The 144,179-nt window shown below is 42.4% G+C and overlaps 4 protein-coding genes across 6 annotated transcripts; 3 read left to right on the plus strand and 1 right to left on the minus strand.

Moving 5' to 3' along the window:
* The first annotated feature begins 363 nt into the window (after positions 1-363).
* On the plus strand, positions 364-18,406 carry smad1 (SMAD family member 1). Of its 2 annotated transcripts, none has more exons than XM_069167821.1 (7): positions 364-445; positions 8,613-9,180; positions 12,849-13,112; positions 13,213-13,329; positions 15,347-15,568; positions 15,771-16,027; positions 16,763-18,406. In XM_069167821.1, exons 2-7 carry the CDS (start codon positions 8,781-8,783, stop codon positions 16,904-16,906), a joined length of 1,404 nt encoding a protein of 467 aa, XP_069023922.1. In that variant the 5' UTR covers positions 364-445; positions 8,613-8,780; the 3' UTR covers positions 16,907-18,406. The 2 variants fall into 2 exon arrangements, with proteins under 2 accessions (XP_069023922.1, XP_069023923.1); XM_069167822.1 differs by lacking the exon at positions 364-445 and adding an exon at positions 3,927-3,951.
* A 1,636-nt stretch (positions 18,407-20,042) lies between these two features.
* Positions 20,043-30,477, plus strand: mmaa (metabolism of cobalamin associated A). The gene is made up of 7 exons (XM_069167747.1): positions 20,043-20,087; positions 20,406-20,837; positions 21,872-21,994; positions 22,260-22,430; positions 23,137-23,222; positions 24,386-24,535; positions 28,000-30,477. Exons 2-7 carry the CDS (start codon positions 20,426-20,428, stop codon positions 28,300-28,302), a joined length of 1,245 nt encoding a protein of 414 aa, XP_069023848.1. The 5' UTR covers positions 20,043-20,087; positions 20,406-20,425; the 3' UTR covers positions 28,303-30,477.
* Positions 30,478-42,731: 12,254 nt separating this feature from the next.
* znf827 (zinc finger protein 827) lies at positions 42,732-116,808 on the minus strand. 2 transcript variants are annotated; one of them, XM_069167130.1, is made up of 14 exons: positions 116,429-116,808; positions 94,839-96,116; positions 92,492-92,664; positions 91,665-92,160; positions 82,739-83,017; positions 72,222-72,464; positions 68,430-68,484; positions 68,139-68,239; positions 61,005-61,142; positions 59,505-59,676; positions 56,108-56,274; positions 53,093-53,302; positions 50,692-50,869; positions 42,732-47,196 (listed from the first exon to the last, which is right to left on the minus strand). In XM_069167130.1, the coding sequence occupies exons 1-14, from the start codon at positions 116,469-116,471 to the stop codon at positions 46,155-46,157; spliced, it is 4,575 nt and encodes a 1,524-aa protein (XP_069023231.1). In that variant the 5' UTR covers positions 116,472-116,808; the 3' UTR covers positions 42,732-46,154. The 2 variants fall into 2 exon arrangements, with proteins under 2 accessions (XP_069023231.1, XP_069023232.1); XM_069167131.1 differs by lacking the exon at positions 53,093-53,302.
* Positions 116,809-130,343: 13,535 nt separating this feature from the next.
* Positions 130,344-134,940, plus strand: lsm6 (LSM6 homolog, U6 small nuclear RNA and mRNA degradation associated). Its single transcript, XM_069167423.1, has 4 exons — positions 130,344-130,446; positions 130,792-130,897; positions 130,984-131,097; positions 134,462-134,940. The coding sequence occupies exons 2-4, from the start codon at positions 130,804-130,806 to the stop codon at positions 134,494-134,496; spliced, it is 243 nt and encodes an 80-aa protein (XP_069023524.1). The 5' UTR covers positions 130,344-130,446; positions 130,792-130,803; the 3' UTR covers positions 134,497-134,940.
* Positions 134,941-144,179: the final 9,239 nt, after the last annotated feature.

The raw sequence follows: 144,179 nt of genomic DNA on the forward strand, positions 1-144,179 counted from the left end.
ACACTTGCCCAAAGTAATGGTAATCATTCTGCAAGGATGTTCTGGCCGCCTGTTTTCTGCTTTTTCTCTCTTCAAAATGCACCAAACAAATAACATTTCATTCCCTTCAGCAAGCCAGTTTGCAGCTAAAAAAAAACAACAAAACCACATCATCCGAAGAGGAAACCCTCCACTGGTGAAAACCTCTCCGAAATTAGCGAGAAACCCGCATTGTTTCGCAGTTACATAATCCATTTCCGCACAGTGAATGAAGATGTTAAGATGTGTAAAAAGTAGGTCTTGTTGTTGTCAGGGGCTGCATCCCGCGGCGTGATACTGGCGCTCAGCGGAGGGTGAGGCGGCTCCGCGACTCACTGACGCCAGGCCGAGCAGACCCAAGTCAGGCAGAGAGCGCACACAGGCGGAGCCACAGACGGAGAGGCAGAGAGCTGCAGAGGAAGAAAAGGTACTGTAAACTTTTGTTGTCTCTTTAACATGCCAAATGAAAAGTTTCTTTGTTTGTGTTTTCATTCGCTGCACTGTGCATGGCTTTGTTTGTGGAGAAGTAGATCCCACCGGTTAATCGGCACAGCAGTGTGTTCCTTGGCAGCTTCAAACTTTTTTTTTCTTTTCTTCCTTTTACTCACAGTATCAGACTGTAAATAGGAACACATTTTTGTGCTTCTTCATTTATCTTATTATAATTTAAGCTGTGTATTGTAGTAAAACCTCCATTGGAAATGAGGTAGAAGTGCTGATTTTTGGGGACTAAAATGTAATTAGTTGTCCACAAATCACTTTAAAGCATTTAGCCACACATGCTGGTGTAAGTAAAAACTATGTAAGGACTTTTCAGCCGCGAATGAAGGCAAACAGAAAGGGGCATTTTTGCCCATTAAGCTGCATGATGTGGATAAATGGGTGGTCTTCTTGTGTCGTATTCACTTTATCAGATTTAATCTTAAAAGTTTTAAGTCTAAAAAAAAATGTGAAAAATGACCACCAAGGCCCAAAGTGATGACTTCAAATGGCTTGTTGCTGTATGGCTATCTGACGAATATCCAAAATATTCCATTTATGTTGATTTGAAAGAGAGAAAAGCCAACAGATCCTTTCATTTTGAGAAGCAGGAACCTGTGAACGTTGAGCATTTTTTTACTTCATAAATGACTGAAATTATTAAACAGTTTTTGCAACTGTTGATGATTACGTTTCTTAAGATGAACTGATTGAAGTTTTTCTGGTTGTATTGTCTTATGGTTGATGCAGACCTGCTGAAGCTGTTGTGTGTTTCAGAGGACATGTGGCCCATGTGTTTAAGTTATGTCGATCATGTTTATGATTTCGTGTCTGTGTAGGAGTGTATGAGAGGGAGACTGAGAAAGAAAGAGAGAGTGAGGGAGAGAAAGACCTACAGCTACTAAGGCTAGATCTCCTGACGTTATTGAAGATGACATATCAGATTACCCAAAGGACAGGAATTTGTCCTTGTCCGTGATAGACTTCCAATTGTTTTATTGTTCTGCACTCTGGGTGTGTGTCTTTAAGTTCTGTTTAAAAGTGAAACCAGTGTTGGTTTGTTTTGCAGATATGACGGCCTGATGCTTTAAGAGCGTAATTCCTGTCTTTAATGTAATACGTTTTTAGCTTTAAACTACTTTTTAGCCTATTCATACCTAAAACAAACATTTCACTGTCTGTTTGTCTGACTGACTGTCTCTGTCTGTCTGTCTGTCTGTCTGTCTGTCTGTCTGTCTGTCTCTGTCTGTCTGACTGACTGACTGTCTGTCTCTGTCTGTCTGACTGACTGTCTGACTGACTGTCTGTCTCTGTCTGTCTGTCTGTAATGTCTACAATCCTCCTGTGAAGAGCTGCAGAGTTGATTTGGTGATGAGCAGAAAATGGATCAGCAACGGTTTTGATAATCGATTACTCATTTAAGTCATTCAGTCAGACAAAAATGCCAAGCACCCTTTAGTTGACTGTTTTAGACTGTTAATAAAATGAAACGAGGAGATTGTAGACATTAGAAGAAATTTTAAATGCCGTTTTTATCACTACTTTTTTTCCCACATGTCATTGTTGTAACAGGTAAATGATTAGTTGAAGAAAATAATCATTTGATTAAATGATAAAGAAAATCAAGAAGAGTCGTAGCCCCTCTCCTGTGTGTCTCTGTGCGGTCAGGATAACATAGCCTACCATGTGTCGGGGTGAGGTGTCCACCCTAACACAACACAAACCCAACACTGAGTGCCAAGCATGTTTGAGATAGCTGCTTGAAAACCCATGTGTTTGCTGGTTATGTCTGCAGTGGTCGTGTGTGGACTGGTGTGTCTGGGACATAAAGAAACCCTTCAACGTCTGGACAACATTTGGTGTTTTTTTTCCCCCAGTGTTTTCTGTGTCATACTGGAACTGATGTGACAGCTTGGTTTCACTCCCGTGTGTTCCTCTGATGAATGCAGTAGTCTGACTTGAGTATGTGTTGGTGTCGGTGAGGAAAAGTGACCCCGGTGAGTTAAAGGAGCCTCCCGGGTCAATGCCATGTCTCGTCAGTCAGGGCAGCACCTCATGTCTGACTGTGGTTATTTCAAGCTTTGCTCTCCGTCTGCTGCATTGACTGGAGTGGCTGTGGCAAACAAATCTGCATTTGCTGGCCACCAGCTTTTGAACCTGAATACTTTTTGGAACCAACTGAAATATTAACAAAAAGGACCAGCTGATGTATTGGCCATTATTAGGATAAAGCTTAATACTATATTACAAGTTGGCCAACAGTTTGAAAGAAAATACAGTAAAGAAATCCTTAAGATGCGTCCCTGTTACATGTTTGTCAACCAGAGAAAACTGACAGGTTTATTTTTCAGCTGTTAAACTGTTCAGTTTTTTCTTGCTCAGAATTCTTTTAAAAACAAAATTAAAAGGATTAAATTATTCCTGGAGCTCCACCTGTAGCACTGAGTGTCAGGAAAAAGTAAAATACCAAAAGTTGGCATCATATGTCAGGTCAGATTTTCCATCTTGTATCAAATGATCAGTCAGTTCCTGGTTTAAATTGAGTTCAAATAAAATTTTCCAAGAAGCTTTTTGAGGGAAAAACATGTTTACTTGTTCTGCAGCAGATTATTTTCACTGTTAATAATTCATATCATAAATCATTTAGACTATGAAATGACAAAATGTGATGGAACATGTTTTTTTGTAATTTGCCAGAGCACAAGGTGACATCTCTTTATCACATATTTTGTCTGACCAACAGTCCAATACTCAATTCACAACATATAAAACAGACAGGAAATACTCTCGTTTGATAAACTGGCACCAGTTATTGTTTGGCATTTTTGCTTGAGAAATAAAAAATGTTTTGTAAAACATAAAACTGTATTTAATTAAATTAAATTAATATATCAGTACTCGTATACAAATATCTAACATTACTCAGCCCATCTGACCACTTGTTGTGATAGCTAATATCTATCTTTGTGTCATTTTCTTTTAAGATGTTAAGAATGCATAAATTGCATCCTTGTCGTGTCACTATTTACTCAGTACTGACCCTTGAAGGCACTTCATCTTGAAGTGCTCGGTGAGGAGACCAGATATATGAGCGTTCTCGGTCTGTCTCAGATCTCTGGCTTCACATCACTCTCACTTTCTTCCTCTCTTTCTCCCTCTGCATCATTCCCCCTCTCTTCGTCTCTCTTGCTCTTTATCTATCACCCTCTCTCTTCCTGCACTCCTCTGTTTATAGCCAGTGACTCCATTGAGCGAGGGTTAATGGAGGCCCCATCCAGGACCCTGCTGATAAATAATGTAGCTTCTTTATAATGCTGCGTCCCCGGGGAGGGTCCAGAGAGCATCATTACTGCCTCCTCATCCTACACAGCCCAGGCCTAAATTGATTAACAGACACTGGAGCGGTGCAAGATGATCCATGGGGCTAGTGTAGTGGCTAACAGCTCGCACCAGGTGGGTCAAAGCCTCCGCCTGTCAGTGTCGCATGATCCCACTCTGTGCTCCCATTAGCCTTAGTCTCTGTCCGGTGGGCTAACTGATGTCCATAACAAGCTACCACTAACGCAATAGTAAGAGAGCACCGCCCGGACTCGGCTGTTGGGAATGTCAGAGTGGCTTTTATGGAGCTGTTGTGTAAATGATGGTGTGCGTTTCAGTTTTTATAGGGAGGAGAGCAGCAGCCAAGGCCACTGCAGGCATCTGTGCGGCGACTCAGTGCCTGTGTCAGACATACGGGGTGCTACAGATAGATATTTGATGTAAATTATTATTAGATATTTGATGTATGGAATACATGTTGACTGAGCTAATTTAATCACTTAATCAGGATTGAAAATTAATGCTAAAACGAGTCAATCTCCAAAAGGATCCAACAATTTGGAATAATTAGTTTTATGCTGAAAGAATTAATTGATTTTTGGTCATCAGAAAGTGAACATAATCAGAAATTATTTGGATAATCACTTAAATCTGTTAGTAATTTATTGATTCCAGCTCCTCCATTGTTAGGCTTTGGTTGCTTTCTTTGTCTGACATCAAACTGAATATTTTGGGGTGTTGACTGTAGGTCAGGCAAAACAAGACAATTCAAGACGCTTCTTGGACTTAAATCATGATGGGGAATTTTTGCTTTTTTTCTCTGACCTTTTATTGATACATTTTAATCAATCAACCAAAGAATAAATCAGCAGTTTAATGGGAAATAAAAATAAGTGTTAACTGCAGCAGAATATCAATTAGTCATTTAATTTAATAAGCCAAACATTCTGTGTTTTCAGCTTCACACACTGCATGTGGGGAGTTGCCGTTTGTTCAGTGTTACAATATTATGTTACTACATTTGTGTATTCGACTGGTTTTGGGGCAAAACAATCGATTTGGATATCTTCGGCTCTGGGAAGTTGTAATGGGCGTTTTTCAAAGTTGGTGAAAAATTAGCGTCACCACCTGTTTATCTCAAGGTGTTTAACTTCTAATATTCAGCTGACGACATTTTGATGAGTATCTATTTACATAAACATGATGGATTTAGTGGCACAGCCAAACACCACAGCCACTAAATGGGTCTTCTTCTTCCTAAGTAAGTGTATTAGTCAGCTATAATTAGGCTTATATTAATAGCAACATAAAGTGAACAGAATAAGACAATTATTATTATAACTTATTTTTATGACAATTATTCATCAACTAGAATTTTATAATTGTGACAGCCGTGATTCTGATAAGATCAACTACTTTTGGGTGAACTTGGCATTAAGAGTGTCCGTTGACTGAAAGTAACAGAGACTTGTCAATCAATACGGATTGGTTAGATCACAACAACAACAAAAATAGTCATTCCCCCAAACAGAAATCAGCTAATATGAACATAATCACTCTGAATGAAGAAGTCAAATGTAAAGAGGTTCCCTCCACTGTCAGGGTACTTGGTGATTTAGTGAACAATTGAGGCTTAAACTTTTCTCCAAGTGAGAATGGCTGAAATTAAAATCTTTCAAGGTGACAACATGTGCACCAAAAAGCACCAAAAAGGAGAATTTTCCAGAGAGTTGGTGCACAAAAACACCGTTATGTCATGCAGACTTCCTCGTCTGTACATAGATATAGGAAGAGCGAGGCTCTCTGGCGCCTTTATATTTTGACTGCCTCACTGACAACTCTAAACTACCATTGTCCAAAGAAATAACACAGTGCTGTATCAGGCCCTTTAAATACGCATGTGATCGTGCAAGCAGTCACATATTATTGACTGTCAGGTTTGGAAATATCCACGAGACACGGCCTGCAGCTGCAGCTGAGTGACAGTGGAGGATTGTTGCGTCTGCTCCAGATGTTAGTTATCCAGAGCTTGCTGGAATCTTCCGTCTGAAGTGGATTCAAGTTTGTCTTTGTGCTGCGAGTCCTGCGCTTGTGCTGATAGTGCTGGCTGTTACAGAGAGGCCATCAAAGCAGCTGGATCAGAATGACTTCTTCTATGTCTGGATGACGACTCGTACAAATATGATGTTGCTGTTTATTCCCCTTTGAACCGTGTGCTTCATTCTTGTGCTCCACTCGCAGCTCTGAAGTACACGCTCTGCTTTGTTTGAAGATGCGTTGAGTCAGTTTTGACACCGACAAGGTCACAGAGTAGAGAAACATTGGCTTTTAGAGTTTCCGGGGCGTACTCATTAAGATCAAGTGAACTGTTGAATCCGTGTTATAGCAACCAGCCAGCATTGTTGATTTGTTGGACATTTTTGGGACAGAAAAGAAATGGGTCATATCTTTGAGGATCCAAAAAGTACCAAAAGTATCTGCCATAAGTCTGGCCCTATTTAAGATCTTGAATACTTGTTGTTTCGTTAGACATTTCCTGATGTACATAAAAATGTTTTTAGATGGCTACTTGTGTTAAAAGCAAAAGCAGCATTATTTTTTTTTACCTTTATATTACGTTACACCATTAATCCAAACAATTATTCCTTTGTCATATTTTGAATGCCAATCCAATCATCCTTAACAGTTTTTTACTACGGTGGAAAGAGTGTTTTTGATATGTGAACATGAAGAATCAGTCAGAACACCTTCTTCTCTCCCCCTCTGCACCTGTGGAAAAACCTGCAGTACTCAGCAAAAGTAAGCGATGTCACTGCTTTGGTTTCGATGACACATGAAGACAATTCGACAACGTGTTTTCTGTTCCTTTGAAGGTGGCGAGTTGATCTCCTAATGTGCTCACAGGGAGTGTTGCAAGATCTTGGGTCATATAGGACATCGGTACTGAGATGTACTGAGACGTACCAGTTCCCCCCACCCCCCCTTCTGTCCCCACCCTCGCATGTTTGTAGTTCAGTGTCACTTTTTAGATGAGCCAATGTTATTCAAATGGATAACCTAATTTTAGTTGCAAGTTGCAGCTTTCCAGTCAGTGCAGTTGGCGATAGTAAGCATCCATGGCCTCCACAACACAAACACACAGATACGTTGTAAACAGCACCTGTTCGCATCAGACTTCGCTGCCCGTTGGCCAGCATGATGATGTAGTGTGCACATGCACTAGCTGACAAAGATAGAAATCGCAATTCATCCCATAATCTGAAGGGCCAGGAATAACTACAGAGCAGTCTTAATGATGTATTTGTTCCTGCTCGTAGGAAATCCAATATACTGACAGGCTTTACTGTCAGGGAGCGATGTATCCTCCTCACTGATGAGTCAGTACGGATAAATGATGCTGGATTTCTGACGCGCTGTTTATTTGATTCTGGGATTGCATCTGAACATTTACCCGCAGCTAAACCTCAACCATAACTATGTTTTATCTCCCTAATTGCATTCAGGCAAAACTTGAAAAGAAGGTGGAAGAGAGAGTGCTCAATGGGCTCTTGTTTGCCTTTTAAAAGCTAGAACGCTCGTACCTTCTGGCTACTGAATTGCTCCTCTGGGACCCCAGTGAATGGGCACATTTATCCAGGGGTCCACATGCACTTCCTTTTTATTGTCCTGCACATTGCCAGATTCCTGCCCGACACCAGTGTTTGCTGGTTTGTGGTGTTGAAGCTTTATAGAACATTTGCCTCAGCAGGTTGCTAATTGAAAGTTTCCTTCCTCTCAAATCTGAAAGAAGGTTTTTTCAAATCTCACATATACACCTTATACTTACCATGGTGTGTGTGTGTGTGTGTGTGTGTGTGTGTGTGTGTGTGTGTGTGTGTGTGTGTGTGTGTGTGTGTGTGTGTGTGTGTGTGTGTGTGTGTGTGTGTGTGTGGGAGAGCCTATTGGAAAGCTTTAATCTACAGTTGGCACAACTGGGGTAAAACAATGGGAAGGTTTTGTAGATGAAACATTGTGGTACATTTGAAGAAAATTAAGCTGAGAAACAGTAAAATATAAATATATAATGCTAAAATTAGACTATTTTTAATCCAGAGAACTCAATACCTAAAGATATCTGTGTACTTGATTACGTTGGCATAAAATGTATCTAAATGTTGTCGTGTTGCAGTTCCAAAGTCAGAAAAAAAGGGATTTTGTGTTTATTTAACAGAAAATTGATCAACAACAATATTGATATTGGATTAGTTAACTGATGAAAAGTAGGATTTTATGACCATTGTTTTTGATTAATTTCACACTAGTGTGTACAAATACAATATTAGTTGCACTCATAATTTCTGATAATATTCTTGACTAAATATCTTCTACAGGTGTTGAACGTTGAATTCCTCAGCAGTCTGTTCCTCTAGGTTGTGTAGGGTGCGTACAGTACTTGAAGCCCTTTGCTGTAAATGACATTAGTAATTGGTGGTAATGTGACAAGCCATACGGACAGGAAGCTATCTGGAGAATGTCTGGTCAGGGCTGATGTTCGCAGGGGGGCGTCCACTGTGACTCCTCTGCCAGTTTCCCAGAAGTCATGACTGACATAACCATACTGGCTATAACAGTGACATCATCCTTGGCTTCACCAAGGGCTGTTCCCTCCGTTTTCTGGTGTCAGACATCGAGGCTGCATGTGTTGTAAAAGAAGAAGAAATGTATGCTCGTGTTCAGTGTAATATCAGGAGAAAGTGTGTGACGTATCTGTCGGTGTACATTTTAACTCACACGAGATTATTCTCCTTTTCTTCCAGTGACTGTCGAGAGGACCTGATCTTACATCTTGAAAGTTGAGGATTATCTGAAACTCTTCAGAAAACAAAAACGTTCAAATAATATTTCACCTGTCTTCTGAGGCTGGACAGTCTCCCGTTGCTGATCACGCTTCTGTCAGGAGAAGGGAGGAGGGCAGCTTGTCCAATATGAATGTCACCTCGCTCTTCTCCTTCACCAGCCCAGCGGTCAAACGGCTGCTGGGTTGGAAGCAGGGAGACGAGGAAGAGAAATGGGCGGAAAAGGCCGTGGATGCTCTGGTTAAGAAACTGAAAAAGAAGAAGGGAGCCATGGAGGAGCTGGAGCGGGCTCTCAGCTGCCCGGGTCAGCCCAGTAACTGTGTGACAATCCCTCGCTCGCTGGACGGACGGCTGCAGGTGTCCCACAGGAAAGGTCTGCCGCATGTCATCTATTGTCGGGTGTGGCGCTGGCCTGACCTGCAGTCCCACCACGAGCTGAAGGCGCTGGAGTGCTGCGAGTACCCCTTTGGCTCCAAACAGAAGGATGTGTGCATCAATCCCTACCACTACAAACGGGTGGACAGTCCAGGTGAGGGACATCTTCATGAAGTAACTAGTGATGTATATATTTGTGTACTGATACTGACCTTATTTAACGTATGAGCCACAATCAGACATACAGACTCTTTGTCAGTGTTTACATCAGTTACATTTATGAAATCACTAGTCTCGTGTTTGCGTGTATAAAATCCGATGAGTTTCAATCTGTGAGAGGCAGAGATTTTAAATTTGGAGGGAAAAAAAAAGAGCCTTCTGTTATCAGAAAAGACACACTCTGCGTTGAGTTGGTGGAAAAAGTTGGATTGGTGCTTCCATATAAACTATAACACAGATAATGAAACGGTGTAAATTTAAAGCCTGAAAAAGAATACAAACAAAAATCATAATAATACAAATCTGAGGACATCCTGGCCTAGTGGTTAGAAAACATATACTATGATTTCCTGGCTTGATTTGGCTTACATGGTTTTTCTAATAAAAGGAAAATAATATGGCAAAAGAGCTGTTTAAAATACTTTTAAGGGTCTTTTTGACCAGTTCTCTGCTCACAAAAGCTATGGGGAGTCTTGTTCCTATCCTGCAGCTCTTTTCTATTCATTTACTGTAATGACTTCAGCAGATGTTCACTTGTTTTACTTTCTCCTGCATCTATTATCTTCCTGTTGTCTGTCAGCTTTTGTCTGAAAGCAAAACTTCCTCAAAACTTTTACACTTCTTGAAAAAAAAAGACAAAAAAAAAAAAAAACTCAAGCAAAATCTTAAGCTAAGTAAAGCTCTCTGTTTAGAGATAGATTTGAAAAAGGATAGTGAACCAGCCGGGCCTTATTTCCTCCGGTAGGTCATTCAGGGTTTTGACTGCTGAAATAAGACAAATCGAACACTATTTGGCCTCTTACTAAACAGAAAATAAGGGTCAGCTGACAAGATCAAAACAGCTGTGCAGGGTGTAACGTGTGTAAAGGGCCAAGTGTGTGTGTGTGTGTGTGTGTGTGTGTGTGTGTGTGTGTGTGTGTGTGTGTGTGTGTGTGTGTGTGTGTGTGTGTGTGTGTGTGTGTGTTCGCTCGCTCATGTGTGTACGGAGCAGGAAATTCCATCCGGGGGAGAATGAGAGCTTTGTTTTGGGCATGCTCTGTACTGTAGGCGCTTATTTTTTTTTTGCACACATGTCGACACACATGCACACACACTCTCACACTTGCACGCATGTTACAAAAACGAGGACACACACACACACACTCGCAGGCACAATTTCTCTGAGGATGGCGAGAACAGGAAGGCAGTCACCCACACACAATGGGAGGAAAGAGCTGTTGCCTGCCTTGCACACATTTTGTTTTAGCAGCGGGTGGAAGACAAGAGGGCTAAGAGGTGATTGAACCCCACAGCACCTGTCTGTCCACACTGCTCCCCCCCCCCCTCCTCCACACACACACACACCCCTATTTTTCCTACCTTAGCACCACCCATCTACACACACACACACGCACGCACGCACGCACGCACGCACGCACGCACGCACACACACACACACACACACACACACACACACACACACACACACACACACACACACACATATCCTGTCAATGTCTCCACTATTCTACACATCACCACAGCTGTCCGCCTGCTCTACATATAGCCTTTGAAATAAACTGCTACATTGATGCATCGGCCCGCTGTAGCTCACACAGGCTACCTGCAGGAATACTGGCGGCATCGCGAGCCACATCTAAAATTTCAGCACCAGCTTTATTTATCTGCACAGGCATTTATAGGCACAAATGGGGCATATCTCTGCGGTTTGTACTGCACCTGAATAGCCCTCAGCCAGGATATTTACCCTAAGTGATGAATTCCACAAGAACGGCTAGACTCAAAATGTCTTTTCAGAGCAGAAACCCGAGAGTGTGGGCCAAATACTGCTGGCTACGACCAACTGGCTGGAAGCTGACATTTGAAAAATGCAACGACATCTGCGCTCAGACTGTTGAATCATGGGAGGGTGCCAGAAAAGGATTTTTTTTTTTTTTTATTATGGTGGAATCAGATGACTTCGTTATTGAGTTTACATGTGTCTGTACTGTATGTGATTGCATATGATGTCAAGAGCCCTGAAACAATTAGTTAATCACTGGGTAAAGATTTATTAAGCTCTGCATTAGTAATAGTGAGCATTTGTGTGGGTGTTACATAAATCATACAACGGTAAAGTAAGGACACACAAGGAACACAACACAGTAAAATCTATAATGACAAACAAATATCTGTGAAGACGAAGTAAACAAAAAACAAAGAATTTGAGGTAAAAAACTAGGTCAATTTTCTTACTCTGACAGGTGGCAAATGTAGACTATAAAATAAAGGTAGAGTAATAGACTGGATTAGTGCATGTAAAAGATAAAGTTAAGATGACAAACATTCATTCCAGGAGGAGCTACTTCTCTGAATAAAGGTTTTGGACTGTTGGTAGGACATCATTATTATTTTTCATTATTTTCTGACTTTTGATTAGATGAAATTCAGTCTTGTGAGGCTGCAAGTAACTAAATCTCAATACACTCATCTTGATTTAGTTATTTGCAGCCCCACATGTCTGAATTAGCAACACTCAAGTTCACCGTTCACTTATTCAAATAAAAAGTCAACAGAAACAGCCTAAAATCACAGGATATTTCTTGATATATGTTGTGAATTAATAAATTGCCTGTACAAGACAGAAATAACTGTTTTTGATTTATCATGGTGTTTTATCAGCCTTAATGTAAACAATCATATAAAAATTGCCATCAAACAGACCTGCACATTGTTTAACAACATTGCCTGAGATGGTAAAGGCAGAACTGGCATAAAGCAAAATGTTCAATTGTTGACAAATTTAGATCATCTTATGTTTCATATCTTTATATCCCTGGCCTCTGATTAGGGATTAGCATGTCGAGCAAAAATACAACTCGATATTCGCTGGGAACTATTTGACGATTATTCGTAGACTTCCCTCTTGTCTGCTGTTTGTACCGTAGTATCTAATCTCACCATGCGATACATGTTTTACCAGAGCTTGGCAGTAACCAAGCGGCAAACAGCAGTGACGTCACCCATTGGTTTGTGAACGGCCGTTATGAAGCCTCGATTTTGGAATTTGGCCGGCGCCATGTTGCTCGTCTCGAGCATAGACTGTATATAAAAGTGGACGTAGCTTCTGGCTCTGAAAATGAGGCCCATGCGAAAGTGCCTTAAGCTGTAACAGCAGCGGGTGGCTCCAAAAAGCCTCCAGCTCCATAGACTCCCATTCAACTTCTCTCATAAAAGGCTCAGTCAATAAAACGTTTTCTCTATGTCATTTGCTAAATTCACTCTTCCAGATTAGTGTTCTGGTGTCCATCTGAAAATAATCCCGTCATTAATGATAAAATAAGACTCAAAAAGACTGGGTTTTTGGGGGGGGCGGGACTACTGACTATATGGAAATTGGAAAATAATAAACCCTTCCTGCCTCTGATCAGAACAGAGTACAAATTAGCTTCCTGTAGATTTAATAGGAATAGCGCTTATTGGTCTAGCTGTCAAAAATATGTAATGAGCAGTTTAAAAGCTCTGAGTGTAACACGAGTATTTTGTTCACTTCTTGGTGGAGTACAGTTATATTGGACATTTTACATTTCCTAAACACTTCCCTATATTTTTCTGCCTCCTCAGTGCTGCCTCCTGTCTTGGTACCGAGGAACAGCGAGTTCAATGCCAAGCATACAATGTTGCCTCGCTTCCGCAACCCTCTACAGCAGAACGAGCCGCACATGCCCCAGAATGCCACCTTCCCAGAATCCTTTCCTCAGGCTAACACGATGCCTTTCCCCAATTCGCCGGGAAACAGCTACCCGAACTCACCCGGGAGTGGCAGCAGCGCCACCTTCCCTCATTCACCATCCAGCTCCGACCCTGGCAGTCCATTCCAGATGCCAGGTGAGACAGACTACTGAATTGTCTTTGAGTTGTCTTTATTTTCCTCTATGCTGAACCACAACAACGCACTTCACTTTGTGCTGCCTCCTTCCTGATGCAGAGACTCCCCCTCCTGCCTACATGCCCCCAGAGGAGCAGATGACTCAGGATTGCCCCCAGCCGATGGATACCAACCTCATGGTTCCACCCTTGCCCCTAGAGACTAACAATCGGCCAGGTAACCATGGCAGTCACTATCTCTCACACACACACACACACACACACACACACACACACACACACACACACACACACCTCCTTGTGTTCCTTTGTTTCTTGTGATGTCATCCACATAAAACTGTGTGCACCTGCTCGCTTGATCTGCAGGTGCAAAGACTTCCAGGGAGCCTGGTTGTTTTTTAAATTACTTTTTCTCTTGTGGTCAAACTTCAAAATACAAAACAGACAGAAAAGCCTCAATGGGATCACGATGCCATATCCTGTCAGATAAAGCAGTGTGTGGGCAGGGTCTCTGCCAGTTTACAGTGGGGCTTTGTCTGTGGGTGTAAGCCCAGGGGAAACTCAAAGCCTCAGCAAATGAAGCCAGGCCTCAGAGCACTTTTATGAGGCCTATAAAAGCCGGGGCTTATGTCATCTCTGCTGGTGGTAATGACTTGAAACTCGTTAACGATAAGATTCACTAATTACCTCCAACTTTCAAATCCGAAATGCGGTGCAATAATTGTTGCTATCTCGACGTGGTGGTTTGGATTTTATTGTGCTAGTCAGACACATCTGAGCTGCATTCATTAATTCGTAATAGACGATGCAATAGACATGTAGTGGATTCAAAACCATCTGAATCAAAGCAAAACCCTGTCTGTCTTATGGGTTTTGTCATAACTTCTGTCAGTAATAAAAACTCACCAAAGTAGATACTGAGATCTAGAAACATGGCACCATTGGTAAAAAGAAGTTCGACAGGGAAAAACATGAGTATAAGTAGTCGGATAATCAGAGAGAAACAAACCATCATGTTAGCAAAACCTTTTTGGAAGAGATAACAACAGTAACTGTAAAATTATTTCTGAAACTCTTTGACATAAAAATCCATCAAAGTTTACACATCGACTTTCTGGTTCAACTTTGACCTAAATGAACAATTCTCACCTTCTTTCTGCATATCTTGTGGTTTTCACCTCAGATTCATTTTGAAGGCAAAAAGAAGGAAGCTATGCAATATTTTTTTTTTTAAGTGTGAAAAGAATTTGCTGGTACAGAAATTAGTTATTTTCTCATTTCACACTGTGGTCATCATCTTATTGACTTCATGTTGGGATCCAGACCCTCGCGGTGGGGACCACTGATCTACATAATCTGTCTAAACTGTTGGCTTGTTTACAGTCTGTTTATTGACCTACTGACTCAGCAGTTTTTTAGTACAGGAACAAACAAGGGCATAAACAAAGGCCCAAATTGTAATTTATTTTCAAAATTAAACTAGCGAGAGGCTGCAATAACTTTGTGCACCTGACCACCAAAACATTTGTACTTTTGTACCAATGTGCACTCAAAGCTCATAGCTGCTGCCCAGACACGGCAGTAGTGACAACAGTAGTGGGAAGAGCTGTTGAAAGCTTTGTCAGGTGGAAGTGGGAGTTTGGGGAGTCCTTTTCCACAAGCTGCATCCTGTACAGGGGGAGTAGGTTTCTATTGTAGGCCAGCTCTGGGACTCGGACAGACAAAACACACCTGCTTGCCAGTGCCGCGCCACAGAGGAAGTTTGATCGAAGTATGTGCTTAGATAAACATGATTTATTTCTCTCTCTCTCAGAGAGGATGAGGCCAACTGGCACTGGCTTGCACAGAGATAGCGGGCACAGAGAGCATGGCCAGGCCCCTTCGACTGACTGTTAGCCAGCTCAATAAAGTCTAGCACATAGACCACAGACAGTCTGCATTGATTTTGGTTGGCCTAAATGTACACAAATGTAGCAAGTGGGTCCTATATGTTTATTCAGATCATTGTAATGGGCTACATGGGACCATAACTGCATAGATGAGTAAGATTTAAAACAATCTGCAGGCATCAAGGCCTCCTGGCAGCTTATCTGCACAGAGGTGTCTTGAATGTGCTGTGTGTGTGTGTGTGTGTGTGTGTGTGTGTGTGTGTGTGTGTGTGTGTGTGTGTGTGCGTCTGCGTGTACAGTGTACTCAGATCACCCCTGTGACCTGTTAATGTGTTTCCTGTGCAGATGTGCAGCCGGTGGCCTACGAGGAACCCAAGCACTGGTGCTCTATTGTTTACTACGAGCTCAACAATCGCGTTGGAGAGGCGTTCCAGGCGTCCTCCACCAGCGTGCTCGTAGATGGCTTCACAGATCCCTCCAACAATCGCAACCGGTTCTGCCTCGGTCTGCTCTCCAACGTCAACCGCAACTCTACCATCGAGAACACCCGGCGGCACATCGGCAAAGGTGCAGCCTGGAAAATCTGTCAATGAGTGTTATGCACAGATTGTCAGCAGATGAGACTAAATCAATTCATGTTGTCAGCAGGGAACACAACAATAACAACAAATTGACTAACCATTTAAGTGTATTGATTTTTACGTTGACCACCCTGATGTTTTGCTAATTCAGGTGACTTAACTCCTGATTCGCTCCTGCTACCTCCTAGGTGTCCATCTGTATTACGTCGGTGGGGAGGTGTATGCAGAGTGTTTGAGTGACAGCAGTATCTTCGTCCAGAGTCGTAACTGTAACTACCACCACGGCTTCCATCCCACAACTGTGTGCAAGATTCCAAGCGGCTGCAGCCTCAAGATTTTCAACAACCAGGAGTTCGCTGAGCTGCTGGCTCAGTCCGTCAACCACGGCTTTGAGGCCGTTTACGAGCTCACCAAGATGTGTACCATCCGCATGAGCTTTGTTAAGGTAGATTGGTTTGGATTTTCTTCATGAAGATATAAAACAACTTGCTACATTTACGATCAATTGACTATTTTGTTTTACAGTTGAGTCATTCTTAAAGGAGCAGTGTGTAGGATTTAGTAGCAGCTAATGGTGAGGTTGCAGATTTCAACCAACTGGACACCCTTCGCCTCATCCTCCCATTTCAAGAGTGTAGGAGAAACTCATGGCAATAAAAATTAGAAAGGCACCCTATGGTAATATATTATATTATAATACATTTCTGCCAATAGAGCGCCTAAATCCTACACACTAAACCTTTAATAAATTATGCCAATGTCTGGCCTCAGAGCTCTTTTTGTTTTCATGTTTCTCCTCTATGCTAAACACCAACTGGATGCTTGACAACATTTAATCAGTAGCTACTTCTTAAAAAAAAAGTGCGAAATTGCTAAAAACGTATCCATTATTGGACTCATCACCTATCACTAACAGCTACGCTAAATTCCAAACAGCCACAACCACATTATGACTCTATAAAACTGCCCTTAAAACAACACTTGGTTGTAAAATTCTCTGATAATATCAACACTGGACGTCTTGATAAGTCAAATATTAACCAACAAGCCCAGTACTAATATTAAACAGTCAAAATAACATTTTTAATGAATCCCACATTTTAGGAAGAACTTCAAGTGCAACTAAAACGGGTAGAGTCTTGTAGTATTATTAAGAATCATGTGTTTTCCTGCATTTCAGGGCTGGGGAGCAGAGTACCACCGCCAAGATGTGACCAGCACCCCCTGCTGGATCGAGATCCACCTGCATGGACCACTGCAGTGGTTGGATAAGGTGCTGACCCAGATGGGCTCCCCCCACAACCCTATATCCTCCGTCTCCTAGGCGTCACTGTCCTCAGCCCTGTGGCTGTCCATACCCCAGCATTTTGGTCTCAGTAGCAAGAATAGGGGCTAGCTTGTCCCAGACTGGTTTGTGGTTCAGTCAGTCGTCCACAGCTGATCGAGTATTTGACTGAAGCACAAGCTGATCTGGGACCTGCGAGGTTGGGCGGGTTGTTAAATGGGTAGGTTTGTTCTCTACTTGAAGGACGTCTGAATTGGGCACATTTACAGACTGGGAGAGGAGTAAGCAAAGTGAGCGTGATGCAACTGGAAGATACTTGATCTTTGTGACCAACTGTAATAATTAGACCATCACACTTATCGTGACGCAGGTATCCTCTCTGATCTTGCTCCCACAGCTTTCTCTTTTTCATTGCTCTATTATTCTCACTCATAACTAGTCTGCATCTAAATATTCCCTCAGAAATCCAGATATACGCGTGTAGTCACAACAATTACGGGACATTCCAGGTCGCCCAAATTGTAGTTGGCCGCTGTTTTCTGTTGGACTGCAGTGAGGCTGGCATGAAATGTACTTATGAAAATGTACAAGGTTGGCAGGGATTTGGAGGATGACCAGTATGAATGGAACATTTCAATCATCTTCAAATACGTTAACAAGGTCAAAATGTTCTTTTTTAGGTTAATAAATTATTACAGTTTAAAGTTATTATAACATCAAAAATGAAATCCCATATCACACAGATGGTAAAAAATAATATGAGGGCAAAATTAGGGGGCATTTGAGCGTTCAGGGTTTAGTGTGGGGCATGGCACTAAAAGGGCATTTCACACATAAAAGACTAAAGTTTAAGTGTTGCTCATCTTGTGTTACACTTGTGTTTCAAATGAATTTTACGAGCAAAAAAAAGAATAGTGTTTAGCTATATCACTATTAGAATATGTGCTGTGCAGTCTGGTTTTTGCAAAGCATAGTTTGGTTAGTGTAGTGTTACACATTTAAGACTGGTAGCTGAACATGAAGCAGAGGCAAACACGACTACAGTTTAGTTTGTCCCCTGCTGTAGACTCTGCAGCAGAATCAATGTGTCAAATATGGAGTCGCATTGAGGACATAAATATTTCAGTGACTGTACCTCATTCTCTTATTACATCAACTCAGCAAAACCTGTTAACTGACTGTTATGGGAAAATGTTGAGCATTCAAATTTTAATTGTTGACTGAGAAAAAGGGTGTCAGTTACTGATGTCCCAATATGACTATTTTTTTTTTTTTTTTAATAAGATGCCATTAAATTCTTTTATGCTTTGAGAAATCTTCTTTGCCATTAAACTGTTACACTCTTTACATTCTTTTTGTATTTTTGAACATATTTTTTTTTGTTTTGTCTGCACTTTCACATGTTGCCTCTGTTTAGTTTTTTTTTTGTTTTGCTCCTTCTTTCTGTTTTGCTCAGTAAAGCTCCCAGAAAAGCAGTTTTATTCCATGAATATCAAGTCTCTACTGGAAGATTCAATAAATTTGTTTCATTACTTGCAACATGTCTGTCTCTTTCATGATCACTGTCTATGCATGTTTATCTTTGTGTGCCCGTCAGTGTAATTACAGGCCACCCATGCTAAGAATATATGCATTGTGTATTGTCAGGGACTTTCAAACATACCAACTGCTGTGTGTGTGTGTGTGTGTGTGTGTGTGTGTGTGTGTGCACGTGTACTTGTATTACTCACGTTGCGACATAAATCTGTTTACATTTTTGGACAAAAAACAAGCCCCATAATGTGAATCCATAAATTTGAAGGTGTAGACTTGGTTGAAGATTAGTAGTGGTTATGGTTAGGTTTCAGGTAAATCTCCAGGAAATGAATATAAGTCCATGTAATGTCCATGTAAAGTGATGGAAAACACTCCTCTTTGTGTGTTTGGAAGTAGACCTTCAATTAAAGAGGCACAACATTTACAAGTGCATCTGAGAGCCAACTGAACTAGTGTTGAGCATAATTGCATTTTCCCGTAAATTGCATGAAAAAGCATAAAATCACGGGGTTCTCCTTTGTTTTACGAGGTCATGTCGTGACTACTGGAACAGTTATTACAATCTTCCAGGAAGGTCTTCTGGAAGTCACTGACTGGATTGTGTGTGTTTGTGGATACGTGCAGCAGTTTCCTTTGACTGTATGTGATGTGGGTGGCATGGTTGCACAGTGGTTAGTACTGATGCCTCCCAAGATGTTGCACGTTTCTAACAAAGTCTTCAGACAAGCACATCAGGTAGGCTGGAGTGCTGAATGTAGGACTACTAGGATCAGAGGTTTTGTCTGTCCTGAGTGTCACAGGCCCGTAGTGTAGTCCAAAGTGTCCCTCGGCCTTTTATCCACAATACAGGCAGGTAATCTTGTAAACAAAATGGCAACAAGGTGATTGTTAGTAAATTAAATGAATATATCGTACCATGCATGCAGAATTAAACATAAATAATAATCCCAATGTGATCACAAAGTAAGCAATGTCTACTTGAACACACATATAAAGGTGCCTATATAATACACTAAATAATACTCTTAAATTGTTTGACATTATAGCCCTAACAAACAGAGGGGATAAAGAAAAGAAAAACATTTATTGTATTTTCTGTCATTTGTATTTTATGGTTTTATTCATTGCTTATATTGACTCTCAAATCCCCACTGCTGCGCTAAATGTTTCTCCAAGTGCATGACAAATTTTGAATCTTTAGAATTAATCCTCTTGAAAACTAATTGGGGATTTATGTTTTTGCCAATGGGATCCACTATGTACACTACACTATATACACATAATCAGGCAACAATCAATGTGGGAATCACAACACATTACAGCATGTTGTCACGTATGATGAAGATTAGGAAGAGGAGGCAGCTTTTAGGTTCAGACGTGAAAGTTAAACTATGCTGCCACCTGCCGGCGTAAACGGTCTATTGCATCTTTAGATGTTCATTTGCTGAATTGTTTCCCCGTAAAACATTCATTTGCCTTTTTTTTTTTTTTTTTTTTTTGGCACCTTTGATACATTTCGTAGAAATGTCTGTTGTATAATTTAAAGACTTTTAAAAAAAAAAATTGTAGATAAATCGACGGAAGTACTAATGTGGGCGGAGCCTTACGTCAACGGAAACCGGAAGAAAATGAATGAAACTCGGGTGCTACGTAACCTGTAACACCGCCGTGCAGCTGCTGCGAGGTCAGCGTGAGGTTGTTGTTGTTTTTCCCTCTCCGACTGTGGATATTTTGTCTAAACTGTTCACTACATGTTTGACAGCTGCGTGTTTAACCTCAGAGTAAGTTACGGACAAACAGTAGGCAGACAGACGTCAGGTTGAAACCGTTAAAAACAGCAAACGACAACTTTAACGTTACTATTTGGAGATTTAACGTTACAAGTAACGTAAACATCAGGACAGGACAGGATGCAGCGTCTTTAGCTTTGTTGGCTTCCTAAAACATTTTGCCGATGCATACGAAGAAGATAAATCACCGGTCCTGGTGTTTTTCTTTCCAGACGCCCACCTTTGCCTCTCAATGGCTCGGTTTGGCCTCTGCCTCCTCCGCCACGTCTCCTCCCTTCCCTCCTCAGTCGGTGTCCCGCCGCTCATCGGGACATGCTGCCGTCACCACCGGGTGGTCTTCACCGGGCCCCTTCTCCGCTACCAGATCACCAGCCCGGGTCACAGCTGCCAGCACGGGAGGGGCGTGAGCGCAGCCGTCGGCCGGCACGGACGGGACCTGAGCGGGCCTGAGGAGAGGCTGCTGAACAAACTGTATGAAGGCCTGGTCGGAGGACAGCGGGCGTCTCTGGCCGAGTCCATCACCCTGGTGGAGACCCAGCATCCGGGGAAGAAGCAGTTGGCCCAGGTGCTGCTGCAGAGGGTGCTGGCTTACAGGAGGGAGCAGGAGAGTCGCAATGGAGGGAAGCCGGTGGCCTTCAGAGTAGGTGTGTGGTTCTGTGTGCAGCCGGGCGTCTCCGTGAACACGAGAACTGGTCATGACGGTGATTTGATAAAGGATGTGAGGCAGCTGATCAGCAGGCGCAGTGGTTCATGCATTTTTTTTTTTTTTTGAAGGAGTGCTGGGCATTATTTCGATCTCACGATATGAGATGAGATGTTGCCTTTAAATTTGACATGTCATGATATCGTGTAAGTGTTTTTTTTTTTTTTTTTTTCCTGGTTTCAGGGCTGCCTTACAGGAAAGGGTTGTGGTTTTCTGAACCCAACAAACTGTTTCAGCTAATCTATAATTCACATTTGTATTTTCTTATGTTACGGCTGGTTTTAGAGACTGATATCCCTGATATATATACTATGTATACCCTCTCTCCAGTGAAAACAGTAAATGCACACTAAACATACTCCTCGGTAGTCTGTGATAATTTTACTTAACACAACTTTTCTAATGGACACCTGTGAGTCCAACTGCTTAAATGATTGATTTCTTCAGAAACCTTTAAAAAATGTATACAGGAAGAGGAGTTTGGAAGCTGCTGGCTGTGAGTGAAAGGCTCCATACTGTTTTATTATTAAGATATCATATCGCTCAAGGTTCTCAACACCGTGACAAGGGATTCCTCTTCAGAATAAAATAATACTTAAGATTACGATGTGCCATATGTGAAAGTATTTTAGTGTTATTTCTGAAACAAAATCAGAACGTTTGTCATGTCAAAATATGGTGTCAAAGTTGATGAAAAATGGACAGGTCATGCCAAAATAGTGCCCAACAGTAGCAATCGATTTCTTCCCTTAAATTTATACGCACCCAAACGCAGACCTTTGGCTTTCTACTAAAGAACCAACTAAGTTGGTAATAATTTATTTTTTAAAGAGAGCTGCTTTATGTGCTCAGACCTGCAGAGTTAAGCTGCACACTGTTGATGTCACAAATGTGTTTTAAAGTTAAATAAGGTTAGAGAAACTATTTTTTTGGTGCCATTTGTTGCTGATTTGACCTCTTTCTTGATTTTCTCAGGTCTGTCCGGTCCCCCCGGAGCGGGGAAGTCCTCCTTCATCGAGGTGGTGGGAAAGATGTTGACGGGACGTGGACATAAAGTGGCGGTTCTGACTGTTGACCCGTCCTCCTGCACTACAGGAGGTAACATCTGCCACACGGAGCATCTAATGTAAACGTGATACAGATAAACACTTCTCGTTGTCTGATTTACAACACCGTGAATTTGTGTGCAATTCTTGTATATGAAAAGGTGTTTTTTTTTTTTTTTGGGGGGGGGGGGGGGGGGGGGGGGGAATAAATGATTACTTTGCAGTTTATTTTTTAAGGCATTAAATGAAATCATCACAGTACAATTACAAGCAACACTGAACTCGTGCTGCAAACTGACTCGTCCCTCTTGTTGCAGGGTCTCTGATGGGTGATAAGACTCGTATGACTGAGCTGTCGAGAGACATGAATGCTTTTATCAGGCCGTCACCCACCTCAGGGACACTCGGCGGTGTCACCAGAACCACCAACGAGGCCATCGTTCTCTGTGAGGGGGCAGGATATGACCTCGTCCTGGTAGAGACCGTAGGTAAGCCACCGTGACTACCAGATGTAGCTCAAAGTAAATTGTTACTCACAGTTACAATATTTTTATACCGACAGACACATTTTTTTTGGAAGCTGTAATTTTATTTTTTCCTTTATCTTATTGATGCAAGATGTTTTGATACCGGTGTCAGAATCATATCGTCTCTTTTTTTGTTAAACAGAATATGTCAAAGCACATGAACTCCTCATTTCAAAGAGAAGCTCCAACGTTAACAAGAAGTTTTTCCATTTCAACTGTAGTATAAAAAATAATTAACATTCTCACCACGTTTTAGTTGTAACTGTCATTACTCAGTTTTTGATACTCAGTGACACAACTTGGTCAGTGGGAGGTCTGGTTCCCAGCGCCGCTCATCAGGCACCTGCTTTGCATCTCGAGGCTAAAATGTATTCACTATGACGACTGTGAAGTTTGTAAAAGCTCATGATTATTCCAGACCAAGACCTTTTTTTCCTTTTTAGTACTTGTATTGTTTTAACCTGAACATACGCTGTACTGTAAAAGCAAACACAGGTGAACTGCAGTGTAATTGTTGGGCACAAAATTCAAATGAGTGGGACCTGTTTGGGGCTTTATTTTTAGATTGGAGGATTATTTGGTTAGTCACTGATTCATATTAGTCTGATTTTCGTGTAATTTTCGTATTGTTGGTCAGCAAATTTTCTGTCTTTTTTTTTTTTCTCAGGTGTTGGCCAGTCAGAGTTTGCTGTGGCAGACATGGTTGACATGTTTGTGCTGCTGATTCCACCAGCAGGGGGAGATGAACTCCAGGTGAGTAAAAAGCTCTTCAAGATCAGATCTTGTTTCATCTGTTAGGATCAAAGGTAATCTGACGGTTAGGAGGTTGGTTTAACAACTGGAATAAATGATTTACAGATAATTTTGTGTTAGATTGCCGCTGTTGTCTGGAAAATGTCCAGTAATTGCAGTATGTTTGGGCATTGATTATGTGAATATTATAAGAGCAATACACCATATAAATCTTCATAAAGTTTGATTACACCTGAAACTCTTTAAAAGATATTTAAAAGTTTAGGAGGACATGTTTTATATAATATTTAGTATATTAGAAATGGTATTAATTTCAGCTTTCTCATTTTTATGCCACTGATAGATTAAAATGAAATAGTTTAATTTTATAAGTAATAATCTAGATTTAGAATTAAACTGGTTCTGAAATTTATTTGTAACTTAAGGAGAAACAGATTTTTGTGTCCACAGTTTTGTCAAGATAAAGAGACTAATAATATATGCTAATCAGTTTATTAATTAGCTAAAATAATGAATTCATTAGCTTAACTCATTATGATTAATCTTGTGGTGATTATGATGGGACAATAGGTAGCTGAGGTTGCATTTGTTTTCATTATAGTTATTGTTTCTCAAACAAAACAAAACTGAAAAAAGCTGCTGACTTCTAAATGAATTCCAATAAATATAGCATGTTATTCTGATTCAAATATGCACAACAGCACAGACAAAATGTTCTAAAACTAGTATAAGATATTCAATATGACTTAAATACAGAAAATAACATCTAAATAGAAAAAAAACCACAAACATTGAGAGCTATGTTATAATTCTGTACATCTACTCCAGCCTCAAGTCACCAGCTGGATACAACAGCCTGAACTGAAGCTACATTTCAACAGGTGAAAGGCACTTACAAAAAGCTGAACTGTTTTCCTTGTTGTGAACCAGACAGAAGGTGACATCCGTGTTCAGTGGAAAGAAAGTAACAATTTTACGTGCTGGTGTTTTTTTTTGTTTTTTTTCACGCAACTGGCAGCCTGGAAATCACCCGACCGCAGCCGCGTCCATCCATCACTCTGTACACAGACCTCTCAGGAGATTAGGCGTCTAGACGTCAGACTTATTTACAGTGTTTTCGACATTTAATGACCTTCCTCTCCGATGCCAAAATCTCTGTCCAGGGAATCAAGCGGGGCATCATTGAGAGGGCCGACTTGGTGGTGGTGACAAAGTCGGACGAGGACCTGGTGGTGCCGGCCAGGAGGATCCAGGCTGAATACACCAGCGCACTGAAGCTGCTCAGGAGGCAGTCCAAGTCCTGGAACCCCAAGGTGTGTGTAGGTTGATATATATATATATATATATATATATATATATATTTACACGTGTGTGGTGTGTAGTGTGTAGTGTATAGTGTGTAGTGTGTGGCGTGTGTGTGTAGTGTGTAGTGTGTGGTGTGTAGTGTGTAAGTGTGTGGTGTGTGGTGTGTAGTGTGTGGTGTGTGAAGGAGATAATTGATAACTGTTTGACGTTTGACCCGCTGGGCAGCAGAAGTAGTACAGCTTTATGGACCCAACAAGCCATCCCATTGAGAGGTCAGCTGACCCAGGAGGAGGAGGGTGGAGGGGAATTTTGATGATGATGATGTCGTTATAGCGTCATGGTTTCAGTACTGCAGTGTCTCACCCCACCCTCCACGTCCCATCTCGCCCGCTTGCCTGCCTGGCCTTGTCCTTTTGTTTTCCCAGCCCAGTGCAGCATCTGCCCACTGGGCAAGCTGCCAGGAAATGCCCCCCCCAGCTCCCGCCCACTACCACCTCCACCCCCCAATCCAGCTCCCGCTCTGGATACTCGGCTGCTGTGTCATGCATTTCGCTGATTAGAAGCTTGCACATTCACATAAAAGCTTCTCTCCTAGCCCTTCTCTCCTTATTTATCCTTACTTTCTGGTACGTTTATTTGTCTGTCCGTTCGGCCTGCTGTACCATCTATGATTTAGTTTCTCTTCAGACTCTGTCTCTCATCTGCACTACTCTGCTTCACATTGCATAAAAACATGGCTTGTGGATGTATGAGAGCTAACTACTTTTATTCACAATAGGACTAACAGTTATTTTCTCAGTGAAATAATCCTTTGGCCGATGAAATGTTTGTAAAAAGAACCCGATCCAAAGTTCCAGAAGCACAGTGGGTCATCTTTAAGTGCCTTTTGTTGTCTGATCATCAAACCAAATACCAAAGAAATTCATTTTATGATGATGTAAACAGACAAACCTCACATTCAAGGAGCTACAACCAGAATAGCTTTAGAAATTCATTTTGAAAACAGAATATTTATTGATTACACCATAATGGTTGTTGATTCATTTTCCATCTCTTGACTAACTGATTCTTCAAATCAAGAATAAAAACTCCCTTCAAATTGAAATTGTCGGTTACCGATCTCCTAAAATCAAGTTTATCTTGAGTGCCCTAAAAGTTTCTCTGGTCATGTCTTTGTCTTAAAGAGGCACTCCTCCAATTTTACATGTCAAAGTTCCAACAATATAGAAATGCTGTCCTGAATTCCTCGACTTCTCTTTTCAGGGTAGATTCACTCTGACCTGGTGTTACCAAATTCACTGTGTGACTATTTGGAGCTGGCCGGCCTCCACACGGGATCGTTTTCAGTCGAGGCATCGTACCGGGCGTAGACATCGGGTTCATTTTTAAACTATTGAAACAGCCTTTGATCAATCGACATTGACCACCATATGTACCGAAACTCTACCGCTGCTGTCACTACATGTAGGTCTCTTCTTCAGAGTGCCTGAGCCAACGTTAATGCAAACAGGGTTTCAAGACCATAATCACAGCGAAGAAAACTGAAACTGTGAGCAATAGTCTGCGCAGCCATGCTAGGGTCACTCATGTTAGAGAAGATGTTTTTCTTTCACTTACCTCAAGTGGAGTCTTTGTAACTATTCCCATAAGGAACTAGTTTTCTGTGGAAATGGATCCACTAAAAACACATCCAGACTGGGGAGGCACAACAACAATAATTATGAGTCAACATTTAGAATTCTGTGAGGACCAAAAACAAAACTCCTCCTTTATATAAGAGAGATAACTATTATATAAAAACAGGTAACTCTTTTATATAAAGGCAAGAAAACGTATATCTGAAAACCTGGAGAAATTCAACGAAAACCATCTGCATGATAACAGTATTGGAAAAAAATATTTTTTTCAACTAGCCCTTTAAAGAAGGCAATTAGAAAATAGGCAGTTGCAGTTAGTCACACAAGGTTTGATTTCCTGTTTTTGCATCAGATTGAATTCCAGTCTTTGTCAGATCGTTCACTTAATGATGTAATTAGATGTTTTTTTAATTGGCTTTTTGATCCCAAGCCTCCAAATATGTTCAAGGCTGCCATATTCAACTCGACTTGTGAAATTATCTCCCTATTGAGGATCCATGGGGTTCATTTTACATCAGTTCTGTCATCTTTTCTTTCCTCCTCCAAACTGCCTCTCTCCTCTTTATTCACCAGTGCTTAATGGCATGGTTAAAAAAAAAAAAGAAAATCACCTGTTAAATAGGCTCTTCCACAGGTCTTAAACATACACGTGAATGAACGCAACTAATTCTTTCTGTTCCTGTAAATATGAAGCACTTTAACTTCTACACCGACTTGGAAATCGAACGTTACCCTGAATTTCATCATGTACTCTTGAATCTGCAGTGAACTCTGAAAAGAGACATGCAGTCACTTGTTGAAGCGCCAAAGTGAAATCTATCTCCACATTGCTTGTGTGAACAAAATGTTATGTGGAGACAAATACTCGGTTTGTATGGAAACATGACAGCTTCGTGCAGGATGGAGGCACTTCACCCCCTCCCCCCCAAAAAAAGCTGTAACTCCCAGAATCATGTTCTTTTATGATAAAAAACAAAACTTAATGCACTTTTAAATGATGTTTTTGGCAAAAAAAAAAGAGTTCATTTTGTATTGTGGAAAGTACAGTATGTTTTCTTTCCAGAGTTTCTTCAGTGTTCGGTTTTTAACATAACTAATATTACTAAAACTTGATTTTTTTTTTTTTTAATGGAATCAACACAGACATTTTTAAAAGTAAACATACCACGGTTAGATCAACACTTTTTATCTACACTCGTCTGAAAATCATTAAAGATGCTGTAAAATGAATGGAAAAAATAAATACAGCAAATTTCCTATCAATCTTAAACAATACATCAAAAGAAAGTACCACTATCAAAAAAATGTGTGCATATCTTAGCAGATTTTAACCTCATTTTTGATTTAAAAAAAAAAAAAAAAAAAATTATTTTTAGGACAGCTGACAGTGAAGAGACAAGTTCAGATGGTGTGGCATGTAACAAATGTCCTCAGCTGTAACTTGGAGGTGTTTTAAAAAATGAGACACATAGTACATTTAATAAGCAGAGTATTCCTGCTGCTCTCATATAAAAGGCTGATTGTCCCATTCTGAGTGGGACAGATTTCACCTCTGGCAGGAGCTTGTGTTTTCTTGGAGATGGTCTTGAAAGTTGCTTCATAGAGGATCTGTGGTTCCTTACAGAATATCAAACATGAGGCACAACAGACCACATGACATGTAAAACTTTCCATACTGAATAAAGTATGGCAGGAAGTTCGCTCTGTCTCTGTTCCTCTGACATCCTCAGGCTGAACGGTCGACTTGTCCAGATAACCACCTGAATGCTGAACAAGAGACGCTTTGAATTCACACTTTCACCCCTCCCCTCCCCCCTCCCAAACTCCATCTTCAGGTGGTGCGTGCATCTTCACACACCTTTGAGGGCATCCCAGAGGTCTGGGCCAAAATGGAGTCGTACCAGGACGCCATGTTGTCGAGCGGTGAACTGCAGGGCCGGCGGACGGCCCAGCAGAAGATCTGGATGTGGACTCTGATCCAGGAGAGCGTCCTCTGCCATTTCCAAAATCACCCCAGTGTCAGAGAGGCTCTTCCCCGTCTTGAAGAGAGGGTCACCAAAGGAGTCATCTCTCCAGGCCTGGCTGCTGACCTGCTTCTCAAAGCCTTCTCTTCTTCATCATCATCATCATCATCATAGGGACTACACCTTTTGAGAAGGATGGATGCCTCATGGCTGATCTGGGCCATTCAGTGGCAAGGAAAGCAGGACAGAGAGAGAGCATGTGTGACCTTGACTCTGGTTTGCACAAAAAGAAGCAGTCTTGCTCTTTTTACACTTATTTTTAGATTTAAAACACCTGAAATAGAGGTCACCCGCCCGCAGAAACGTTTCAGTTTCTCAATGCTTTAATCCGAATCCCAAGAGAAGGATAGAGTGCTGACAGTCGTCACTTCGCGACACATCCATGTTTGGCAAAATGAAATATTTCATTTGTGCAGTGAGGTGGGAAAACTATCAGCCGCCCGGTGTTGTGAAACAGCTGCTGGGACTGTCGTCTTGGACAGAAACACAGCAGACCCTCATGAGCAGTTTTAATGAGATCATAAAGGTCATGTTGGTACAACTGAAGAAGAGTTTGTGCAATACGCTTCATTTTTTACGAACAGGGACATGAAATGATGAACTGCGACTTATTCATGCCACGACTATTGTCATGACAAATACTGCTGTGGAAATATGTGTGATAATCGATTTTCACCTTCCTCATGATCAACGGCACACAGAAAGTGTTCATGGAAGGATCAAACTTAGGGAAATAGGATTTCTTATAATCATTTATTGTTGGTGCTGTAATGACAAAGAAAACAAGACTCGCACGACAAAATGTTTTTTTAATTCACTATTTTTGTTTTTGGGTGAAATCGTATTAAAAAAACCAATGTGAATCTGAACTGGATAAGTGAATGACATTCTGCTAGATTTGATCAGTGCAGTTGGCCGAGCCTTTCTCGATCCCTGTGTTTGTCCATGATATGAAGAAAAAAGGGGGAGTGATTAATGTTACCGCTACGAATATTAGACCTGAGATTTGTCAAAGATTTAATGAAATTTCTTTCCTGCTCTGGTGCCAGAAATGTCAGTGCGAGGTGTCCTCTGAATGAGTCAGCTGCACGGCTGCTTCTAATTCAGGCAAAAACACACTTTAATATTTTCAGAATTAACTTCATAATGCAGTGCACTCCTGGACACCACCAGAGAACTGAAGAGAAGTCACACACTCATAACTCCAGTGCAGCTACTTTATTAATTTAAAGAGACAGACGGCTTTATTCAGGATAAAGCAGGAGAGTCCGGTGTCGGTGACGAGCAGTCTGCTTGTATTGTCTATACGGAGGGTGTTTCCCAATCACGTCAGTGTAAACTAGGGCTGCACCTGCCTGCTATTTTTTAATGCTTGTTAATATGTCGGGTAATTTTGTTTTAAGTAAAATGTGAAAAAAACAACAAATCTCCAGGCCCCAAGTTGACATCTGAGGATTGCTCTTTTTCTCTGACCTGCAAGTCCAGTAACCCAAAAACGTAATAAGAAACTTGAACCAGCTACCTTTGTGGATTTTTGCATTAAAAAAATAATGATAAATGATAAATCAATCATCAAAGCATTAAATATCTGTTGATCAACTAATTCAATATTCATCTTATCAGTTAAGCCAGAGTCTGAACTCCAGTTTTATTTAAGGAGTTGACTATGAATCTGCACTTTCTCTTTTCATGTTTTTGATGTTCCTCCATTAAGCCGGCACGCGAAGCTCGCGAACACGAGGTAAAGCAAGTTAAAACTGAACCCACAAAATATGTACACCACAAAATCAAAAAATAACTTCATTAGAAGTGTTGAATCCACTCTTTGGTCATTTTTCGATGCAATCTTATGAAGTTGTGCTGGATTGCGTAATAATGATATGATATAAAATACAACAACGGCCGTAGTATTAAAAATATACTAAAATATCAAATATGTTTTGTAAAAAGTAATAAGATCCAGAAAATATAGAATAAATCAACTTGGCTAAGACAGTTTAAAAGGTATTTACGTTTTTGTGGGCAATTTTTCAAAAGAAGCGATGGTTTAAAAACAATGAACAACTGCTGGCAGAGCTTTTTTATTGTACACATATGGGCTTCATATGTCAGAAATATAAACCTGCTGGTGCTTTACTTATACAATAAAGACTTTAGTCCTTGCAAAATTTGACATTTCAGACTGAAGAGGGAGATTTTTCTTGGAAAACTTTGGGCACAGAAAATTTAGTGTAATTTGTTCTTTCTTTTTTCTTTTTCTCGTTGCTCATTAAAAGTCTGGCAGCTGCATTTGTGAAGCACTTGTGAGATGAAATAAGGCGTGAATAAGTTTCTCCGGGTCAGTTTCTGACACTAATGATTGGATTCGATAACATTTTACGTATGTATATAGTGCTCATGACAGCATGTCCACCCCTGTAGGTGTACGTTTGTGCTGCTTCCAACCACTAGAGGTCTCCCAAATACCACCCAGCTCTGGTTTCATTATCCTAATGACTGGCCCCTCAGTGCCAACCGCCCTCCGCGTCTTAGCGCCCCCGCCTCCTACCCCTCCATCCATTCTTCATTGAGGTTGCCTAGGGTGCCGGGTCACTCAGGGGTGAGGACATCAACAGCTGCCACTCTCCTGGAGCACAGGCTGTACTGTAGCCCAAGCCCTCCGTACCAAACCCTCCTCCTCAATCCTGACTGAAAAAACAAGAGAGGCGCGATTCTTCCAACAGCACAAAACATGAGGGTTGAGTGTGCGACTGTTCGGCTTTCAACCTCAACCCTCTCTCTCAAAATAGGCTGTATTTCTAGGGAAAAGGCCGAGTGAATTCAATACTAATCTGTGCTCGTCCTTGCTCGTGTGCTTTTGGAAACACGGAGTCTGAGCCCCCCAACCGCTGGATGCGCTCCCAGGTCGCTGCTCGTTTGCTCCCGCCTGCGTACGAGAGGAAGAATGCCCCCTGAATGCAGATGGATTCATTAGGTCTGAGTAACACCCTTCTCCTCCATCATGCTGACACAAACACATACACACTGTAACTGCTCTGGCTTTGCAAAAGGGAACAGTGAGTTCTGCAGCTCTGGACGCTCTCCACACACACGCACGCACGCACGCACGCACACACACACACACACACACACACACAGGCATATACGTATACACACACAGTTGTCTCCAGTGTAAACAACACCATGCGGTTTCACTAAGGAAGATTAACTCAAATGCTGCCGGATCGTGTTCGGCCATCTTAGCCTAAACACGGGCCCGTCCACATGTGTTCAGCATTTAGCTGGATCTGTTGAATGTAAGCAGAGGACAGAGACAGGCTCTTTGATGAGGTTTTTTCATCTTTAATGGCAGGGTTTGTATCGACAGCCTTTCTTTGTGTCAGCAGTCTGAATTCAACATGCTTTCCTGGTTCAGGACAAAACTAAACGGTGCCCTCATACTGTTGGAACTACAGTCCAGAACCCCCCCCCCCCCCCCCACACACACACACACACACAAAACCTCAAGGTCTGGAATGAGCGGTGAAAAGCCGGGCTGCTACAGATGTCAGGAAATCAAAGCTGGCGTATTGTTGCATGGACAGACATCTATGTTTTTCGTCTTGTTGGTTGTACGAGCTTCTCAGTTTGGTTGTTTTCTGGTACGATCACGCTGTTGAGGGAAGCCTGACACGGGGAAATGTCAGACTGGCTCTGCTACGGCTGATTTGGGAGCTCTCTGTGTGTGTGTGTGTGTCTGTGTGTGTGTGTGCGTGTGTGTGCGTGTGTGTGTGTGTGTGTGCGTGTGTGTGCGTGTGTGTGCGTGTGTGTGCGCGCGCGTGTGTGACAACCGGTCATGGGCTGCTGATCCACAAAGCCTCAGCCGTCCCCGCTATGTTTGCTCTGCTCCTCACACACGAGCACATAACATCACACTCTCCTCCCCTCCCCTCTTTTTTTTTTACACATGAACACCCGTCCAGCTCACCTCCTACACATCTTGTACATACATAAAAGCCATCCATCCCCTGTCACACACACGCACACGCACACACACGCACACACACACACACAGCCTGCCTTGTTGCCCACCCCGCCGCTCTCGACTCGGCTGGCTGCACTGCCATCCCTCTGTAGTGACAGATGAGTGTGTGAGAAGCATTTCCTCCAGGCGGAGACTCTCTTTCAAGACGGCCACAAAACGATACGAGGAGCCACACAGTAATGGGGTTGGAGAGCTGCCGCGAAGCCCCGAGTGCGTGAGTGCACGCGTGGATCTGCAGCACCCCGCTCATTATGCTGCTCTGATGGGTCACTGTGCAGCCTCTTTATAAGAAGACCCTTATGGCGACATGTCTTATTATATCAACTGCTGAGATGGACGTTAATACCAGGCTGCGCTGTGCATGCTGCGTGCTCTCTAGCCTGTAGAGTGATGAGACATGGTTGGTATTCCAAGTGCATCTCATTGCACGGGCTAATTCTATTTAACCTGGTGAAGTCTGCTCGATGGTACGGTCAGAATGCCCCGGGGAGACCAGTATGTACCTCTGCTTTATTACACACCTGAGGAGGCTCGCTCTCCCACACACACACACACACACACACACGCACGCTCCACTGTTTGCTGTGTGTAATTTACTGGGCAGCCCGTGGGCTAGGCCTTCATCTGCAGGAAGGCGCGAATAGAGCCTTGGCGCCAGTAATTGGACTTTAGAACTGATTGGGGAACTTGATTGACCCCCGGTAATGGATTTGAGTGAATAATTATTTGTAGTTATGGTTGGAAGATGATATCAGGGAGAGAGAGACCAATCCCACCAGTGTGACTCACCCCTGCCGCCAGAGCAGAGCGCTGCCAGCACTCAATTAATGAAATCCAGCTGCTCAGACTCCCCACGTGTAGTGGCTGATCAAAAAAAAACACACAGGGGTCTGGTCAGAAAAAGGGTTATCTTCAGCCAACCTTTCCCTTTCGCACAACTGGCAGCCCGTGGCCCATCACAATAGTGATTATAAAATCTTCCCCACTCCAGGTACAAGACATTAAGGTTGATAATGTCTCCATTATTTTTTGAACTGCCTGTGGCAGTGCTCAGCACAGCCTTAGGCAGCCATGTTAATGAGACCTCTCAAGATGGCAGGCAGCGCCTCCTCAGGACACAAAATGCAATCACTCTTAATCCAGCACTTTAATTGCTGGCCAAGCCTGCCTAAGTGAATTCAGCTGCTCCATCACTGCAGGCGTGTGGCTGCAGCCCGAGAAGGCTCCAACATCATACTCACAAAGATAAACTGGGCTTCAAAACAAATGGGAAGTGATGCGCGGTGGTCTGTCTCGTTAAAACCGAGGCCTCTTCTTCTTTGAGGTTGTCCAACAGCGGCCGAGGAGTGAGATTTCCTCCTGCCATCCCGTGCTGCCTTCATGCATAATTTTTTTTTTAGCTCTCTGCAGAGGCTTGCTGAAGTAATATGCAGGGAGAACAGCAGCCACCTTCCTTACCTTCCTCTCTTTTATCTTCCTCTCTTTGCTCTTTGATTGACCCACTTGCTCCCACATCATTATCCTCACAGTTCCCCTCACTACAGTAAATGTTTCTTTACTCCCTCTCACTCTCCTGCCTTCATGCTTCCCCTCCTCCTCCTGTCATATGTCCCTGTCCCCCCCCCCCCCGCCCTTCCTCCTCCTCCTCTTCCCCCCCCTCCTCCTCCTCCTCCTCCTCTCTCCCTCCCTCCGTGTGACCCCTCATTGCCCTCTTGCCAGTCTCTATTATTTCTGGCTGCCCAGTGGCCTGGTCAGGCTGGTGCTCCGGGGCTCCAGGCAGCCCGTGTTATGACAGGTAACACTGGGCCACACACTCTCTCTGGTAACACGTGGAGGTCAGCCTGTCATACCTGTCCACAGCTCCGTCGAGCACGCACACGCACATTGTACGCACACGCACACAAACGCCATGATTCACTGTGTATGGATAACTGCCAGACAGCCCTGGCTGTAACCTTAGATTCAGCACAAGTGAGCGATGAGGCACCGTGCGGTAGAAATACACCTTGCCCCAATCTCTTCCTTTGTGCTTCCAAAACAATGTCTTTTTTTTTTTTTTTTTTTTAAAAGGTCTTGCATGATGTGCTGCATTTACAGCCTTGGCAAACAGTAGGAAATGCTGCAGTTGTTCAGAGGAGGATTTAACTGGATAGTAGCTGTTAACTACTGCTAGACTCCCCTCTCTGCTGGCATGGCCTGCTCCCCGTGTTAATGACCACTCACAGTTGCTGCCCTGAGGGGGCTGTAGGACGGAGTCGGCCAACATCAGACCCTCACAGCACCTCCACGACCATCTGCTCAAACAACAAGAAAAATATGTTCCGCATTTTATTTGTCTTCTGCATCCATTGTTTTTGGCTCGTAAGAAGAGACGCCAAGTCACAATTTGTTTCATTCATAGCAGTTTTTAATGAGATGGGATTGCTTCGGCGAAAAGTCAGAGCGTGTTCCCCAAATGCATATCCCGCACATGATGTCTCGTTTCTGTCCAGCTGCCCTCTATCAGCCGGTGAATAGCCAAGTTTTGTAGAGTTCAAGGCCTGTAAATGAGAGCAGTCATCCTCTACCCAACTGAACAAGCTCTGTCCACCCTGGACAAGATGGTGGCGCCCCGGCAGTCGATCAGCGGTTGTTGTAACCGTGGCATGTTCCTGGCTCCCTGTCTGATCCGGGGCAGGGCCCCGCACTACCAGGCCTGTGAGGGCCAAGGGGGCGGCACGGGTTTGTCACGCCAGGTTGACATTTCAGGGAGCTTTGCCAGGACACCACAGCACATTTTGTCCTCCTGGACAAGTGGTGTGGGAGCGAACGTGTCAACTCAGGCAGATGGGCAGGCGTCAGTGCCAACCACACTGGACTGTACCGGACCGCTGGCCTGACAACTGTCAGCCAGACGTAGCGCTTCCTGGCACATAGTGGAGGGGCAGGTGTCTCCCTCTAGCAGCAAGCTCTGGGAACACGTGTCCGCGGACAGTTTTTGATCTTTTGTGTGAGACAGAAAAAAAAGTTAAACCACATAAGTTACTGAAACATAAGTACGTAGAAGATTGTTCCTGATTTCAGAGGTGTAGAAGTTCAAGGCTGCGAACACTAAAATACATCAAATTGATATCACGGCAGTCAAAGGCTGCCAGTAGTAAAAAGAAGTACTGTTTAAAACAAACAAACCATAGTGCTGCATCTGAAAAAGATGTCACCTGATCGTGTGACTCAACTCATTTATATACTGAAGAGAGCACTACAGCAACCTGCATCTCCACACCGTCTCCCCCCTCTCCCCCTACATATTGCTGACATGTTTAGTCACCATATTTGAGTCCACACAGCCTTCATCAGGTATATGAACACGGAACAGTTCCTCAAAAAATTCATAGATGCAGACAAAATTCATTCCGAATCTTACACTTTCAATTTATGTAAATAGAGAACTACAAAAACCACAAAGACTAACGTTGATATAACAGCAGGGAGTTAGACGATGCCACTTTTATTAAACCGAACTTGAATTTGCAGCAGAATCAAGTTCGCTGCATTTTGGATGTTGTGTGTATTCAGCTCAGTGTTTTTGATCGTTGATTACAACAGATTCAATTTTTTTTTTTTTTTTTTTTTTTTTTTTAAACAAAAAAGGCCACGAAAATGAAAACTCTCCAATAAAAGAGACATTTTCATCTGATTCCAGTCAGAAATTGGCAAAAATTAGGACAGAATTGAAATTGATCAATTATTTTTTTTTTAAGTGCGGGCGGCACAATGTCTCACAATGTCTCCAAAATGTAAAAACAAAAACAAAAAAATCCGTTTTACATTTAATTTCAAGATTCTCGTCGATGAAGTTGTTTAGTTTTCTAACATAACTATATGTCAGAATATAGTTTTTTATTTTGTCATATATTGTACACACTTATGGAAAATAACATTTCAGCTTTATGAAATGTTTACATTTCTTATTGGCAGCTTTGGAATTTCTTGTAAATATGTACTATAATCACCTTTAAAGATTATGTACAGAATAACTGCTAGTTTAGGGGCTGCTGGAAATATACAAAAAAAAACAAAAAAACAAGCAAAGCTTTTGTCAAAGCTGACAAAGAGGATTTGTTAGTATCTGTGCGTATATGTTTGGATATGTTCATGCTTCCCATACGGTATCTTTATCTGTGCCGACATCCACCTGTGTGTCTGTAGCAGCACGCCTGTGTTGAGCTGCACATCTCAGCCGGGCCTGCTCGGAGGGAGGGCCATTAATCTTAGCTAAATCAAATAAATCAAGTGCACTTTAGAAAAGAGCTGTCAGTGTAATTGTTGTGATAGCCATTCCCCTGCTACTCCAGGGGGAGCTCTATTGAAAATTGTGCCAGGGAATGCACACTCGCCGCCATCCAAAAAAAAAAAAATGCACGGGGACCCTGAGAACATATATAAGTGAGTCTGAATGAAGACATCTGACACGACGCTGCTGAGTGGGATGAGACTGAAGTTTGCAGCCGCGTCTGCGTCCATCATTGTGGGACGCTCGGACAAGGCCGCTGCAGGTTTAGGCCTGTAGTTGTGTTTGATCGTCCCCAATGTTAAGCGTGACCAAACCCCCCCCCCCCCCCCCCCCCCCCCCCCCCCCCCCACCCCAAGCTCTGCTCTGCTGTTAAATGATTTTGGAGAAGAGAAAACCACCGCGGTGATAAAAACATCAAACCTAATCTTCAGGGCCGTCCTGTGCGTCTGCGCGGAAAGAGCACAGTTTGGTATTTTCATTTGAAAGAATTCGAAACCTTTTCAAGGAAACCATACTGGTGTTTGCAGGGATGAGACAGAGGAGATAATGGGGATGGAAAGAGCAGCATGTGAAAAGGCTGCGCTGCCCTTGGCTTCCCTCTCAACCAATGAGGGTTAAATGACTATCTGGGAACCTTGGCAACCATTTCTGTGCTCCTTCTCCTTCCTCTTAATTCGGCTGTGAACTGGCTAAACGGGCTGCATTCAACAATCAAACATGCCTTTTCTTTTTCGGTCAGAAGTAACAGAGATGCCCTAAAGTATGTTTTGATCTCACCAGGAGCCATCTGTGGTTTTTGTTTCAGCCCTTCTTTTGTTGACTTGATTACTAATATCCTCTCAAGGCGAGTGTTTCTCTGACATGTTGCTCAGGGTTCCAGCAGATGGTGCCAAACAGAGTCCGCTTGTGTTTGTATTGTGTTCATGTCTTTCAGAGTGGGTCTTTGTGCATTCTTGAAAGGTGGAGAGCCATCGTGGCCCACCTTCCTATCAGGTGTCACAATAACCAGCAGAGTGAAGCAGGTCTGAAGACTAACGCCGCATTCAGTCAAGGTTTCAGCAGTGAACTCACGAGCTGAGCAGATGAAGGATTAGGTCGGAAGGAGATCCGCGATGCTAAACATTTCTGAAGTTAAAAATGCTCGACTGCATTGTCTTCGTCTCAAACAAACCCTCGCTAGGAGTAACGACAGGAAAAGGGGAGGAAAAAAAGATGAAAAGACACGGATGGATGCAAACTCTGTTAATTTGTTTGACCCTCTCTCTCCTCAAATGAGAATGGATGGAGGGATTCCCGGTGTCCTGATTGGAAGATGGATGAGTGTGCAGCTATGGCTTTAATTGATTGAAGACAGGAATTCAGTTAGGGGTAATTGAATCATGGAAATCATTAAAAGCTCAAGTGCAAGAGATAATTAGGAGAGCTAACCAGGTTGTAATCAACCCTCGTCTTCAGGATGCGCCTTAAAAAAAGAAGCTTGTTATCCTGCAAGGTTTAAGTTTTCATGACAGTAAAACATCAAACCATTCTTCTCAACCTACTGGCACTTTGAAGCTGCTTTTCGTCCGTGCGACTCGGATCGTATTTATTAATAAATGACTGCTCTGTTTTAATATTTCCGTTTACTTTTGGCTAATTGGTCTCCAGGCCAGTTTTCTGCTACAGATTCCCAGGGTCAGCCGGGGGTCGGCGTTCTACTTCATTACTCCGTCCAGGGAAATGAGGAGCCTGATTAGTTTGGTCTCGACCTTGTGCTATTCTGTTAAGCTCTCTCCGACTAAATCTCCTCACTTTAGATCTCAGCAGACCCCCGAATCATTGAAATCACAAAACCCAGCATGTGTTGGCATTTTTAAAATGAACATCTCGTTGTGTTTGAGCAGGGAGATTTTTCTTGTAAGCTGCTGAGATTCGGTGGGCGATATCTGTAGGTTCAGTGTCACAGTAGATGTGAAGTGCAGCACCGACTGTTACCCATAGAAACTAAGTAACCTATGGCTGGTGACTGTCACAGGATGCCATGGTAACAGCAGAGCCTAACAACAGGGGAGTTGGCTGCTTGTTTCCTTTTTTATTTCAAAGACATGATCATACTTAAGTAGAGCTGCTCTCCCTCTACCCATTACCACCCTCCTCTTCCTCCTCTTCCTCTTTTCTATAATGCGCTTGTCATCCAGTTGGAGTGGCCAAGCATTAGCTTTATATTTGAGGCAGCAGCCAGCGGGGGGGTATGATCTGTCCCCCCCTGCTGATTCAGGCTGCCCTAAGTCTGGATGTGCCAGGCCCAGAGACTTGTGGGTAATCCATCCCCCTCCTCCACCTCAAACGCCCCCCCGCAGTGCTTCCTGAATCAGATTGCTGCTGACCCCCGCCGAGTGATGTCTCACCCCAGAGAATGGGGAACGGGCGCAGCGGGGGAGTGGGCAAGCAGTGATGTTATGCCCCTGGGCTGGGCACCAAGCACGCATGTAAATACATGCCACACCGTGCACGTCCAACTCCGAGTGGCGAGTAAGTGACACACCACACGAGCCCGCGGATCATTTCCCATCGCTGCTCTCTCAGGTGGACCTCAGGTGCGGATCGTCTGTTTCCTGCACAAGCTCGAACATGACATCTTCTTGGCTCGCACTTTGCATAAAACCGCGTGTGTTTTCGGCAGCTGGCGCGAACTAGTACGACTTCTATTTAGGATCGCATAAACATGCAGTTTTATATTCACCAGTTCATTTCCGTGCCTAATTTTTTTTCAAAGATGAATAGATTTACGAAACAACAAGCGGCCTCGGCGGAGCCCCGCTGCACGCAGTTTCCAGCCCGGGCTTCAACCCGTGCCAAATCGATTCCAGAGGTCATTTTCCTTCCTTCATTTTGTCTTTCCTGTGCACCAGCGGTCCTGCTCCGCAGCCCGTACTGAAGGCTGTCTATGGCAGGACTTTGCGTGTTTATTTTCTCTGTTGGAGCGAGAAAAAAAAAAAGAAAAAAGAAGGAGATCTGTCTTCACTTAGCAGAGCCTCGGCTCCTTCGCAGGCTTAAAAACCTCGACGGTGGACGGATGGGCGGTGAGGAGGGGGAGTCTGAGGAGCACTGATGCTGAGTGAGGCGTCCACGGAGTTTACTGTGAAATGAAAGAGAGGGGGGGTGTGTGTGGAAAGAACAGGGGAGGTAAATGGCAGAGGAGGAAAGAAGAGCACAGATTGTGGGGTAGAGGTACAGACTCTCTGCGATAGGAAGATGCCGCTAGAAAGGGAAAAACTAAGAGTGAGGTGGACGTATTGAGCAAAATAGAGAGGAACAGAGAGACGGTGAGAGAGGCCAGGCAGCTGGGAGCTCCCACAGACACGCACTTCTGTCTAAGCAGCTTTCCTCTCAGGGCAGGGTCGCGGCGGGTCACGGCGGGATTACACTTTTGGCAAACAAGAGGGAGCTCCTCTCTCACAAAGCCGTGCACGACTCCCCCATGACTCTCAGCAGCTGTAATAAAGCCAAGGCAGCCTGAACCTACAAACAAAAAGCTAACACGCTATCGATCGACAGCGGCCAACTTTCACGAGGTGGTGTCGAAAGGTCGACGTTGTGCAGACAGCTCGGGCTGGGGTGAAGGGCTATTATTGGGATGAGGGAAAACTCTGGCGTTTGGTCTTATCACAGAAAATTCCTCACTTAGTTGGCAATTTCACCAAACTGTCAGCGCAGGAATGGAGTTATTGTTATTCAGAGAGTGACTTAAAAAAAAAAAAGCCCCCTTGTCCAGTGCGATATTCCAATCACAAAATCCAAATGAGGTTTTTCCATCCTTTCAATCAATAGCCATCCCCTGCAGTGCCTCCATGTCTCTTTACTTCCTAATCAACACTTCCACTCATAGGGAGGTCAGCTGAGCAGGCGCACAGTGCCCCGAGCGCTGCTTTGAACTTAATTAAGCAGCTTTAAACACAGCCGAAAAGATTCATTAATACACAGGCAAGATGAGCAGCTAGATGAGAACATGGCCCCTCAACAGAAAAGATCGGGTTTCGGATAGCTGTTGAACCCACATGGGTCAACATCAAGGGCGCGGCGATGGGGGTCCCGCAAGGACTGCCAAATCCTTTCGATTTGATAAAGGTTCCACTAAATCTCGTTCTTTTTTTTTTTTCTTCTTTTTTCCACATGTTAAACCCTCACTCTTAACTTCTTCCCTACGAACGAGACGGCGTGTTCGTACGGAGGCGGCGAGTAAAACGACCGGCGAGGACAACGCGAAACGTGCAGCAAATGGATGGAGGAAGAGAGGGAAAGATGGAGGTGTGCGTGTGCCTGAAGGGCTGCAGTGTGCCACCGGTGTGCTGAGAGGCAGGGCCTGTTAAAGGAGAGCTCCAGACCAAGGTGTTCTATAGCTCCGGGGGCTAACGGTGATAAATGAGTCCCTTAATGTCGGCAAACACTTTATCTCTGCTTCATCTGTTTTCATTAGGCAGGGCCAACCTTTGGCTGGGCGAGAACGTGCTGTAACTTTCATTACCACAACACAGGAAGGAGAGGCACAGAGACCTCCCATCGCTCTAATAAAAACACCAGCTAGACACCATGACCGATCCTATTCCTTATTATTATGACGGCACGCCACCGTTATAAATTAGAGAATGCAATGTCCCTCAAAGATGATCAGCGCTTTTCCTCAACTGCCTGGCCGCTGGTTGAGAGCTGCTCCATCTGCCGTTCTCATCGGTTGAAAAACTAACTTTCGATCTCTCTCGCTTCCTCCTTTCTTATTGTTTTCCCCTGACAGAATTATTGAGGAGCCGCCAAGGCCTTGACGTTCCTTCCCAGGTGGTGATGGAGGAACTTAAGTTTATTGTTGCTGAGAAAACAATCTCACCGCATGGCCCGTTTACTAGCTGTTTCGTAGCTTTCGATCGAACCACGCGTGTTTCTTTAGCAGTTTGCTCAGTTTGAAATGTGAATATATAAATTTAACTATTTTCATTTCAATGTTCCTTCTTGACCCTGGACAGTCACATTTTTAGTTTCATCCTTCTGTTCTTCTGTTTTTGTTTTTTTGTTTTTTCCCAGCGCTTTCAACTGAGTATTACTGTCTTTGTCAGTATATGGAGGGAAGTGACTCCCGAAAAAATAATCAAGTAAATATCAAGAATACTGAGCAAACGCAATTTGTAAATGAAGCCAATGAGATTTAGTTGAAAACTCTGCAAAGATTTACCTTCAAATGAACTGATACAGTTTTCCTTTCTGACATTGATAATATAACATGGAAAATCTATTAAAAATCCCATTAAATGATCAAATTCAAGCAATAAAATTGCTCAATGCAGTTGAAATGTAATGTTTTTTGGGGGCGGGCCTTCCAGCAGGATTTGTGACATCACAAATAGTTTTAAAACACAATCCACTTCAACTCAACCTGGTGTGATTTAAAAACTTGAAACTTCCAAGGCACAAACACTAGTGGACTTTACAGTGAAGTATGTGACGTCGTGTGTCCAACAGTTAATCTAATAATTTTATAAAAGTTTAATAAAAACTTAATAAACAAAATCTATTTACATATTAATCGATTCTTAGAAATGTAATGAGTGACATGAAGCGGAGGTCATTTTAAGGATTTGTACCACTAAATTTTGTAGAAAATCATATCAGAAACAAGTTATTATTCAAAGTACAACATTTTATATCCATGTTAAAACATGTCTGGAGATCTTTAAAAATTACATCCGATCTTAATCTGTAAAATAAAACCTAATTTCATTCATTTTCAGTCGAGTTAAAAATTTGTTTTGCATGTTTTGACCAGTGCTGCTTAAGATTTAATGATTTATTATATGCGACACAAATTATAGTCAAACGCTATGGTCACTCAGCTAGGATTCCAACTGATGATTCTTTTTTTATTATTAATTCTTGCATGTTTGGAAAACCCACGGGAACATCTTCAGATGTTGTTTTGTTAGACCACCAAACCAAAATTATTCTGTTTGAAATAATATGAAATGACACATGATAGCAGTAAAGCAAAAAAAAAATAATTGCATTTGAGAGGCTGGAACAAACAAAAATGTTGTATTTTTCCTCAACTAAAAATCTTAAGAAATAATCATCAAAACTTTTGCCATTGTACTGTGTAAATTTATATTTCTGTGGAAAGAGAACAACTCGATCTGTAATGTAAAAACCCAGCAATGTATGAAAGTGTGAGAGTTTGTAGTAGTAAATAAATGTAAAATAATCAACAAAACAGACAAGTGACATAATATCTGATGTAAGCTTTACTTTCAAATCCTGTTACATTTAGATCTGGCAAGTTGAACATAAAATAATGCCAAACAAAGAAAAGAAATACAAAACCGAAAAAAGTACAAATGGTCTATTTACCAGTTATCGTCACAACCCTGTACAGCCTTAACAATGGAGTAATAAAAAAAAAAAAAAAAAAAAAAAAAAAAAAAAAGCTTTGTACAGCACATACCAATCTTCACCGAGTGCCAAAAGTTAAGATAGTTGAGCCTTTTCTAATCATAAAATACAACCAAACTTAAAGCTAACTGATTGTAGACAGTGCAGGGGGATGCTAACTAAACCAGAGAGTTAGTTTTAAACACAATTATGTGCTAAAGAAGTAGAGAGAGGACCGTGTCATGCATACTCTGAAGTGCTGAAAAGGTAGTTAAGCTTAAAAAAAAAAAAAAAAGAAAAAAAAAAAAGGTCTCTGCTGCTTAAAAACAGGCAAAACAAACAGAATAAGTGCTTCAGAACACTGTTGTTCAAAAGGATAGAGCCCTGTTGCCTTTTTAACTAAAGGGGACATAAAGAAGTGCAGCCATTCATGATTACGCTGTATTAAAAGGCAGACATATTTAAAAAAAAAAGGTGTCGAGAGTGGACACATTCTTTTCTTTTTTTTTTATTCTTTTTTTTTTTTTTTAATCTTTTATCTTTTTTTCTATTGGACCCTGACAATTAGTTTGACTCATTCTCAGAAGTCTCAGGTGGTTTCCTTCCACCAAGTGGCACTAGAGTATAAAAGATAACGTAGATAGTACAAGGAGAGTGTGTGTGTTGGAGGGATGCTCCTTTCACTCTAGAGACAGCATGCCAGACATTGTGACAGAGCAAAAAAAAAGGAACAAACAAACAGCAGTTTGTAGAACGTGGGGTGATGGGGGGGAGGGAGGGGGTGGTGGGGTGGGGTGGGGGAGGTTGAGGGGGGTGGTGGTGGGGGTGGGAGGGGGGGGGGGGATTGAGGCATCACTCCAGAGCAGGACGTGACGGATTCAATCCTAACATCACGTCCTGCGGCGGCTTACATTTTGGTCTTGACAATTCATGTTCTCTGTCCAATCAACATTTTTATCTGACATGATTTAAGTAGAAAAAAAAAAAAGCAACAAAACAATAGTTCATTTAAAAAAAAAAAAAAATGCATAAGTAAAATAGACAAATGGAAACAATAAGGACAAATAAAAAAAATAAAATAAAAAATAAAAAAATCCCTTTACAAATAAGGGATTTTGGCTTCAAGACCACTTCGGAAAAACAAGCGCAATCAATAACGGGTAAAGCTTTTTTCAAAATAAAATGCTTCTACTAAGCTGCCCTATCTTGCAAAAAAACCCAAAACAAAACAAAAAAACAACTCTTTTTGAGCATTTTACGGATAAATACATATTCTCATCATCAAAAAGTGCAGCACTGTGCAAAATTGGCGATCACAATTTAGCCTGGGACCTTTAGTTCCCAGGGGGAGCTTGACCTCTACTGTCTAATTCATGCAATTTGTATTCATTTCCTTTCTCCGATTTCACAGAGGCAGACCCTTTTTGTACCACCAGAAATGTCTAAATGTGAGACCAAGGGGTGTTGATTGAGTCATTTCCAGCAACTGCTGCCCACTTCACATTACCCTAACTTGGTGGATCTAAGTTTGCACTTACAAAAAAAAAAAAAAAAAAAAAAAAAAAAGGAAAATAAAAGGTTTAAGTGCTTTTGGCTTGAAGTGTAACTACAGTAAGTGCAATTAAAACTCAAAAGGTTGACAGGAGGGAGGGAGGAAGGGAGGAGGGAGGGGGGGGGGGGCAAAAAGCAGTACCATGTCTGCCAGCCTAACTGAAGCCAGTGCCATTGAACACAATGCTGTACAAATGAATGGCTTTTCTTCGTCATTGCACCTAACAGGAACTTTTGTTTTTCTTCTCACAACGGGAACTCTATGAATGTTAGTAGAAAATGTTTATTATGATGTAAAAGGCTCAGTAAAAAAGTAAAAATAAAAAAAAAATAAAAAAAAAAACAACAACATAAAAGACAAAAAAAAAAAAAAAAAAGAGGAAAAAAGACACCGAAAGGCCACCAAACACACTAACTTTCCCGTCTTTACCAGCACAGAAGACGTCCCTGTTCACACTTCTGTATCGCTTCTTTTTCATGTACATAAACAAAAATACATTCATTCAAGTCATTTTGGAACAGTTTTTTTTTTCTTTTTTTTGTACACAAAAATTACAAAAAGCTCCAAAAAGCACCATTGAATCGGCCTGCGGTGACCGTGGCCGCGGGCAGCTCGCTGACCCGGAGCCGGTCACCTCCACAAAACAGTTATCTCATATATCTCTTCTAAGTATTAGGTGCGTGACACATAGTTCTGCATGTAATGCTCGGCTGATATCAACCTGGTCTCAGAAATCATTGTTTCCCCTCTCGACGCATATTTCTTATCCGTTTGCTACTTATTTGTTATCTCATAACAAAAAAAAAAACGTGAGTTTCTCCACGCGATGGGTCAGATTGATTCTTTTCCATATTTACATGATCGCAGCTTATTTTGTGTCGTGTGAGCTTACAAAACAAGCTGCATTTACTCTGAGACAGAAGCGGTATCAGCCGGCAGCTACGCATAACACGGTTTCACCGTTATAAAAAAAAAAAAAAGAAAAAAAAAAAAAAAAGCAACCAAAATCAAAACGATGGGAAGGGGGAGGGGCTACAAAACTATGTACAAGATTGATAAATAAGTAAGTGCGTGGTTTGAGGCATTGCTTTGGAAACGTGCCTTTGTCAATGAAAAGCATTCCGTTTCATTGGTTCTGTCCACATTGCACCGCTAAACACTTCAGGATATCTCGAATTGTAGCTTCCTAATGACGTCAAAGCTCGTTGAAACACAGAAACAGGCATGCTATTTCGATGCATAATAGCAAAAGACAAAAATGCACTAAAATGTAGCACTTGCAAGTTTTTGTTTTTCGTCTTTTTATCTCGTCAAACGACTAAAGGAAAAAAAAATATCTATAAAACTGAGATACGTTAGTTTCCTCAGATAATGCGACTGGGTCCAGGTCATTCAGATGTTTAAAAACGGAAAACAAGGTAATAGAGTAGTACTTGAAGTAGTAATAATTCAATTGATAGAACTGATAAGAAAAGCAGCTTCTTGATATAAATGCATTTTTTTTAGCATGTACAGCCTTTTTCTCTTATAAATGTTTTTTTTTTTTTTTAGTTTTAGTTTTTTCCTTTTCTTCAATATGTTTGTCTGGTCCAGCTTATCCTGCTGGTCTGATTGGAAAAGACGTTTGCTCCCACTGCAGTGGTCAAGTGTCATTCACACCACTGTCCGAGGAGTGAGGGGAAAGAGCGGGGGAGGGGGAAAGGAGGAGGAGGGGGGGGGGGGGGTCAGGCAGTCTTGGCCCTCTCCATCAGTCCCAGGTAGGCCAGGAAGGAGTGTTTGTGGGAGGAGGGCGAGGGGGAAGAGCGGGAGGGGGACGCCGAGTGGGAGGAGGAGGAGAGGAGAGGAGACGTGGCCGGCCGCCATCTGGAGTGGAGGTGCGGGTGGAATGTGAAGCGGCTGTTGTGGGTGAACAGGGTGGTGAGGGGGATCAGGTGCGCCCGGTCGTAGTTCCTGTACTGCTCGAGCATGTGGCGGGAGGAGGGGAGGAAGAGGGAGGCGCCGCCGCTCACGCCGCCGGGGCCCCCGGCGGTGTCGCTGCCGCCGGCGCCGACCCAGCGGCGCGGAGGCCCGCCGGGGTCCAGCTGCCGGGACCTGCTCAGTGTGAGCGACAGAGCGACGGACTGGAGCGCCTGAGACGCGGTGAGACTCATGAGGGGGCTGTTGCTGCCGCTCCCTCCGCTGCTGCCTCCTCCGCTGAACAGGAAGTGCCCCCGGCGCGTCCGTAGCGACGACGGGCCCCCCGGCGACGCGCCCTCCAGTGGCGGCTCCTCCCCCGCCCCCAGCGCTTCCTCCTCTTCCTCCTCCTCCTCTTCTCCTCCTCCTCCTCCCGAGCCTCCGTCCGGCCCCCCCGTCGTCCCTCCGCTCTGGTGTTTCTTGAGGTGGCGGCTGAAGACGAAGGGGTGTGTGGTGGTGAAAGGGCACTCTTGGCAGCCGAAAGTCTGGCGCGGCGCGTGCTTCAGCTTCTTGTGCAGGTTGAGGTTGTCCTTGCGCTTGCAGCTGTAAGAGCAGCGGTCGCAGTGGAAGGGCCGCTCGCCCGTGTGCACGCGCACGTGCTCGATCAGCTTGTTGGCCGTCTTGGACAAGTAGCCACACTGCTCACACTTGTAGTGGTTGCCCAGGCGGTGCCCGCGCATGTGGGCCTCCAGTGAGGCCTGGTCGGGCCACAGTCCCTGGCAGATGCGGCAGCGGTATTCCATCTTGCAGTGCGTCTTAAGGTGGCACTCCATGGCCGCTGGACGATTGGTGGAGTAGATGCAAAAAGGGCACCTGCTTGACGCAACAAGAGGGACGCGGGGAGGGACGGAGGACGGGACACACAAAGAGCAAAAAAAAAAACAACAAAAAAAAGACAGTTTAAAGGAAAGTGTGCGTTTTCCAACCGTGTAACACAACCTTGAAATTTAAGAACACAGAATGATGAAGAGGAAAAGGACAGATCAAGGGAAAAAAAAAAATAAATAAAAAAAGTGTACGATGTACAGTTCTTTGTACTCATGGTGGTATGTGTGGCAGTTTTAATGGTGGAAGAATTGAGGTGATCAGGTGTGTGTGTGTGTGTGTGTGTGTGTGCGTGCGTGTGTGTGTGTGGGAAGGAGGGAGGAAAAGAGGGAGAGTGGAGGAGGAGGAGGAGGAGGGGTGACAGGCTGGAGAAAAGATCGGAGCAGTAGGACATGAAGGGAAATGAAGGAATGGAGTGGCACTTACATTTAAATAGCACCTTTCATCTGCTCTGGACCCCAAAGCGCTTCACAAACCCTGCAGAACAGAATCACCTCAGAAAAACCTCGAAATGGTCAAGGCCCTCTCTCCCTTTCTACACACTCCTACATGTACAGAAACACTTTGCATTGCTCGAGTGCATACACATGTACACACTAGCCGAGGGGGGTGGGGGTGGGGTGGGGGGATTGGACGTGGTCTTGGGGTGGGGGTAGGGGGGGGTCTAAAATGCAGGCAATCGAAAGGCAGTTTTCCCTGAAGGCTGTTTAACTTTCTCCTCATCCGTTTGGCTGAATTCTACCTGATTTTGATAGTAAAAAAAATAAAAATAAATAAATGTGGTTTACGTAAATTAAGAGACAGTGTAAACCCTGGCGGACTTTAAAGTATAACCCCCAAAATGTGCAGATATTAAAAGTAGAGCAGAGAAGTTGAGTTGAAGAAGGTTAAACTTCAATATATATATAAAAAAAAAACTTCAAAAGATCTCGAAGAAGAAGAATCGAAAATATTCACTTTCTGATTCTTTCTTGTAAATGCTAAAAAAAAATAAAATAAAATAAAAAAAAATACCAATCTGGCTTCAAAAACATTTACACCTGACAGAAGAAACATTTAGAAAAAAAAAAAAACCCCTCTTCTTTTTTGTTTGTTTTTTTATTCGCTCACACTAACAGCTAGCAGCAAGTCTTCAAGTTCCTAAAAGGATCTTTGACCTCGGGACGGGGCTGCTCGTGTATTTGTGTCCCGTTATCTACGTTTTCTGTGACACAAGTCAGACGTGTAATTTTCCAGACATTTAGCAGCGTTGAGAAAATGCCAACGCCACCGATGGCTGCACAGAAAAAAAAAAATGTAGAACACATATGTAGAGATTGTTGTTTATGAGGAGATGGGGGCGGTAATCATAATGATATTCAATGGTTCTGCACATGCACAGACTGGAGTTATGGGGACGACTCAAAAACAAAAACATGGCTGGTGTTGCTTGAAATGAATCTTCACCAAATGTTAAGTTTACTACAGTCTTTTTTTTTTTTTCAAACTTTTAAGACAAATATTCATGTGTAGAAGCTTTTTTTTTTTTTTTTTTCCCCCAAACTGCCACACTAAACCTAAAGGTGTGTTAAAGTCACCACCGTCAGCGTGTGGTGTGTTCGGGTCAGCAGATGGACTTTACATTAACTCCACAGGCCTGAAATGTCACAAAAACGTGTCACAGTACAACAAAGGGTCCCGCGGGAGTATGGAGGTGGAGAGGGAAGCGTGTGGGGAGACAAACCGAGGCTGCTTAATCAGAATTCATTCAAAAAATAAAAAAATAAAAGGCAAAATAACTAAGGAGACCGTTGAGATTAAAAAAAAACAAAAAAAAACCCGACTCGATCCAAAACTGCGCGTGTTTGTGTATTTGTACGAGGGCGGATCAAAAAGTGACGAGATTGCTAAAGTTTTGTCTGAACTCTGACGAGCGCGGAGCGGCAGGAAGCCGTAACCTTCGGAGTAAGTTGCGTCGCCGGATGAAACGTCAGCATCGGTCACGCGTGCGACGCGAGCGCACTTGTGGTTTCACCGGAGGCCCGGAACCTGAGCAGAGCGCACGGAGAATGTGATGTCGAATTTTTGGGGAACAGAGGGAAGTGGCTGGGAGACAAATTCGGTAAGCATGAGCGGTGGAGAGCCACGGCTGTTTCTTTTTTTTGTTTTTTTTTAAGGGGACAAACATGTTTGGGTGGGTGGTGGTGGTGGTGGTGGTTCTTGGTGCACAACCCTGCCGAATGTCAAAGGAAACCACACCCGGTTCTGCTCCTTGACCCGATGCGCCTTATTTGGTCTCGGGACAGCGAGGTTCAGCCTGTCACTCAATGTCTCTCAGAACCCCTCACTGCTTCACTGCCTTGCGATCCGAAGCATTTCAAAGGTTATTGTTCATTAACCAATTTTGGGGGTTTGACATAAACCCCGACGTGCTCTCTCTGCTCGAGTCCCATGATGAAAATCGCAATTGCGTCTGCGCTCACAAAAGTCGGGCGCTGCTTATTCACCAAGGTTATGTCTTTCTGCAGCTCCGTGGGTTCGGACATTGTCCTGCAAAGGTTTTTTTCCATTAGCGTCATCCTGTGCACAGAATCCCCGCTGTGCGTCAAATGAGAACGAGTAATCCTGAAAGCATTAGCATCAGTTTTTGCAACTGGGAATTTGGATGAACTGTTAACGTTACAGATGTGAGTGATCAAACAAGTGCTTATGGAGTGTGTCACTCGATTATCTTCCGGCGGGGGGTGTGCCGACAAATTTTCATACAGTACAGGATAGCAAGTGTTTTCGTTAGGACGGGTTAAAAAAATAAAAAAAGTAGCTTTCTGGAATGCAGGTCTCATCAGATATTTTTTCTTTGGCACGGCTGTCAGCTGTGGGCAGTGGAACAACAGGCCCTGAGGGGAAGCCCGTTTCCATCTCCTCCACTCTCCCGTCTGTTCAGAACAGCCACTGCAGACCCACAGACCACTGTCTAATAAGTCCTACTTGCCAAGAGAGGCTGTCGAGCAGCAAAAATACAGCTTGTATCATTTTATTTGCTGGCTGCGGATAATGAACATTAAAGCGAGGTTCCCTGATTAAAGACACATGGCTAAAATAATCTTCAAATGGACCACGGATCAGTTTCTGTCGAATAAATCAAAGTTTACGTGTGCCATCTGTAATAATAATATCGGCGAGCTTGCCGCTTTCTTTATCCTTTAAGTTATTCTACAAGCAGCTTTTTAATGAAAAGAAAGTTCAAAAAAAAAAGAAAGAAAGAACCGAAACCCGTCAGTTGAAATCAAGCTGCAGGACTACGGTGTATGTTTATCGTATATTTCCGGCGGCAAGCTTGAAGTTTCTTTTACATGAAATGAGGTGAAATTGAACTATTCGGTTCCCGGCACACCCCCGGGTCTGTGAACGCGTATGTGCTGTGCGTCGTGAGTTGAGAGGGTGAGGGAGGGGGGGGGAGGATGGGCGGAGTTAGGAACCTCTGTCTGTACTTGCTTTCCTTACTTGAGCCCTCCGGAGGGGACGGTGTGGCACTTCTTGTGCTCCAGCAGCTGCTCGGGCGTCTTGAGGAACTTGTGGCACACGTCGCACTCAAACATTCGCGTGATGAGGTGGATCTGGAGGTGCCGCTCGTACATGCTGCGCGTCTTGCACACAAAGTTGCAGAAGACGCACTCAAAACCTGGAGGGAGCGGAAAGAGGAAGAAAAAGGCGAGTTAAGACGGTGGGGGGGGGGGGGGGTGTCCTGTTTGACCTGCGTCTGGTTGTGGTCTGATGACGCATTCAGGTTTTATAAATAGTATGTATATATATATATTAAAAAAAACAAAATAAAAAAAAAAGCACGATTTCTGTCCTCAGTTACTTACTGCCTAGTTTAAAAGAGCATTAAGGAAAGGAACACAAAAAAATAAATAAATAAAGAGTAGGATTTTGTTTTTAAATTTTGCTCTCAAGTAAAAAAAAAAAAAAAAAAGTCCAAATAAAGTTGCATTTTATATTTCCGGAGCAAAATTACATTTCAAGATTAAAGTCAAACTTTTGAGAATAAATCAAACTACTTGCTTTGCGTAGGTGATTCTATAAGAGATCTTCTGTAGCGTTGTGTGCCTTGTGTTGAGCAAAAAGCAAATCATGTCTCTTTAAGCGGACGAACACAGTTTGGTAATTAGGACTTTAAAAGAGATCGTGCCAAAAAAAATTGGGTCTGTTCAGAAGTAGAAACCAGAAACTTGGAGGAAGTGGCTGCATTCATGCGGACCGAAATAGCTGGAGAAGGACAGATGCAAAGTTGTCGATGGTTACACCTGCACGCAATACAGAGGATGCGTTGTATCACAAGACACAATTGATCATGTTGTTTGATCCTGAAGATGTGGAGCGCTGCGTTTAAGGCATTTTGACTTCATGCACGAAATCTAATTTCCACTTTTTTTCCCTCGACATTTCCACTTTATTAAGTTAGTTTAAACAAATAAAAAAAATCTTCCCCCTAAATTTGTTTTTTCTCAATGTTTACCTCAAACCATATCAGTCAAAACAGAAGCAGCAGGAGCTGAGATATCTTAACTTTGATTCCTGAACAGGGCTTGAGCTCTAAAAAAAACAAAAAACCACTGAATCCTGAGATTCCCACAACAAATCCTGATATTTAGTTCAGATCCTCCTGACTGGTAAACAACCACAACTTCACACAGTTGTTGTTGTTGTTGTTGTTGCTGCTGCTTCAGTTTGAAACAACAACATCTTCCATCCATCCATTATCTATACCCGCTTTGTCCTGAACAGGGTCAAGGGGGGTCTGGAGCCGATCCCAGCTCACTTTGGGCGAAGGCAGGGTTCAGTCCATCACAGGGCCAACACAGAGAGACAGACAGAAACGAAGACCATTCACGCTCTCATTCACCAATAAACCTGAAATGCGCGTCTGTGGGCGGTGGGAGGAAGCCGGAGAGAACCCACGCAGGCACGGGGAGAACATGCAAACTCCACACAGAAAGGCCCGAGCCCGGGATCGAACCCGGGATCGAACCCGGAGCCTTTTCACTGCGGGGCGACGGTGCTAACCGCGATTTATCCCGTCAGACCTCAGAAAGCGCCTCCAGAGCTACACGTGTCTATCATTATATCCACAGGCTGAGTGGCAGCAGTATTCCTCATGACTAGTAAGCTAATCTTCGTGTGTAAAACTGGCAGAGTGGTGCCTAATAGAAGAGGGAAAATAATTCACAACAGCCTGGACTAGACTACATTCAATCACACGAGCGAAGTAATGCTGCGGCTGCGGGAAGCGTTTGCAGTGTTGCTGATTTAATGGATGCATTTTTGAAGGCCAGACGAAGGCAAGTAAGTGATGCCTCATCTTCTTACGTCTGTCGCCCAGTGAGCACCTTCCCGCCCAGAGTGTTTAGTCTTAATAGACCTTTAAAAGACCAGGGTAATTATAGTGTAGAAGAGCTCAATGGCTTTAAAGCTCCTGAAAACTTACTTTCTCAATCAGCTGCTTACTATGAGGAATGGGGGGGGGGGGGGGGGGGTGAGATGTGGGTGGGTGGGTGGGTGGGGCGCCAGGATGGACCCAAACTTTTCTGCCAAAACTTAAGAGGTGAGTTGATTTTCCACACGAGAGATTTGTGCTTTTCTTTTTCTCAGTGCTCGTCTAACTGGTTTGAAATTGGTGGTCAGTTTCAATCAGTTTCTGATGGAAGCTGGTGGGTTGTTTGGAAACTGTAATTCAAATCTGACCAACATCAGCAACTGATCTAAAAAAAAAAAAATTTACAGGAAGATGTTTTTTTCAACTTTGATTACTGCTTATTCAATCATGAACGTTGAAGATTTGAAGCCAAGTTTTCAGGGGCTTTAAAATGATGGAGTGTATCTGACAGTTCCCATAATTCCTTGCCTTTGTCAGACTTGTCCTCAGTTCCTGATCCCGAGTGGCTGCCGGAGCTGGACTGGCTGCCGGCGGAGGAGGGCGGGGCTAGCAGGCTCTTGAGTTCTTCGTTACCGTGGGTGAGGTCTCCGCCCTCTGAGCTGTTGAGTGAGTCGCTGAGGGCCGAGAGGGACGACGAGGTGCTCTTGGTCTCGCTGAGGGGACTTCTTGAGTTCAGACCTGGACACACGAGGCCAGAGGGTCGAACGCAAGACACTGTTGTCATAATGATCGAAAAGTAGTGATAGCGGAAAAAGTATAGCAGCTTCATCTCTTAAGAAAAACCTAGGACAAAGATATTTAAAAATTCTGCATAAATTGTGGGCTTTGCTTTTTGCAGAAAATCAGTTTCTAGATCCTCATTGTTATCCACACGCACACACATGCACACACACACACACACACACACACACACACACACACACACGCGCACAACATTAAAGCAGGGAGCCTCGATAGTCCTGCACTCTGACTGAGGCCCTGCTGCCAGTCCAATCAAGATGCAGTGTGCTCTTATTGATCCCCTGCTCTAAGTCGGCAATTCAATGGGCAGAGAGAGGGAATTAGACGGGGAGGAGGTGCTGAGGAGCGCGGGTCATGGCCGAAGGAGCTAAGATGGCGGGAGCATCTCGGGGCACAGCTCAACAAATGGCATTCACTCAGGAGGCATTGAAAAGGAGGGAGAAGAGCCTGCACGGATCCCCAAAAGTTTGACCTCTCTTTTTAATAGGGGGCTCCAACACAAACATACGAGGATGTACACATTTAGTGCATGTGGGATTGTTATAAAAGTAGTGCATTTATTTTGACTACAGTCGTGATCTCACATTGAGGAAGCTTCTACCACCTTTGCTGCAGTATTTATCATGTGTGTACTTTCTTTCATAGTTTTCCAAAGACTGATGCCAAAGGATACAAGTTAAAGGGAAAAATGGATGCTGCTCTGAGCCACTGGGACTTGACCTTAAAACATCTCTTAACTAAAAAAATATTCCATTTTCTGTTTTACCAAAGAGCTTCACTTGTGCCTTCCTGGCAACTTTGACGATATGAGAAGAGAAATCAAGAAGCAAACACTCACCGCTCCCTGACCAACCTCCCTCCCCCTGCAGAGTCCAGCTTCACGGGGGGGTCGGTTTGAACTGTGACACCTGCTGAGCTCTGCCATCTCTTGCCTGGATGTGTCCACATGGTTGACCAGTTAACTAGCCTTTTACAGCCTGTCAGGCCTCCCTCTTAAGTTGTGCTCTAACCACCTGAAGCTTTGACACCTTCACCAACGGCTGGGTCGTGACAAAATTATTTAAATCTTCAACAATAAAAGGGAGGATGCGTGTTTATGAAGTTTACAGTGACTGTAAGCCCCTCTTCTCTACATTTGTGTGTTTGTTGGTGGTGTCCATCTTGTGCGAGACTGAGATAAATGCCAAACCGGGCTGAGAGACTTAAAAGATGGCCACACTGGCATCGTAAACTCAGCTCGTCTCCAAAGGACCCAAGGCCTATTGATTTTTTTCCCCTCAGGCACGATAAGGGCCAACCTTCCCAGATAAACAAGGCCACTGTGGCCTCTGAAAGACCCCTCAGCTGTCTGGGCCGGACAATCCCACCCACCCACCCACACACACCCACACCCACATCCACACACATACACACACACAGTGCAAGAGCAAAACGTCAGCAATAAACTGGACAAAGCTGTTTTAGACAAAAACAGTCATATCGACCACCAGAGGTTCAGACCGGCAGCTTTAAAAGTCCAGAGAAGGTCGATTGGAGGAGGCCTGTTTGTGAAAGCCAGTTCTGCTGCTTGTCTTTCCCCGTGTCCTCCGAACTGTGTGTTTATCAAGTGTTACATTATGACGTTTTCACTTCAAACAGCCCACGCTGATTTCCTTTAATAAAAAGTAAAGAGCTACATAACCATCCATAAATATTTGGACAGTTTGCATTGAGCTGACTCCGCATATGAACTGAGGCTGAACTGATTAGTCGCTTAGTTGATCAACAGAAAATGAACTGCCATTGATTTTGATTTCTGATTATTTGTCATTTAAAAAAAAGTTTTTTTTTCTTAAAATGTGATTTTTGTTTTCTTGTTTTCAACAAAATACACAACATACAAAAAAACAAAACATTTTATATATATATATATATACAGTAAATATAAAGTTGTGATAGGCATTTCATTGATTCACACACAAAATAATTGGTAGGTTCATTGATAATGATAAAGTGAGCGGTGGAGGAACTGCTTGTCTACAACTGCACAAAAAAATTGGTCTGAATACAAACATAAAAACAGCTCTGGTTCTCCAAACCCTTAAAGCTGAGAGGGAGCTCTTTTAACCTCACTCGTTGTTTAAATTTAAACCCCATGTGTTGGAGTACAGAGCCAAAACAATAGGAAATGTGTCACTGTCCAAATACTGCACTGCATTTCTATTCTGAGCTGCGAACAAGAGCCACAATGTGTAAGCTACCACCCACTCTTACATGTGAGAGTAATTTTGAAAATAACTCCATAAATCATTTTTGAAGGAGTTGAATCCTGTACTTTGCTGCTATCCAGTGCATGTTGGAGAACGCTTCAAGAACAGCAGAAACAAGAACGTTACCAGAGAGCGGAAATGATTTAGTGATTAATTGATTTGTCAATTGAAAGAAAACAATCTTTCAATTGAATATTTTAAGACATTTCTTTTCTTGTGTCAGCTTCTCAGATATGAAGCTTTTCAGCTTTTCTTTGTGTCATTCTCATAAACAATAATGTTTAGATTTTGGACTGCAAAAAAACCCCAAGTGATTTACAGATGGATATATTTTTCCTTTTTACCATTTTCTGACATTTTTTAAAAAAAATATAACAATATTCAGAACAACTGTGAGGGTTATTTCCAACCCTAGATCCCTCCAAAAACACATTAGAGAGATGATCTAATTAATGCTGTCACTCAAGAAGCATGAAAATGAGACTGTCTCTACCTGCATGTCCGGTGCTGATGTGGCTCTTCATGTCGCTCTCCTCCATGCAGACGTAGTCACAGACGCTGCAGCAGAGCGAGAACATCCACTGCTCCTTGTCCACATGGAGCGACATGTGGCTGACAAACTGGGCATTCAGCTCCGTCTGGAAACCACACACATGGCAGCTGGACAGAGAACCGAGAGGGAAATGAAGGAAAATGGTGAGAAGGAGAGGAGGGAGACAGTCAGATTTAGCGATATATTTTGCCTGCATAATTTGGTAAATGGTACAGCGTGGCTACTGTGATAAAGATGCAGACTTCTGTAATTCAGAAATGGTGAGACTGACCTATTTTCAAATCATGAGCCACGGTGAAAGGCTAAAGCTACATTTTGGGACATTTTCTGATTCGCTTTCTTGCCGAGAGTTAGATGAGCAGATTGAGAACGGTCATGTCTGTGCGCTAAAAATATGAAGCTGTAACTTTGAGACGATTAGCACGGCTTAACGTAAAAACTGGAAGCAAGAGGAAACAGCTAGCCTGGCTCTGGCACAAGTTTATAAACTGAACTACGATCAGATGTAAATCTCATCGCTGTGAGGTTTCTCTACAATCAGTGGAGACTCCAGGAAGCAACTGAGCCTGACCGAGACATATTTACTCAGTAAAAAAAGTTTTTACTCTTTGTTTTTTGTATGTATTAAGAAAACAAGATGTAGTGTGGTAATAAGGGAGCTTTAGAGTCACAGGTAGGCTCATTGTAGGCTCAAAGAGCCGGGCCTACGTTTTCCAGTCTTTATGCTGAGCTAACTATCTACGGCCTGTTGCTTCATGTTCTCAGGTTTAGAGCTGGGTATTGTTGAAAAAGTGTTGATACTGGCTGACTTCAATACAGGTTCTTGAAGAATAACTTTCCTCATTACTAATTTTATGAAATCAGTTTTTTAAAAAAAGAAAAAAGAATTACTTAACAGTACAAATCTTCAGGTTTCATGCAGTTCAAAGGGGGAGAGTGGAACTCACTTTGTTTTCTGTACCTAAAATTAACAAGATGTCTCCTTAGCGCCTCACATGCAAGCCATCGCTGGATGCTACATTTCAGGAAAGCGTCCTAAACACGCGCTATCCAGTTAAAAGCCTCCAGTTTCTGCACAATACAGTGGTGTGAAAAAGTGTTTGCCCCCTTCCTGATTTCTTATTTTTTTGCATGTTTGTCACACTTAAATGTTTCAGATCATCAAACAAATTTAAATATTAGTCAAAGATAACACAAGTAAACACAAAATGCAGTTTTTAAATGAAGGTTTTTTATTATTAAGGGAGAAAAAAAAAATAATCCAAACCCACATGGCCCTGTGTGAAAAAGTGTTTGCCCTCTAAACCTGATAACTGGTTGGGCCACCTTTAGCAGCAACAACTGCAATCAAGCATTTGCGATAACTTGCAATGAGTCTTTTACAGATGTGGAGGAATTTTGGCCCACTCATCTTTACAGAGTTGTTGTAATTCAGCCACATTGGAGGGTTTTCCAGCACGAACCGCCTTTTTAAGGTCATGCCACAGCATCTCAACAGGATTCAGGTCAGGACTTTGACGAGGCCACTCCAAAGTCTTCATTTTGTTTTTCTTCAGCCATTCAGAGGTGGACTTGCTGGTGTGTTTTGGATCATTGTCCTGCTGCAGAACCCAAGTTGGCTTCAGCTTGAGGTCACGAACAGATGGTCGGACATTCTCCTTCAGGATTTTTTGGTAGACGGTAGAATTCATGGTTCCATTTATCACAGCAAGTCTTCCAGGTCCTGAAGCAGCAAAACAGCCCCAGACCATCACACTACCACCACCATATTTTACTGTTGGTCTGATGTTCTTTTTCTGAAATGCGGTGTTACTTTTACGCCAGATGTAATGGGATACACACCTTCCAAAAAGTTCAGCTTTTGTTTCGTCAGTCCACAGAGGATTTTCCCAAAAGTTTTGGGGATCATCAAGATGTTTTCTGGCAAAAATGAGACGAGCCTTAATGTTCTTTTTGCTCAGCGGTGGTTTTTGTCTTGGAACTCTGCCATGCGGGCCATTTTTGCCGAGTCTCTTTCTTATGGTGGAGTCATGACCACTGACCTTAACTGAGGCAAGTAAGGCCTGCAGTTCTTTGGATGTTGTTGTGGGGTCTTTTGTGACCTCTCGGATGAGTTGTCGCTGCGCTCGTGGGGTAATTTTGGTCGGCCGGCCACTCCTGGGAAGGTTCACCACTGTTCCATGTTTTCTCCATTTGTGGATAATGGCTCTCACTGTGGTTCGCTGGAGTCCCAAAGCTTTAAAAACTTTAGGCTTTATAACCTTTTCCAGACTGATAGATCTCAATTACTTTCTTTCTCCTTTGTTCCTGAATTTCTTTGGATCTCGGCATGATGTCTAGCTTTTGAGGATCTTTTGGTCTACTTCACTTTGTCAGGCAGGTCCTATTTAAGTGATTTCTTGATTGAGGACAAGTGTGTCAGTAATCAGGCCTGGGTGTGGCTAGAGAAATTGAACTCAGGTGTGATAAACCACAGTTAAGTTATGTTTTAACAGGAGGGGGCAAACACTTTTTCACACAGGGCCATGTGGGTTTGGATTTTTTTTTTCTCCCTTAATAATAAAAACCATTTAAAAACTGCATTTTGTGTTTACTTGTGTTATCTTTGACTAATATTTAAATTTGTTTGATGATCTGAAACATTTAAGTGTGACAAATATGCAAAACAAATTGGAAATCAGGAAGGGGGCAAACACTTTTTCACACCACTGTATGTGGCCAGTTTGAAAGAGTGAAATAAGATGTTCTAATGTAAGATTTACTAATAAAAGTTGAAACCGGGGGATTTTATCTACATGTGCCGGTCGCCCAAGTCATGGCTATGTATGGTGAACATTGTGGCTCACTAAGGCTGAGACTTACTCCTTTGTAAACGGAGAAAAGGTTATGCATTTTAAAAACCTATCAGTGTAGAGGTAGCCTAGCTATCAAAATGTGGTACTGAATCACGAGGCCTTTCTCAATGGAAGATGGTTCTGAAGGAATTCTGCTGGTGCCATAAAAGTATATAAGTTCGGCCCTACAAAAGAACAGACATGAATGTGGTATCTATCTCTTCATCCGAATTCTTAGCAAGGTGAATAAGCACATTTACCAAATTGTCCAACTATTCCTCTGAGGACAGACAATGGACTAAAAAAAATACAGAGAATTAAAAACAGACTTTGAAAATAGAGCAGCAGGAGAGAAATGAATTCAGGAAATATCTCCGGATTTAATTTGACATTAAGGCAGCAGAGATGTATATATTAAAATATGCTTTGATTTGGTCCACTTTCGATCTCTGTTATTGGCTCATCAGTAGATGTAGGGGTGGCGTTTGGTGTGTTATCACTACCTGTAGTAATAAGGGCAGTTCTTGCGCTCAGCACAGTCAGCTGTAACAGCGCTGACGATCTGCTCAGCGTCTGTGTTGACCAGCTTGACAGAGTGGATGGTCAGGTGCTGATTGAGGTTAGCCCTGCACTTGGCTGCGTAAGGACACAGGTGACACTTGTACTTCCTCTCTTCTGCAAGAAAACAGACACAAGACCCTGGGTTACCGTAAACGTGACCTCCAGATGATGTTTCATTAAGGTGCTCTCAGCCTCTGAGCTTTTAAAGCAAGCTTTAACCTAATTGCTTAATGCCTGACCCTGCTTCACCTTCACCTGACACGGCCTCATAATCTGATCCTGAGAAGAGGAAGAAAAAAAAAACACAACTTGTGATGTCTCACAAAATTAACTTTGCTGGGATGCGCCCAGATATTTCTGTAGATGCCACAAGATGGTAAAACAAACACGAGGCACACATGAGAGTTTCCCCTTCCCTGATTTGTGAGCCCTTTAAAATTTACACAAAAACTCATTTTCTTTTATCCAAAAACAAATTAACATAACAACACATCTACTCCCCCTCAAACAACACGCGCACACGCACACGCGCGCACACCATTTGCCCCAAGGACATGAAGCCAGGCAACCTTTATGTCGCCGGGGAAACCAAAAAGACCATCACACTGACATATGCCCCTGCTTCTGCTCTCTGTGGTGTGGCCAAGCTGTTCACAGCCAACACTCTCAGATGGTGTGTGTGTGTGTGTGTGCGCTTGTCATGTAGTGTGTGTTAGCACATGCAAAATGTGAGAGCATGTCCAATTGTGTGGGGGCATTTTGTACACAAGCCTCCATTTGTGCTCTCAGTGATTTGGTCTGCTATCCCAAGTAGGTTGCATTAATTTCTAATCCAGAGGTTATTTTCTGCAAGTAAAACTCTATCGGCAGAATAATCATTATTATGTCCTTGTTTTTGTTTTTTTCACTAATAAGGACTGAGAGCGGGATTGTGGAAGACGGCTGATGGGGTAGAATGGATCAATCGGGAGCAAAGTGGGGCCAAGTTTGAAAACAGTGTAATCAGGACACAAGGGAGTGAGTGTGAGAGGGAAAGTGAAAGAGAGAACCAATCGTAGCCACATCGGAATTATTGGTGTGTCTCTGTCTGTCTCTGTGTGTGTGTGTGTGTGTGTGTGTGTGTGTGTGTGTGTGTGTGTGTGTGTGTGTGTGTGTGTGTGTGTGTGTGTGTGTAGATCCTCTGTCAGGCATCCTTCTAGCTGGGTAATTAGACGGGCAGTTTTCCCAGTGAGACTAATCATGGTAGTAATCTCTTTAAAGGAAGGGTAATCTAGTCTAGTCAACCTTATTTACTTAGTGTGGGAAGCATAAACACAAGCGCACATGTACAAACACAAAACCTCATATTGTACGTTAACAAAGAGATTTACATGTACAAGCTGGTGTGCAGCAGTAATGTGCACACAGGCTGATGATGTCATAGTGGGTGAGTGGTTATTTACCTGTGTGTAGAGACAGATGTCTAGAAAGGGTCTGCTGTCTACCGAACACCTTGCCACAGACGGGACAGGGGAAGAGCTGCTCATTTAGTCTCCACGGGGCAATCCCATTTCCCAGCTCACCATCGTCCTTTTCTGAGTCTGGAACACACACAACACACACACACACACACACACACACACACACACACACACACACACACACACACACACACACACACACACACACACACACACACACACACACGCACACACAGAGAGAGAGAGAAAACCATACTCATCATTCATTGCTGACAAGCAGCCACGATAATGTCTGCAGATGGACCGAACACTGTAAAGTCACGCTGCTGTAAATCAAACAAAGTTACTTAAGTTCAATATGTATTGATGTTGAAACTGTAACTACTACCAAACGACAACACACTGCCGTGCTACGTCATCATGTACTGACTGACGTGTTCTCTGAATTATTGGGCAACGTGTCGTTTCAACATATGAATAGGTTGAGAGGTAAAGGAACAGAAGGGGGGAAACGAATGCAAGAAAGGTCAGAGATAAACTTGGGAAAGCTGCTATCACAGTACAGTACATGGTACATGTCTTAACCACTAGCCAACCGGGACGCCCCACTTACATCCATCCATCTCTCAAGAGATTTAACACCAGTAAAGCAGCTGGATGGACACAGGACATTTGTCTTGCTTAGTCATTTATATTGTTTTAAAGCAATACTTTGACATTTAAGAAATATGCTGGTTCTCTTTCCTACTGAGAGTTAGATGAGAGCGTCAATGGCAGATTTAGTGGCGTCTAATTGTGAGGTCTCAGACTGTGATCAACTGAACATTCAATTTACGGTGGCCGCGAAACTTGCTGAAAAAGTTTCTCTCAAGTGTCAGTGTTCAGTATGTCCCTTCTGGGCTACAGTAGAAGAGGACCCGCCCCCACTTAGATATAAAGAGCTCATTCTATGGTAATAAAAACTCTACGATTCTTAGTTTCAGAATATAGCACACTAAATAAAAAAAAAATTCATGAAGCATGTCACTGCATATTAAGATGCTTTAAAGATACTGTCAGGTGTATTTCTGAACTTTGGACGAAGCCAGACCAGCTGTTTTATCTGCTCCGAGCTGCAGTATGCCAAACTAACCAAATATGTCTTGGGCTATTTTATCTTTTCTTCTTGAACTTTTTTATATTTGCTTGTATGCCATTGTATCTTTTTAATGGCAAAAAAGAAAACATACACACTAATGAGCCAAAACATTGTGACCACCGACACATACGGAAAACAATGTTGATCATCTTGCAACAGCACGACATGGAACAGGCAGTTCTGTTAACCAACGTGTTGAACGCGATAAAGATGGGCAGGTGTAAAGAGCTGAATGACTTTGACTAAGGACAGGTCTTTATAACTAGACAACTAAGCCTGAGCCTCTCTGAAACAACTTGTGATGTCACACAGCGGTCTGAGGAGGACAAATCCATGAATTAGTGAAAGGGTGGCGGGGGATGTGCCGGAACAAGTCTGATCCAAGTCTGACCGTGGCCGCTCCAACTCACAACTTACAGAACTTAAAGGATGTGCTGCTAACATCTCGGTGCCAGATACCACAGGGCACCTTCAGAGGTCTCGTAAAGGCCAATCGGGTCGCAGCTGTTTTGGCGGCACACAACAGAATATTAATCAGGGGCAGTCATGTCATAGTGTTTTGGCTTATAAGTATACATAAAAGATGAATCATTTTATACAGTATTCTCTTTCGGTAAAGGGGCCCGCCAATCAATGCTAACAGACATGGAGGACATGGGAACAACTCGGAAAAAGAGACAAACACACAAATTTACAAGAGGTGGATGAATTCAATCAACGTTAAATGAATGATTCTTCCTTTAGGATTATGCATCAAGTAAAGCATCGTGTTTTCTCATTTGGCTCCCTTAAACAACATATCTGTTCCAAGTATCACAAAGCCAGAAACCAGAAGGTAAAACAGTACATTAATTTAAAAAAAAAAAAAAAAAGTGACACAAATCTATTTCCTTATTTTCTTACAACATTTCCTGACATATAAAAAAGAAAAAGTGTAATTCTCTTTGCAAGACAACTGGTACACAATGGAGTACTTAGCTAACCCACAACACTGTAGCCTGTTTGCCATCATTTGACAGATGCTCCTTGTCCAGCCCGCGGGTGGGATACAACGTAAATGCATTCTTAATGTCAATAACAAGCATCAGTCCTTTGCTCTGAACCCTGCAGCCAAAGTATACCACGGCAGCTCTCCTCACTATACTGTGCTGCGTGTCACTCCTTCCCTTCATCCAGTCCTCAATAAAAGAAATAAAAAGAATGAGACAGTATTTTCAGCCGCTTTCAGAGATTCAAATTGAAGTTACTGCTTTGAATTAAATCTTGCCATGTGAATAGAGCAAGGAGTAATTCACAAGGGTGAAAGCATGTGCTACTCTTCTCATTGTGAAGCACAAGTTCCACAGATGGATGTAGGATTTTTATTTGTCGTCTATATTGTTCAGAGAACAGGCTGCAGATGCTGGCCTTGGCCAAATGTTTGCATATGTAAGGCATAAAAAGGATAAAGGATTCTTCAAGTGCGGTTTTATTTTTTATGACGATAAAAGGGAGCAGCACTTCTCCATCCTCCTGCGGACAAACTTTGAGTTTGGATGGAATTGTTTGGATTGGTCAGATGGAAATCAGTGGTCATACACTTAACAATTCTGACTTTATAAAGGAGAACAAATGAGACGGAGAACCATTAAGAAACATAATCCACAGAGGATATTTAGCAACAAATGGTGCCGCTTGCCGTCACAATTTAAAAGTCGCCCAACAAAACAGTCCAGCCGAATGATGAGGTGTTCGCAGATGTTTGAATGCCACAATGAGGAGAAGCAAAGAACGTTTTCTGGCATTTGGGGGCAGGTTTTTGTGGCAAGTGGTAAAGAACAGATGGTGGTGTGAAAGGACATTTTACTGCTGTTGCACTGACTCACACAACCTGGAGCTTTTTTTTTTTTTTTTCTGTATCTGTCTCATTTAAAGCGCCTTTTTGCCCTCCGTATGCAAACGAGTACATTTGCGTTGTGCGCCTTTATTTATTTGCTTTATTTATGTCACACTATCCCTCAGATTTTTGGAACTATCAATGTAAGACACGGCACATTCAGTTTGATTCAAGAACAAAATACAATTATTTATGGATTTAAATTATTCTTTTTCAAATAAGAGGGACTCGTCTACTGACATATGAAAAGTATATTTTATTTACACCAGTAAAGAGGGACACAGAATGAGGGCAGGATGTATTTGGACAGTAGACAAAACCTTCAATAATTAATCAAAAGTAATATAATCTCATTGCTTATTTTAGGAAATCTTAAATTTTTTTCTTCCCGTAAAATTATTTATATTTCTGATCTTAGTTCTGAGAGGATACACTTAGTTTGAACTGTATTTAAATTATTAATGATTACACAGTATTTTCAAAATTTAGCTAAAAGATTCATGCAATGGACCAAAGACTGAAATCTTAAGTTTGAAAAAATTCTCACAACATGTGGATCAGTTTGAACTGGAGCTGAAATGAAGAGTTGATGTACAAACAATCATCAACTGTTTTCATAATCAATGATTTAAGTTGATTTTAAAACCTGGTTGGAGTTTCTCCGGTGGGAGGATTTACTGCTTTTCTGTCTTTTATTTGATTATAAACTGAATACGTATGTGTTTTGGACTGTTGGTCCGACAAAACAAAACATCAGAAGACGGCGCTTTGGGCTCTGGGAAGTAATGATCGTTACTTTATTACTATTTTTTATTCAAGAAAAAAAAAGGCCAGATTGATCCCTGGTGGAAATAATTGTAGAATTTAACCATCATCTTGCTGCCGGTTCATCACTCACGAGTCCTTTTTGCTGCACGCCGGGAGCTCATCTCTGTAACAGGGGTGAGTTAGGGCACGTATGTGACTGTAAACGCATTCAAGTAGACCAGTGTAGCAACACCTGCCTGTAAACTAAGCAAGTAATGAGCCAAGGCAGCGTGTGTGTTTGCGGTTCCTCTCACACGCACACAGTAAAGTCAGACTGGTGGTAAAGGCGTCACAACTCAATACATGACAGGAAACTTGAGTTCCTGCGACCTGTTTGACCTGTCCGTCTCTGACTTTCTGACCTCGTACATTAGCTGGACTCAGCGGCCCCGATATCAGACTACAAACTCTTTGTCACTGCACGGCCTATTCTGTGAATCCCCCACCCTCTTATGGGGTTTTGTAGCTAAAGCTTAGCACATAAAAGCATTAACTTCTCCTGACTCACACAAGTGAGACCAGGGGACGGCTCGGTCACACGGGGTGATGAGAAGCCGGACAGCGCGGGCTCAAGGCCATGACCTGGCAAACACACTGATGATTAAGCCAATTAGGGTGCAGAATGGGCCTTGAAGTGGTTAATGGTTTAATTAGTGCTATTAGAGCAGAAGAGAGGGACACAAACAAGAAACGAAGGATAGTGCTAAACCCCAGACTGGAGGGAGGAGACAGCGAACTCCTGAAGTCACACTGGTTATCACACAAACTCCCACTCGTTTATTCTTTCTTTCATGCAAGAAAAGCGCACAGTTTTCAGGCTCATCTCAGCATGATGGTTGTTGGACTCTCACTCCATTAGCAGCCGTAATTAAGAGCAGTTTTTTGTGTTAAAGGCAAACTGCTGAAGAGGATGCCGTTTACAGTTTAAGTAAAAAGAAGCAGATATATTGTTTTTGCCTGTTTAAATACTGGTACAAAGTTGGTCACAGCAAGTATGTTCATTTAAAATAAACTTAGCTAAACCTCATGTTTCATACGGCACTCATACAGTAAGGCTGATGAAGCCGCATTATTAAAATCTGAACATGGTTTCAACAGTAACAAACACAAAAATATGTTTGTCATTTACTGACTGTCATCGGACATTTCCATTTTTGAAGCTGATTAATATTTCTCAGTGTAAACTGATATATTTCAAGTTTATTCTGTTATTCTTGCACACAGCCCACATTAACTGCTGGACGCCTACAAACACCGAATTAGTCAACACAGTAATCACTATCGGTCACATGCTCGTGGTTATTACGCACATCGATCCATAGTTTTGTGTCATCTTCAGTGTTTTTCAGTTGAAGTGATGGTAAGTCTGAACAAACTAAAGACTTTCAGAACATCTATTATCCGCTTCTGGAAGTTGTGGCCCCTCTTTCCTTTTCTCCTGCTGTGACCACAGCAGCTGATAGGACTGGTTTTCCAGGAGAGTGCTCGCTCTTGAGTTCCTCTGGCTTCCCAAATTGGTACTTTGGCCTGGAAAACTATTTGTGTGTGTATATAAGAGGGGCGAGACAGTTGAGGTAACTATACGAGATTCCCTAATCAATCCTAACTTCTCCTGGGACCACTAACGGGATACATTTTGACCGTTATGTTATTCAGAGGGCCATCACAGTGTTATTTTATTTGCTCCAGTTCTGCTTTCAAAATATCTGATTCAAACTGCATCGTGTTAACTTACGTTAACACACCTCATATACACACAAATTTAGATAAAACATTAAAAACTTTATAATTTGTATTATTTTTAAACAATGCCAGAAGTGCATTGATAAATACAAATATTTGGAGAAATACCAGCTCAGTTTATAATTGAACAAATGGATGAATTACACAGGGTGTATTGTAGTAAATGTAAGATCAAAAAGTATGATGCTTGTGGAGAAAAGGTGGCATGAAGTGACAGGAAAAGATGGGTCACTGACCACTGAACTGAAAACCTGTTTATTGAAAGTCTGCCTTCTAACAGCTGCGGCTAGAAATGCTTACCAGTGTTTGGCTAACAGGTGATAACAGAGGGAGAAACAGAAAATAGAGACGCACTTAAAAAAAAGGAACAAGTGTAGATAGACACATGAAAGGGAAAAGAAAGTAAAACAGTACAACAGTTAAGTAAAAAAAAAAAAAAGAAAAAAAAAAGGAGAAAGCAGCAGAGGTTGGATGTGAAGCTTAAACACACAAGGGAAAGGGGAGGTGGGCTGGGCGAATTAACTTTCAGGACACTCTTGACACCCAGAAGCCAATCAGATTTTCATTAACTGGCAGAGGGACAGGCAAAGCTGGCACAAGCTAATTAACCTCTGGATCTCTCACTGCCAAAGGAGCATGGAGGGAAGTTCTGGGATGCCGTGAAGAGAGGGGGGAGAGGGAGGCAGGGGGATGCCCTGGGCACAGCCCTCAGGTTGGGGAAATGCGTGACAGTTCAGGAAGATCAGAAAATATGAAACAGGAAGAGGGGGTTAACCAGAGTGTGTGTACAGTAATGGTCTATACATGCAGGAATATATGTATGTATGTATGTATGTATGTATGTATGTATGTATGTATGTATGTATGTATGTATGTGTGTATGTATGTATGTATGTATGTGCATAATGAGCAATCTATGCATAATCAATTATTTCTCCGAGCTACAGTAAGAACAACATGAAGCTTTTGATCCTTTCTTTTCTGTCTATTTCTTCTCTATGTAAAACAATGCAAAACAACAAAGACAGAGTCAATTAATGATTACTACTTGACACCCGAGTCATGATTACTTTCATTATTGTTTAATCTGCCAATCAAGGAGTCGGTTATTTTACACTTAAATATCCTTCTTGTTCAAAGAGAGATTTCCTGAACTTTCTTGTTTTGTCTCAGAACCTGAAGTTGTTCAATTTACTGTCATTATGACAAAAAATAACAACATATATTCACATTTGCAAAGCAAGAACCAGAAAATACATTGACAAAAATTACCCAAATTCTTCTGTTATCAAATTCAGTTGTCAAAATAGTTGCAGACTAATTTTCTGTCAATCGACTGACCAATTAGTTGACTTCAACTTTAAAGACACAATGTGAGGTAGATGATCCCCGTCCACATTTTGGCTGCCTGCTACTGTTATTGATTTGTTCCTAAACATGTTTGTGTGTGTTGTGTGTGTGTGTGTGTGTGTGTGTGTGTGTGTGTGTGTGTGTGTGTGTGTGTGTGTGTGTGTGTGTGTGTATGTGTGCGTGTGTCCCACATGTGTCTTACCGTGGAATGCTACCCTGGTAGAGGAGCTGGCCTCTGCGGGGGAAGTGCTCTTAGAGCGCGAGTTAAAGGGTGATTGTCTGAAGCACTCGTCCAGGAACGGACTGGAACAGAGGGACGTGAGAAATGATACCAGCACTTACATCACATCGAATTCACACAGATTATTTACACTTTAGTTGAAAAAAAAAAATTAGTTTATTACTGATCATCAAAATCACAAGTTTTTAAAAACTCGTATTTTTAAGACATTTCAAAGTTACAGAGGAAATATATGGAGTATTAATGACTCACCTGTTTATTCCCACCATGTTACTGTCTTTGTGGTTGTTGGCTTTGCTGACTTTTTCTGGAAACAAACAAACAAACAAACAAACAAAAAACTTGTCAACCCAGTTAATACCATATCTATTTTTTTCGTCATATCATCTATCCCACGCTGACTCCATAGGGACGTTTAGGGTCACATGACTGAAGTTCAATACTCCCATGACAACTGAGCAACCTACAGCAGCTGGAGGCTCTGGGAGATGGTTAGAGGCTCCAAAACCACCCATATTAAGTGTCATTAAGTTTCCTAAAACTTCCCACTGACGCAGATATCAAGACGTTGCGTGTGCCTGATGGCTGTGGCCCTTTAAGTTAAGCCTGGCCGGTAAAGCACAGGTTTGCCATGCCAGCAGGGGTGCACTGGCCATCTGGAGTAGTGGGAGTCTCTCCAGTGGGTCTCCCGACCTGTGAGCTGTGAGCTTGCCCAACAACACGGATTTGAAAACATTTTAAAATAATAACGCCATGAATGGCTGGCCAGATCTGCATTAGCCGACCCAGATGGTACACGTGTGTTGGTGGACGGTCATGCTCCTGTATGTTAATGGAGAAACAAAAATATTAGAAGCATCTTTCAACATTGTGGAGTGCAAATGAACACCACTTCTACCTATGGGCTCAAAAACTGCCTAAAAGTTGAATCGCCACCACTAATACGTGTCAGTGAAGATTATGAGCTTAAAAAAGTTAGGACTTATCCCAACATCCATTTAATAGACCTCGGTGTACCAAAATAACTAAAAGTCTTTGAGCACACAGGGGAAGACAGTATAAAGCAATGCTTTAGAGCAAAATATGTTCATTCAACAATTTCATGGTACTACTTTTATCAAGTCTGGTGTCTTTCCCTCACACATCAGCACCTGGCTGTTTATTTCTAATTTGATCAACTTCTAAAAACTCAAAAGATCTTCTTTCCCTCCCAACAAAGGAAGATTCTACTCAGATTAAGTGCAGCAAAGTGACCGTACAATGTGACAGATCAATCATTCTGTTGAGCTGAATTAGACAATTGACAAGCCCATGGCTACATGTACACTAATTCATTACATTTTCATCTTAAAATGCACAACTTTTGCGACATTCACGCCGAGCGTCCGCACTACTCTGTTGCTTTCAAAGCCCATAAACTTTTGAAAACGCTGCTGTCCCTGTTTTAGCTTGAAACCTCCAGGATGGCTTTTTAGTCTGATCGCACAGAAACACAGACTTTTGAAAACAACGACGTGGACTCCCACGTTTTCTTCCTGACTCGATGTTATCAGTCACGACGTGTCCTGCCCTGATTCGTCACACACATGAAGAAACCTAACGACATCAACCTTGACTACCGGGGCTTAATTCAACAAAGATAATCAATTACAGGCGTTGCTGCTATGTGAGCAGCTGTGCCTTTAAATTCTGCATTTTACAATGACACTACTGCCTACATGCACAAGGGACAAGCTATTATTTAAGCAATTTGCAACCATTCCTGTGTCCAGCAGCGTTAGCGGCCCTTCATGGACCGCTGGTGTTGCACCGTATTTGGTGATCAGATTCTGCGACCTGCCCTGATATTCTTGATCCGACCATCTCACAGCTCAACCAACACTGCAGCCACAGAATCTTACGGGTCACCAAATGTATCTGTGATTTTGGGAAGCATGTGTGAAAGTAAACAGGAATAAGTTATTATTAAGTTAACTAGTAAATAATAATCACTTCTTTTTTGTCTTACGTGATGGGTTGCTGTGTTTGGAGCCAGACGGTCTCCTTCAGTGTGTATTTTAAGGCTTGACCGAGCTCAGCACGATATATGTACTTGGGTAAGAGGTTAAAGATCAGAGGCCCAGGTTGTAAATTTGAAACAATGTTTCCGTTGCAGAATTAAGTGGTATACCGTAAGATTTCTGTTTATAATCATCTACACACGCTTTGGAAAACGATGTGCTGTGTATATCTGACCAAATGGAAACAACTTTTAAGGTCTCTTTATTATAAAAAGCTCTACCTGCCTACAAATTCTTTGAGACTGCAATGAAGAAATACCTTCTCCTCGGCTGCAACATAAATACATTTCCTTTGCGACAATAGCAGGTGTTTTTCAAGAGTTAAGCAGTTTTTCCACAACACATGCCCGGTGTACGTGAAGTGTCAAGTATTCAGCGTGCGTTAATACGGCCGGAGATTAGTTCTGAAATGGAGCTAAAACACTTAAATGGACGGGGGTTCTTACTGTTTAAAAACGAGTGAAGTGAATACAGCCAAATTTTATATTTCCAAAATCATGTAATAATATCTCCTGACATGATCTCTATATTTCAGACAAGGTGGAGCAACTGTAAAATTCTGAAGGAAATCTTGGAAATTAACATTAAAATAAAAGCATGATTATAAAGTCCTGCAAATCTACAAATTCTGCAAATAACTTCAAGAGGTTTCTCAGTGGTAAGTCAAGCAAGAATTGTAAAATTAGCATCTATCTGCCCAACTAATGTGAGCACAGGTCATGGGTTTTTAAATTCCGTAGTAAAGAGCACTATACAAAACGCCTAAGAACAGAGCCATATGTGTGAGTTTCAAGGCGACGTACTGAAGTGAATTTCAAAGCTGCAATCATCTCAGTGTTCAGAGCGACCTTGCTACTGATGTGTCTCTGAGGTCCTACTGCTCTGGGTAATTCATATTGATTGCTCATTGTGTGACAGCAGCCCACTCTGTTCCAGTCCCCCTCACATTCAAGCCCGGTTCTAAGGGGCGGTTGTCGCTGTTGCCAGGCTAGTGATGCCCTGGCCTCCCTGGGTGGGCACACTGTGTACCCCCGCTGCCCTCTCTACCCTCCTTATCCTCTACCCCCTCTCCGCCCCTCACAACCGCCCCCCCCCCCCCCCAAAACACCCCACTCCGTCACACTGCTCGCCAAGGACAGAGGTCTCTTTCCACGTTGCCATGGAGATGCCGCACGGGAGAAATGTAAAGGGAGGAGGGGAAGTGCAGGGGGAGAGCGTGTGCAGCCAAGTGTGCTTGAGCCGGCATGTCTGAAAACGAGTCAAGAGAGAGAGAGAAAGAGAGAGAGAGAATGAGAGAAAAGAGGAGGGGGAGGAGGGAAGAGGGGGGCATTTGTGCAGACACCACTCCCCATGGGGCCGTGTGCGAGTGTGTAAAGGTGTGCAGGCAAGACTGTGTGGGAATGAAAGATTGTCAATGTGTGAATTTGTGAATATGTGTGAGAGCAAGAAGAGAGAGAGAGAAAAAAAAAAAGATTTGACACAAGCTCGTTTCTCTACATGGCATTTAGGCAAAGCAATCAGAGGCTGGATAGAGTCGGGTTCACAGCCCAGAACTGCAAGCCTGACCCCCCTCACACACACACACTCGTTTATACACACAAATATCTGCCATTTCTCTGGGGGGGTCGATGACTACACCTCACAGCTCTGTCTTAATCTAGCAATACAAACAGCTGTCTGCTGCTTCAATGTCACTTTCATGGCCGTACAGGTAAAAAGCAGGATGTCATTACATCCTTGCCTTTACAACAGAGCCACCAGAGGATGGAAATGGAAACATGTAGGTTTTATAGCCAAGTATCACAAACTGTCCAAGGTTTACACTGTGGTGCTGTGATGAGAGGGAAAAATACATGATCCTATATGTGTATATATGTGTACGTGTGTACATGTGTACATGTGTGTGTGCGCGCACGTGTGTGCGTGTGCTGTGGTTCAGGAAACACGGTGCCTGACAGGCTGTATGTGTCGGTAAAGAACATACCTGACAATTTGAACAATAGTTCAGAGGCCATTTTGACCGATATGTCTTGGGAGAAAAGATCTTTCTGGGGGCAGGCCAACGTCTCGGGGAGGTTGCTCATTGGCTCACTCTTCTCACTCGCCCCTAAAGTGCTGAAGGCCAGCAGGTGAGAGGCAGGTGGGGTGAGTTCTGCAGGGGGCGGGTCCACCTCCATGGGCTCTGCCTTTACTCTCACCTTCTGGTACTGGGAATCTTTGTTGTTCTCTGCAGAAAACAATCAAACAGAAGGACAAGTAATGGTTAGTTTCAAAGAGTTTTAACTGATACACATTATTTCAGGATAAAGATTCAGATTAATTGACAACAAGTGGAGCGACTATTTATATACTAACTAGAAAAATAGAAAGCTGTACAATATAATACACGACAACAGCTGTGCAACAGGTACTTTGCAAAAAATGTTTAGTTATTTTTTTATCGCCACTTTATGCTTAAAAAAATGCCACATTTCAGATGGAAATGTTTTTTTTTTTACTCCACTATATTTATTTGACAGGATTTATTCTCAATCACTTTTCTGATAAAGATTTCAATCAACTATGAAGCATTATGTTAATCAAACCAGTGGCTCCAAAACTTTGCATGGCTTGTTGCCCTTTGTAAAAAATAAAAAACAGTCTTGGGTTAGGACCCCTCATCATGTTTTAGATGTTTATAAATTGTTATGGTAGCAGTTCCTTCAAAGAGATGTCTCTTCTAATATTTCAAGATGGTTTCATTTAAATGAATGTCTGAGGCCAAAAGAGGTGAAACTCTTGAATATAAAAAAAAAAAAAAAAAAAAAAAAAAATTGAGACTAGAATAAAGTCTGAAAAATTAACACAAATCAGAATTTGTCTTCTTTTTTTACAAAAAGAAACTAGTAAATTCATGAATTACATTAATTATCTCAATTCTCCTTTTAAATTTAGATTTTAATAACGGCTGATGATATTTAATCAATTTATTTACTCTTACCAAACTAAGATTTCAAATGCAGGACTTTTACTACTGTTTGAGTGGAATATACTTTTCAGTCTTTATCAGGGAGCGAGCTGTTTCTATTACTAAATACACTTTATTTACATATCAACAAATACAAAAAGAATTGGAGTAATTTCAAAAAGTGTAGCAAATGTTTGTATTCCTGACTGTCAGGACAGACTGTATTGAATACCATTAAAATGTCCTATGTTTTGGTCTTTCAAACTATTCAGGCTGCAAAAGCACAAATGACCAACAGCATTAAGTACATTTATGAAATAAAGGCATTAAAATGTTAAACCTCTGTGATTTACCTTTTAATATAGTCTTTACTATTAAATTATCCTAATGAAATGTGGTAAAATATGTAAGCACTGTTTCCCACATAACTCTGACAACAGGGCTTCATTTGATGTTTTTCTCTCAAATTTCCAGTCACGTGTGCTTATTCTGTACAGGTCAAGTCAATTTTACCTACAAATCCCACATTTCAATCCCCCATCCAAGAACCCTGCAATTGTTAGACAAACAACACTGTCTATCCTGAGATCCAAGGCATGGCTCAAGACATACTGAGTTAGTCTGAGGACAAAATATTTATTTTCTTTCCCAGACTTTTTATTTGATGAGGTTCTGATCAAACAATCGGAGAAAAACAAACGACGTGTGTGTAAAAGTAAATTAAGCATCCGGCGTACATGTTCAGAGATGTTGTATGAATGGAATTACATCTAAAATGGGGAAATCCAAATAACAGCCAAAACATGCCCATTTCCTCTAAAGCCGAGCTGAGCCGGTTAGCATCTAGCTGTGTGATTATTAGGGCAAGAGGGCAGCGGGAGGTCAGACTGTCGCTCGGGGAGGGCTCATGTGGGTGCACTGAAGCAAACAGGCGACTGGACAGTAAAACACTTTTAATGTGACCGAAGAGGCAAAGGATATATGTTTATGATAATGAGAGGTGGCCGTATTGTTTTTTTGTTTTTTTTCTTCAGCACACAAAAGGTAAAAACAGCTGTTGACTCTTTTCTCTTCCAAGTTCAAAAAGTGAGCGGGCTAAAAATAGTCAAAGGGGGAGATGGCAGCTGTTAGGAATGTCCCGAGCTGATCTGCAGACTCTCAAAACACCGGCTCTCCTCTATGTATGGATAATAAACTGAAGCCTGTGTGCTACCATAAAAATATTGTAAACTATCAAAAAGGCAACTGTGATTTATTTTCTTAATGGGAAGCTAATCCAATGTCAGAAATTTGTTCTTTAATGGTCTTGATGTCTTCATTTCTTAGATTAAATGCAGGTCTACAGTAAGTATTGACTGTGCAGCTGCATAATGTGGAAAAATAAATAAACTGCGTCTGAGGCAAAGGAAAATAAAAGGAGAAAACCGACTGGGACATCCTTTAGCATCTGTATTTCCAAGTTAGCTGATCTTTGACCAGAGTGATGGCAGGAGGTAGAGTCTCCACGTGGTGACAAACAGCAGCAAGACAAAGTAGTGGGGTTGATACAATGCCGCTGACATGGCAACTCAGCACGATTATGGGATATATGAATTTGGCAGGGCATCGGGAGCAGAGGGAGGGGCAGGGGTTAGAGGAGCTGGAGAAAGAGGAGGGAGGGAGGGAGATTCAGGACAGTAACCCTGTGCTAACCCTGCCACCCCTCCCCTTCTTACATTATCCACTCATCTGCTCAACAAGGCCAATGTGAGACACAAAGACTGGACCTTGAGCACATCGAGGGCATCTACTGGATCTGCGTGTTTGTGTACACTACTGTGTTTATGTGAATGAACTACAGTGCTGCCAGCCTCTTGCCTCCTCCCTGAGGTCCAGGTGTCTGGTTTATTGGTAGTAGCCAGCATGTGGGGGACACTGACAACCATCAGAGCCACTAATCTCTTAATCAGGTGGTCAGAGTTGGCCAAGAGTAACCTAGGAGAGGCTGATGGAGGAGCAGAGCAGAGGAGGAGAGGAGTGGTGGTGGCGCACTGCACTGTAAGGGTCAACCAAGGGACACAAGAGCCTCCATCACTGGATCACCACCCTAACAACAGAGGCTGAGTGGACTGCTGCGCTACAAAAACATGTGCGAGAGGATCCTATATGTACTTGAGCTGCCAGTGCCGGGATAAACATGCTTACATCCCAAAGAGCCTTTGCAGAGAGATCACATGACACAGACAGAACAAAAGATTTGATCGTAAACACACTGGAAGCATCACATCACAGCGTGCCAGATGAGAAGTCTACCTGTCACAAAATAAAAAAAAATGAAAATATGGCCTCACTCCCACACTGATAATAAAAGTGGCTTTTTGGTCAGAGTTGTGACCTAATGTTCTAAAGCCATAAAAAGCAGCCCTCAGTCTGCCTGAATCCAGCTTGTCTGTCAGTATGTGAAAGTGTGTGTGTGTGTGTGTGTGTGTGTGTGTGTGTGTGTGTGTGTGTGTGTGTGTGTGTGTGTGTGTGTGTGTGTGTGTGTGTGTAGAAGTGCAGAAGCCTCCTCTGTGATACACCAGCTGCCATTAGGGCCACAAAATCAGGTCTGGTACTAAAGTGCCTGTGCCCTTTCTGGATAAATATCATAGCTTTCCTTTAGTGTCAGTGTCACTCCAATTCTCCTTCAAACTAATTGAAAATTTTAAGTTAAAACTTAACAAAATCTCAATATATTTTCATGATTTGAGAAATAAATGGGGTTAAACTGTCTATTTAGATGTATGAGTGTTTTTTTTTGGTATGAAAGATAAGAGTCAAAAATGATAACTGGTATTTGATGGATTGTGATAAAAAAATAAAAATAAATAAATAAATAAAAAAAATCAGTCAAGGAGCCATTTCTGTGGCAGTATTTAAGAAATATTAAAAGCCAGGGTAAAGTATTATTTGTTTAGAGGTAATCAAATATTAACTGCGTAACAAAATGCAGAACAGCTTTTGCGGGCTCTTCTCCGAACATTCGATTTTTAACTGTTGTGTTTAGATAGGGACAACACCGTCCGGCATAACTACCAATCACACTGTTTAATTTGCCTGAGCCATTTTCAATTTCAACATCAATATTTGACGAGGTGAGCAAGGCTATACAAAAATGCTAAAGTTAATTTCTCACATCTGGGGAATATCATTCATTTAAAATCCAATTTGTTCTCAACTTTTGGTGCTGAATTCTTATGAGCTTTCCTTATTCTCCCGAAGGTTTCAACAGTGAATTAAGTCGTGTGTTAATTTAAGAGCAACAATCGAGTACATTTGCAGACATTAAGGCAGTTCTGGCTGTTGTTTAAATAAGCAGTGAACGTATAGTTTTATTTGAGTTGAGTATCAGTACTTAAGCATTGTGTCTCTGTGGGTCCTATTTGTGAAGCACAGCATGGTATTCAGCAATAACGATCTGTCTGAACAAAGTGGGTAAAAACTTTTGCTCAAATGTGACCATTATGCACGGAAAAGGTTGCAAATGAAAGCTCATATCAGCTCCATTAGGAGTGTAATGGCAACCATGCTGCGCACTGTTATGATGTGCGTGAAGATGATCTGCATGCACCGTACATACCTTGTTCCCTCTCCCACGGCACTACTCAAGTTTTAAGTCAGACTCGAAGTGACTGTGGTTTTTGTGATGTTCTGTTTTTAGTGATCAACTTTGACCTCAGGTGTCTACTTGAATCTGCGTGGACCTGACAGCTTGTTTTGCTGAGAATATACAGTAGGAAGGTTCACGCCCATGCATACACTCAGATAAAAACAATCGAGCATCATTAGTGATTTAATGCACGCAAAGTAAATTTATGCATCAAAGGCACAGGAACAAAAACTTGGGACAGGCAGCCGGCGATGGAGACAGACAGAGGGAGAGGCAAAGAGGACGGGTAAAGAGAGGGAAAAAAAAAATTGTCAAACAGTGCCAGAGAAAGAACACTCGAGGGTAAGAGAGGGAAGAAGAAAGCAGGATGAGAAAGGAGAGCTGGGGGAGGACAGAAGGATGAGGAATGGCTAGAGCCTAAATGACAACCTCTCCACCTCTCCGTCTCCCGCTGTCCTAGTCTACCCTTCTCCCTGATCTGTTATTCCACATCTCTCTCCATCCCTGCCCCCATCCCTTGCTCTCTCGATCTCTCTATACTCCTGCTCTCTAGCCGACCTGCTCAGACAGGGGTGAAGAGTTCAGGCGCTTCAAAGGCTGCAGTGTGGAGACTGCATGTCATGTGGGAGCCACAGCAGCCATGCCTGCAGACTTCACAGACAGCTGCTGCTACAATTGATCCTCGACCAGCTCGTGCTCAGTAGTTCCAGCCTACCAACGGCAGCAAACTGCAGCTCCATCTGACTCTGGAACAGTGCGCTTGATGAACGGCCCTCATGAAGTGGTCCTAAACAACATTAGGCACAAGCCAGGGCTCATCTAAGGCTACTAAAGCTTTATCATATTAAGGTCAAGATAAAAAGTAGTAAGTGATTGCCTCAGTAATTCTGTCAATCACTCCTGCATATAAAACCAAGCACTCAGGAAGCAAACACATATAGAAAGGGGCACAAGTAATCAACGGTACATTTCTGTAAACAGGCGGTGACGAGGAGCCAAGGAGACAGAATATGGAGGTAGGGAGGGCGGGAGTAAGAGAGGTCAGCGAGCGGCCACACTGAGGGGGCATGGTGAGGACACTGTTAGAGCACCGTAGAGCTTAATGTGAGGTAATACTGTAAACTAATGCCAGTGTTGTGAGTTAGAATTTACACTGCGATAGAAGCAATTATGAGTAAACAATAAACCCTTTAATGTCGGACTAAAGATAGATAATAGGCATCATAACCAACTAAAAAGGAGAGGGGCCAAATATATTTTTAAAATACATACATTTATGTGAAATAATAAATGTTACAGTGAGTGCACACTGGCTTTTACTCTTTGGTTCTGTACTAATCTTTCCCTGGTGGCGTTTTCTCCTGGAAATCAAAGAAACTGATGCTTCCCATTTTATATAAACTACTTTTTTATTTGAGCAAAAACCACAAAAACTTCATTTTCTTTGGCACATAACATGTCTCTCACCAATAGGGCAAAGCAACATCTCAATAATATGTCAATATTGTGGTATAAGACTAGATATTGTTTAAGATGTTAGATATTATTATCTCGTAATTTAGTGTAGGTGTATGTGTAGATATAGGTTTTAAACTTACCAGGCTATTCTAGCCATTTTAGTATTTGTCTTTACCTCATTCGTGACTATAACCACATAACTGATGATTATTTATCAAAACTCTCACTCTATAAATATTATGTGAAAGCCACAATTGTCATCCCTACAGTGTTGACCCAGTATCAATATCGAAGTGGTGGAAAGGCATAAGGAGTGGTGAAATGATCCATAAAATCAAGTAAATGTTCAGCAAGCAAAAACTGTCTCCTTGACAATATGTTGAGTAAATCCAGTGTGTTTTTCATGACACCCTACGAGTGGACAATAATGTCTTTCCACCTCCTAGTGCAAAAAGGTAATGTGTGGCAGAAATGCGTAATTATTCTGTAGAAAGGTATAATGGTGTAAATAAAAACAAAACACAAGTATGGACATATAGATCAAACTTAAGAAAAAATATTAATAAACCTGCTTGCATTGAGCTACGAATTCACTGCTGTCCGTCATAAAGAACTACTGTTAAGACTTCATGAAAGACTTTTCTTCTGCTTGACTAAATAAATACCTGAAGGCAGTAGGACAGACAAAGTGTGTATTCTGTTGTAGGAAGCGCTGTGCCAAAGTGCAGAGCCATTCCACATGATGATCCACTTTGGTAACCAAGAGGAAATCATACACGGCCAGCAAGGGCGGTGCAAGCCTACACTATCGTCTACTCTTCACACTGGTCTGTTGCAGCATCCAGTCATGTAAAAAAAGTAAGAAACAGGTATTTTTTTTTTGGTATGGTAGATAATCTTTGTAAACCAGTGTTATTACTCAATCAGATTTGGTAACTGCTACAGGAACTGCTAATTGCTGCTGGAAACAAATATCCACTTTCCATCTTCTTTCCATGTTCAGGTAATTGCTTTACTACACTGATAAAACCAAAACATGTATTTGTTTATTCAAATAAAAAACATAGGCTTCACAATCACCAGAGCTGCTGTACCACACCAAGGTCTAACATCACTTAATTATAAAACCTACATGTTAAAGGCAACCAGCAAAGGCTCCAATTGGACGCTGTGTTTCTGCTTAAAGTGTACAAAGAGAGTTGTTTTCTGTAACCGAAAAAAAAAAAAAGAACCTCACAAGTTAAAAATGTGTTGCGATCCATTTGGTTGGAAGTCTTTTTGCTCCTTACTGTTCAAAATTGCTTAATGCAACTTTTATTAGCAAGGTAACGAGCGCTGTAGAGGGGAGAGGGCCTGTAAAATGTCCTCCGAGACGGAAGGCCTGTTTCTAAGGAATAAGGAATGAGTTAAGTGAGTACAAAGTGTGATTTCACACCTAAAGTGAGGGTGGCTGGATGGTGAGTGGGTGGCACGGCTGTTACCCACACGATACCAGTCTGCCAGGGCACCACCTAGGGCCCTGCACCCTCCCTTTCTCCCTCTCTCCCTCCCTCCCTCCCTTCCTGTGACGCCATGTTCCCCTTGCCCTGCAACACCAGTGCCCATCTGCTAGGACACGTTAGCCACTGGCGCCAGGGACTATTTAGCCTGGCGTAATTAGCCCCCAGACACCAGCAGCCTGGTTTTAAACAGATGTGGGGGAGGTAGCACTCGCAAGGCGACTCAACACCACCAACAAATGTTTGATAAGGAAGAGAGGGGTGGGGTGGGGGTGGGGGGGAGAAGTGACCTAGTTAAAGGGATGATGCAATTCATGTTACAGCACAATGGGCAGTAATGATGACAACCTCTCTTGCTCTAACTGTCCAATGCCATGGTCGAGGAAGGATGAGCAACAGAAACTTAATTAGGCTGTGTCCACTTGCTGTACTGACAAATAAGAATCAGGAAATAAAAACTGTAACAGATGTTTTGAAGAAATGTCCCAAATAGTGTGTTTTCCATATTTCCCCATCCTTACTGGGCTATTGTGTTCTGGGACTGACCTTTAACAGGGGGCAGAGAGAGGTTACGGTGTCGATGCCCTTGAACCTCAAGACCGTAATCACACGTGACTGTAACGACAATGACCTTTCCCTGGTTCTCTCCTTTCCTTCTCACCATCTTGTTCTTCCTCCCTTCCCCCCAGGGTCATTTGAGGGTCCAGACTCTTGTCAAGGCTGTCACTCTAGACAGCCCTCTCCATCTACCGCCCCCACTGTTGCCATGGCAATGGACGGCACTGCGCTCCGAGGACTGTGTGAGGGGGCAGAGGGAGCGAGTGGACGGATGAACGCTGCAGCATCTTTCCCTAACCTAGGTCAACCTTGCAGAGCTAGTGTAAGTAATGGGAGGGGATAAACGCTGGCCATGCTGCTTGAGGACCAAATGAACTGTCAGGGTAACGTCTGAGCAGGGATTGGAAAGAGCAAACAGGACAAAGGAAGAGGGAGAACAAAAAGGAAACAAAGAGCAGAGGTAGGGGCAGTAAGATGAAGGAATTCCGTACTACACACATTATTCTCTCAGTTTCTGTTTATACTCAAAGGCTGATCTCATTCATTTGTTTTTTTCATGTCGTTTTTAAGTCGTTTTCATGTCATCTCTGTCTTCTTCAAACACACACACACACACACACACGCACGCACACACACACACACACACACACACACACACACACACACACACACACACACACACACACACACACACACACACACACACACAAAAAGCACATGCACACACACAGGGAAACGTGACCTGGGGGCAGGCAGTGGAGCAGCACACGTGTAGTACCACAGAGCTCCCAGCCAGCATGAGTCACTCTGAACACCAGTCGACCCAGAGAGAACAATGGCAACCGGTGTGCGAGGTGTCTGTCAAGCACGCACACATTGGCACAGGATGAAGAGCCGCGGAAGGAGCAACGCCCCCACTGCGCAACCATCAGACTGCCATTGGTTATGTTTTTGTTTTTAACTCTCAATGCATATTTGCAGAAGTGTGTCATATTGTACATTTTATGGCTGCACAGTTGTATCATAATAACACTTCCAATATACAAATCAAGCTGACATTTTGGTGCATTTATAAAGGGAAGTTAATTCCAGGAACCTGCTAAAACATTTGGTAATTCAGAAGAGTGTACTGTATACGGTGTGCATGCATTGCAATTAAATATTTAATAAGGAAAGCAATTATTCTGCGTATCATGTAGCTAGAAAAGCTAGTCATGCCAGCGCATACTGATAATACTTTAGCCTTTTGCATTCTTGACTGCCTGAGAGATGCTCTCCAGCAGCCCACAGTGGACAAACACCTGTCCATAACACACTTGAACTGGACCTGGCATTCAGTAGTGATTCTGATTTTGGTTAAAATAAACACCTGCTTTAAAACGTTATTCAGCAGTGACACAAACGGGATAGCAATTTAAAAACTATGATAACATTTACATAATGCCGAGTGCAGCAGCAGACGCACTAAGTTACAAAATGAGGATCTATGTTTGAATTCCTGCCTGAAGACTTGTTATCAAATTCAAACCGGAAGCTGTTAGAGGTTTAATAATGCTGCACTGGATGATGATGTGAAAGTGGCACACACAGGTTGAGATATGGTCCGAAATCGTAAGAAAAAAGTCAAAACTCTTATTCCTAGACTATCTGACATGGAACAAGAGGAAAATCCGGGTTGAGTTTTTAAGTTCAATAATGCATGCAGATACAGTACATACATAATCTTGGCATTTGTTGGCCTTGTTTTGGGCACATAGTAACAGAAAACAGTGGACTACACAAAATAAACTACACACTGTTCTACTAAAGTTGTAAAAACCTGATGCAGAGCAAGAGTAGAGAAAAATAAAGGGTCAAGAAGAGTGACACGAATATCATCACAGAGGATACAAAGGCTTTGCAGGCACCATCTAGAGCAGAGGCTTCAAAGAAACAAAGGCTATACTACACATGCTTTTTCTCCCACGGGCACATTTTGCTCACCTTTGAGAGGCCCCTAGTTTTATTTTGGTAAAGTGTGTGCTATGGTAGAAAACAACAGAAACTTTTTATGGCAATCTGTGTCATAACATGTAGCCTATAGCTGACCTCATGAGCTGATCTGAAACTCAAAGAGCCAACCGGTGCAACAAATACCAACATCACAGCCCCAGAAATAGGTAGGTAGGTAGGTAGGTACTTAGGTAGAAATACTTAGTTTCAATACTTAGTTGTGACTGTTTTTCACAAATCTTTTCGTATGTTTGCATAAACTGTTTTACACAGAAGACTGTATAGTGCATGCACAGTTTCAACAACATATTAGTCTTTCATAGATTTAGAGGAATGAGAGAACTGTGACAAATGCTGGTCAATCCAAGAACTCCTTAAATGCAAACATACACATATCTAGAGATAATTAGACATCCTACCTGAAAGCTTCATAAGCAGCTCAGAGGCCACCTTCACGTTGATGTCCTGGCTCAGCAGGCTGTTCTTTGTCATGGGGCTTCCTTCCCTCGGTTTCAGCAGCCCTGGGCGCTCCGAGGCTGCTGCAGCCCCTGTTGGCCCGTCCTGGCAGAAAGTCGCAGGGAAGCTTGGCTGAACCTGGCTCTGGGACTGGGAGGATGGTCGAGGGCTCAGTGCTTCCTCCACTTTGGGCTCTTCCTTCAGGTGGAACGGAGACTTGAGTGTCTCCCTCTGGTTGGCCGCTGCGGTCAAAAAGACAGATAAAAGGAATAAGAAAGATCAAAAGGATATTAGAGGTGACCAAACAAGTGAGGTTTGATGGGTGTTTTAAAAGGTGTGTTAAGTTGAAAGGTATATGATAAGTTACACTTGAGAGAAGAGAATCAGTTCAGTTATATATATATACCACCGGTACATATAAATGAAGAGGACTATATATACGCTATATAAAGCACCACACATGAAAATGCAAATGAAATGGAGCAACATAGTGGCCCAGAAAGGGTTTTCAGTCCTATTGCGGCAACAGACACCACAGTTGGCATGCTGTGGGCCGTCACAGAGGCTCCAACCTCATGATCTCTTTAGGTCCTTCCCATTCATTTCTGTGCACTTTATTCTCAGCTCTTGTTCAACTTCAAGTCTGGTTTCCTCCTCTCTTTTTTTCTTCTGACATCATCTGAATCCCCTTCAAACATGAGGACATGAAATAATTTCAGCAGTTCTGTAGAGCGCGATAGCAATCAGTTGAAGCCTTATCTGCCATCTCTGCAGTGTGCAGCCTAGGTTAGGGAGTGAACTGTCACATGGATCCCTCTGCTCTAAAGTCATCTTCAAGAGAAACTGGGCCACATCTAATCCGCCTTAGATGAATAATTAATAATTAGACATGGAGCAACTTCCGATAGCCGCCAAGAAAAGAACAGCAGGGCAAGCGCCTCTCTTTGTGTCTCTCAGCACGTTCCATTACGCTCTGTGCTAAAGCGAAGGTTTACCCAGGCTGTAGCTTACAAGACTGGTGAAATATAAAATGGCTATAAAACACCGAGAGAAACTCTAGAAATTTGTCCTATAATAAGTTGTATTCATCTGCGGAAAGTCACTTGATATCTGTTCCATTCAGTGCAATGGGAGCCACAGGGAGGGTTCAAGGATACTATTGTCCACTATTGTAACCTGATTAAGTACAGGTGCACCGGGCCATTTTTCTCAACCAATTTCAGCACTAAATACTTCATTAGGTGGATTGCCTTGTAATAATACATTGAACTTGAGACATTTTCATGAAAGAAAATTATGCTGTTACAGTCGTTTTAATATTACATATTATCTAAAGAATAAAACAAATTCTTTTTGACTTATGAGTGAGCAAAAAAATGTTGCAACATTGTTTTTGGACTGAATGATAAAAATCCTTTGCCATGAAGGAAAGATAAAAGACAGAGTTTACCTGTAAGGCAATGTTGCCTTGATCATGTTTGTTAAAACATGAATGCTAAAGTATCTAAAACTGTGGCATGGTGTGATTTTAGATCGATTGAAATGTGAGTCAAGAAGCAGAGCCTCGTTGCTATGGCGAAGTTTACAAGGCAGGCAATTACATATGATAATGATAACCAAATGCGGAAGGGGTTTCTTTTAATGTTCCTCTAATTATCTTTGTTAATTGTGAAAAAAAAAAAACATCCACACCTCAAAGTTATTTTTCATCAACACCAGAAATTTGTCGTGTGATGTCATTATAAAAGTAAAGGTCAATCTGTTGAGGAGCTGCTGAGGAGCTTTCCAGATATTACTAGTTCATCTCTTTAATTACCAATAAGTTGTAATTGAAAGAAATTTTTTAAATTTCAATTACAATCTATAATTTGAAAGCTAATGCTATTTGAATCTACTAATGTGAGTGTGGCACCAACAGACACATCCGCACATCTACTGACATGACCCTTGACACTTGTGCAGTTTGAAACAACTTGTACCCGAGCATGTTAACTCAATCTGTCTCACACTCACTCTCTCTCTCTCTCTCTCACTCACACACACACACACACAGGGCACGGATATAAGAGGGGCTATCACTCTTGGGCAGACTGCTGTCCAGTCTCCTCTGGCCCCAGCAGAGATCTGCTCCGCTCCTCACCCCACCGTCTCACCTAACATCTCTAACCGCCACAGGCCTGCCGCCCCCTGCACGCATCATCAATCTGTGCCGGCTCCGGCCCCTCTGATTAATGATGATCCATGCCGCAGGGATAGAGGGCTCAGGGACAGGGGATACGGGGCAGGAAAAGGGGACAGGTGCTGGTGTTTCTGACCACCCATGTGATGCCATGATGCCACAGTGCCACACCAAGGCGGGCCGGGACTGCAGTTCAAGAGGGCGAGAAGGAAGAGGTTGTGCGCGTCAGGCGGAGGCGGAGGCGGATGGATGAGGGGAGGGGTGGGGGGGGGCAGTGACCTTCAAGTTCAGGGGCAGTGGCGCGGGGTCGCACACGGCACCAGCTGGAAATGTCACACTGTCAGATGTCAGCGGGCAGGCTAAGTATAACCTGGTCAGCACCTGGAAGGACGTCCTCTAATTAGAAGCGTGTTGGGCCATGTTGGATCAGACAGGGACAGCACACTTGGTCACTGCCTTACAAACACACATAAAAATACACTATCGCATTTAATCATACAGACATGCACATATCTATGTCTTCAGAGGAATCTTTTTACTGCGTCTCCACATGAAACAGCACACATGCAGTGTCATACTGCATTTAAACCTCACTCATTCAATGGGCTGCACATAAGCCACTGACAAATATACACTCAACACAAACTTAGATTCTCAAATTCTTCTCCTCTGTGGCCTCACGTGAACAAAAACAACTCCGGGACATGCACTCACACACAAAGTCACACCACTCCAGTGACCTTTTGGATTGTCGCTATAAATAGAGCGTATTTCCACTCAGAATCTATGTTACAGAGCCCAATGAATTATTTAGTAGCCTAATCCAATGGGCAAAGTTTTTTTACTTCTCCGTGCTGATGGCTCGAGAACAAAAAGGCAGAGGACAGTACCAACAGGAACAACTCAGCCAACGACACCAAGCTTACACTTTGGCCTTTTGTCTGTCAAGAGTTTCACAATCACAATAGCATCATGAGCATCCAGTCCCTGGCAGATCATTTTGTGCAGTGAACACAGATCTGTGGAGGCGATGGGCATCTCTGGGTGACTGGGCTTCTCTTCTGTGAGCTTCCTGCCTGTGTGAGTATGTACCCAGGCCAGCGTCAGCTCCCTGTGCATGATACTGTGAAGCTGGTTCTGGCCCAGGTTTGACGACGCTATCAGTTTGTCTCCATGTTATCGCACCCCTCTGACACCTGCCACCAATGCTACTTCCATCGCCATCCTCTTGCCTGCGTCTCTCCCCCTCGCCACGCTTCTCTCTTGCGCCTCATCCGTCTCGCTGCCAGGCGCTTGTCCACTCCACCTCACCTCTCGCTCTGTGGCAAGGGCTGCCGTCAAATAACTTCATTAGCTTTCCACCTCTGTCACGCCAGCCTGCTCCCCCTCTGACAATTGGCTGCTGTTTTCTCCCAGAGAAAAAAAAAAAAAAGGGCTACGTGGGGCAGGTTGAGAACCCAACAATAGCTGACAGTGTGCTAGACACCGGACAGTGATACTGATGGCTGCAGTGGGGATGTATGGACCAGAGGTCACACACAAAAGGCCTGACTGTACCTGCTCATGCAGAGCTGGAAAGCAGGGGATACATTAGATTAAATCTAGATGTTCACAAAGATTAAAAAAAAACCTAAAAAACTAAAAGATTTCAAATCCCAAACCTCACGTGTTGAAAGAGATGGTGCAACACACCCTTGCAGTATTTTTACTTTTTAACATACAACATTTTATATACATGACCACAAAACGTTGCCTATAGCTAAGAAAATGACAGAAAAATGCTGAAATAAATCATCAACATTTACAAATAAGGACTCAAGGTTCTCCCTCTACAGTGTTAAAACTCTGCCTTTTCATCATATCACTGCAGAATAGCAAGATACTCTCCTAGGAAAAAGATAAATAAGACAACTGCAGCGGCATCATGACAGATGCAACACCTCCCACAACCCCCTGCATGCCAATTATTCACACCCAGCCAGGGTCAAGCTCGTTGTGCCTGTGTCACCGCAGCGGGGGGCGGGGGGGTGGTGTTTGGAGGGTGTGCAGTGCCCACTGTCATTATTAACTCAGGGTCCGCTGGGCGCAGGATCGGGGCCGTGCATTTCAAAGTGCCTCGGTGGCTTTCATCTCTGAATCAAAATGTGGATCACACTGGATAGCTAACGGTTGTGTCAGCGTGCAAAGATAAAAATCAAAGGGTATCAGTATAACACTCAATGGAAAGCAGGGCAGCCCAAAAAATGATATGCTTATTATGTCAGAGGTCAGTAGGAGTTCACTGGCTTTTTATGCCTGGGGAACTCGATGCAACTCCCTCTGCCTTTCAGTCCCTCTCCCTCACTTGCTGTCACTTTATCTGTCTCTTGTTTTATTTTTTCATCTTTCCTTTTGCAGTTTTTTTTTTTATATATATACGTGCCCCCCCCCCATCCCCCTCTCTCTTGTAGGCCTTGTGGGATTGAGGCACAGAGACAGCAGTGTAAAAGCAGGAGGGATGAGCTGCTCGTGTACACACTCAATCTGGGTTGGCAGGGAGGTCAAAAGAAATGGAGTCTAGAGGTCCCAGGAGGAACTTCCTCACCTCTCCCTCCCTGGCTGCTCTGTGGCATGGGTAAGTCTCACAAAGATCTGAGCCGGCTTCTTCTCAGTTTCATAACCCTCTTTCTTTAACTCCACCCCTCGACAAAGGGAGAACTTTGTGATCAAAGAAGCAGTATTCATTAAAACCATCATCATCATGGATTCAAGTTCAACATCCTCTCGTCCTGTCTTTTTATATCCTCCCTCACTCTCCTTGAATGATGCCCTGACTAAGATGTCCGCCACTTGACACTGGACTGACATTGCAAGGAGCCATCTTGGCTCCTCTGGGAGTTGCCAGGGCCTGATTGTGCAGTCTGGGAGTGAAGTGCAACTGGCACCCAGGGGGCATCCACGTGGAGCCGGGGCGTGCTAGATCGAGGGGGAGTTAACTAAGCCGGCCCAGTCCCTGTGCATCCTGGCGGGGTCACAGGATGGCGCTGAGGGCGCTAATCATTTCAAATTATGAATTCCTTTTTAATTATGAATTATGCATAAATTTTTAATTAATCTAATGTTCCCAGGGTTTTTTTCTCCCATCCTCGCCCAAGATCTCAATCTAATTACACAGCATTAAGTGGAAGAGTGGCAGTCGCAGCCTCGACCCTGGCGCTCAACCTCGGTCAACCTTTTTCCATCAATCTTGCCATCGTCTCCAAGCTCACCCTTTGATATTTTGCAACATGGTGAAGTGCGTCTAAACACGGCCTGGACTTTATATACCTGAGAACAGCATGTTCGTCAAAGTTTGTTTAGTTTGTTGGAAAATGCAGTATCATTATGTTAAAAAGCTTTACACATTGCAAGTTCACCGATGGTAGAAAACACAGGCTCACATGGCACAACATCAACTGAAACTAAAGTAAAAACTATGATTAAGGGCAGGCAATATGAGGACACGTCTTTTTTTAGACAACAATCCATAATTCCATTTGTGTACTTTAACATTTTCAGTTTATCCCCTCTGCAACTTTGGCATGAAATGTGTCACCATTTTGTCAGTCATAATAACACCTACACACAGACAAAGAGAATTGTTAGCAGGCGGAAGATGCCTAGAGGTTACACTTTGTCGACTCCCCTGACAACTGGCAAGAAGTGGGTGAAGAAAATGAATCCCTCAACAACTTTTGTCGAGGTGCCCTTGAGCAAATCATTTAGTCCCCAACTGCTTTAGTGGAGCTAATCAGCGAACGGCAGCAGAGGACTGAAGATGTACTGCTGGGCAGCTATCAAGGCTCGTTTTAAAAGAATGTGCAAAAGAAGCAAAAATTTATCTATAATGTATTCATCCATGGCTGGATAAATAATCTTAAAAATGGTAGAAGAATGTAGTATCATTCGGGTATTTTAATAACTCCTTTAAGGCAAATAAAATACATAAAAAAATGATGATTAGATATGACCATACTGCATGTACTCTACTGTGCTGCTACCAATCCTGATGGTGCACACAATGATACAGATGGTGAGTTTGATGAACACACAAAATCAGACTTGTCATCCATTTGGCAAAACAATATTTAGAGTCATTGAGGCTGTAGTTTAAAAAAAAAACTAAGATAAAAAGCTCAATATCTGAGCATTCTCTGACCCCCCGCCCCAGGGTGTGCTTGGAATTTATTTATTATAACAGGAATGTATTTTCCCTGCTGCTTACCCCAACACATGACAGAAGAAGGATGCTCGTACATGAGTTAGATGTGCCTGGCCTAACAGTATCCACAATTTGTGCAGGAACTGGGCATCGATCATTGAAAGGCGTAAACTTTTGAAAGGGGATTTGTAGAGCCTGATCTCCCTGCCATGTGTTTATCCCAGTGTTGCATCAGCTGGACAGGTTTTTTGGGGGATGTTACAAGAATATTTTAAACTGGTGCATCTGTGACAGTCTACTATATTGTGTTGTACTACAAAGTAAGTGTTGTACGCAGTATATGTGCAGGAAAAACAATGCTGTGCACATGATCATAATTTACAGATATAAAAAGGCCACAATACTGTGTGTGTGGGCAAAGTTTCATTCTTTGTAGTTCAAAATGTAGTATATTTACCCGATATAAAATGTTAGACTGAAGCTATACTTGCTTTTTAAACCAAGCGTTCATGTAAAGAACCAGCGGCATCGTGAATGTAATTGTTCCCATACTTGCCTACGTACTCGCGCGTTACTGAAGGAATCCACTACAGGGCAAAGAGAAGTTGGGCTAGTAATAAAACTTTCCAATTTTTATGACATCAACACCAGATGTGGTGACATTAACGTATTATTTTGTGGAAAACTGCACTCAGTGATCGATAAAATTGTTGTCCAGTTGGCCTGCTGGAGCATCTGATGACTGGGGAACAAAACACACCATCAACACTGTAGCTATTCCTTTTTTTACAACATTTTACAGTCTTGGACTAGTTTCCATGTATTCTCACAGGTCTCTATGTCAACTTTTAAAATAATACAAATGTCTTGTCAGCTATTCCGAAAAGCATATTTGCCATTCTGCAGCAGCAGTGACACACAGAACTGCAAACTTGGTCAATTAACTTGTCTTCAAACCTTTCTGCCATTATGGTTGCTGCTTTTGTGCCTACGGATCTAGTCACATGTACATACTGCCTCTACTGTTCATAAGCATATTGCTTCTTGCTGATGCATTACATTAATTCAAAGGATTTGTGCACACGATGCTCCAAACGGATACGCAAGGCAGCGATCAGGCAAACACAGTGAAAAGCATGTATATTCCCAACCTGATGGTCTAAAGGCTGCTGGTAGGCAAAACAAAATTAACCAGATCTGTGTAATTAAATATTTTCTTCCTCAAATTAGTGTCCTATGAGCAGGTTTTGAATGTGTTTGGTGTAGTTCTTATCAGTTCGAAGATATGTCACTTTCAAGGCAAGAGAAATTAGTGAAAAGGCTCGAAGTCCAAGATGTACTTTTCTTTTCCTCTCATGGGAACAACACAACACTGAAAGCAAGGTTGGGATTCTGAACCGGTGGACAAGTGAGGGCATGCATGATATTATCAATATGCACAACAGTACTTAAACAACTCAATCATATATTGTATGTCTGAATCTACTCATTCCGTGTGATTTTGTGCATATTGTGTAAACTATTTCTATTCATGACGCTGTTTAAACAATAACACCCATGGGAATTGACATTGTTTTCCACCGTTAAAGCCCACAAGAAGTCTAAACACATTAATGTTTGTGCCACTGTGAAAACCTAAAACTATCTATTCACTACATGTTTGAAGCAACTCCCAGACATTTTAGGCTCCCATTGTTTTAAAATCCATTAAAAACAGCTCAGAGACATACTGTGGCCTTGAACTGAAACAATAAACATAAAAAGTGTTTACACTTCTTACAAATGTTATTTCTGGTGACAGTGAAGAATCAAAACAGAACTTAAGGCAAAGGGGAGACAACATCTAGCTGGAGATCAGCACAGATGTCTTCATGTTCAGGTCTGGGAGAAATATTTCTGATGAAAGTGCGACTGCAATGAGCGAAGTCAAGTTGAAACAACAGCAAAATAAACAAAACAATTATGGATTAGAGGAGTCACGCCATTACTGCGTCTGTTTCAAAATCATATTACCTGATGCAAGCTGCATTTAAAGAGTGGTGACTAAATGCAGTACAGTTCACTGTACATTTGTGGGGTTTTTTGTGGGCAATAAAGGAAATTAACTTCACATTGGTGTTACACGTTTTAATCCTATCGGCTCTTACAAGCTGCTGCCATTATACACAAGATCCCAAGAAGGCGAGTGTGTGCACTGACTGAATTAGAGCCAAAATATTTAGTCGATAATCACATAGTTGACTGAAAGAAAATACATAGTAAACTATTTATTTATTTAATCATGTATGTCATTTTTAAAGTAAAAATCCACTTGCTCAAGATTTTAAAACTGAGTATTATCTGGTTTTCTTGGTATCCTGTTATAACAACCTGTCCAACAAAATTATATATTTTCAGATGTCATTACTGGCTCGGCAAACTTAAAGGCATGCTTTTGCTATTTTGTTGAAATAACTGTGGCTTAATGGATGATAAAATGTAGCCCTGCAGGGAAGTGTATGTTTCATTTTATTAAAAATATTCTACTAACCTGAAAGCTTCATAAGCAGGTCAGTGGCCGTTTTGGTAGTGATGTCGGGGCTGAAGATGGAGGCTGTGGTTGGACCACTAGGACTGGATCTGACCCCAACTCCAACACCAACTCCAGGTAGGTCCAGGGAGTTGGCACTGCTGCTGGGACGTTCCCTGCAGATGCTAAAGGGGGAGAGCACAGACAAGTCTCTCTCCTGTGGCTCCTCCTTGATGTAGACATGATTGGAGGTCGCCTCCACCGGAGGGGACGTCTGCTGCTGAGTGTCTGAGTGCAGTGGGGACGCCTCGGCCCCTCTCAGGTCTGTGGAACCACTGTCACCCATCAGGGAACCCTCGCCCTCCGTGTCGGTGGTGAGCTCCTCTTTCACCTTGACGTCTGTGCGGGGGAAGTGCTGGTGGCAGCGCATGTGAAGCTTCAGGCTGAAGTGACGGGAGGAGGTAAAGGGACAAAGTTCGCACTGAAATGTCTCACCCCGGTCCTGGTGCTGATGTACCTTGAAAAAGAGGGCAGGTTTAAGTGTTGAATCCCTGCCTCTGTCTGGCAATACAGGACACCGGGAGGACAGCCAGGATTATTTGCTTGATTCCAGTTATTTTTATCAGCAAGTTACTACAACAAACATGCAACACTGTTCAATCATGAAGAGGATATGTTAGAAGTCTAACCAAACCATGCATATCCTTTAATGTTAACAAACATATTATCAGAGCCATAATAAGTACCGATTAAAGATGACAGGGTTGGGGATGACATGGAGTGCAGGTTTACAAGGTAAAAAATTTAAAAAAAATAAATAAATAAAAAAAAAATCCATATTATCTAACCTTCATGTGGGACTTAAGATTGTCTTTGCGAGCACATCGGAAGGGACACAGCGGACACTGATGGCTTTTCAAGCCTGTGTGGATAACCATGTGTCTCTTCCAGTAGCTCTTGCGTTTGATGACAAGTCCACACACAGGACACTGGAATGGTTTGCCACCATCCTCAGGAGAGCCTTGAGGGAACCAAAAAACATTGTTACCATTGATAAGGAACAATCAAAGGCTTAGAGAATCTGGATCCTTTGTTGCCTGAAAAAATGTGCTGTTTTGCTGAAATGCACCCATAATATGGTAAAGAAATGCAACTCATCCTTGGAATAAGGGAGTAACTCAGACTATGCTCAGATCTGTGAGACACCGTCTGCACACCTAATGATGAAAACTATCGAGGGAAATGCCAGCTGGAAGCGATGGAACAATGGAAGTAAAAACTCAAGCATGTTTTAGTATCTCGATTATTGTTGTTGGCTTCATATCCGGCATCCATTACTGTTTAATTGGTCTTATTAGAAAGAGGCATGATTGCATTACAAATTCTACAAGGGCCTGTCAGGATGGCTTCATAAGTATTCCAGTGCCGTTCCTTGAAAAACATCTGGTAATCAGTGTTTGGTGAAATTACTGTGCTCAGCCATTCATTGACCTGAGGTGTAAAACCTCGAGACTGCCTATTTGCAACAATAAACCGCCATCTGCGGCCCAACCTCTTTGAGCACAGCCCAGATCACAATGCAAAAATTACTTCTGCTTACTCTAAGTTGAGGCGAATGAAGCAGAAATAAAACAGGAAGGAGGACATGTGTGTCATTTTGGTACATTTGTCTTAGTGTTTGCTGTGCGGTCACAATCATGTGTTGAAAAAAGAGAGCAGGTTTTCCTTAGGAATGCAGAACATACCTGTGTGATACAGTTTTATAGTGGAACTGGCATAGGATGACAATAAAACAAGACATGACAGTCAATAATCAAGGTCACATTTTTCATTCTGGCGACCGAACTACTACCTGCATTTTTACAGTGCTGCTCGACCTTGACGGGACGTCGGGTTAGAGCAGACCCCCTTTTTAGCATGCAGATCACAGAACATTACATCGACTGCCTCATCTGTCTGAAGTCAATTTGATCCAGCCATTTTAGATTTGGCGGGGTTGCGACACAATCCCTCAAAAGTGCCCATCCATCTTCCCTGAAAACATTCTGTTCTCCCTAAAGACTACTTAGTTAGAGCCTTCACTTTGAAGCTTTCTCTCTCCCTGTCCAAGGGTGAGATCTTTGTGTGCACACTTGTTTGGGTTACATGTCGACATCCGAGTACACTCTTATAGATTATTCTGCATGGCCATTTGTGAGTAACAGAGAAAGAGAGTATATGATGGAAAAAGAAAAAAGAAACAGAAAGAGAGAGAGAGAGAGAGATTGAGAGAGAGAGAGAGAGAGAGAGAGAGAGAGAGAGAGAGAGAGAGAGAGAGAGAGAGAGAGAGAGAGAGAGAGAGAGATGTGTGCACGCATCTGTATCCAGTCAGTGGAAAGTATGATGTGTTTGGCCTTAAGTCTGCTGTGCTGATCAGTGCAGAGGGCTCTGGTTAGAGGGGGCTGAAGCCAGGAGGAGGCTGCCGAGATGGATATGGACTCCAGGGCTTCCCGCTGTGCCGAGCACACAGTGACGGCCCCCTTTTGGCAGCACGCACATCCGAGCACAAACGAGCTGGTCTGGGAAGGCAGTGAGGTCTCAGTCGGAACCCCCCGTCGAGCCCACAGACCATTTCCCAGACTAGAAGGCCAGCCAGGGCTGTTTTCTCTCGGCTATGCTCTCTGCTCGGCTGACAGTTAAGCTGAGGCTACACAGCCTCACTACTTCAGCGCCAGTGAGGTGAGAACAAAACCATTACAAAACTAGAGAAAACATGTCATGCAAGTTAAGAATTGTGCTTTTCTGGTGTCAAGTGAACCTACTGCCCGATGACAGCAAAGACATCTATTTTTGTAGTCATGCTTACATTGCAATGTCAGTGTAAATCTATTACTACTAACAGTTTTGATTTGCATTTGATGGTGTTATTTCTTTAATAAATCCTAAAAGGGAAGGAATATAATCAATTGAGGAAATATTTCTTTTGAGCATCAGTAACATATGGCTAATTCTTTTTTTTTTTTTTTTTAAGACAAGGGCATAGTGAAGGAGGATGAAAACTTCCCATAAATTAAGAGCATCATCATCTTTCTCTACATAAACCTAAAGTCACTTTAATTGGAGCAACCTTGTTTAAGCTTTAAGTAGCCTGATTGTGTGTTTGACACAAGGAAACAGTGTGTTTTAGTGTTTTGCAACTGTGTACATTCAGATTACCTGCTTGGTTGTTGGGTTTTCCTCTGCCCTTTGGAGTAGAAGGCAACAGCAACTCGAGGCTCTGGGTGGGCGTAGAGGGCGTCAGTGCTTTCTGGTTCTTGTCCAACAGGGGCTTCACATCCTCTTGGAGGACCCCAGCAGTTGCCAAGGGGGAACCCTCCTTCTTCTCTGCCAGAAGGTTTCCCGCTGCCCTAGCTGCCACCTCTTTGAGCAAGGCAGCAGAGGAGGTCATTGACACAAGTGAGAGAAAGGAACTCGCTGAGGCTTGGTGGTCCGTAGCAGCACTGGCCGTTGACGAGGCTTGGCTCCGCTCGCTGACTTTCTTGGAAAGAGCAGCGAGGGTGGAGCTAGCCGACTGTGGGCTAAATGGAGAGTTGAAGGCATCAAAGCGCACCACGTCATCTCCTCGACCACCCCCTCCCAGGGTGGGCACTGCAGATGAGGCTGAAGTGGAGGAGGAGGAAGATGTTGTTGAGGAGGAAGCCACGGCATTCTTGTCTTGAAGTACAGCATTTGCTGCTGCTTTTAGCTTCTGGATTGCAGAGTCCGGGGACAGGCTGGAGCCGCAGGGCGTAGAGCAGCTGGCCGGTGGCCACTTATCTGCAACACCTGCCCATACAAAGCCACTGCCATTGCTAGGGGTGACAGAGTTAAAGGGGTCAAGGGGTTCTTGCTTTATGTTGGTGACTGAGGGTGCCAAGGAGGCGGGTGAGGCCGAGCCGCTGTTGTTGTTGTTATTGGCCAGTTTTCGGGCAAGAGCACTTAGCTGCTGGGCATGGTGGGAAGACGGGGAGAGGGTCAAAGGTGGTGCAAGTGCTATCGGAGGAGACTCTCCCCCAGCACCTCCCCTGGATGACCGGCTCAGGAGCTCCCCAGTGTCAAGATTCAGCGACCCAGCCTCTAGGAGGCGCCGTAGGTTGCTGCTGAGGGGTTTTCCCAGGGCTCGAGATGCTGCCTCGCCATACAGTGATGATACAACAGAGGAGAGTGTGTCCTGGGGCGAGAATGCACCTCCATCCAGTCCAAGAAGTTCCAAAGAGGCACGATGGATGGGTGTAGAGCAACCCAGTGAGCTCTCACCTCCACAGGTGTCATGATCCCCGGACCCAGCGCTGACGCCAGGTTGCTCATCGGGAGAGGAGCCCCTGGGAAGGAGGAGCTCATCCTGGGTGTCTCCGTAAGACGACGACTCTGAGCGTGTGTCAGAGGCATTCCCAAACCAGCCTTCCTCCTCCACAGCACCGCCATCAGGCCCTCCTTCCTCGTTGCTGTCCACATCTGGAAGAAGAGAGAAAACCAAAGAGTTTAGCCAGCGGCAAAAGAAACACGAGCTGTGCAAGTATTGTGACAAAGCTATCACCATGTTTTAATGAACAGTTAGCCAGATAAACACTTTGAAAATTACAACTTACTGTGTATATATTTATGATTTGGGAGTATAGTCTTCAACATCCAAAACACAAACCTGCACAAATCAGTGAAATGGCCTTTCAAAGCTGCAAAACTACACTTCAGCTCTCAGCAAGGAGGCCACTAAAATGATTTCCAGGGTGAATTCTACATCTTTCTTATATAAGAACAGCTTTCCACAAGGCGCATCCATGATGTTTGAGTAATTTAGATTTTTCTGTCCTTTTTTTAACCATATTTTTCCCACCCTTGGTCTGGAAGAGCCTAGTAAAGGGGTTACCATGACAACGGGTCCTTCTGGGAGGCTAGACAGCAAAGATTAGGGTAATGGAGGTTACAGAACTAGATTAATATTCATGAGCCTGCAGATACCACCAGGGAGCCAATAAGGATAGGGTTAAGGTCACCAAGGGTCATTAATATACACTTCATGTATCAATATTCATAAGCAAAACATTACAGCTTGCCAGACAAGGGCGAACAAAGAAAAGTGAATATTCCTGATGCATATTAACAAACCTCCATAAGAATATGTCAAAAGCTCTAAGTCTGGGTGAAATAAAATGTCAAAACTGACATTTCCTCTTTGGGTTACTGTACACAACCTCACAAGACATCTGATACAAAGAAACTGGCTGAGAATTAGGAAAAAAAAACTCAGCACTCATACAGTTACAAGATCATGAGACAATGAAAGTATGATCTAAAATGTCTCACACACCAACATACATATATCCAGTCACGCCAAGGCTGTCTTCACCCTCATGACCCTCACAGAGGCCTGGTGGGTCTGCTCTTTGTTTACAGGCACAGGCAAAATCGTTGCCAGGCAACCCAGCCCAGCAACCTGTTGGGCTCATTAGAGTTGGCTGACATCTGGCCAGTGTGGCCCACTATGGTCCACAAAGGTGACCACAATCACAGCCCACTATGACCGCTACTCTCATCCTGCAACAGATATCAAACAGGACTTGCATCACACATCCAGACAGCCACACTTGTCCCTCACATATTACAGTAACACGCTACTAAACACTGACAGGGAAGGATGTCAATAACCAACACAGGTTATAATATTAAATCTTCCAAACTGTCTATAAACCCATGTCTAGTAGACCTCACCTTAATGGACAATGCAAGATGTACTGCAAGAGACTGGTGAGCATACACAGCATGCATGACCTTTCTAATTTCTTAAGACTGTTATTAAGGTGAAGCAAAACACCAAAATGGATTGATTGTGAACCCAATTTACCATGCTCCTTGAAGCCATTTTACCACCTGAGTAGGGTTAACAGGAATAAAGAGAGGGAGAGGGAGAAAAAGCCAGTGAGTCATGCAGGGCAGGGCTTGACCCATTTCCATGTGACATGCGAAAAGCAGCAAGAGCCACTAATGGCTGTAATGTGGTTAGAGGGAAATCGCTAGATTGCTGACCCAAGGTCTCAGCTTTGAGCCTGAACTCTCTTGCTTCCAAGGTTCACTGTTAAACCTCAGGGTTAGGTGCAGCTGAACACAACACTGCGCCACTAGGCTTCTGAGTGCTCCAGTGTACTGATGCACTCCACTACCGTGGCTTTGTGTGTCACAGGCGAGCCACCCCTGTGGGCAGAATGACATTTCCCAAGGTCATGGTCTCTAGCCCAAGCTCTAAGGGGGCTTCGTCTGAGTTCTGCACTCGCGACTGCTGCTGTATGCCCGCCACACGCATGGGGACAGACATATGCGCGTGCATACACACGACAAATACACAGCCAACAATGTGATTTAATGCTGAAGTCCTCCCCCACTGCTGCATTTTTTTTCTGACACACATTCAACTGCTTTGCCTCTGGAACGGTGGCTGGCTTGGTAACTGCAAACCCCCCCCCCCCAGTGATGGAGATACAGAGATACGGGCCGAGGCGGCAAGCGTCTGCCACTGAAAGGGAACCATTTAGCGGTGTAATGGCGGGGATGACTTGCATGTTGAGACAAACAGCTGCGGGGTGCTCAGCAGTCTGGATCTGTTATCGCTCACACACGGATGATTCACTGGTGCAGCGGTGGGGGGATTTTCTCTCCGGGCCACAGAGATGTATAGCGCCACCACATTATAGACAAAGAGAGAACTGTGACAAGTCACAGTGCGTTCTGAGGCTACGTAAAGGAGAGGCCAAAAGGCTTGAAGACCGGCCAGAATAAACAGTCTTGAGCTTGACCAGAGATACGCGCGGAGCAAATACAAATATGTTGATGTAGCACCGCTGTAACTCGCACTGTTTGGAGTTCTGTTGTGTTAACCTGTCACAAAAAAGAAACAAGAAGCTCACAGCCTGCAACTACAGCTAAAAACAGTTGGACATTTCAGGTAGAGGAGTTATTCATTGTTTCACCACGCAGTGCCGTCCGCAATCTCCATTTGTAAACTTGGCAGGATTATTTTGGCTATGGCTTTTCTAGGTCAGAGGGTGTGCAGGTATGTGAGTGTGCACGCACAAACATACAAATTCAGTGCAGGAGTCAGTCCCATTTCAGCTAACCTTGTCACACAGAATGATCCCTAATAAAGGGAAGAGTGTGAGTTCGAGAAGGGAGAGAAGAGCAAGGGACTGGAGTAAAGGTAGGTCAAGAGGTCCCCCACCACATGACTTGTGTGAGGCCGCCGACTAACATGTTCCCTCTCTTTCTCACACACACACCAACATGTACACATTTACACAAAGCTACTCTGTTGCTTAGCCAGGCATGAAAATTGGCCTCACTGACCCCAGGCCTGAACAGGGTAGGGGGAGAGGAGACGGGAAGACGAAGGAGGGCAGGGACAGATACAGAGATGGTTAAGGGAGGGGTTGGTTTGGCTGGGCCGGCAAGAAGAGGAGGCCATTAGCCGATTAAGGTTGGACGGGGGTGCATCAATAGTGCGCCGATGTCAAAAGGAGAGTCATGCCCATGAGCTAATATAAGAATGAGAGAGAGAGAGAGAACAAGAGACAGAGGGGAAGGTAGCGCAGGTCAGGGAATCGCTAAAATCGCAAAGATTACTGACCGCAAAGCCCTACAAAGAGAAGTAAAATGAAAGACTGCCACAACACACTGAGACTAAAGCCATCACATTTACATCACCAAAATGATTATCTTCTCTTTCCGGCTAAGGCTGGGAGGGTGATGGTGGTGTGTGTGCATGTGTGTTTGGGGGTGGGTTAAGGAGGAAGGGCAGGGGGTGAGGACATAGGAAGGAAGGCGGTGAGTATGGATGGAGTGAAGAAGGAGCCGCTCTGGTAATTAAGTGTCCGGCTGGGCCCTGGCGGGGGTTGCCACGGCCGCGGGCTATGCTAATGAGCACGCCCGGCGGACAGGGCTGCCTTATTAGCACTGGCTGGACAATATGGTGGGAGAGATGCACTACTGGCGGGCTCACATCTCCGCAAATGACTAACAGTCCTCCCAAGGAGGAAGGTAATTCCATTAATTGGGACACACTGGATCAAGATCGCTTCCCTTTCCTTTTCCCATAATCTCTCACTTGCTTGATCTCTTTCACACCCACATGCTCTCTTTTTCTTCTAATACTTATCTCAGTTCAGCCCATTGCCTGTCTCACATCTCCACAGTTGGCAAATATTAGGGTGCAAACGCCGTCCGCATTGAGTCCTTAGTTCGATTCCTTTACTGCATGTCATTCCTCTCTTTTCCCACATTTTCTTGTCTGTCCTGTCTGTATGCTCTGATAAAAGAGGAAAATGCCCCCCCCCCCAAAAAAAAAATCCTTTTTAAAAACATATATTCAAAATAAATCAAGAAATAAAACACAGCTGCTCTAAATAAGTCCAACTGGATGCGTGGGTGCCAGCAGAGCGACCCCCCTCTCTGTGAAATTATGTGCCATCAATCTGTTAAATGCTGTTGTTCCTTCACAGGAGCAACGTGATCACCGCTCCAGAGTTTGTTCATCATGTTATTTCCATTAGGAAGTTGATGAAACATGACAACCAACAAGGGAATGCGAAATGTCATTCAGCACAGGAGGCAACTTATTTACCTTCGATGAACTTGGTGACAGTGAGATGGCCTGTCACTGAAGTTGGAAAGCATTACCACAAAATTAACACATTTAAATGAAGTGCCATTAGATAAGCTGTGCTCTTAATAGCAGTAATCACATACATAGAGTATCCAGTATAGTGCATGAAGTCTGTTATATATACAGTGGTATATATATGGTGCTAGTCAAGGGCTTTAATTTCCTCTATTTTTCTTCTGTGCAAGAGTAACCTAAACCATTAAAACATTCCTCTGGCTATTAATTATGTTGACACAATGTCGTGACCCTGGGGGAAAAAAAATCCTCCCACGTATTGATCAAGGTTCATGTTAGACATTCAAATATTCAGTTCAAACATTAGGAAAACTGAGAATCAGCTCTTCCCTTTCGACTGCAACTATCTCTGGTATCCCGTCCAACTGTTAGTCTGTGACAAAGACATAAAGAGACCATCTTTTAGTTGGAATCTGAGGTGAGACGATACTCTCAGTGAGGATCAGGGTTCAGGCAGCAGGGCTATATATAATGGTGGTTGAGTCGTATTGAAATGTAGTGCAAATTACCATCTGTGTATTTTCGGCCTTGGCCTCCGTGGTTTGTGGGTACATTGGGCGGCATGCCAGAGGTGAAACAGGAAGGAGAAGTGTTCTTGGAAGAGAATGAGACGACTGAGAGCCCGGGACCTCTGAAATTCCTCAATGCAGATGAAGTGCACTTTACCCCCTGGTTTATTTTTCCCGTCCATTTTTAGCATCTCGTGTTAAAAAAAAAAAAAATACTTGCTCATAACCTTAGATGTGTCATCAAAGCTGTGGGCCTATGGGCTTGAGGGAGAGAGGTAGTCTATCTATTGCATCCTTGCAACAACTGAAACATTACAAAGTTTATCATTACAAGGAGATAAATATTAAATGTCATTCGTCACTTTTTAGTCCTACACATGTCAAAAACACTGAGTCAGTATACCACCGACAGGCTTTGCACAGATTATGTCATGTTGTCCATGCGGCAATATTTGTATCCCTAGAATATAGTACGCCGTGCACCTGTATTGTTTGGCCGTATATGACAGCTGAACATGGGAGTCATAAATTACTGCATTTAAAAGGAGTGTGAAACGGTTTTCCCAAAAAGAACACATTACGTTTGGATTCATTTGCTGCCAAGTAGCACAGTATACAAATTTAGTATAACTGCATTGAGCTGTTGGGTAATGTGGCACCTGCAGGTGTAATTAACTCAGTTGAGCAAATAATCACCCAAAGACAGAAAATATATGTATTACAATGTTAGATTTTACTTAAGACCAGTCTCTGTCAGTGAACACAGAAATCGCCGCACTAAATGATCAGGGTTATTGTACTAGCAATAATCTACAGACAGGCTTGAAAACAAACTGCATTACCCAGCTAGTGACACTAATTGGTGAGTGAAAACAGTGCAGCGTTCGCACATTGTCACTGTCCCAAAAACAGCATCAGAAAATATGAAACATCTATTACACATGATACTGTCGAATCCAATTTCTGTCCACCAATCCCCCATTTCGTAAGGGACAAAGGGCAGTCACTTTCTAATCACTGTAACATACTATCAGAGACGTTCAAGGTCATGTTATTTCATTAAATATTTTTTTTCTTCCAGGGTATAAAAAGAAATGCACTGAAGAAGAAGATGGATGAAAAGTATGCTGGAGCACTGCATTCTTGTGCCATTGTGCCGACTAGATGCAAGTGAGATCAGAAATTAGTTTGTGAATGTGTTGCTGTTTTAAGGCCAAACTACATGAGCCCTCAAAACAGGACGTCAGAATATAAACACTGCTTGGGCACTATAAATCCTGAGCATGTAATGGCACATCATTATGTGAATGCTACTTTGAAATGCTGGGGTATTGAAACGATTCCCTCATTCCCAGAGGCAGGCAGATGAGGATGGGACATAAACTGTTACGCAGAAAGCTATTAGATTTATACTCTGAACACAACTGAACCATATGGATTAAACGAGGAAATTAATTTAGTCCGCTATCCATCAATGTTCTGGGAAATTAATCCATTCCCTGATATGATTGTTCTGTGTTTCCTAAAACATTCGATTGTCCATTATATTGTTATGATATATATTAATGTATGCTAAGCATACTGGTATTGGATTGACATAAGCAATGTCCAGAATGTGTCCATCCTGTGAGAGACAGATATTAGAGGGGATCAGGCTTTTTAAATGTCTCGCCACCACTGTCTCATCCTCTCTGATGAATGCATGCATTGTGTTGCTGCACCTTATTAAAAGCTCTTACTATTATTGTCTGTTCCAGATCTCATCTTTCCAGATCCTGCTTTAGTTAAATGAGGTCTCTAAGACAACCTAATGGATGTTATATACCACCACCTCTTCATGTGCAAGTGACAAAGGCAAACATGTAGACATCTATGAATGGAAAGGCTGGGACTTTGAATGAAGAAAATAAAGTAATATCTTGAAAAAAATTGTATACCCTAAGAACAATAACAATGGCACTTCAACATGATAATGTTCCCACTTGCAGTGTGTAGAAAACGTTTAAGTTCCTCCTGCCCGCAACAACACAGTAGTAGCTCTGCATCACCGCAGTAACCGGGTCTTTCTGTTCCCCAAAAATGATACGCAAGTGATAATAAGCAAGTGTGCACGTACCAGTGGTCACAAAAACACATGCAACTCAGGTGCTGATGTTGAGGAAGCAAACGCAATTTGGTAACCTACCAATGAAGGGCTCAACTTCTGCCTGCTCCATTCATGTTACAGTGCTGCACTGCGTTAACATGCAATGCGCAAATGCACAAATATAGAGATTGTCTCATGTATTGAATTCAGTGACATTTTATCCTGGTTTTTTTTTCAGCTGAGTAGTCAGTTAGCCAGTTTGCCAACCGTGCAGGTGCTCTAGTGATATGCGCATAGTTTTTACATGGTTTTTGCTTCAGTGTGTAGTAACACGCTTCAAATCTTCTATCCAATTTTATGCAGGCTATTTCAGCTGTGAATGTTAAATGTGTTAATTGACAAGTTATCATTCCATAAAATATCTACGGAGGGCTACAGAAGGGAATTAAATACCAGATCAAACAAAGTACAGTGAGGTAGAATTCATATATCATATCTGCTCAGACATTTAAAACAATGCCCACAACATACATACTGTATTGTCATATTGCACACCCCTTCATGGTTGCAATGATTTTTGACCGAAAAATATTACTTTCATTGAATCAACACAGGAAAGGGCACAAACACACAGAGCAGCTGACATATTGTACTCACGGCTGACTTTTCTGCTAGCAGTCCTGGCTATTGTGTGTATGTTTGTGTTAAGTGAAATCGCTGTTTCAAGTAACAGCCAGATTAAACCCATTAACATCACCGACAAAGCAATGATACGTAGCATCCCAAACGCAGTGCTATGTCCCTGACACGAGCCAAAGGTTCTCTAAAAGTGAATTGAAAGAACTTTCTGAAAGTTCAAGAACCTCCCAGGTTGGACTTCCAGAGTTGAATGTCATTGATTGGTACTTTGGTGTTTTTTCTGCAGTCTTGTAAAACGATACAACACAATTCTTGGAACTTTTAGTGTAAAAGCACCTTAAGCTACTAAAATACTTGCCAAGACTGAAAGGGAGTTTATTCTGACAGGATAAATAAAACACAACATGAAGCAGGGCGGGCCAGTGCCACATCAAGAGTTAACTGGCTAGTTAAAAAATGAGAAATTAAACCAGCACACTGGTACTTCCAAGATTCTAGTTTGAACAATAAACAGGCTTTGGTCAACTTCTTAGGAGCTCTGGGCTCTTGGATGATTTCTACTGTCAAACTTTGGACTACAATTTCTGTTTTGTTATGAATGGCATGTTAACTGCTTGCCGTTTTGGAAATGGTGAGTCATGCTTTTTTGTTTATGGAATCTGCTTTACAATAGCTTGTAAATAATCCAAGCAGACATTTAAAAATATCATCTCGCGTGTACACAAGTACTCTCAACCTTTAAAAGCAATTCTACATAAAGCTTGTTAATGTCCAGCAAATCACACACCACGACCTCTTCAAACACACATAACTTTATGGCTGCTTGCACATCTGGACCTCACTGTACCATAACAACAACCTCCTGTCCGGACGAATGCTGTAAAATACTGACTGCAGCAGCAACTACAGATAGACAGTTTAGGCTCTCGCACAACAAAGGTCTTTAAAGGAAACAAATAGGGGCGGTTCCACATTAAGTGCCATTAATCTGTAACATGCCCGACTACGACGGTCCACCTCCCATCTCTCCCTCTCCATCACATTATCACTCTGTACCAGAGTACACTTACTTCTTCATCCACACCACATTTGTAAATTCCGTAAAAATGTGCAACTGCTAACTTTACACTGGAAGACAACTTCCCGTTCCTGCTGCTCTTGTTTTGGGTGCACAGACAAGGACACTCATCACATTCTCACCTGACTTTAAACCTCATCTGTCATGCAAGGAATTGGATGGTAGTGTTTGAATCTGCTCACGTACACATATTTCTGAGACAGGCGGTGCAGAGAACTGCTTTTTATTTTTGAAAAAGTGACAGCGAGTCTGTAATGTGGATGTTACAGCCTCGGAAAAACGACACTTCCTGATTTCAATACAGCTTGCTTTTTACATCATACACGTACTTTACCCACGTACAGCGCATCTGGATATGCGTCTGCCTCTTCCAAACAGACCCCGGTGTGGATCATCGTACCGCTCCCGGTACTCAAAGTTCACACTTACCAAACGATTATGTCACCAATTGTAACAATACCTAAAGAAAAAATACTCAAAGCTACAGTGACAAAGTATGAATCAGTATAATCAAAACTAGACAGCGTTTCAAAACTGGTAACGTGCCATTTAAAACAATAAGAAGTACTGGAAGCCAAAGCTAAAATGTACTATGCACAGCCTGCACATGTTTTGTTGTACAGTCACTGAACATAATTTACTGGTTTCTTGGTAAGTGTGTGTTCCTATCATAATTTATATTTAGAAAACATTTGGGCAACAGGTTTTGACCCAAGGAAAAGAAGGAGATGAACCTAAAATAGATGAGCAGGTTGGGGTCTTTAACAGCAAGGTGTTTTTAAAAAAAAAAAAGCAGTTCAGGGCAATCAAAAGGATGCTGTTGTCAGTTAAGAATGAGTGACCTTATTGATATATGAATATATTAAAATTATATTATTGACATTTTAACCATTTTGCATTATGCTGAGTATTGCAATTTACAACCTTCGTCAGCATCCGTTTGATGTAAAAAAGTTTTCAATCTGTTCGTCTCACTTTAATCATTTATACTGCAGCTGACCAACACCGTCATTCAAACCTGCCATAAATATTGCACTAACCTGACAAAATTATTTATTCATATAATAAAATACCAATACATAGCATCCGTGTATCACCACAATGTTGCCACAAAATACTGCACCACAATGCTGTATTGATTTTTTTCTCTCCATCCTTACCAAGAGCATGATAACTGAAAAGTAATACCCGATACTTGAGAATTTACACCATAAATTAAGGATATAATTCAACTGTTCTCAAAGTAAATTGGAAAAATCATTCATAGGCTTGTTGATAAATGGGGCCAGTGTCGTGTGGAGAAGCTATCCTTCAAAGACCAACCTGTAGATTGGAAGAGGAAGTGCTGCTCTTATTCATTAAAACTTCTGTCATTCTATTGCAGAATAAGCACATGTGGGTGGTATCCATCTTTGTGAAAGTGAATACAGGCAAAGACATGCAGCACAGTTTAAAAGACCACATATTGCGGGGAAAACCTTCACATGTCCATGTGTGAAAACTCAAAGATGTTATGCCACTGACATATTTGCGCTCATAACAGCGCACATCTTTTAGAATGATCATTCCTACAAACACCAGTGCTAACTTGCTTACCATGCACTCGTGAGAACTACATTTTGAGTGACATAACCGGGATCATTTTGCCGTGCTGCATTGGTCGTTAAACAGGATTTAACATGTATCCAGTACTTTCTACAGACTGGCATGGCAATAAATACAGAAGACAGCAAAATCTTTACGAGTTCGATAAAGCTACTATGGAGAAATAACAGTGATGGGTTTTTTTTCCAGTAGGTTTTTACTTAATTTCTCTCTTCTAAAATACTGCATTTATTTACAGCAGGCAAAATACAGTGCAAGATTGTCATTTCATGTGGTTTTAAACCAACTCAATATAAGCCACTTGACAAACTAGTAAGATGCTACAAATTTCCCCCCGGGTTGACGAAGTAACCTCATTCAACCAAGACGTGGATGTGGCTCTAACTTCCTCAAGAGGACCGGGTACATTCTTTAGAACGAGTGCGAAAAGAGCAGGCCATCACCCTGCTGCGTAGTTTTCTGGCATACTGAAGCTCCTCACAGAGGTGATTGTGTGTCTGTGGAAGAGAAGTGAGAGAGAGTAGGAGGGTGGAAGGTGGGAGTGTGTACAGCGTCCATGTATTGTTTGTAAATCACCCTACTGGCAAAAGGGACACTTGGCTCTATAGCAGCCAGTCCACCCAGGGATACAAAGCAGGGTCCGGTGGGAGGTGGGGGTAGAGTGAGAGGTAATTCTATATGTGCATGTATGTGTGCAAGAGGACAGCGTGTTAGAGCGATGGAAGCAGCGTCTATTAGAGACACTTGGAAAGGACGGAAAGAGAGAACGAGCAGAGGAGCAGTGAGGGCGAAAGAGGGAGAGAATCTTGAGAATGTGGGGGGTGTTTTTTTTTTTTTCTTTTTTTTTTTTTATGGTGGTATTGGTTTGACGGCTGTTTGGCAGAGGAGCCCAAGGCAGTGCCTGCTTGGATTTTAGCCTGTCACTTAGGACAGGGACACTAATCAGGATTGGTCCCAGTCCCTACCCCAGGAAAAGGGGGAGCACTTTCAGGCCATTATTTAAAAAAAAAAGAAGAAAAAAAAAAGGGGGGGTGGGGGGAGCCCAAGAAAGGGAGAAGAATTGCTGTGGCACAGCAGGAAATGCTAACCGCTAACCTCATTTACATGCAGGTCCAGGGAGAATGGGGGGAGAGCTTATTCCGTTTCCAATCTCCATGTTAAATGTTGGCCAGGGCAGCTGATGGGAATGAGAGGCATTGTTCGCCCCATGCTGCTCTTCCACTCTCCGTTACACCAATACCTGCCTCGCTTTCTTTATGGGATAAAAAGAGACGTTGCCTCAATAATTTCAGTCTGAACCTGAAATCTATACGGAGCTGACAAGCTATGTATGCAGCTGTTTACTTTGTGCAGACCGTGTGCTGCAACCAACCCTCATAGGTCTCTCTCTTCTGTCATAACCAGGTTGTGACCTGAGGCTGCCGCATTCAAAGCCATCCTTCACCCACTGAGTCTGTTCTGTGGCATAATGATTGCTATGACAACCATCACTTAAAGCCACGGGTAGGTGGAGGAGAGATGTCAGCTTCTCGTCTACTCCTCTGATGATCTCATTTCTGGCTGGCAGGTACAACAAGGTCAAACCACTGAAACTGGAAAAGTGGCTGCTTGCTACATGCAAATGAAAGAACCGAGTTTCCAAACAATTACACTGCCCTGTCCAAAATCGACATGGGGCTGAGCTGTGAGAAGCACAAGGTGGGGGATGAAAAAAAAAAAAAAAAAAAAATCAGGGGAGTCAGGGAGAATGAGATGTAGAGGGAGGGATGACTGTCTTTGGCCAGCTACGAGCACAAAGTCTGGCTGTGCGTGCCAAATGAGGTTTTTAAACGGTTTTTCTGGGAGGATTTGTGCTAATCTAGAAAACCTTCTGGAGGAAGTGCAAATACATCTGCCGCTGACCACTCCCCTGTAGAGTACGAAGGATTAATGACATGGCTATCTGAACCAACATGGCCCCTATTCAAAACGCTCGTGGGGTGTGGGAACATACGGGCAATTACGGGCTGAGCCATCTGATTCACTTCTTCCTACGTCCATTCACTCATTACCTTACCCTGCTAATTTGCTCAGCTTCATTTGTTTCTACTTATGGTTTTGGTTCTTACAGATAATATAAGCCACGGGGCTCTTCACTCAGAAATGTCCGGTGATTAGCTAATCTCATTAACATCACAAGGGCATAATCAAGTGGTCAAGTGCCCTTGGTAAACAATGAAAGGACAAGACCCGGGTCACATCTTTCTTTTCATGCAGCAGGAGACGCAACAACTAAAGTGTGCAAATGGGAAGACCTTCTCCACAACACTGAATTAGTCAAGATGCTCACCTACATTTTGTGGCATCATAAATAACCCCACATGGCTTTCTCAGAGATGACATCACATCAATGATTTTAACTTCTCAGGATTTTTGTCCCGCAGCCAAACACTTCCACTCTCCTTTTAGAGGTGATATATTGTTTCCCTGGAGGGCTGTCAGTGCCTTATGGTCCTACTATCCTGTGTCGGTAACAGCCCCCTCCTCCGTCTCTGTACTTTTAATCTTCCTATAAAACCGATCCTACGTCTCAAAAAAAGCTGCAGACGCACAGCTGTTAGTCCAGCTAGTTGAAGACATTAGCCCGCGCCTTGTTCTTGACTGGCCAAATGTGCAGAGTGGAAACACTTCCACACTGAGAGGAGAGAGGGGTTAGCCTGGCTAGTGCACTCGAGGCTAACTAAAGCCAGGCCGCACTTAAAGAGAAAATGTGTGTGCATGTGTGTGTAAGAGGCCTCCTGCCCTCCTCTACCCACACAGGAAGTGAGGTCATCTCATAGCGCTGTGCAGAGTATATTCAGCCAGGGCGACAAAGATCAACATGTTGACCAGCCTCCTAGAAAATATACATACGCTGACGACCTACATTTAAATACCATGTTTCAAAAAGCAGCTTAATGGATGATCAATTTGTAATACGATAAAGCAGTAAGTTTGCAGGGACAGTAAAAAAAAAAAAAAAGCAATAACCAAAGTGGAATCGGTTGCCAAAAAATTAAAATCAGATGCCACTTTGTGCCAAATAATTTCCCAGTTTCATGCGCTAGTTAATAATGTACCACATGCTCAAATATATCTTCACAGCCCACAGGGGACGGCCTTCTTTTAAGACAATTGAGCAAGTTCTTTATTTCTCAACAATGTAATTTTAGTGTCTTTCTAGGAATGAAACGTGAGGCAGAGTCAAACAATAAATCACATCCCTGTTTAGAGCGGGCGTCTGGCACGACTGGCCGGCTTCAGCTCCCCAGACCACCACCTCCTCCACTGCCGCCTCCTCCTCCTCTCCTCTCATGCTCTCCATCCCTCATGCCTGTTAAAGGCTTGTCCTGCAGGGCCTGGATGCACTTGTGTGGTACAACAACAGAGAAACCGCCCAAAGCTCTTAACAGCTCTTCCTCTCCACTTCCTCCCTCCCTCCATCTCCTCTGCTGCTGCCACCACCACCACCACCACCACCACCAGCTCCTCTCTCCCTCTCCACTCTGCTCTGTCTTTCCCAGCTGCACCGGCGAGCTGTTCCGTATGAACTGCTGCCAGCTGAAAGCCTGCTACTCCTGTGAGATTGCTATTACTCAGTGCAAGCAGGGCTCTGCGTAGCCAAAGGGCTGCTCTCCGAGCTGTAGATCTCCATGTTGTGACTTGTCAACACGGGAAAAATCGTTACCAAGGCTGAGGCACTTCCATTCCACACAGAGGGGGTTCTGATTGTGACCAGGCAGGTACTGTACTGGAGGTATTAGGATGACTACTGATTGTGTGCTGCAGAGGATCCTCTGCTCAGAGAAGACACTATTAGATAACAGACATCAGAAGAAAAAAAAAAAAATACATTTCCAAGTTGACCATCTCAGTGTAAGATGTCTTTTTTTACGATGTTTCAATTTGAACTAAACTTTGGTATAGAGTACCAGAATATATTTTTTAAGTTGCCAGCAGACAACTAATACATCACAAACTGGAAAGAGTATTGTATTTTAATGTTTGTTTACCATCACTGGTAAATGCGGCACACTTTTTGCTACTTGGTGTGACAATACCTCAGCTAGAAATATATTCAATCCTTTCTTATTCATTAAACAACCTTTCGACTTCTTGGAGCTGTACAACTAGCCTCTTACACGCACATATAGAGCAAACACTTTATCAGCTCTTCTGCTGAAATGGGTTTTTTGTGTTGCTAAATGATTAAATACACTCAGGTCTCCTTCAAGTGACCTCAAAAGTGTTTTGATTGAAAAAAAAAAAAGCTGAATTTATGCAAACTTCTGAGTTTCATATCAATCAAATTTTACAGGTCAAGGTGCATACTTTGCATATATTCAGTGCAGATGAAAAACAAAGATGATCTTTAATTCTTTCTTAGTTTAGAGAACTTTTTTTTAATTTAAAAAATGATTCCATAATTTTTTTTAAAGTGAATACAGTGACCCCTATTCTAACACTAAATACTGTAATAAGTAATTAGTAATACTCTAATTGCTAAAAGACTTGCATTATGGTCAGTAACTTCTCTGAAAAATGAAATATGTTTGTGTTTCTACAACTCAATTACCATGTGCGTAGCATATTATGAATGCATAGCAGGATCTTTGGTTATATGCTTGGATCCTGCATACCGTCCTATAGTCACACTCCTATGGCATGTGGTATTGTTATGGCCCTTCTCAATGTGCAGACTGAACACCACGGAGACAGAGACTTACATCCCAGTCATTCCTCAACAGGCATACTCGAGTCATGCCACAAGAAATTACATGTTTGATGCAACTATATGCGCATACATAGCGTACTCTCACTTGTGAAAGTTATGAACCTCCATCCACACACACAGGTTGTGTCTGACTCACGACTTGTCGCCCCGGGATACTAGATCTAACAAGGAATCCAGTCCTGAGCAGGAGATCTAAATAACAGAAGAGATTCTTCCAGCTCTGGCTCCTCATTTGCTTTCATCATAATGTTAGATATTAGACAGATGTGCTACATTGTCAAGCATGTCATAGTTGTTTAGGGTAACAGCTATTCCTTGACTAAATAAATGCAGTCTTCCAAGACACAGACTGCATTTGTTCAGTTCACATGTCAAACTGTGGCACGTACCATAATCAGCCCTAAAACACAACCCCATGAAACACCATAGATATGGAGCCTCCGTTATTGCCTTAACTAATACAAGACTCTCGTAAAATCTGAAGCTGTGATTTGTGAAAAAAAAAAGTAACTATTTTTGAGCCCAGAGTAAGTACATATTAGACTTATGTAAGGAACAATAACATCTCTTGAAAGTGTCTTTGAATAAAATGTGAATTTCACAATTATGAAGCACGATGATACACGCAGCGTTCTGGCTTACAAACTTGGCAATGGCCTTGTGACGAAAAGTTTTCTGATTTGGATTGCTGGACAGATAGTGAGAATCTAAGTAGACATAACATAAACTGAGTAGAGTCTCGTCATTTGTGATTTGCTGCTGAAGAAGTCACTTGACCCCCTGCATAACAATATACAGTAGTTTTCTATAGAGCTGGTTGTACTCAGCAGGGATCAAATGATAAACTCAACAAAAACTTTAAAAAGTAGGCATGACATCCCAAACTTGCCATTATACAAAGTTCTGCACCAATTATCATTAATTTAACAATTTCAGGTATCAGTCTAGATCAATAAAGACACTTTAATTTGTTGTGTAAAATCTGCTATGATCAATTTAAATGAGGTTTCAAACAGCAATGTAAAAGTGGTTGGTTTAAAAAAAAACAAAAAAAACAACAACTATTTAACATTACTCCTGAGTAACATTCAGAACAAAATGGAATTTGTATTCTTAAGATTCATTACTATTTGAGTTTGAGTATAAACCCTGTTGTCCATGTGCCTCGCTAATCGTCTGAAGTAGCAAATAAGGTTAACATTTATGTATAAATATTGATCCTCACCCCGAGGCGTAGCTACTTCTTTGAAAACAAGCCCATTAAACCTTGCCCAACTAACTGTTAAGTCACATCGGTCTCTGAGTTTTCTGTTACCATCAAGTAAGACACAAAAAAAAGTCTCGTCTGTCTATTGAATATAAATGTTCACTGAAAGCAGGTTTCTATGCTCTCTAAGCTTCCACCACCTTCCCCCTGCCCTATAATTCATTTCTAAGTTAAAGGCTGTGTATCATTTTTCGCTTGAGCTCTACTCGCCCGACGCCACCAGTGCACCGAAGCCCCATCAGCTTGAGGGGGGACATGGCAGTGGCGGTGAGGTGGGGGACTCTTGGCAGAAATTCCCCACAATTTTTATGCCAAGAGCGAAATGGAAACCTCCTCTCATTTTCCTTTCCCCTTAATCCAATGTTTTCAAGCCCCAGCCCCACCAAGGTCATTATAATCATAGCAAGTGGAAGGTAGCCAGTGACCCGCCATTACGGTGAGGTACGGAGCCACCCATTCAGTCAGCTATTGGCTGACGAAGAGGAGCACAATTCTGTCTGGAAATTTTCAAAGTCTCTACGTTTTAAATAATAACCAGAGGAGAAGAGACCAGAATAACAGTATTCCTGCTGATACACTTAAAAGTTTTGCTCTTTATGATATGGATGCCTGTGAAATGTTTGATCTAATTAAAACATATAACTTGTTATCTGTTCATTTTTTGGGCACAGAATATGACAAAGCAGTGCTTAATATTTACACCTATTCTGACTGACTCAACATGTCACATTTGAAATCACAGTCACGTAAAATGTTTCATTCTGTAATGATTTCAACAAACCCAGACTTTTAAGTCAGCAAATTTACACAAACAATAACACACTGCAAGGTCATAAAGAATGGCAGTTTTCATTGTGGCACCAAAGGTCATGTTTACTTGTCAGAGTGAAGGCGCCATACTGTACTGTGACCTCCATAGCCAGCTTATGTACCCACAGACACACACACAAACACAAGGGGTTGTGTGTTCACTTTCGCATGTGTGTGCCATGCACACACACTTAAAGAATAGTCCCCTCTCACAAGCTGTGCCACAGACAATAGGACAGTACACACTGGGCTACACAACCCATATATCTGGGTCTGTGCTAAGATAAAGCACCTCCAGCATTAAAGCCAGTGTATTAGCTTGCCCTTTTTCACCACAGATGAAGAGATTTGAAGCTCGATATTGTGCTTGTTGGCTGGCACACCACCAGGGTGTTGTTGGCTGAATAATGAAAACACACAGACTGACAGCAAATGCCATGAGGTGACACTTCCATTCTAGAAAGGGAAGATCCAAAACAAAGCGCAAAAAGCTTCTGACAAATTCGTACTTTTCTGTGACAGTTTGTTGACTGAGGAGGGAAACAACTCCTAAATAAAAAAAAAAGGCTCTCATTTAAACCCAGGAACACACCGGTGCAGCAGTGCTCCAGTACAGTGCCTGCACGGGCTACATGGTTTCAGATATGTGGGCGAACAGTATTTTTGTTGCAGACTAATTACGAAGCAGCTTAATTGAAAGGTTGACATGGGGTTACTTTGGTTTTATTGCTCAAAAGACTTTACGTGCGAGTGATCCAGACTATAGAGTATGTGACGATGTCACGCCGGTTGTCATTACTAAACTGTGTGACCCTCCGAAACACCGGTTGTCTAAAACCAAGAAACTTCAGCAACCTTATGCATTTTCTCTGTCAGATCTTACATTATTTCCCATCTTTTTACACCACTTTTTTTTTGATACATTAACAATTATTTTAAATCATAATCAAACTAATTTTAACAAATATTTCTTTTGCATTTCAAGCAAACAAAACCTGCCACCAAATATTCCAATCCTTTTAAATGAGTGCTTGTTTTTTCCCAAAGTCTTGTTATTGAAAATTTAAGGGTACATTTGTATGTTTTAATGGATAATCAATTGCTATTACCAACCGAGGTGGGAGACTCAGTGCTGAAACATGTGTTTATGTCTGCACAAAACATACAATCTATTTAAATTTTTCGACATTTTGAGACTACTGACTCGCACCACAAATATATTCTACAACTGAAGATACATACGTGTTCTTGTTAACAGGGCGACACGTTATAACATCCCACACAATGAGTCACTACGACTGACAAAAACTAGGGATGGGCTGATGGACGATCATCCATCTCCGCTGGCTGACAGTCATTGTGATGGGAGCCCGGCATCGTGATGCAGACATTGTCATATGCCAGTTTGATTGGCATCGCCCATCCCTAACCAAAACGACACACATTTTCTTATTAGTAGGAAAATGCATGAAATTACATTCTTAAAGAGTGAGTTATAACTCAACTTGATGAATATGCCAAACAAAAAGGGTCATTGTGGAAAATTTGCTTCATCCCATGTGGGATTAATGTACCACTGTTTGCGTTTCATGATTTCAGAGTACAGAACATACACTTCATGAGACACAGACTTTGGTAGATGACGAGGAAAACACATTGAGCATAAGCGCCCTCAAAGAGGCCTTGATGCACAGTGATAGTAAAAAAATAAAAAAATAATAAAAAAAAAAGGGTGTAATGGGTTATTTTCATTTATACATCCTGACCCTGCTCTGTGCACTCCATCCATGTGACTTACACACTCCCTATGCAACACATCAGTGGGGACTCACTGTCAGTCAGTCAGACACACACACACACACACACACACACTCTCTCTCTCTCTCTCTCTCACACACACACACACACACACACACACACACACTGCACCCACTGTCACCTAGTCTCCACCTCTATGCCTCCCAGCCAACCGCTGCTATTTTCCAAGTTCAAGCCTAGGTCAAACACCTGAGAAGTACATCAGTGAATATTCAGAGTAAAAAACTGTGATCACGGTTGGCTGTGCTGAGCAGCTGGCACGATCTGATATTTAAGAAATGTAAGAAGACAAGAGCCATAAGATAAATGCATCAACCCATGCTTGATTCAAACGTGAATCACTCAGTTATTAATTACACTTACATACTAATATGGCAATTTGAGCTGTTTTGCTTACGCGTGTATTCAGTATAAATGATTAAAAAAAAATGTCACTCGGATAATTCCTTTAACAATCGTTGCCATTGCTCTGTAACATCTCAGCCATCCTCTAGCGGCCGAAGTGTGTTACTGCAGCTTTTCATTATCTGGACTGATAAAAGGCACAATACGAACATCCAAGATACGGCGGGTCAAATGTACAAAAGTAAACCAGCCTCCAATCAAAAATAAACTACACGGGAGTTATAATAGGTGTCTGCTGCGGCAAGAGCGACATTTGAGGCAACGTAGCGAGGCAGAGCTGCAGTTTCCTTTTTCTAACCGCGTTATTGATCGTAGTCTGTCTGCAATGAATGGCTGCGAAGGGAAGGGGGGGGAAAAACCCTGAACTTCAGGTGACCGACCATGGCTCTGACATAGCCTGCATGCAGACTGGGAGGGGTAGAAAAAAAAAAAAAAAAAAAAAATACACTGGCTCGGGGTGGTGGTGGTGGTAGTGGTGGTAGGGGGGGGGGACGACGAGAAAGAAGAAGAAGAAGAAAAAAAAAAAAAAACCTCACCACACTTTTTAAAGTCGACGACAAACAAGCACGAACGAATTCGGTTCCGCGATTTGGACCAGCAAAACTATGAGGCGAAAGTTAGACCTGATTTGCCGAGGAAATGAAGTTTAGCGAGCGTTGCTAGATAGCGCTGTTGCTAACTAGGAACACCAGGGTACGGGGAGCCAGACTCTGGCTTGTCTGATCCGACTGACCCTTCATTTTATTGCGGCCAGACTCCCAGATCCTCCCCTTTCTACCCGAAAAGCGACCTAGCAGGGGCGAACACATTACCGAAAACGCTCGGCCGTTATATAGCGCACACGCACACGCACACACACACACACAACCGACACATATGCCAACTGACCGCAACCTTTAGCGGAACCGGACCTTTATCGATTCTACTCTTATTAAAGCCACGTATCATTTATCAACTCACTTGCCGAGCTAACGTTACCCATCGCCAACAACATGGCTGCCTCGCTCGGACCTAAAAAGGGAGAAATAACCTACGCCGAGTCTTTTGTCTGTTTCACCTCTTTAACCCTAAACTACTGCGCAAAACACACGGAGAGCGGTTAAAAATTGCACAAATCGAGCGAAGGACTTACGTGAAGGCAGGCGCTTGGGTTGCTCCTGCTTCCTCCTTGGCATTTTCCCCCGTTTTTAATCACATTCTCGTCCTTGTTTAGGGATAAGAAGAAAAAAGGTTTTTCCCATTGAGACTGGAGGCGCCAGTGATGGCAGGGACTTGGTCGTGCACCTGGCTTTGCTCGGTTTAAAGTGTATTGTTGGGGAATGGGAGCACAGGCGGAGGAGGTGCCGCTGTTGTTGTTGCCGTGTCTTGACTATGGCTGCTCTCGGTGCAAGTGTGTCTCCGAGCCCCTAACTAACACTAATGCAGGGATCAAAGGGCAGCAACAGCAGAGCAGACTCACACGCGCGCACGCACGCACGCACACACACACACACACACACACACATTCACACGCTCTCACATACACACACACACACACACACATACACTCCACGCACGCTTGCGCGCACGCACACACACTCGAGGAGCTCGCCCCCGAGAGCAGCGGATACGGACAAGGTGCCCCCAAGCTTTCAGGGTGTATTGCTGAAAAGAAAATATATTTGAAAAAAAGCAAAGGGGCATAATCCAGCCGGGGGACCATATTGATGGAGTCGAATTACATGAACGGAGTCAGTGTAATATTCACAATATCACCGAGCGTCGATAATGATGCAAACACGAATATACATGTCAGCTCTGACCGCTGTGAAACAAGAGAAGTGACATCTTCAACAAGAATTTAGTGGTCTTAAGCAAAACACTCCACACTCAGTTTGATCACTGGAACCAAATCTTCATTTTAACTAAAAAAAAAACGAGTACCTCATTTGCAGCTAATTTAAACGCTGTAAATTAATAATAGTAGCCTATTAATGACTGAATGACTACGTTTATACGCGGATATTTGCAAATGTATACATACAATCCATGCTGCTGTGTACATAGCTGCAATGTTAATGCTTAAGACAGATTAATACATTAGTTTTAACAGTATTATAGTACATCCAGGGGTTTTTATAGAACCAAAGAGGAAGATATTTTTTTTAAATTTTGACTCATTTTAATCACTCTTTCCCCTGAAAGTTTTTGCTATATTATTTCATCACGATTTACAAACTATATGACATTTTACCAGAAGAAAAACAACTAAACTTCAAGTCCTTAGAAACATCCTCATCATCCTTTACTTTGTTTTTCTCCTACCTCCCTCCTAACCTGGTCCTCACACACAGGTTTCATACCTGTCAAACTATTCATTTAAGAGCTGCTTGCTGAGTTATTCCTCGAATTTGTGTATAATAAGAACAGAAGAACAGCGTAAGTACATTGTGGGAACCTGTGTTAAATTAGATGGGGGCAATAACACGTGTCAGTGTCAGAAAAATGTTCAACAATTCTTCAACCCAAAGTTGTCATCTCCTCATCTAAGTTGAGAGACCAAAACTGGCCAGAGCTGAATCCTCCTCCCTCTCAGCTGGGTGTTGGGGCTTTTTCACAGCGCAGGCTGTCCCCCACTCCCTGCTGTTGGACTCCTCCAGGCTGCGTGCTGTTGGCCTGCCGCGTTCTTTCACACCTCGGCCGTGTGTGAGGAGAGCTGTGTCTTCATCCCTCCATCCTTCCGTCCTCCAGTCCTCCTCCTGCCATGCCTTCCACCCACCCCCAGCGGAGGCGCAGGAGGCTCGTTACCGTGGCAATTAGTGAAAAGCCCAAATTAGCCCTCTTGGCTGTCCACAGGTGACAAAGACACTTTGCATTTCTGCTAATTAGGAAACAGAACAACATGATTAAATGGGGCCTATCAGGAGGAGAGTGGACAAACATGTTCCACAAATAGCAAAGAGCGATTTATTATTGCATCTCCTGCATGAAATGATTAAGACACCCCATTAGGTTTTTCGGTTGTGGTGAGGAAATGTAGGGTTCTGATTACTGAATATTACAATGATTTACATTACAATTTTAATAGACTTGTGTGAGTGTGTTTGTTTGTGTAAACAGCTGTATTCCTTACCTGGTTGCACCTGCAGATGGACTGCATGAGCTGTTGCAAGACTACGGTTAAAATCGTTCAGATTTCTGTGCAGATTGTTTATGCTTTTGCACAGCACAAAATATACCAAGTGAAAAGACCTCTGGATGATCTCTGGAACTACCTCACTAAAAGAAAGTTATAAAATTAAGCATTATTATTCATTTTAAACTACTGGTCAAACAATGCTTAACTTGGACAGAGTTAGAAATCAAAAAGTTTTTCCGATTATGATTTCATGGTAGTGCACAGATTAGCTAGATATGAGTAGTTGAAAAGATGAAAAGGTATGAGTTAAGAGTATGTAAATATTTTTTTTTTTGCTACTAATCGGTTACCATTCCTAAACGGAGAGCAGGGCAAACTATAATTTTATACCTTTCTACCCTCTCAAAGATGTGGTAGCTCTGGTTTGTACTTTTTGATGAACTCACACCTAAACGTGTGCTCCTACATTTGTTAGAGAAATGCTTACACATTTGTAATTACCCACCCCAGTGCAGCTAAAACTCTCCTTTAAACTGTTGCACACTGGATGGTTTAATCAATGATAAATCTTGCTCTGCATGTCCACCCTCAGCTTATTACACCACATTAGTGATCATTAACGATAGCAAACTGCGTGAGGTATCAAATTCAATTTACTAGGCCAACTTATTCCAGACACTCAGAGTTGAAATGTGAAACATCTGTGCCATCATTTCCACGAAACATTTACAGTAACAGCAAATAAGCCATAGTAGGATACTCGTGTTTGTCTTCGTGGTATTTTGTTCCCCATTGAGTTTGGTCGCCATGGGGAGGTCACAGCCTGTTCTCTGACCCTGACAATGCCAGGCAGCTGAGGTAATGCTAGCAACAGGGCAGTCTGCTGATAGTAGCCATGGCAATAATGACATGACCTCACTCGGGTTTGAACCTAAAGGTCAGTCCTCATTGCTCCTGGGACGAGGGCTCCAGTGACAGCTCTCAAATTTCCCTCTTGGAACACATAAATACATGTGTATGTATATATATATATATATATATTTATATATTTACACACACACTGATGCAAAGAAGCCTTCACTGAGTATCCCTTAAGGAATGCAAAAATAAGTGCCGTGCATTTGTGCCTGTTTTACTAACTAAGTGAATATGTAGAATATATTCAAGGTCAGTTATTTTGCTTCACTTCTCAATAACTGGTGCAGGTTCCCTGCTTTGATAACAGCTCATATTGTCAGTTGGCATTATTACTAGTTATTAAAATGGTTCCCTATAGTGGCACAACAGTTAGTGGGAGCTAAATGATTTTCAGGTGCTTCAGAAGAGGATGGAGCAGACTGGAAGAGAGATGAGCTAACTTGCTTAAGTGCCTTGGGGGCAAAGTGAGCATCCTCCAGCTTCTTCATCTCTTTTTCTCCCTCTCCTCAATCCTCTCAGGCCCCGTTCTGTGCGGGCTAAGCTGGTTGGGCTAACGTTAGGCTCGGCCAGTCAGATGTTGCCCTGGGGTAAACAGAAACATCTGTCCCCTGCCCAGCCGTGACTGTCGCTGAGTGATAAATCCCGGGGTGGCTTGTGCCAGCTCTGTCCGGCGTGCCACCTGTCCCCCTCCTACACAATATCCACAACCCAACCCCTACACATAAACACACACACTTCACCCTATTTGCACTCATCCGCCTTCATCCTGACAGTGTGACAGAAGCAGGTGGTTCACTCCCTTTTTGCCCTCTGGCCTTCCATGCTCTCGTCCTCAGTTGGCACATTTATGCAGGGTGCGAGCAAGGTTGTCGCCTCTAGCAAATACCAATAGAAAGATCTCTACACCAGGTTTTTCCAGCAGTGATCTCAGGGAACTCAAAAGCCTATAGCAGTTGTTTCCTTTAATCGGGCATGAAGTCTGCAGATCAGATAAACAAACTTTCATGAAGGCCAAAAAAAATTTCAGTGAAAAAAAAAAAAACATCCCAAAAAGCTGGAAATTTCAAAGGATGTGACTTAAATGACAACGATATTTACCTATTCGGGGGCTTTTATGCAGCAACCCGGCTGACCTTCTTGTAAATTCAACTGACAAACAAAAGAATATATATACAGAATTTACTCAGTCTTTCTCTCTCTCTGTCATGTCTCCTGCTACCACTTCCTCTCCCTGCTCGACTACTTTTATTAGTGTGACAGAGGCAGGTGGCCAACTTCCTGCCCTTTGACCTTCAACCGTTTCCCTGCAGTAAGGGGACAGTGTAAACACGCACGTACGCACGCACGCACGCACTCACACACACACACACACACACACACACACACACACACACACACACACACACACACACACACACACACACACACACACACACACACACACACACACAGAGAGAGAGAGGAGGAGCCTAGGTTGCCCTGGGTGAACTGGGGCAGAGGTCTTGAAAAAGGCTCTGGAGGGAAGCGAAGGTCCTTCGACTCAGGGACAAGAGCTATTTTAGTGTCAAACCTGACAGGCTGAATGATCATCCCTGCAGCGGCAAAACCTCAGTGAATATGCACATCAGAAAGATGTACCAGTGTAAAATGCAGTCCTGACAAAACATTTTTTACTAAAAGCTGAAAGGAATCATTGAGCTGATCAGTGACACACCCTTTGCAAACACACTTCTTACCACAATGTGCTCTTTTATCATGTCAAGCAGTTTGCATATTAAATTACGGCACAGTTTTCAGAGAAAGTCACAAAGGACAGTAACACTATCTGCCTGTCTTTAAATCACTTTTTTTTTTCTTTTTTTTTTATTACCAAAGCTGGGTGAGCAAAAATAATTACAAAAAGTGTCATGAATTGCTTTCATTTGTCCACCTTTCTGCCCTGGTGCTTGACTATCTTTTTTCTTTATAATATGTCAAAATTTATCTCGTAAAAGGCCAGTGATATTTTTTTTTACCATTTAAAATAATATCAAAAGATCTTTTCAACACTCAAATATTAATATTTTAGAGCTGTATTTTATGCTTGTGCACGTCTGTGTGTATGATTTGCATGTTTGTTTTATGCCTCTATGTATGTGTAAGAGGACCCCCGCTGATTAATGTCACTTCATATTGTGATGGCGTGCTGAACATGTTCTGATATCTGTAGTGTGTTACCAGTCTCAGCTTGATTTTATTGCCATGGTCTAATAGGATATTGCCACTATCACAATTTGGATTAACTTCCATATCAGTGCTGTTAAACCAAGTGAGATTTGTATGTGTGCGTGCACCCAAGTGATAGAGAAAGGGGGAATGTCTATCAGGGTGGGCTGCTCTGGTCGATTAATTTCACATTCAGCACCTCCTTCACGATGAGTCGCTTTTATTTGCCACCACCAATAGTTTTCATTATGATCAGTTACAGCTGCTGTTTTTCCACTCATTATGCTGTGTTGAGGGGGTAAACATTTTTGACCCTTTGAAAAATACTGCAGTCTAAATTTGCTATAAGAGGACACTGTGCCGGAAATTAGACAATTAGTCTTCTATGATTGGCTTGCCTCTGAAGCACACACATAAATACACAAACACACACAGGTATAATGAACCCTAGTAAAGAGGTCTGTCATGCTTTTGTAAGAGCATTTTTTTCTGTCAGCAGGGAGCGGGCAACTATATGCAGAAGAGGCTGCCCTTGCTCTGTGAGTCCTTTGTCTCCCTACATCCCCAAGCTCCACCTCTCTCTCTACCAGCCCTCCAATGGGAGAGCCTTCAGGTGTTGACCTTATCGGGTGGAGGTCAAAGCCAGGTCAGGGATCTGTTGCTAGGCTACCATCAGATAAGTGGCTGGGGTAGGCAACAGTGGGTAGCGCTGTCATTCAGGGCTTGTCATGTAATCTTGTTCATTTGCAGACAATTGTCTGGTCGTCAGAAAGGCTATCTGGCTCGTAATGTTGTAATGAAACACATTAAAATATTAAAACCAGCCATGCTGAGCATTGGCAGCGCCGCTTGGCACATGCCTTTTTTTTTACAATCATGCCAACTGTCATGCAGTAACATGAACCCCTTAAATACGCTTGTGTGGTTGGCTGTGTTGAAATTTCAGTGGTGCAGAGGAGAGGGTGGTTTTCACTCGGGCTTTTATTTTGTCCTGTGTTATTTGATGGTATCTGTTTTACAAAAAAAAAAAAAAAAGGAACAGATATTTATGCCCAGATTACTACCATTTGATTTAACAGATAGATGGCCATTATCTAATTGTACTGCAATGCAATTAGAAGATAATATTATCTGCCTCAAATGATAAACAATACATACTAAGCATATGACACAAATAAAAATATATCTGGTCTAAACTTTTATATTACATTTTAATGTGCGACTGTTCTGTAAGCCAATGAGACAATAATAATGATAAGTTTTGATACAAATTATTCATGACTTCAGTGATTAAAACTGTATTATCGCGATTAATTATGAACAACCCTATCTTTGCTTCTATGTATGCAGGCATTTTCCCTGCAAATACTGTACATAAATAAACGGATGAATTCATTCATGACTCATTTAGGGGTACAGGTGGGAAGGCATCTTGTTGTTTGCTAACCTACAACCTTTAAATAGAGTACAAAGAGTGCTGCAGCAGTCTGTTTCAACAGGGACAGGGAGAGGGAGGGGCTGGGGAAAGAGAGAGAAAGAAAGAGAAAGAGAAAAAGAGAGCGATAGTTGTTGCATCTTCACACAAACATGGTCTGTTCTCCCACTCTGCCATTCCGCCACCTGGACCGAGCTATGTGGGAGACTGCGCCACACAGTGATGAACAACACCAAACAGAACGATTTCTGTTCACACTGTGGGTCATATGGAGTACGATGGGTTGACACAGCATCTGTGTCATATCACAGGTTCCTCTTTGGTGACACCTGCATTTTGTCAATGTCACCCACTCAGCCGTTTAGGTTAACTGTCAGGTCTGCGAGGAAGTGGCCTTCGGAGGCCGTGTGAGGAGCAGGACCTCAGACAGTTAGACATAAAGAGACATAGATAAGGCACGTGGCAATTTATCCATGCCAGTCCTTGTACTGTAGCTCCAACATGGGATCTCGTCTGTTAGATTGGCGCATTGTGAAAAGAGGTTCTCAGTGTCTGGGCACTTGCCAGCTGACATTCCACGGAGACAAATTGAGAGAGAGGCTCCGGCAGATTTATCGGGCCATTGGCTCGCCTCAGGAATTCTCTTGTAACATGGCACTCCTGTGAAAGGGATAAAGAAATTAGTGTAAAACAGCCCCCCACGCCCCCTCTCCCACTGCACCCGTTTAGATATCTAGTGCTAGCTTGTAAACACACACACATCCACGTTTATATAAACGTGGATGGATACAAGATGGATGGGCCAGAGCTTCAGTCCTCTTATTTCTATGAATATTCAAGAGGGTGGGCAAAAGAACATTGCTGTATTCTGGCTGTTGAGTCACAGGTCCTCGGTGGCAGGAAGCACTGCTGGTCAAATGACAGAGAGAGAGGGAGAGGGAGACATGGTGGAGAGAGAGAGATATGCCTGTGTGTGGGATTTGAAAGGAACTGCTTCTGGCTGTCTTGGATATTTATTCCTTTCTAAAGCAATGAGGTGTTTGTAGAAACAGTCCAGCTATGTTCTTAATGGTACAGTGAGAACAGCAGGCATTCTTCTGCACTTGCCTTCCTATTGGTCTGTGAGTGCGCAAACTTGCCTTTACCTCTAACCTGTTGTCAACCAATAGGTAGGCCTATATTTGATTGACTTCTTCCAAACTATCAGGAAAACAACATTATGAACATAAAAAGTGTGACCTTCTTTTAAAATATTCATATACATCATGAAATAATAAAGATTAATCATGAATTACTTGTATAAGCATCACTGTCAGGAAATCACTCTCTGGTTTTGCATACAATAGAGCCCTAATGCCATCCCCCATATCATTTGTCAGCATCTAGAGGTTATCTGCCAAGTTGATGAACAGAGAGATTGGCTATGAAACACAAGGTGTGACAGTATGGCAATATGTTATAGTATGCAGGCAGAGCTCATCAGGAAAGAGAGGACGAGCGGCTTTGTTCCAAATGTCACGATGCATATTTATGGGCGCACTGGAGTGGCTCCTTGTATAAGCACCATTCACCATCTATCAAGCAAAACCACTACAGTGTCCCTTTGACAACTTGGTAGGATGGCGCTGTGTGACAAAGTGATCAAACTGGGCAATCTGCTCATGGCTTGAGTCAAATTTTCTTGTGAAATTGACTGTCATTTAGACAGGAAAGTATTCTGAGCTAAACAAAATGAAATCATTGGTTATTGTCCACACTTGTTTTTTTTTTTTTTAATGAAAACATGCTTCTTGGCAGATTTAAGTACTGTTGAAAACCTTTTTTCCTCACTTGATGTGACAAAAAAGAACACTGAAAGTGGAGCTCTTTTTTTTTTAGATTATATTTCTGGCATTGTGCCTTAATTAAATAGGAGTAGAAACAGACAGGCGATGTGGGGAATTAGAGCAGGGGAATCATGTAAAGGTCCGACTGGCTGGGAATCAAACCCGGGACTCACTGCTGATGGCATTTGCACTCATGCGGGATGCGCTCTAACCACCGGGTCGCCCCGATGTGAAGCTTTAAAATACATTCCCTCCTTGCCTCCAATTGAGATATTAAAGGGAGGCAGGAGAGGATAAAGTGACATGGAAAAGTATAAGACATAAAGACAGACAGACATTCAGATACAAGCAGAGCCCACAGCGTACAGTAAGCTCCACTGAGCTCTCGTTCCACTGAGGAGGATCTCAGGAGAGTTGTGTGCTGGCTGGCTGCGCCTCGGCTGCACAGCACAGGATGGGCAGTCTGACTGTCTGGCTGCAGTGCCACTCCTTGGGGAAAGAACATGCCTCCAGGGCTGTAGCTGATTTGAGATGGTCTCAGGACTAAACCCTGGGGGACGCCAACCAGGCAGAATAGGTTCTCTGAACCTGTCTTTTCAGACTCTTGCAGGCAGTGACGCTCGGTGGCTGCAGAGAGACGGAACAAGACGAGGGCTTTCATCTCGAATGTGAGTAGCTCGGTGGATTTCCTCCAAATTATAGGGAGTGATTGCATCCCACCTAGTCTGCCTTGCACCACCCCCCTTCTCAGCATGGGGCCCTCAGGCCAGCCAACCACTGTCAACTGTCAGTGCTACCAGCTGAGTCATTAAGTAGAAGTTGAGCGATGTATCATTGGCATGGAAATAATAAGGAGCAAACCAAAGCACTTTGAGGGTAATTTACCAAAGCATAGGTATACTGTAAATTTTCCTTTTTTAGCACTTACTTACTCTGAGGAAGGGATTCAGAATTTCTATAGTGGATGTAAAGCTCTGACCACCTATTTCTGTAAGTGCCTTTGCTGCTGTACAATTAAATGAGCAGAGGGCAGGCATGGAAAGAGTCACAGGAGGTTTGAACAAGTCAGCCATTTAAAACAACCTGCGGTGCTACAAAAGCAACAGATACAAGCATCGAGCCACACAACTGAGTTTTCCTGGCCCCTTTTTGATGGAAGAAAGATTTCCCATCACTTCCAAGCTATTACCTCCATACAGTTAGGGATTACACAAAAGCAAGAGCAGGGATAGTGCCTGCCAATCTGTTTTTTTTTTATTAGAAAACTCCCCCAAGCTTTTCCATTATCTTCTCCATATCAAGCTTGACCTAAAGAGAAAACCTGGCTTCAGAAGGGTCAATGCAGTCTAGACTTTCTCGTGAACCTGCACTGCCAACCCCCAGCCCCACCCCCATCCTGCATATTGCTTTAGGATACAAGAGGGACGTGTCCCCTCCTCCTCATTCCCGCTCACCTCAAGCCCCTGCCTGCTTTGGTCCAGTCCCCCATTTCCCACCTACAATAGCATCTCCCGTCACCATAATCTTTCTATTTCACTGGCCCGTCCCTTGGGGTTAAGGGGTCTGGAGATGGAGACGGGATTTGTCTGTCAATTGACAGCGCTGCTGTTATACTTTCTGGCTGACCACTCTAACTGGATGTTCAGAGCATTTTGGAAGAAAAGTCACTTACTGTTTGTCTTGACATTTAACCTTTAATCCAAAATTTTTCATTGCAATTTGACTCCAGCGACATTCCTAACACACACACTTTTAGCCCTTTTGATTTTGTGTTTGTTAAGGTCGTGAAATATGAGATTTTATACTCAGTCACAATAGTGACTGTTAACAAATTTTCAGCTCTTCCAGGCAAAATCATGCTTATGCAGGAGTATAGTTTTTAAGCTAAATCAGTACTAAACCTTCTAAAGAAAGGATGTACAAAATATGATCATTTTTTACTGGCTTACTTTGAAGGAGTCTGAAGAGACATCTTCTTCCAGAGACGCAAGCAGGAAGTAAACTGACCTCATGTGACCTCTGACACTAGTTGCATGAAACTGATCAGTTTTTGTCGAGACAATCTATTTTTACATTTAAAAGTATAATTTTTTGGCCCAAACCCAACAACACCACAAAAAAGTTGATTTAAACGAATTAGTTACTTTAGGTGACTCATTGTAATGATGCTGCTAATAAACGTAATGTTAACACTGATATGATCGCTAGTATTAATACCAATAGGTCTCCTGCCTCATCGACTTCGTAGAACTGGAACTACTTTAAAATATGGTTATTATTGGAACCATGAATAACAGCATATTTTAAGTGTTAAAATGAGCTGTAACCCACAAGCACAAAAGCTGCATTACCTGTTTATTTGGCCATGTGGGGAAACAAGCTGCAAACACATAACTGATATACAGTATTATCAATTATCAATTCATTTGGAGTCGTTTTTGTGTCGAGCTGGCAAATTCACTCTCCTTTTAACCCTGTTTTCTCCTTCTCCTGGCAGACATATGTGGTTCTTCAGCAGCTAATGTTCTACTGTTGGTAAGCGTGGTGTTTGGTGCCAGCCAGGTTGGAGGGCAATAAAACCAGAACAAAGAGATGAAAGACAACAAAATGCTCAATAAATCAGAGGGGAACTGTAGGGTCAGAAAAAAAAAATATTTTGGGTTTGTCACTGCAGGTGACCACTTTCACATTCAACAAAATAATTTGATCCATTGATGACACACAAATTTTGAATATAGCAGCTTTAAATTTAAATTATAATCTATGAAAACAAAAACAAACAGAAATGAAACAAAACACACTTATCTCAGGGCCAATGGACTCAATGATTTATCTGTAAGAGCTTAGTTCAAGTACATTTCCCTATTGCTTACCCAGTGACAGAGCTGCATATTCAAACATCTGCACCAAATGCCAGTTAGGACACAGCCCTGGTCATAATCTAAGTTTTATTTTGATTACAAACTTTATGACCCGGAAAAAAAAGATCACATTATTTTCATTACACCATTGGCTTTATTGTATTAAGCAATCAAATTATGGGTAGTAACATTTGGTGCACTGCAGGCCAGAAGCGCATAATGAATGTGCCACATTTCAAATAGCAAAAAGCCACTTTCCATTACAACTAAGGCCATGTATTATGATAACAAAGGACAAGTAAATGTAAGTGCACAGAGGTCATCTTTGAAGGCCACAGAGATAAACTGTTTTTTTTTCTTTCCAAAATTTTCTTCAAAGCAAGCAACGACAAAGGGAACAGGGGACAAGGGGAAAAAAAAAAAAAAAAAAAAAAAAACTTCATTGAATATTCATTAACCGGTGCCTAGGTGTATACATGGCTCTTAACCACTCTTGTTTATGACTTAAGGACTTGTAGTACTGACCTTAGTTTAACACAGCAGCAGATACCAAATTAACCTCTAGCCTCCACAGGGCTAGCCATGCCCTGCTAACAAGCAACCTGTCTAGACACACAAGAAGTACTTTATGATTCCACCTCTCACAATCCCCCCTCTCTCTCTCCGTCTCTCTCCCGCTCTTTCTCTTTCGCTCAACCTCTCTGTCTCTGTTATAACACGTACTGGCACATCCTCGCGCCCTCTATCCTCTTCTATCTTTCACCTCGCCATTTCATCCCTATTTCCCCCCCTACACCATTTTTCATGTACCTCCCAGGCTGTGCAGTGTTTGGGTCATGCACCCAACAACCAGAGTTTTATCAGATGGTAGACTTTCTCTTATCCTTCACGACACAGCTCACCAAGAGCATAATAAAAACAATGAAACAATCTCAGACCTCTAGAATGCTTAATTTCCATGATTCACAATAAATAAAATTCGGAGTATGTTTATAATGCATTTAATTCACTTTTAATTAATACTTCCTACATTTCAAAGCACATAATCCTTTAATGCAGTAGTTTTTTTTTTATAGAGATGACAACAATTTTTGTAAACTAAAGTGAGCTGACATTTTCAGGTATCACAAAAACTGCAAGATTATATTTATCTGCTATAATATAATGATTTATGCACAAATAATTATACTTACATGCCCACAAGTGAGAAATGTCAGGCCTCTGATAATTAAAGTATTAGAAAACTGGTTGTGAAAATTAAGATGACATTTTCATATTGGGAAAAATCTGTCAAAATTACAAACAGTGATGAATTTTCAATTGTTTGCTTGTAGATATGCATATTGTTCATTCGTCTTCCTTAACTAGAATAACAAAATAATTTACTTAATTATTACATTTAATTTCTTTGTCTGAAAATGTCAGAAATAGTGAAAAATGCATAGACAGGCACACACACATCCACATTTGAGAGTCCTAGAAAATATGTATATTTTTTCAGAAGGATAAATTAGTTATCAGAACAGTTGCCAATTCATTTCTGTTGTAGCTCAACTGTACTCACAGTATCATTCAGATGTTGTTTTCCTTCCTTGTTGGCAGATGAGACTTCAACCCTTTGCTGCACATCTGGTCACCAGCTCCACTGTCCAGCCGCAGCCAGTTTTCAGCACAACTGTAGAAATTTGCGAGGAAGCTATACTGTAAAAACTCAAGTATAGGAAAACAATGGCAAAAGTCCTCCCTCAGATTATGTGGCATGTAGCTTATGTACTGTATCTGTAAGATTCAGGACATCCAACAAATCACTTTGATGCCGGTATAAAACGGACGAGTAAAATTATTATATAAGCTACTATCAAGAACTTTTTAAACCTTTAACAAAAGTGTCATATTGAGATTTTAAGGTCGATATTTCTATTTAAAAGTCATACATTAAATTCAACTGAATACTGCCACAGCACAAGATATTTTTAAAGGATTGTACAAGGGAAAACATTTAGATTATGATTTTTGATTTTCCTTTTCTATTTGATTTTCATCAAAAACAATACAGTGTATCAATATTACAACCAATAACCTTTTGTCCAGATTGTCTATTGTTTTATTAAGGAAAAAAAAAAATAAATCTACATTTTTGCCAATATTGCCCCAACTACTTCTTTCTCAGGAATGTGATTTTGAATGTTTCTAAGAATTAATTAATAGAAAACTAAAAATCTATTGCCGTGGTCTTAAACTCTCGATCTAGATGGCATGGATATTAAACATAAAATACACTCTTTCAAATGACCAAATACCAAGATAAAAGGTCTGTTATAGTTGATGTTGCAAAAAAAAAAATACATGTCACTTTGGATGTAGAAACAGATTACATAAACGTACAATATTTTACAATACTTCAGAAATAAAATTATATATATTACTCAATATTAACTTTTTCCCCCCACTTCAACTGTTAAATAGAAACACATTCCCCGCAGCATTTTATCCATCTTTTGCAAAGAATACAAAAAAACTCCCCTAAAAAAAAAAGACAACAATTCAAATTTATTATCTGTTGACTGAAAATGAGTCTCAAACACGATGAAATATTTCATGCTCTCAAACCAGAACACGTCTTCTGATCAAAAGCCTTTCTGATAGTAGGTTGTCTTCACCAGACTTGAGGCATCCCTGCGCTTTTCAAGGTTTTTGTCCTCACGCGGTTCCCGTACAGTACTCGTTTGTGATTGGTCAAGTCCGCCGTCCACGCTAAATACAACCGTTTGGAGAACGTTTTTCCGGGTAAGTGAGACGACACCAAACATGCAGCTTCTGCTCATCAAATTAAAAGTATTCTCCACGTGCTGGACAGTTCTGTTTACGGGCCCTCTTCACCATTAAATTCAAGCAGACTCATTAAATAAAATAGCTTTCAGCCGGTTGGCTACACGAATTAGCGAGAAGCTAACGCTACCTCTTAGCACGGTTTACGTTAGCATTTGGTCGAATCAGAAACGTCACAACATGCGGCAGCAAACAACACTCATTGTAAACAAAACAAAAAACACACTGTTTATTTAATAATAATTAAAAAAAAAAAAGGAAAGCCAGCTGGTATTTGCTGCTCATCTTCACCCCCTCCTACAGATTCCAGTGAAGATGAGCCTGAGGAAACAGACCCCGAGTGACTTTCTGAAGCAGATCATTGGGAGACCCGTGGTGGTCAAACTGAACTCCGGAGTCGATTACAGAGGTAAATGTTGACATCCTATTTACGTATTCTCCTCCACGTCCCGATCGAGAAAATGAACCCGTGGACGCCGTGTTGTTTGTCTGCAGGTGTCCTGGCCTGTCTGGACGGCTACATGAACATCGCCATCGAGCAGACGGAGGAGTATGTCAACGGGCAGCTGAAGAACAAGTATGGCGACGCCTTTTTAAGAGGAAACAATGGTGAGATCCTCTCGTTTGTGGACACTTCGGTACTTACAGGCACTAGTGGTCGACTGGAACAAGAGTGCAGGTTTGGTTTTGTGCTTTTGACGTGAATGCAGGTGTATAATGGTCATGAACACCTGGGCTCCGACGTTGCTGGACATTATTATTGTGGCATCTCTTGTTTAAAACTTCAGGAGACGTGTGGTGGTGACACAAAAGACTAAAGGACTCAAGTGACCTTTCTAATTAAAACTAGGGATGCGCCTCCTTGTTTCTATATGATTTTTTTTTGTTGTCCTTTATAAGTGGAGCCCCTTAAACAGCTGCCGTTAACAAGCATCAGTTAACAACTGGCATTTCCACATGCATCCCCACTTATCATTGGGTGTCATTTCCTTGCTTTATATGTAAAGAAGAAAAGAAACAAAAAAGAAGCATAGATCATGCAAATAGACTGGTAAACTCTTACAAAACACAAGAGAGAAGTCAAAGCAACAGGCATTTAACAAAATGGGACCTTGCTCATGTGAGCTTCTTTTTAACGCGCTTAACATATGAAATTGGAAGTGCTCTTAAAGAAATACAATAAATCCTCCCATATCACAGCTGCACTTCTTTTTTTTTTCCTTTCCTCTTTGTTGTGAAGAAGAATAGGATTTTAAAAGGTGCTGTGTAAATGAATGTTAATATGATAATGATGTAGATCTGACTGAAAGCCTCCAGACCACTTACCTGATGTACCGCAATTAAGAAATAAATCTATTGCGGGCAAATAGTTTTACGTTATTACAATGGCATGGACTCTGGCAAACGCATGTTGCATGCAGAAAGAGACAAGGAAGTCTGATAAGGAAAGAAGAACAGCTGCTTTATAGCCACCAGTTCAGTTTGCAGGTACCTTTCCTACTTTCTGTACAGTCTCGACTTCACTTGGCAGAAAAGGATATTTTTTTTTCTATTGGATATTATTTGCTTCAAATGTGTAGGTAGTCCTTCAATGTGGCCCAAAACACATTTGTGGGCAAACTGCTGAACAAATGTGGTCATGTCTATCAACTGACCGCCTTTTAAATGTGGCCTGAGCAGATACAATCTCAATACATCCCGGGTGCATTCGTGCCTTTGGTTAGAGTTGTCCACTTGTTGATAATAGGTATGAACAGAGCCAAGGTCTGTCGATTACAGATGACTTACATTTAGGCAATATTGGAATACTGCTTGGTATTTGATATAGTCTAACTATTATTTACTATTAAAGTAAGGGCAGCTATTACTTAACGGTTTTCATAAACTTCCAGAGCTAGGTTTACTGTTGTGGCATACTCGTTTAACTGTATGCTGCTTTACACAAGTTTTTTTTTACCGACACGCAGATTGTCATAGAAGTAAACAGTGATTGAGTATAAGCCAGCATGAACAGATACAGTGAAAGTGAACTCGGCTATTATCGATGGTATTATTGACACCTGTGCTTTTACTATTGTAACATGTCGTTATGTTTTCTGTGAAAAAAGACTCCCGTCTTCTGAATAAGTGTTATTTATGTAAATAGTGAAAACAAGTCTGAGAATAACATTGAATAAAACAATTCAAGGGAAACAAAAGTTGTAAAACAACAACACAATGTGAAATCTAAATTAGAACTGATAGATATTGGTGGCCATTCATTAATTTAGTTTTTTTTGAATAGTTAGTAGCTGCCCTATCTGATCAATGAGTAAAATATTTGTTCAGTGATTTTGTTGTTTTGTTACATCAACACATTGCTCCTGTAGCACTTTGGTGCTGCGTTTTATAAGGTTTTTAATTTTTCATGTAACAGTTGGAATTCTAATACTTGTATATGAATATTATTAACATCAGTATAGACACATTGGGTGGAAGCACAACTTAAACTGTTATCCACAGTAATACAGAGACATTCAAAAACTCTTATCCGTAAGACAGCGGTAATGTTTAGTCACTGGAGTGCGTCTTTCAAATTGAGTACTTGTGAGTCCAAGGATATTTTAATCTGTTCTGTATTCACTATAAAAGCCAGAATTTTGCCTTTTTGAATTGTACTCTGTATCTTCATCACTCGGTCTACATTTTCCAGACACCAGCCAAGTACTGTATCTACAGTATGATTCAGTCTTGAATGTGAGTCATGCAGGCCAGAGCAGATTCAGTGTGATAAAAGAAATCCAGTCCCTAGATAGGGCTATTTTAGTCCAAATAGAACACGTTGATGAATGTAGATTTAAGGGAAAATAACATTCAAAAATAACAATTTATCCACTCCTCTGCTTTCCGATACAGCCTGCAGCTGTTACACGTCTACACAGTATGACCAGTGCAAAACAATCCGACAGTTCATCTTTAGGATGAGAAAAGGTGACTTAAGTGGGAGAAGTGTCCTTCAGTGGTTCAGTGTTTCCCACCGAGAATTTGTTTCTGGTCAGTCATGGGAAGCGAGGGGTGTGGTGACTGCAAAAAGCATTGAGCATCCAGAATAAGTAGATGTAAGGAACATTGTATTCACAGGCTGACCATCAGTTTCATATGAATGCACCAGTGCAGCAGACTGTTTTTTTGCTGGGGTCTACTGGATTTGGTCGGGCCACCCAAATCACTTCTGTATTTGGGACAATGTACTATGAGGAACAGTTTTTCACTTTTTACTGTAATGTTTGGCACTTTCTTAATTCAATTTTTTTTTTTAATCAATGTTTAAAAACCAACACTGTTTCCCACTGTAAAAAAAAAGTACTTATGGTGGTGGGTGACACGGCACGTGACCAAGACTTTGGTTTAAGGGGTGAGCGAGGAGGGGGGGGGGAGAGTGAAACCCAGCTTCATTTCTGGAGCTACAAATGGCCCCTTAGCACCTCACATGCAAGCTGTTGGTAGATGCTACAATTTACACCTAAACTTCTCACAGGCAGACCATCAGTAGATGCTGCAGTTTACCAATGTTACACCGTCATTTAGAGATGTTCCTTAAACGCCTCACATATAGGCTATCTGTAGACTTTAGCTACGCAGCTGTGCACAGAGAAACCTCTAGTCCACTCGGTTACTGCAGAGCACATTCCTCAGACACGTGTGTGGGCAAAAATTATTTTGAAAAGAGTTAAATAAACATTCTAACGTGAGACTAATGTTAACTACATTGAAACCGAGTGATTTCATCCACCCGGGCGTGGCGCACCAGTTGAGCCCATGTTTGGAAAATACTGGCTGTGATTATTGGCCTCACGGAGAGTCTTATTATCTCTGAAAAGCACAGAAGTGTTTATTTGATGCATGATCACACCAAATAACCACTTCTGTGAGAGATATTATGTATGACTGCAAACTTAAATTTGTCTCTTTATTTGTCCTCTCTCCCTCACAGTTCTATACATCAGCACCCAGAAGAGGAAAGTGTAGTGAAGATCATATTGCTTTCATCTTCTTTTTTTTTTTTTTTCTTTTTTTAGCTTTTCATGTTTAAGAGGATATCAGTCACAAGTTTTTGGTTCCGTGAAGCCTGAAGTCCTGAAAAATGTTTGTTTTGTAAGTGGAATGAGTCAATAAATTCAGAGTTTTGATTTATGTCTGATTTGGTCAACATTGTGTACATATTTTGGTGTTATTATCACCAGGAATTTATCTTTTTAAACTCTGTGTTGATTGGAAAATATGAGGTCCAATTTAACCTTTGGCAAGGCAATAAAAAAATAATTCAACATAAACATGGAATTTAATTGTAATGAGCATAATTTGGAAAAATGTTGATGTAATTCTTGTGATTTAATTCTTGACTAATGTCTGTTAGGCCTCCCCAGTGCTGGTGGGCTTGTAGAAGTCCAATAAAGATTTTTTTTGTCTTTAGCTAAATCACTCACTCCACAGTTTATCCCTGGAGCATGCAAAGACGTCCAAATCTACCACTGTTTTCCCACAAGGCTTCAGAAGGATTAGAGCATAATATTGTAATTTGTCAGTCCTAATGTACTAATTTTCTAATTGATCTTGATGCGACTGGCCTGCAGAAACACATTACTGAATGGCTCGTGCAAATGCGCTCATCATTGCATGCAATCTGACAATCGGCTGTTTTATAATTGTAAATAAGCGAGTTAGAGTAATGTCCCACATAAAAACAGAATTTTTGAACCAAAGCTCCCTTTTGATCCTCATTTAGTTTTTTTTTTTTTTTTTAATCTTTTTTACTTTTAAATTATACATCAATGATGTTACTGTATGAGGCCTGCTTTGGTACTGATACAGAGCTCCGGTATTATACCGGCATTTGAGCTTTGCTGGTTTCCGCTAGAGTAAAACTCTGAAGCATACAACAGCATGATGGAGCAGCTCGGCATACAAACTTGTTGCTCATTTTACCACACGGTTATAGACGGACTCGATATCTACCTGAGCGAGAACATTTTTCACTTGCTGACCGCAAATATGTGTATTATTGAACAAGAAAGAGTGTGACTGCAGGACTAATCTATAAATGGTGCCACCTGCAGGCTATGTCAGGCTGTATTAACATGTACACAGATCTGTCAGATGAACTCCCGCTGCCCTCTGCAGCAGTCTTCCACGTTTCAGTGCTTTTAAATATCTCCAAACACACAGCCTACCTTTTGTCATCTGTGACTGTACGTTGATGTTCTGTGTGCACTCGGGTTTGGATGTGTTCAGGTGTCGCTGCCCTGTGGAAATCAATGCAGCGGCATATGCGAGGAATTGGAAGTTTATTCCATTTCAGTGTGGCCTGCGGTAATTTAGCAAATGAGTTCAAAAGTGGCATCACCTCATTACGCTAAGATAAGAATGCTATAAATATATGATTCATTAGGTTCTTAATGAGAATGCTGTAGTGTGGAGGCAGCGAGGGGAATTCTTTTCTCCTTCCAAGGGTGGATTTGTGAGAGCCTTGTTTTCCAACCTGTACATGCGCACTCTGGCCCCTGGAAGGAGACAAAAGGCTGCCAAGGTCAGGCCCGACTTGAGAATGAAGGACGCGTTATTGATCAAACTCTGCCGAGCTGCAGCTGTAGAGCGGGAATGTTGGGGGGGGGGGGGGGGGGGATTGAGCTGCAACACAGACACACAAACACACAGGGCAGACATAAGCACTGAGTGATGTGTACACAAAAAGGCATTGTACACAGTGCAACACACAAAGAATCATTATGGCACCTAGTGAGGGTTAGAACAGGCAAATATTTACCCACTGGAATCATAACTGAGCCGCCGGCTGTGTGGCCTTACAGGGAACCCAATTAATACCGTTCACACAAATGACCCGGTGGCAGACATCACGCTACTAAACCGTGTGATTAAAAAAAAAATACAACACTTCAATTGACGCAGCCACTTTTTCATCTTACTTGTCCACGTGTGTGTCGACATCTGAGTATTGATTTTTAGCCTCATAAGCCCTCGCCAAACCCACACTTTTGTCTTTTGGATCACCGTTATAAGGCGCCCGATGATTGTGAAAAGCCGGCTCCTTTTTTTTAAATTTTACATAGTTTTATGACGAGGTGCCTTTTGCCCTTGTCCGGCTCAGTTTGTGCGGGGCACGGGTCCCCACTCACCCCCATCATAGCGGGCTGGCGGAGGATGCTGCAGTGGCTCAGCGTTGACGTATGGAGGTGAGTGATGGAGGGGAGAGGACAAAGGAGGATAGAATAGGTGACAGTCTTGTTATGTGGGAGAAATAGCAAAGGGGGAGACTCAAGTCTTACAGCACCACCAGCTGCCAGAGCTATAAAACTACAGAAAAGACATGGGAGGGAGGGAAAGTGGAGTATGACTTTGACCCTGACTGATCACTGCAGCATGACTGTCTAGCCTTTTCACAAGGGATCAAAGGATGACAAGGACAACCTGAAAATGTGTGTGGGTTTAAAAAAATAAATAAATAAATGTTTGGCTGTACCATGTTTGCATTTGGACAAGGACAGATTTCTCTCTTCTTCTATGCAAATTTATTCAGCATGGATCTTTTCATATGAATGGTTTTGCCAGGGTTGATGTAGAGTACTACACACCGGGAATATTCAACTAATTTTCTTTCTGCCTTTTTTTTTTTCTTTTCTTTCTTATTCAGCAGTATATATTTTGAATCACCAACAGTAAAAAAAAATAGCATGTGTGAGATGACAGAGATGAAAACTTACTGCTGCAATATGACACAGTTGCATTTTAAAATATTGAAATAATATATAAATTATAGACTCAAAAATTAGGGTTAGCAGAGTTGGTGTTTCTTGCAGTACATTAAACTGTCTTTGCGTTCCCTGGCTGCGTTTATGGATGTATGTAAGTATTTGTTTTTGCATGTGTACAGACACCATCCCCCTCTTATTGCGTTAGGATGTGAACTTGAACAACTTTAACCTCTTCCTGACAGCCTGTCATGCGGTTAGGATGTAGATGATGGCAGTGACCTCTCACTCTGTGGCTCTGCCGTCCGCAGGCTGGGTCGGAGGTTAGCACAGAACAAACAAGCACCTTAGAGATAGCCCAACATCAGACGCCTGAGTTTGAAAACAACTGTGTGCAACTGATAAGCTGAACGCTGCTTGTTAGTCAATCAATCCATCGATTTTTTTTTTTTTTTTTTTTGACTTTGTATGTATCAGGAAAAACTGCAGGCATTACTTTAATGTTGTTCCGTACTCTGCTTCCTTGTCTTCTAGCAAACCTAAATCCAAGTTCAAGTTCAATGGTTGTTTTGATCCTAATTGAGAGTGAGGGCCTGTGCTGCACTGTGTTGCTCTGCAACCCCTAGGCTCTTTATTTAGCTTCGAGGACAGGCAGTCTTGGCCAGAAATGTGACCCCTGACCTTCTTATCTGGAAAACTTCTATTCCCAGCATGGACAGAGGCTTCTGTGATTTATCTTGGCTCCAAATGGCAGTTTGATGCAGATGGTAAGGTTAGAAGAGTGTAACTAGGTACTCTTCAGGAAGTTAGAGAGCAGAACTGTTGCACTCGCATAACAGTTACTGTGTATGTCTACTACATGTAGGCAGACATACGTAGGACTATAAACAGTTACAATCTTGGCAGGAAAAGTCTTGAATGATACAGCAACAGGGTCCACGTGAGTCCTTGAACCCTGGCCCTTAAAAGACTCTGCAGCTGTTCCACAACAGTAGGGTCTATTTTGGAAACACACTCGCTTACTCACTACATGTTAAACATTGTTATTGACCGTGACCTGACCTACTTACACCGCACATCATCGCTATTCTTCTCGAGAATACAAAAATTGTTGGGTTCATTTTCGGATTCTACATCATCAGTCTGTCAAAAGGAGGTGAGGCTTCAGGGTTGGGGTTAAACGTGATACCTCAACAAAAAAAATTGAAGATTTTTTTGAATGGTTATTCAAAGATTATGTTAGTCATATATACACCAAATCAAGGTGGAAAAGCGTGATTTGACATAGGTGTGAATGTGAGCATGGGTGGTTGTCTGTCTTTCTGTGCTGGCCCTGTGATAGACGAGCAACCTGTCCAGGGTGTACACTGCCTTCACTGAAAGTCAGCTAGGCTCCATTGTAAAGATAATGGATGGATGGTCTTAACCTTGTAAAACCTCTCTAAGAATTGGCCTTGAATAGTCTCACAGATCAAACATTAAATTTGTAGTCCTGTTCATTGAGGACTACATCTCAACTAAAATATTCTTAATGCAGCTGTAAAAGCAAAAGGCTCGCAATGTGCTCTGAGACTTGACTTCAAAAGGTTAAAAAAAAAAAAAAAATCCGCTCTGCTCGCTTATTGTTGAGAGTTACGTATTTCAGTATCTGCTGTCCTAAAGGTGAATTTAAAACCTTTCTTGACCTTCAATTTTGATTAAATGCAAGGTATCAAAAGGTATTTTTTAGTTATATTCCAGGGCAATGCCCAGACAAATAGTATCGCACCAAAAACCAACAAACATCTGTCACAAATACTTAGCATGTAATCTTAGATTGTAGAAAATGTTTTGCACCAATGGTTGTCTTGGGACCATATCTCACAAAATAGTACACTTAAGGATGAGCTCATCAGTGCTTGTGAACAATAATTAGTGAATGTGAGGTAAACAGCCCGTGTCAAAGAGCCATTTTCAATTACGTTTTGTTTCAGAATGTCGTTTGGGTGTCCTGTTTGTCAGCCAAGTCTCACTACTATGCACATGAGATTTGCATGAAATACAAACTAACCCTGCACTCAAGCAATTAGCCTCCATTACACTGGTTGTTGCGATTGCCAATTTGTCTGCCATGCAAGGTAATCTGGAGTGTTGCTGGCAAGCACCCAAAATGGTAATAATGGTAATGCAAGAGTCTTTTGTTGTTGTTTCCTCTCAGACTAAGGGCCACAGGCGGCTGGTGTGTCACCGGCTGAAATGTTGAGGAAGTGGAAATGTTTGCACGGCAGTCAGGAGTCAAGACGTGAACCTTTGCACTGCGGTACTACAGGCCAAAGGCTTTCAGGGTCCTGATTTCTACGATTTGGTCTTATTTCGTCTCACTGGGTTATTCGGGGTGATACTCGTATGTCTTGGTTTTGAAAACTAAGCATTGTTAAAACTTGCTTCTTATTTCAAAGAGTAAGAAATACGTGTATCCCATTCAAAGGTATTTAGGAGGGCCAAATAAAAAACATAGCTGCTGCAACAAGTTCTTTTCATCCATCGTGGATCAAATGAACACATGTAGGTGAAAAACACTGCTAGTAACAAATCCAGTAATAATTATCACCCGACTGTGCAGCTCTCCTCTTCTTCTAATAAGGGTTTCAGCATGTCTCAGTGCATTCTTTTGGTTTTTAAAACTTTCACTGTTTTTTTTTTTTTACTGTTCAATCTCACCGCGATCATCAGATTTGTTTTTCTAGCAACAGCTGGCAGCTGCTTACAGTGAAAAAAAAAATGCTACCGTCCTTGCATCAAACAACAGCCGAAGTTAGTGGCTGCTGAACATTCAGTGCAGCATTTAGCAGCTAAAAGCCAGATATCAGAAGCTGGTGAAAAGCAAAACACAACAAGGAGGAGAGCTACTGTTGGACTTGGATACATCTGGTGGCCAAAGGACTCCTGTAAATAAGACACTGTTTGCTCTATCAAATTTAAAGCTGATGACATATCATTGTTGATGTTGATGTTGATTGAAAGGGGCCAAAACAAAAAAAGTCAATGAATGCAGATGAATGATTTGGATGTATTACAAAACTGATTATACTTCTGTTCATCATTTCTATGTTTTAGAATAACTTTGCACTTTGCAAGTTGAATCGTGGGAAAAGTGGGATCTTCTAAAGAGAAGTTAGCTTATTATTTGAAAGAAAAAACAAAAACAAATATTTAAAAAATAATCTATACTGTATCTACTGTCTATTACCTATACACATCTGTACCATAATGAATTATTCTGGTGTAACGCTGACCTACTGTCCTCTCCATATATGTCCTCGCAGTGCTCCTGAGTTATTATATTTCTGTGGCACTTAAATTTCCAGGTTAAACTGTTCAAAGTAGGTTATATTTGTAGCTTTTTTCCTGATGGCCCAACCACTCGGGTTTCTTGGCCCATCAGTCTTTGTTGCATTGATGCTCTGATGCCAACATTTTCTTTGCCGAGTACAATTCAGTTAGAAGTTCATGATCAACAGCTTGCTTCTTTCCTTGTTCTCGGTTGCTTCGACTATGGGAATGTTTGACTGTATGTGCCTCACTGGAAAGGCCTTTGCAGGTGTGTGTGTGTGTGTGTGTGTGTGTGTGTGTGTGTGTGTGTGTGTGTGTGTGTGTGTGTGTGTGTGTGTGTGTGTGTGTGTGTGTTTGTTTCACTTTGTGTGCCCACAGTTATGGAGGGAAGCTCTGTGGTTTGACTTGCTGCACTCAGACTGCCTGTGATATTGCTCAAGGGTAAAGCCCGACAGAAGAGTTATGACTTCAGCCCATCTCTGGCCATCAGGGAGGTCATAAGGAGGCTGCAGTCACACACACTCAGCCGCACACACACACACACACACACACACACACACACACACACACATTTACCTAACACACAAGAACACATATTAAGCTATCTAATCTATCACAAACATGCACGAACACACACACACACACACACACACACACACACACACACACACACACACACACACACACAACTGCACACTGGACTAGAGCACTCAGGGCACTGTCATAAACACAATTACAGCCTCTCAGTCGTGAGCCTGACTTAGGTCTCTCTTCCGCCTGTGTCAGTGTGTGTGCGTGAGGGCGAGACAGATAAAGAGAGAATGCATGTGAACATTTGCGTCACAACATATTAAGAGGCAGACGAGGGAGAGCACCTTTCACATCAAGATATGATTTCCTGTGCAGCAACGGCGCAGGAACAAGAGGCCATTAAATTCAATGTGACACTCCCCAGGTTAGCCAGTGATGCTTTTTACGTGGGCGTGTCACTTTGAGAGTTTTTAATGACCATCATCGAAAGAGAAGAGGGGATGCTCTGTGGCTCACACACACACACACACACACACACACACACACACACACACACACACACACACACACACACACACACACACACACACACACACACACACACACACACCTCTGGCGGGACTGAAGGAACAACTTTTATAGGCCACACACATATAAAGGTAAGACCTGAAAGACGTGACATGTGTTAGACTTTTATGAAGAGCCAGAAGTGATGGGGCAGTGCTTTTAACTGTGCATACAAATTGCAACTTGAAACATATTCTTACATCATATTTTTTTGGTTTATTGTGACAATTGATGTAATATTCTGCTTTAGAAAAGCTGGTTTAACCTTCAAATTAAATGTGTAAGGTGATGTTGTGGTTTTCTGCACGGATTACCACCTTATATGGATATGAGCTGAGTTTTCGGGGCATAGCTAAGCCCCTGGTGCCCTCTTGTGGCCGATACTGGTGGTGACTTCACTCCCAGTCAGCCACTCAGCCCTCTTGTTCCTTATTTTAATTGACCTGGATTTGTTCCTTTGCTTTGCTGTAATGAAAAAGCGAGAGGTGCCTCGAGACTGAAAATCCTGTCAGCTTCGCCCTGCAGCAATTCCCACACCCCAAAACTGGGTCCCCTTTACAAGATCTACTGTTTGAAGCTGAGCAGAAATAAAAAATTCAAAAGACCTGGGTGCTTCAATGCCTTGCAATGAATAATTAAGAAATATGCATTTTCACATAATGGAGATGGGAATTTTAATACATCTGGATGTAAATCCATTGAAGAAACACTTTGGCACATATTTGTGTGGGGCTTGCACATGAGTTTGTCTTGTATTCTTATTGCTTTGTGTAAAGATACGGTAAAATATTCATCCAGTTTCTTACACGGAGTATCCCTCTATGTTAAACATAGAGAATAAGCACAATCACTTTTTCAAAAACAGAAACAAATGGGACATGTGCTCATTTGGGTCCTCCACTGAAAGAACCTACGGAGACACGACGAACAGTCTGACACACGTATACTGTATTTTAATGCGGTCTGTGTCAGCCTCTCCATGTGCAGCTCGCAGGTTCATATTATCAATATGAGACAATCAATAGTCTACATCATGAGCAAGGTCATTCAATCAAAACAAGCTGCAATAGAAATGAAAAGAAGATCAAACTTTGTAATAAATATATGATACAATCATTTAGTAGAAACAGAGCACTCTCATGAATATATAAAGTACCATATAAATATGAAAAATACTGCATATATGTCTGATTCAACACAATCATCCTTGCAGTAAAAGAATAATGAAGCTTTCATTTTTTTTTTAATTTTTTTTTATAACTGAACTCCTGCTGTCTCATTTAAATAAAGTCTCTGTTTCACTCCAGTTACCTTGTATAAAATTATATGTCATAAATTCAAAAGTCATAACAATTTAGTCAGTCATACCTGTCACCACCTGTGTGTGACAGTGTTACACCAGGCCACATAAAAAGCTTATTTGAGGATGAATCGTCCCTCACTGCTCTTTGGCTTTTTCTTCTCTTACAACTTCCCATACAGTTATGAATCATAGACCATGGGCCTGTTTGATTTTACACTTGATGACTCATCAGAGGTTTAACTCCTCACATTAAAGCCTGGTGACAATTTTATGGTCTCCATACTGGAAGAAGAGTGAACATGTTGTGCCGTGCTGCAACAGGAACCCCTCTGTCTTCATAACTCATCTCCAGTGATGGCAGAGTCAGATTGAATCATCTTTGCTGAAGGCTGTGAGCAGAAAGTCTGGCAAGGCTGGCGCTGAGGTGTGCACATGTGTGTGTGCATGTGTGGCATGTTGTGTGTGTGTGTGTGTGTGTGTGTGTGTGTGTGTGTGTGTGTGTGTGTGTGCGTGTGCGTTTGAATGAGTGTGTTCGTCCTAATTATGCATCAGCAGTTCCTTGGACCAGGGGGAAGCAAGACTTCACAGCCATTAAATCAGGACAATGCTTTTTGTGTCACTGGTGCTGGCAGAAGTTGCTCGCTTCCCCTCCCTCTCCTTGCATCTCGTCTCCCTCCTTACCCTCCAACCTCCTCACCCTCTGCCAGTCTCACAGCAGCCTCGCAGCCTAGGGCTCCAAAAATAAATGATAGCTTCCCAAGTGCATGGTCAAGGCCAGGCAAGTTGGCAGGGCTGGGCCTCCTTTGAGAGCTATGGTAGTGACTTCTCACTGGTACGCCCTCTAGTGGCGGCGTGTTTTAACTACAGTTACACTTCAGGAGGCACAGGAAGGCACAGCAAGAAAACAAACTGACAGATATAGTGAATCTGATTTGCTCCAGTTAAACACCAGAACCTGCAACAAAATGATTTTATGATGCTGCTCACTTCATGGTTCGCAATGGATGCATGTGTGTGATTAAGAGTGCAGGCTGGTATATGTATGTAAGTAACATGTATGTTTAAATGTATTAAATGATAAACAATGTTTAAAATGTACTTCTCTCACTTATACATATATGACTAATTATGTGTATTTTGTGTATTAAATTTGTTTTGTCAACACTTTGCAATCTCTGGCTTTTATCCAAAACATGTTAACATGAAAAGCATCAGTATAGGGGCTGTTGTAT

Source organism: Embiotoca jacksoni, unplaced genomic scaffold, assembly GCF_022577435.1.
Source record: "Embiotoca jacksoni isolate LCO1_2020_lvr unplaced genomic scaffold, fEmbJac1.0.p SCAF_4, whole genome shotgun sequence".
NCBI classification, from domain to species: Eukaryota; Metazoa; Chordata; class Actinopteri; family Embiotocidae; genus Embiotoca; species Embiotoca jacksoni.

Bases quoted from the DNA above. Each gene is read 5' to 3' on its own strand.
- smad1 (XM_069167821.1), top strand. From the start codon at position 8,781: ATGAATGTCACCTCGCTCTTCTCCTTCACCAGCCCAGCGGTCAAACGG. The intron at 15,569-15,770 runs GTGCAGCCTGGA...GCTACCTCCTAG, and splicing joins CCGGCGGCACATCGGCAAAG to GTGTCCATCTGTATTACGTC. The intron at 16,028-16,762 runs GTAGATTGGTTT...CCTGCATTTCAG, and splicing joins TCCGCATGAGCTTTGTTAAG to GGCTGGGGAGCAGAGTACCA.
- mmaa (XM_069167747.1), top strand. From the start codon at position 20,426: ATGGCTCGGTTTGGCCTCTGCCTCCTCCGCCACGTCTCCTCCCTTCCC. The intron at 21,995-22,259 runs GTAACATCTGCC...CTCTTGTTGCAG, and splicing joins GTCCTCCTGCACTACAGGAG to GGTCTCTGATGGGTGATAAG. The intron at 23,223-24,385 runs GTGAGTAAAAAG...ATCTCTGTCCAG, and splicing joins CAGGGGGAGATGAACTCCAG to GGAATCAAGCGGGGCATCAT.
- znf827 (XM_069167130.1), bottom strand. From the start codon at position 116,471: ATGCCAAGGAGGAAGCAGGAGCAACCCAAGCGCCTGCCTTCAC. The intron at 92,161-92,491 runs GTTAGATAATAT...CTCTTTTTCAAG, and splicing joins ATCTTAAGTCCCACATGAAG to GTACATCAGCACCAGGACCG. The intron at 59,677-61,004 runs GTAAATAACCAC...GTTTTCTTGCAG, and splicing joins ACATCTGTCTCTACACACAG to AAGAGAGGAAGTACAAGTGT.
- lsm6 (XM_069167423.1), top strand. From the start codon at position 130,804: ATGAGCCTGAGGAAACAGACCCCGAGTGACTTTCTGAAGCAGATCATT. The intron at 130,898-130,983 runs GTAAATGTTGAC...GTTTGTCTGCAG, and splicing joins CTCCGGAGTCGATTACAGAG to GTGTCCTGGCCTGTCTGGAC. The intron at 131,098-134,461 runs GTGAGATCCTCT...TCTCCCTCACAG, and splicing joins CTTTTTAAGAGGAAACAATG to TTCTATACATCAGCACCCAG.